This window comes from Myotis yumanensis, unplaced genomic scaffold (genome assembly GCF_028538775.1).
Source record: "Myotis yumanensis isolate MYYU_CA2020_CCGP unplaced genomic scaffold, mMyoYum1.0.hap1 SCAF_7, whole genome shotgun sequence".
NCBI lineage: Eukaryota > Metazoa > Chordata > Mammalia > Chiroptera > Vespertilionidae > Myotis > Myotis yumanensis.
In genome coordinates, this window is record NW_027223758.1 from 44,813,810 (window position 1) to 44,957,988 (window position 144,179).

Below are 144,179 nucleotides of genomic sequence, written 5' to 3' on the forward strand. Positions count from 1 at the left end.
GAGAGAGTGTTCTCTCCTTCCTGAAACTTGGCAGCAGATGGTTCGCTTCCCCCAGTTTTTTGAAATCTTTGCATCTATTTTCTTTTTTAAGCTTCTCCCTTAAAGAAGCTCCTAAGAAGCAAACTGAACCCTGGGAATGCAGGTGAGGTTATCATTCTGCAGATGCCAGCACTCGGGTTCCATTGCCGCATGAAAAGAGAATAAATGACCAGCGAGCTACTCACAAGAGAAGGCCCAGGTCTCATTCACTACTCATACTCAGCAGTTACTCTCATCTCTGCTGAGGACCTCAAAAGGTTTTGCAATGGGAACTGAAACTTCACCGTGCCCCAAGGGATGGACACATTTCAGCTAAATTTGAAGCAAAGTAGGATAAAAAAAACATCCATATGGAGACAGGGTCAGTGGAGCCAGCTGGGCCACCCAGATCGGCAGGCACCTGATCCAGCGTCTTCCCACACCAGCTTGGCCCCGGCAACCACACAGCAGGCGCTCAGTGCAAGTACATCAAGCATTCCTATCCTGAGAACATGCTAATTGTCTCTTTAAGGCGCATCCCTGGCCCTGACAAACCCACACTGGTCCCTTCATTGCTCAGCCTCAGCCCAGAGAGGCAGCCAAACAGATGCCGATGTCAACAGCGACCACACTGTCTGCAGGAGTACAGCCAAGGTGACAGTGTGGCATGAAGCCACTGGCTGCCGAGATTGGCGCCATCGGTGTTATTTAGAAGGCTCCTGCTGCTGTGATGTGCGCGTCGCCAAGCTCACCAGTGAGGAAATTGGATCTGTTCCAGGCAAATCTAAAATGCCAAAAACTAACAAACTGCCACCACCGAGGGGAGCTGTTAAAGCTACTAAAAAAAAGCCTCTGGGCTTGTTAGTCTGTTATGGATTCAAATGGCAAAGCACAGGAATGTTTCCAAAGAGTTTTTGATTCAAGGATAAATACTGGTTCCAAGAATCAGGCCCTTCAGTGTCCCGACTGAGAGAGCTTCCAATAAGGAATGTAATAAACTGACGTGGTCACACAAAACCAGAGGCTCTCTGGTGGTTTTCATTAGCCACCTCCTGCCACCTCGTGTTAACAAGGCTGTGGAAATTGGGGAGAAGGCCCCAGTGCAGCGTGCTTCGCCTCCATCAACTCTGGGGCCACTCGTGTCCCGGTGGAGATGGCTTATGATGAGCTGTGTCCTCCACGGGCTCCTGTGCCTCAGCCCTTGTCCTTCCTGCCTCTCGCCTTGGGATGCCTGCTGCTCTGGAGGACACGCTCCATCCTTCCACAGCTGCCAGGTGGGCAATATCATTTCTTCTCTGCATTCCGTCTGCAGTTTGTTGGGTATCTACCGTGAGCTCAGTCCAAAGCACAATGAAAGACTTTAATATGGTCAGTTCTGAAAAATGTCTTATGTTACCTAGGCCTATATTTTGTATAGAAGCGTGCCTCAATATTTAAATCTATTCACTTCCTGAGTTTTGGAAAGCGGTAGCAACAGATCAGAAAGCAAGGGGTGCTCTTTGTCCAAAGAGCTCCATTTCCAAATTTTTAGCTAAATGCTTTAGTTTTTGAGTAAGGAGGAATAAGGGCACATCAGGCGAAGGAGCAATTGATAAGGTGCTTCCAGTATAGCTAATTGACATCTCAACACAACATTTATTTCCAACGTTTAAAAAAGCTAATTTGACACAGAGTCCCTCCCGGGAATAAATTTTATTGTGTGTTTTAAAAATGTTTTATTGTTTGAAGTGCTAAGAAATAACAAAAAAGCCAGACCAGAAATCCTAAATCTTTAAAAATAATGCAAAATTCTCATCCCCTAGCCAACCCACCATTTCATTTGCCTTATTTCCTACTAGGCTTTTAAAAAATGTATTCATATTTAATACATAATTGCACAACATAGATGGAAATTTGTCCTATATCCCCCATTTTTACCTTAAATCATAACCATAAATCATAACCAAATTCTCCATTTCGATCTTAAATCATAAGCATCTATAAAACTGTCATACTTATTAATATTTACTGATTCAAGATATTCACCAATATCATGAACTTTTTAAAAAGTCTAGTAAATGTGCTACAATTCACCTACTTACTGTTACAAATAGCTGTAACAAAGATCTTCATGTATCTATTGTTTTATTCCTTTGACAGAGTATTTCCTTAGGAAAAGCCCTAGCCTAGGATTGGGACTATTTGCCTAAAGCCCATTTTCATTTTCTTTTTTTGTTTTCGGTAAGTTGAAATGTGTTTGGTTTAAAAAAATTTCACAACAGCTTTTGAGGTCATGCGAGCACAAACGTGTTACAAAACCAAGGCTGGTGATGCCAGCGCCTGGCACCGAGTCTGCTCAAGCTATATCACTGGCACAGGCACACACCCACTGGCGACCTTTATGCGCAAAGGAGAAAAGGGGACTTACATCTGAAACAATACAGACGTGGCATGCAAATGACTAGACTAGAAAATGATCTTTTGCCTTCATTGATTTTTTTTTTCCTGCTGTTGTATAGCATGTTATGAAAATGGACTTCCCAGTTTTCATTTATTTGTGACTCATCAGAAAATATTTTCAACTATATCCCGGGCCAGCTGTGGGCCTTGTATAATAACAGGCACTCAAAAAATATTTGTGGAATTAAATGGAAGAGAACAAAATATTTTTTAATACTTCATTCCATTTTTGCAGTGTACATATAGCATGTGCAAAATATAGACCATTGTTGTAAGCAGAGATTTGAGGCTTGTTTGTTACTGCAGCATAACTTTTACTCCCTGTGCTAATTAATTAATGTGCAGAAATATTCAGCTTGATTCTCTGAACTCAAAATCAAAAGCCAGACTCATAAAATAGCAGAAAAGCCTAGTCCCACTGGTGCAGGAAATGAGGGAACAGGGATTTTCCCTGTAGCACTTAGGCCCATTTTATTGTGTTCTCCAAAGCCAGCAAAGAAAATTGCTCTGATTAATGAGGTTTTTCCTAAAAGAGGCATAGAACACTTAGAAATTAAAAACTAAAAGGGCCCTGGCCAGTTTTTCTCAGTGGATAGAGCATCGGCCTGCAAACTGAAGGATTCCAGGTTTGATTCCGGTTAAGGGCACATGCCTGGGTTGCGAACTCCATCCCCATTTGGGGGTGTGCAGGAGGCAGCCAATCAATGATTCTTTCTCATCATTGATGTTTCTATTTCTCTCTCCCTCTCCCTTCTTTTCTGAAATCAATAATAATAATAATAATAATAAACTAAAAGGAATTAGTGGGACACTCCATCTGGTTTTGAATAACGTTTATTGTTTTACTGATTATAAAAATATGTTCTGTGCAGAAAATAATAATACAGAAAATTAAGAAGACTATAAAGCTCATCTGTAATCCTGCCACATTAAGAGAACCACTGTGATTATTATGGTCACCCTCTATGCAGTCTCCTTCTAGAGCAGTGGTGCTTGGCAAACCTTTTTGGCCCAGGGCCAGACAGTAAATGTTTTAGTCTCTGCACGCCTTTGCTATTGCAACTACCCACCTCTGGCACAGTGAGAGAGCAGCCATGCACAGCATCTAAGTGAGTGACCTCGGCTCTGCTCCTGTGAAACTGCATGTCCTGAAACAGGCAGCGGGCCCGATTTGGCCCTGCCCACAGTTTGCTGTTCCCCTGTTCTCGAGCCTTCAATCTGGAGAAGGCAAGCATGGGCTCCCACATTGATATTTCCCCTCTCATCCTTGTCATTCTCATTGTCATCATCCTACTGAAAGGATCTCATCATACTTCACCATGTACATCGGTCAACAAGTATTTATGGAAAGCCTACTGCTATGCATTTGAACTGGTGAGTGAGCCCCTGGCATCCCTGCCCTTTGGGTTGCAGGCAGTAAGAAAACCATTACAAATATGTACATAATGACAAGGATGCCCAGGAGAACTGAAGGCTGCTCTGGGAGCCTGTCACTGGAGGGTGTAACCTGATTGGAGATTCAGGGGCAGCTTCGATGAGGGTCGATGAGGCTGCAATCTGAATGATGAGCAGGGGTTGCCTGGGCCATGTGCTGGGAGGAGAGTGCCAGGGAGAGAGAGCAGCAGACATGAAGGCCCCAATGGGGGGGCAGCCCTGACAGTTGAGCTGGAGGGAGGCCCGTGCGGTCAGAGCACAGAGATACCGCAGGGGCCAGTGAGAGGAGCAGGCAGGGCTTTTGCACCACCGGAGGCATTTTGGAATTGATCGTGTGGGCAGTAGGGAGCCACTTTAAGAGTTCTAAACAGGGGGCTCTTGGAATCAGCATTATTTCAATGGATCCTGACCTTAGCGTCTACACCCCCAGCCACTGGGAGATCTCCCTGTCTGCTTTCTGTGCAGGGCTGCAGAGTAAGCTTTTGAGTATCCTCATGTTGTCATGGTTCTGCTAAAGCACCCTCGCTAGCTCCCCCAAGGACATGAAATAAAGTCCACGTCTGGATTTACAGTTGCTCGATGTCCCAAAACTCCCTTTACTTTTTCTTCTGTTCAAACTAAGTCATTTGCTTTCCCCTGTACACATCCCCTATGCTTTGGTTCAAGCTGTTTTCTCCATCTAGAATGCTTCTTTTGCTCAATATTATGCTTGTGAGATATGTCAGTGTTGCTGTGAGTGGCAATATGTCATTTTCATTGTTATCACAATTTTCCTTTGCGTGAGTATTCAATAATTCATTTATCCCTCTTACTTGAATAGACATTTCTCCAAAGAAGATACATAACTGGCCAAGAGCCATATGAAAAGATGCTCAACATCATTAATCAATACAACAATGCAAATCAAAGCCACAATGAGATGCCACTTCATACCAACCAGGATGAGTATTATAAAAAAAATCGAAACAAAACTAAAAACCAGCCCTGGCAGGTTGCTCAGTGGTTAGAGCATTGGCCCACAGACCAAAGTGTTGTGGCTTTGATTCCCGGTCAAGGGCATGTGCCTTGGTTGCAGGTTTGATCCCCGGCCCCAGCAGAGGCATGTGTGGGAGGCAACTATGTGTGGGAGGCAACTGGTTGATGTGTCTCTCTCACATTGATGTTTCTCTCTCTCTCTCTCTCTCTCTCTCTCTCTCTCTCTCTCTCCCTCTTCCCCCTCCCTCCCTCCTTTCCACCTTCTCTATAAAGATCAATGGAAAAAATATCCTCGGGTGGGGATTACAAACAAACAAGATATAAAAAAACACACAACAAAAATAAAAGTGTTGGAGAGTAGTTGGAGAAATTGACATCCTCACACATTGCTGAAATGTATAACAGTGCAGCCACTGCAGAGCCTCAAAATGGTAAACATAGAATTGCCATTTAATTCCACTCCTAGGTTGATACTCAAAAGAATTGAAAAAAATTATTCAAACGAATATTTGTATGTGAATGTTCATAGCAGTATTCACAATAGGCAGAAACAACTCGAATGCCTGCCAGTCAGTGAGTGGATAAACAAAATGTGGTATATCAATACCTGGGAGTGTATTCATCCATAAAAAGAGTCACGGTTTCAGAAGTCTGTGAAAGTACTAAAAACGTTGAAGTATACACTTAAAAAACTTAAACTGAGGACCAAATTTGAAGTTCATTCACTGACCCCCAAGTCATCAATCTACAGCTTATATTGTACTGCTATCTCTCGGAGAGTGTGAATGAAAAAGTGGTGTATAGGGAGGGTATGTTTTAACAGGGAGTAGAGCCTTAAATTAAAGTCCCGAAGCTCTGAGTACATTTCTAGCATCAAACCATGAGTCTGAAGTGAAAGTTGGGGTCTTCTAAAATAGCATCTGGTCATCCCTGAAGGGAAGGCTCATTAGCTTTGTTGAACACCATTATAATTTGCTCTCAGATCTATTTGACTTCGGTTAGGAAAGTCTTGCAGTACACAGGCCTGACTGTGAAATATTTGTCATCCCTAATATAGCGTTTGCACTTCTGCTAAGACATGTGGATAATGTTGAGACAGCTCAGGCCAACACTGAGTCATCAGGATCGTGACAGATTAATATGCATAAGGTTTTCCTCATCTCACCCTTGGTGTCCCTTCTGCCTTTTAAAGTAACCATTCCTCCATGGCATTCTTTCAGACTTTCCCTTCCTTCCATTCCACAGCGTCTATACTTAATTCTGCTCCCCTCCTCCAGCTCAAGATCATTCCAATGTGTCTTACGAGATCTCAGACTTCGAGAAAAGCGATTCTTGGAATGCCATCTGGATAACCATGAGATGTGTCCAGACAGAAACGTTGCGGATTATCTCCAGGAAGGAAGAAAAGTAGGAGAAAGTCTCAGAACTATTTATACAATTACACTGCAGGTTTGGGCCTGGAAAGTAAGAAACTAGGACTTCAGAGTATTTGCTTGCATCTCTTCTTTCCTGCATTTCATGAAGTTTAAATTATAACCACCTGCTTCAGAAGATATAAAAACCCTGAATTCCACCATTTTATTTCATGTACTAGACTCCAATTTTGTCTCTCAACAGGCTTTCTCTATTTTTCTCTCAGAAACACTTTCTTGTCTTCTTGCCATTAGTAAACCTTTATTGAGCATCCATTGTTTTCTAAGCCCCATGCTGGGTACTGCAGATACTGAGGTAAACAAAACCTGGGATTTATCCCTGAGTAATGAAAATTTAATGTAGAACAAGCCATGTAAATAAATACCCACACCACAATGAAACAAGAGCTTTATGAGAAAAGTGTTGAGTAGTGTGGAGGAGGAATGATTCATAAACTATAAACTCTTATTTTTTCCTTCTATCATGTCTGACTTTCTAGTATCTGAGGGTGAGCTTATTTTTATTTTAATATTTCATATATCTTTGAAGTCTATGTTCTCAAGACTTACATTTTTCATCTTTTATTAAAACACTCTACCTTTTGTGGGCCTCACAGATAAATATAACCTTTTACTGCATCACTTGGATTTTTATTTGGGATCTAGAAACCATAACACACACCCACATAATTCAACAATTGACCAATGGCATCACTGTTGAGGTGAAGCATTTTTAAGATCTAAAACTAAAAAATAAGTGAGATCTATTCAGTATATTGTTCCTTCCTGTCAGGACCCCAAACCCATGAAGAGGCTACAATAAGCTTCTTAGAATTAAAAGTAAACACATGCTGTTGTTGTTGTTTTTGTATGTGTGTGTATTTTTTTTTAGAGAGAGAGAGGAAAGGAGAGGGAGAGAAAGCGAGAAACATCAATGTGAGAGAGAAACATCCATTGGCTGCCTCCTGCACGCCCCCTACTGGGGACCAAGCCCACAACCCAGGCATGTGCACTGACTGGGAGGAACCCACTACCTTTCGGTGCATGGTACAATGCCCAGCCCACTGAGCCACACCTCTGCTGCCACCATGGTCATCTCCAGGAAAAGTGCTCGCACAGTTGTTTGAGTTGTGAACTAAACTAACTGCTTTTTTCATGGAACTCTTTTTACTTGAAAGAACAACTGGCAACTCTGGTTGTTCAGACCTGACAGCTTGTCAGCCATGTTTTTGAAAATGAACCAAGCGAGCTTGTCACACCAAGGAAAACCAGCGAAGGGTATTTGTTTCTTTCGGGCTTGTAAGCAAAAATTTGATTTTAAAAAATCAGTTTGGCAGCTTCCCAAGACTTAAAGGCTTTTCTGATGAGATTGGTGCTGATCTGAATGAGTGTTCTTTTGATATTGTGTAATGAAATGGGTCAACATTTGGAAGATCTCCATTCCTCAGTAAACCAATATTTTCCAAATAGTCAAGGCATGATGTTATAAGATTATGCGTGGGCACAGATGAAAGATCCGTCCAAAGTGCCAGCTAGAGCAATAGGTTAATGCAACTGAGTAGGCAAATTTCACTGATGCAGTTTCAGATTCCACATTGCAACTCAACGTAAGGAACCATTGCTTGGCTAATTTTGGTGAGGTTTCAAAGAAGAATATCTGCAATTATATAAAAAGGCTGTGAAAATTTTTCTCTTTTCCAAACTCTTATGTATCTGTACAAGGCCAGACATTTTTTTTTCACATATTTAAACTGAAATAACATATTACAACAGAGTGAATGCAGAAGTAGATGGGAGAATCCAGCTGTTTAATATTAAAGAGATATTAAGCCTAATATTAAAGAGATTTGCAAAAATGTAAAACAATGCCACATTTCTCAATAAGTATTTTTTGGTTTGGGAAAATATAGCTATTATTCATAAAAATAAGTAATTTATGTTAACAAATAATATATTTATTGTTGCTTTTAAATGATTCAATAACCTTTCAAAATATTTATAACAGAATAAATAACTATAGCACTATAACTCACATAAATCAAAACCCATTGGAGTTCCAATAATTTTTGAGAGTATAAAGAGAGCAAAGGCTGCTCTGGCTGGCAATGCTCAGTGGTTAAAGCATTGGCCCTAGCATGGAATGGTTGTGGGTTCGATTTCAGGTCAAGGGCATGTACCTGGTTTCAGGTTTCATCCCCGCCCTGGTCAGGGTTTGTGCAGGAGGCAACCAATCAATGTGTTTCTCTCACATGGATGTTTCTCTCTCTCCCTCTCTCCCTTCCCCTTCTCTTCTCCCTTCCACTGTCTCTGAAAATCAATGGAAAGATATCCTCAGGTGAGGATTAACAGAAAGGAGAGAGAGAGAGAGAGAGAGAGAGAGAGAGAGAACAAAAGACTGCCATAGGGCAGAGCTGCCTGCTGATATGGGCCCCCATAACTGCATACCTTGATGCATGGGCCTGTTCAGATGTGTTTGCAGTTTTAAAACAACAGAGACTCAATATATATTTTTGTTCTCCCTCCATTTTTGCTTTTCTCCTAAATTGCTTTCTGTTCTTTGACCTACAGTAACATCTATATCACTAAGAACAGCCATGGGACAGTGATACATCAATACGATGAAGAATTATAGTAAGTGCACAGTTGATTTAAAAGAGAACATTGCATAAATGTGGCTCTCCTGAATGGGTTGCCTCGGTTCTGCATTCAGTTAGTTCATCAGTGCTGTTCTCTGCTTTCCAGGTAATGTCATGGGATCCGTTAAAGAAAATCAAACAAGCAAAACCCTTTATTTATAACCAATATTACCAAAGCAAGGTCAGGGGGTATGTGACTTGCCCAAGTATTATACAATAATCAACTAATAAAAAGGACACTCAAGGACAAAAATAATACTTTTCATGCAAATCACTCTTCTTGGTCTAATGCTGACAGTATGCACTGCACAGATCATTGCTTTGGATTTTGTAACTTTTATGAACCTTATTTGGATACAAATAAATGTGTGGAATGTCCAGAGTGTAGCAGGACTACCGGAGATTAGCAAGGCTGTGTGGTAAAGACATTTTTTAAGCCCATGAAAGATACTCTACTGTCATGGATACTGGTTTCCTGAGTTTAGTTCCATCTCCTCTCAGTACAAAATTCCATTTGGATTGCAGTAATGGTTTCATGCTTACATACAGTATCTTTGTAAACACACAGTATTTACCTTGTTACATACACTAAGATAAGAAGTTTGATCATGAGGTGCACTATCCAGTATAGTATCCACCAACCATACGTGGCTGTTTAAATTTAAATTAATTAGAATTAAACAAAATTTAATTCAGCTCCTTGTTCTCAACCAGCCCCATTTCGAGTACCTCAGATGGCTAGTGGTTGCCATACTGGAGAATGCAGCCAGAGACTATCCCCCTTGTCACAGAAAGCTCTACTGAACAGTGCTTATCCAAAGCATAATCAGTAGTCTTCATTTTTTAATATATGGCTGTGTGAAGGCCATGCCTGACTCTTAACGGATGTTAGTGATTTGAACATTTTTATTACATTTTTGAAAAGACTGAGTTTTTGTTTTGGAATTCTGGTCACAAACCCATGTTTTAAAAGTAATTAAAATGAATACAGCAAAAGCATGTGTTTGCAAAGCAGCTTTCTTCCAAGTTGCATATTTTATTCTGCCAACATTCATTTTTTATTAAAAAAGAACTTACTGAGTGACTTCTGTGTGCCAGACACTCCTTTGGGCTCTGGAACCAACCAAATCAAATCCCTACCCTCATGGAGTGTACATTGTAGGCAGTGGGATGAGAAGCAAACATTTCTGTTTTCAGGGCCAGATATAAAGCTATTATGTGCCAAAGCAGATAGCAAAATGAGAATATTCCAATTCTTACGTTGTTGCTCTTTAAGAAGTTATAGAAGAGGCAAATATTAAGACTATAACTTTGGCCTTGGCCAGTTTGACTCAGTGGATAGAGCACTGGCCCTCAGACTGAAGGATCTTGGGTTCAATTCTGGTCAAGGGCATGTACCTCTGTTGCAGGCTTGATCCCTGGCCTCCGATATGTCTCTCACATTGATGTCTCTCTGTCTCTGTCTCTGTCTCTCCCCCCCCTTTCACTCTCTCTAAAAATCAATGGAAAAATGCCCTCGGGTGAGCATTAACAACAACAACAAAAAGACTAGAACTTTGGATTTTAAGAGACATCCTCATCATCAAAAACAAAATAGCTTTCCAAAGACTTTTAAAATATCATTTAAAAAATATGTTTTTATTGATTTCAGAGAGGAAGGGAGAGAGAGAAACATCAATGATGAGAAAGAAATATGGATCGGTTGCCTCCTGCATACCCCCTACTGGGGATTGAACCCAAAATTCGAGCATGAGCCCTGACCGGGAATCGAACCGTAACCTCCTGTTTCATAGTCTGATGCTCAACCACTGAGCCACACCAGCGGGGCTAAAATATCATTTCTCAAAAAGTATATTTGGCTGACAAAGTGTGCCAAGAACTGATACACATTCTCTAGCCACCCTCTTTCTTAATGGAATCAGAGGATCTCCTGTTGGAAGTGGCTTTGGCCTCTTCCATTCTGGCATACCTCCCACAACATCCAGCCCAGCAACCATTTCATCTCTAGCTGAGCACTTTGGGTAGGAGAAAGCATGCCGACTTAATAAACAGTAGGAACACGTTTTTCCTCAGTCCTAATTTTCATTATTGCTATTATTATTATTACTGTGACTATAGAATCACATATCCATAGTTAAAAGTTTAGATATAACACATAAAGATAAAAATGTTAAATTAGTTGTATTCTTGCTAACCACTATTAGTATTTTGATATATAGCATTCTTCAAGAATGTATCTCTCTCTCTCTGTCTCTTTCTCCATCTACATACATCTATATTTCTATTAAAGTGGTACCACTTATATCCTGCTTTTTTCTACTTAACCATGTAATACAAACATATTTTCATTCAAATAAATATAACTCTATCTCATCATTGTAATAGCTGTATAATATTGCATTTAATGACTATATCATGATTTCTTTTAGCCTTTATTGCTGAAATTCCTGGGTCAACTGCACATATTTAGGACTCTTCATACACATTACCAAATTTGTCCTATAAAGATTGTACCTTTACCCTTATTCTAGCAGTAATGAGAATGCCCTTTTACCACGCCCTTACCAATACTCTTTTGGGGAGATATTGGTTTCCAGTTTGGCCCTGGGACAACCTTTCTAGTATTTGAACAAAACTGTCATGTCCTCGCAAAGTCTCCTCCTTTTTAGACAGAATATCGGTCCACTATGGATTAATAAATTATTGTCAACCTGGAGGATCAATAGATCTGTCCTTGATCTTTCACTGCTCAACGTTCTAATAGATGACTTGGAGGAAGCTGGGGAAAACATGCTTGCAGATTCTTTTCAACATTTGTTTAGTGCCTACCAGATGCCAGGTGTGGTGCCTTGTTCTTAGGACATCAATACCAATGAGCCCAGGCCCTGGCCAGGTAGCTCAGTTGGTTAGAGCATTGTCCTGATAGGCTAAGGTTGCAGGTTCAATTCCCTGGTCCAGATACATACAAATATCAACCAATGAATGCATAAATAAATGGAACAACAAATTTACTAGTATGTTTCTCTCTCTCTCTCTCTCTCTCTCTCTCTCTCCCTCCCTCCCGTTCCCCCCTTTCAAATCAATAATTTAAAAAACAGAACAAAAACAAACAAATCAGGCCTCTTCCTTGCCCTGGAGGAGCTCGCAATTCTCTCCAGACTGAGAGGAGTGTGGTAGGCCTAGATCCAGTCATTTCCAACACAGCTCATGTAGGAAACAATAATATATGTGATAGAGGGCAGCAGCCACCCAGTCCCTTTCACAGGTGGGAGAGTCCACTCTCTTCAGCAAATATTTGTGGAGCCCCTTCTGTGTGTCAGGCCCTGTTCTCCAGAACAATCCTCTGGAAATGATTTTTTGAAGTGTTACACCTTTCCCTCCACCATGGCCATAAGCAAAAAGATGTCTCCACTACACTCGGACCCAAGTGTCCTCAAGCTTAACTATGCCTCTCCCTCCTCAATAATTTATTTTCTCTGACACTTTCCCAAGAGGAATTTGGGCTGGCTAATACAAATGCATTTTGAAGAATTAACCTTAGTGGGAGATAAGCTGCTTTTAAGTCCTTTTGGGAGGGACGGTAGGCAGTGCTGAAATACCTAAGATTTGATTCTAGAAGTCCACTGTGAAATATAAATTAGGCTGGAACAGAAAAAGAAATGCTCCCAACTCTACAACAGGCAGCAGTTGGTGGTTGACAGATGATTTTGTAACTAATATCAAACATCCAGAAATTTCTTCTGAACTGTACTCTGAGATCAGCTCATCCCTATGTTCTATCTCCTCCCCAATGGTCGGCAAAATGCGGCTCTTTGGCCCGTTGAGTGTGGCTCTTCCACAAAATACCAGCACTTCCACAAAATACCGATTTCTGCGCATGGGCCACGAAGTTTCAATCGCACTGTACGTGCGTGCCCCCACGTGGTATTTTGTGGAAGAGCCACACTCAAGGGGCCAAAGAGCCGCATGTAGCTCGCGAGCTGCGGTTTGCTGACCACGGTTTAGGCCAGTGATGGCGAACCTATGACACGCGTGTCAGAGGTGACACGAGAACTTGTTTTTTTGGTTGATTTTTCTTTGTTAAATGGCATTTAAATATATAAAATAAATATAAAAAATATAAGTCTTTGTTTTACTATGGTTGCCAATATCAAAAAATTTCTGTATGTGACACGGCACCAGAGTTAAGTTGGGTTTTCCAAAATGCTGACACGCCGAGCTCAAAAGGTTTGCCGTCACTGGTCCAGGCCATAACAGCCAAGGCTTGGGTTCACCTCATCCTCAGAGAACGGGGTTGTTACATGCATCAGGAAACCCTCGTATCTGAAGGACTTGACACAAGAAACAGCCTCTCGTCTGTGGGCCTCCTGGTCAGATGTCCTGGCAGGGCCAGAAGGACCTAGGAAAGGTTACAGTACTTGGAACTGTCGGGTGTTAAATGCCAAAACTGATGGCCCTTCTTTGCAGAGAAGTACAATCAGCTCATGATTTGAAGCATGAAATGAGACATGCCTGGTTCTATTTCAGATTTATGTGTTTTAATTGTTGGGTTGGTGCCTGACATTTTGTTGGATGTCACAATTGTTTGTGCTTGATTGGAGCAGAAACAGTTGATCTTTGCTTCCCACGTGTTTTATGAACCAGGGCCCACTCACTGGAGTTCAGGGAGTGTATTAAGGGCTGGCTCTGCCTTCCTCTCACTCTCCTTTCCAGAATTGTATGGCTAAAAGGGAGAGAAACAAATGTGTCTGTTCCCCTCCTCCACCTGGTCGCTGCCATGGGGAGTTGCCAACAGTCTAAGTCTTCATTTTCCAAATCGAGTTCTATTCATACTCTCTGCAAACAGCCACGGCTTGGCCCACCCCTGGGCCTAGAGGTACACGGAGAGGCAGTGCAGCGAGACTGACTCAGGAGGAAGGCGAAGGAAAAGGCCCAGACAGGCCCTGGAGGTGGGCTGGCGTCTGTTTCAGCAGAGCATTCCGAGGCCCTGGTTTGGATGGGGGAGCCCTGAGCCAGTTCTAGACAAGGCCCCTCAGCCTGTGGGCTCTGTGTCCTGTGAGGAGGGGGCCAGGCTGAAGGTGGCCACAGGGCGTCCTCTGAAGCAGGCAGCCAGCACAGGGCACCTCGAGTGTGGGTCTAGGGGCCGAGCTGCACACACTCAGACATGCACACAGACTCTCTCTCTTCATTCCTCTCTCTTCCTCATTTTTTTAAAATTTGATTTTTTATTAAGATAATTGTTTGTTTGTTTGTTTGTTTTTTGTTTTTTTTTTTAAATATATTTTATTGATCTTTCACAGAGAGGAAGGGAGAGAGATAGAGAGTTAGAAACATCGATGAGAGAGAAACATCGATCAGGTGCCTCTTGCACACCCCCTACTGGGGATGTGCCCGCAACCCAGGTACATGCCCTTGACCGGAATCGAACCCGGGACCTTTCAGTCCGCAGGCTGACGCTCTATCCACTGAGCCAAACCGGTTTCGGCAATTAAGATAATTGTTGATTCCAATGCAGCTGTAAGAAATGATACAGAACTTGGACAGGTTGGCTGGAGTGTCCACACACATGTGATAGGTTCTTCCTGAAGTAAAGCAAGAAGAGTAATGGGCAGGCCACAGGCAGGAGTAGGGAATTCTAAATTGGAACCTATTTTCCATGTCATTATGCAGTTATATTTGTCAAAGAAGAAGAATATAAATGCCATTTAACAATCTGTTAGCTTGATTTATAATTCGATTTATAGACATATGGCATTCAGGCCTCTCTTTGTGTACCATTGCCCACACCCCTGCAGGTTAGGGGTTGATCTAAGGCCGTGGTTGGCAAACTGCGGCTTGTGAGCCACATGCGGCTCTTTGGCCCCTTGAGTGTGGCTCTTCCTAAGCCTTAGGAGTACCCTAATTAAGTTAATAACAATGTACCTACCTATATAGTTTAAGTTTAAAAAATTTGGCTCTCAAAAGAAATTTCAATCGTCGTACTGTTGATATTTGGCTCTGTTGACTAATGAGTTTGCCGACCACTGGCCTAGGGCTCTAGGAGGTGTTATTCCTAAATTAGTTACCCCTAAAGAGAGTCTGAATATTCTGACTTCTAACTAGAATAGCCTATTAGCTTCCAGGTCTAATCCTTCCCTTGCAGAGCCTTCTAAGGGGCTGGCAGCCAAAGGAAGGAATGTGCCAGCAGTATTGGGGATGGTGTGGAACACTGGGGTCTGCGGAAAGATTCTCTTGGTAAGACTGAATGAAGAACTCTTGTTCCATCCAGATAAATGGCCCATCCATGTCCAGTAAGTATGTCTATTTCTCTGCTTTGGTGTTTCTTTTATGTTCTCATTCTTTTGGGGTTTCCCTTAGTCTCCTCGTAAAATTCCGTATGAACAACTTCTGAATGCCTGGGCTAAGCTGAGAGGCTGTGGGCTTGACTAGCTTGGACTAGGACAGAGTCAATGGAGCCCAGGCAGGTGGAGCCTGTAAACATTTTGCAATCTCTGCTGCCTCGTGCTTCACAGTATTGACCAAGGACCCAGCAGCTGCAGAAAGGCAGGGATGTTCCTGTCCAACCTCGTGCCTGGGCGGTGTGTGTGCTCAGACAATGTTTGTTGCATGAATGAGCAAATGTCCTTATCTAGCATGGGACACAAAGTAAACACTCAGTAAATTGTTGAGTTAAAAAATAATTTTAGGCATTTTAATGAATTAAGAATTACTAATAATTACAATGAACAATAAACATAAGTAATAACATAACAATAGATTATACTTAAATAATATAAGCATACGTGATAATTCATAGTAAATTAATAATTTAGTTAAAATTTAAATAGTAAATAATAAAATATATTTACATAGGCCATTTGATTGAATTCACTTGAACTAAATTTATTCCTAGAAAGCTTGACCACTTTGTTAGAGAGAGAAAAGTAAATTGTTATGTTACCACACTAAAGATAGGGGGAATGATTTAAAATAGCTTCAGGCAAATGCATCATAATTCCTTCCTGGTTTTATGTAGGGTGTGCCACATTCTGAACTGTTTGCATTTTCCTCCAGGGACCTGTCTTCTATGTTCACTTGTACTTGTAGAGCAGTTAATCCACTAAGATGAGAACCATAAATATATAAATATATATATTTATTTCAAGTTTTTGTAAAGGTCCCTAGATTATTGTCTCAGCACATGTGGTTCTAATATTTGTGCTTAATGTTAACAGCTCTACTCTTTTATCAAATATAACAAGTGCTGTGTATCTGATCTTTGGCCATAATGTATTGATATGTTATCATGACTGTGCAAGGTAGGTTGCAGCCCATTCTGATATATTCCATCCACACCAATTAAAAATAATAAGACATGTAAATCAATTCTAATTGAGAGCTCATATCTGAACCCATAGATCTATGGTTAATTGAAAGGGTGCCAAAACAGTAAAATAGGGAATAGCTTTTCAATAAATGGCATTGGGACAACTGGGTATCTACAAGCAAAAGAATGAACCTGGACCTCTCTTTTACAACATATACAAGAATTAACTCAAAATGGATCAAAGACCTAAATCTAGAAGCTCTAAAACTCTTAGAAGAAAATATAGGGGTAAATATTCTTCACTGCAGATTTGGCAATGGATTCTTAGAAATGACATAAAAGTATAAGCAACCAAAGAAAAACAAATTAGACTTCATAAAAATTAAAAACTTGCCGAAACTGGTTTGGCTCAGGGGATAGAGCATCGGCCTGCGGACTGAAGGGTCCCAGGTTCGATTCTGGTCAAGGGCATGTACCTGGGTTGTGGGCACATCCCCAGTAGGAGATGTGCAGGAGGCAGCTGGTCGATGTTTCTCTCTCATCGATGTTTCTCTCTCATCGATGTTTCTAACTCTCTATCCCTCTACCTTCCTCTCTGTAAAAAATCAATAAAATATATTAAAAAAAAATTAAAAACTTTTATGCATCTAAGGACTATCAAGAAAGTGAAAAGACTATCTACATAACAGAAGAACTATATTTACAAAACATGTATCAGTTAAGGGACTTGTATCCAGAACACATAAAGAACTCAACAACAGAAAGACAAATCACAGAATTTTAAAATGGGCAAAAGACTTAAATAAACATTTTTCCAAAGAAGATATATTAAATGACCAACAAGCACATGAAAAGATGCTCAAGATCATTAGTCAAATCAAAACCACAGTGAGATATACTTCACACCCATGAGGATGGCTACAATTAGGAAAAATGGAAATGAACAAGTGTTGCTTTTAAGATGTGGAGAAATTGGAACCCTTATACATTGCTGGTGGGAATGTAAAATGGTGCAGCCACTGTGAGGAACAGTTTGGTGGTTCCTCAAAAAGTTAAACACAGAATTAGCTATATGATCCAGCATCCTATGAAAACAAGACTCAAACAAATACATGTACATGAATGTTCGTTACAGCACCATTCACAATAGCCAAAAAGTGGAAATAAACCTACGTATCCATCAGTGGATGCAAGGATAAACAAAATGTGGTATATACATAAAATGGAATATAATTCAGCCCTAATGCCACAATGCTAAATGCTACATTCTACAATATGGATGAACCTCAAATATATTATGCTAGGGAAAAGAAGCCAGACAAATAGATCACTTATTGTATGCTTCCATTTATATGAAATATCCAGACTAGGTAAATCCATAGAGACAGAAAGCAAATTAGTGGTTGCCAGAGTTTGAGGGGAGGAGGGATTAGGGAGTGACTGCATCATGGGGACAGGGCTGCCTTTTAGTTGATGAAACCGTTTTGGAACCGGATAGAGGCGATGGTTGCACAACCTTGTGAGTGTACTAAATGTCGTTGAACTCTATCCTTTAAAATGGTTACTTTTATGTTATATGAACTTCAATTCAACAAAATAAAAGGAAAAATGACAACAGCCAGGCCTTCGCCCCTCTCCCAGACACCTCTGTGGAGCAAGCTCTGTGGACTGAGTCCCAGGCCCCACAAATTCGCAGGGGCAGGAAGCACAGTGGAGACCTGTCCTACCATGTATCGGGCTTGGGAGAAGTCACACATGCCAGGGCCATGCCTGATCTCCCTGTGTGCCCCTCCTCATTTTCCCACAGCCTGATGCTGAACAAGTCTCGGGTGTCATACCAGGATTGGCTACATAACTTGTGGAGCTTGGTGCAAAGTGAAATTTGGGGCCCTCTGTTAAAAGATTATTAAGAATTTCAAGCTAAATGCCCATCAGCAGGTGAGTGGATTAAAAAAACTGCGGTACAGCCTTTTAGCCAGAACCGCTATCTTCCAGTAATTTGCCAAAATGACTAACAAAGGGAAAAGTGAGAGGCACCCGCTATATGTTCTCTAGGTCTTTCAGAAAACATGGAATTGTTCCTTTGGCCACATACATGTGAATCTACAAGGAAGGTGATATTGTGGACATCAAGGGAATGGGCACTGTTCAAAAAGGAATGCCCCACAAATGTTACCATGGCAAAACTGGAGGGGTCTGCAATGTCACCCAGCATGCAGTGGGCATTATTGTGAACAAGCAAGTTAAGGGCAAGATTCTTGCCAAGAGAGTTCATGTACGTATTGAGTATATTAAGCACTCTAAGAGCCGAGACAGCTTCCTGAAACGTGTGAAGGAAGGGGGAGAGATCAACCATAGGACTTGTATGCATGCATATAAGCATAACCAATGGACACAAACACGGGCGGGGGGGTGGGGGGGAGGTGAGGGCATGAACAGGAGTGGGCTGGGAGGGGCAATGAGGGGATAAGGACACATATGTAATACCTTAATCAATAAAGAAAAAATAAAAATAAATTAAAAAAATAAAAGTGATCAGAAAAAGAAGGAAGCCAAAAAGAAAGGTACCTGGATTCAACTGAAGTGTCAGCCTGCTCCACCCAGAGAAGAACACTTTGTGAGAACCAATGGAAAGGAGCCTGAGCTGCTGGAACCCATTCCCTATGAATTCATGGCATGATAAGTGGGAATAAATATAAAAGACTTCTGTGCTGGTAAAAACAAAAAAACAACAGCACTGTGGCACATCTACACAATGGAATACTACGCTGCTATAAAAAAAAGAAGGAACTTTTACCATTTGCAACAGCATGGATGGAGCTGGAGAGCATTATGCTAAGCGAAATAAACCTGTCGTAGAAAGATAAATGACACATGATCGCATATGTGGGATATAATGATCAACATAAACTGATGAACAAAAATAGATTCAGAGACAAGGGGGGGCGGTTACAGATTAACCAAAGGACTTGTATGCATGCATATTAGCATAACCAATGGACACAGACACTGGAGCGGTGGGGGCCTGCCCTCGGGGGTAGGAGTGGTGGTGGGGGGGGGAGGGGAGGTGTCAATCAGGAAAAAAGGAGACATATGTAATACTTTAAAGTTTAAAGTATAAGACACTTAAAGTTTAAACAATTTAAAAAAAGAATTTCAAGATAGCAAAAAGAATTTCAAGATAGCAATTTTTAAACAAGCACAGCACTCTTCTGAGAATGGTATCCTATCTCCACAGGTCATACATCTGATGGTGCTCATCCCTGTCTCTGCTTCCTGGCTTCGTTGTCCCTTTATATCACCACAGGTTCCCTCTGTGACAATGATGAATGCTTGTGCCGCATCTGAGATGCCTTGGACCGCTCAGCTGTCCCCACATCTTCTGAAGCGAGATCAGTTTAATGTCTTCCCAGCCTTTCTCCTCTTGTCCCCTCCCTCACAGCGGGCCTTGCAGAAATTCTGGCTGCCATGAGAGCTCACTCTATGGACAGAAGAGATGTAGCCCTGAATGCGAGGAGACTGGGAAGAAGCATGACAAAAATAAGGCCCTGTACCAGTGGAGGGAGTTGGTCCGATGAGCTTCCCCTTTGAGCACTGAGATTCTGTATTTAATATAGGCTGATGTGTACAGTCACCCCTATTTTCACAGATGAGTGAACTGAAACTCAGGTTAAATGACTTCAGCGAGGTCACTTTGGCTGGTTACATTTTTTATTTTGAGTACCACTGTAACTTAGGAAAATTTAAGACATTTATTTATTTTACTTGTGGCAATCCTGGCTCATAAATAGTTACCTGCGAGGACTCAGTTAAAATCAGGACTTTTTTTTTTTTAAATAGCTTTGCTGGCTAAGTTTCAGTTTCGTTTCATTTTCTATCACTTAAGTTTCAGTTCTGTCTCTCAGGATATTCTCTTTCCCTTTTTAGTGGTATTATCTGATCCTGTTTGCAATAATTGTTTCTTTGTGCCCATATAACCTGATTAAAATACACCAGTCATCCTAAGGCAGATATTGCTAAATAGGAAGTTTAAGCAGATTTAAAGCTCAGTGCCATGCACATTTAGTCCAGCGTTAAGCAAAATGCATCTATGTACTTGATTGCTAGCCCCAGTAGCTGCCTCAGCATCTATGTATCCATGGCTTAACTTACCCTGTCTCTACATTCCTTGATGTGAAAAGGCCACCAAAAATCTCTGACAGCCTGACCAGCCTAACATGAGTGCACCATATCCAGTGTTTCTGCCTTTGCTGGAGACAGGACTGATGGAGAACGTTCTGAACTAGTTGGTATTCTGGCCATAAGGTGGAGGAAAGAAGCCTGGGAGGCTCTCCATTCGCTGCTTATTCTCAACTCTGCTGAAATCCAAACAGCCCCAGGATTCCATGGGGCATCAGGAACTGGAAAGTTTGAGGAAAGGGCTCAAAACAGTGACCAACCAAGTGGTTAGATCATTCTTTGGACTTGACAACACTTAAAGAGGGAAAGAGAAAAAAAAGACTGAACTTCTATTTAGACAACTACACATGCTTCAGACACTAAATCGCTAAGATATTTAAACTCTAAAAATATTCTGCTTGAAACTTAAATCCTTGATGGCCTCAACTTTAAAATGACCTTGCTAATTTGGACTCTATTTTAGCAATTAGGAAAACAGAAAAAAAAAATGTAGAAAGAGAAAGAAAAGAAATTCAAATTGCAATTCTGCCATTAAAAAATAACTCCTCTGGGGATGCGCTGAAGGGGGTCAATGGGGAAAAAGAGGAACATTTGGGTATATTCTCCTTTATTTTTTTTTCTAATCATATTTTTGCATATTGTTTTCATCATGCTATATGTGAAATTTTATACCCTGACTTTTTTTATTTAACATTATAACATTTCTCTATGTTGATACAAATTTTGCCAACTACATTTTTAGTGGTTATATAAATTCTCTCATATGTATATAATGTATTTGCCCATTCACTTATTTTTGGACAATGATAATACAAGTTATCCTATTATGAACATCTTTGCATATAAAGCTTTTTTTATTTTCCTGATTTAAGATTATTTCCTTAGGATATATTCTCAAAATAGGTAGATGAACAGGTACAAAAAATTTTGGATTCTTAATACACACTTATGAGTTGCTCTACAAAATGGTCATAGCAGTTTATACTCTAAAGTAGCCTATTTAATGTAAATGTTCCTGGTAAAATCAGCTGCCTAAAGTTGTCTGAAGCAAAAATTCCATTAAAAGCAGCTTGACACCCATCTAACTTAAACAAAAATGTCCTTTATTTTACCTATGCCTCTGATATTTAGCAGTTCACTAAAGTGACCGTATTTTGATGGGGAAAAAAAAATTTTAACAGAGTCAGAGAAAATCAAGATTTAATCAGCTTATTTGACACAGAGGCATGAAGAGGAGTATAAATCATGGTCTGTGCCCAATAGGATAGACAAGAATTACACACAGAAATAACTGGGACAAAACAGGGTTGCTGAACGGGGTGGTTAAGTGCCACGGCAGCTCAGGGAGATGAGACCCAGGGGACTGCACAGTTGGGAAAGGCAGGGCAGTTACACAGTAAGACTTAGGTAAATACAGATGAGGTGAGAAGGGCTTTCCAGACTGGGAAAACAGGGCTGACAAAGATGGTTCATCGTAAATACTAGAAAATGAGGAGATGGCAGGCTAACACTTGCAACTGCTGCAGACTCTATTTGTACACTAAATTCTGAGGTCCCATTTTCTGATTTGCATTCAAAGAAGTTAGTCTACTTTGGCTCATATAATTTTAGAGCTAGAGGAGACATAGCTCAGCCTAATACCTCTCATATTCTACATTTTGTGAAGGCGGAAATGGACATTTGTGAGGGATTAGAAGCTTTCTATTCTAATTCCCAGGGCGGTGCTCTTTCTACTGGGTCTTATGCTCAAGTACACCACATGGAAATCTGACAGAGACTGGGATTACTTAATGCTTTATATGTTTACTAGAGGCCCAGTGCAAGAAATTCATGCACAGGTAGGGTCCCTAGACCTGGCCAGAGATCAGGGCCAATCTGTGGAGCAACCTGCGGGGCAATCAGGGGGGCCCCCGCTGGCATCCACCTTGTTTGGTCTGGTGCCGTCCGCTCACCAGCCCTGCCCCCTGCCGCTGCCGCCAGTCGCCTCCTTCTGTGGGGTGACTGGTGGGTCGATCGGGGGAGGGATGGGGGGGGCCCGCTGGCATCTGCCTTGGCTAGCCTGGGGCCTGCGGGCTGGGGGCAGCTCCTGTGTTGAGCATCTGCCCCTGGTGGTCAGTGCACATCATAGTGACTGGTCATTCTGATGTTCAGTCAATTTGCATATTAGGCTTTTATTATATAGGATGTTTACTTACACACACACACACACACACACACACACACTGAATTTTAACAGAGTCAGAGAAAATAAGGGGAGGGAAATGCCAGGTAGGAATGATTATGTAGATATAAGGAAGTGACTGAGTTTTGAACAGCTTCAAAATTTAGTCCCATACCTGTATTAGGATATTCTGTGTGCAGTGATTAATGGTAACTATTTGTGTCTTGCATACATAAGTGTATCTAAAGAAAGTCTACAAATATAATCATCAGATTAATTGAACTCTTACTAACAGAAGTCACCTGTTAAATTTTATAAGAAATGCAAGAAATAATAAGGTGATGGATGTAGCCATAGGTAAGTTGCAATTTAGCTGAGGGAATAAAATACAGAAACATATCTGTAAGTGGAAAATTATATGATACAGACAATTGTTATATAACTTCTGTTACCTAATCAGTGTCTTACAAAAAGTGACCACTCAGTATATATTTGCTAAATAAATGAATGAAAGAGAAAAAATATCATTTCCGGGTGAGAGAGCCATGGGAGAAAGGAGATTTAAGGATGGTTAAGATTTAGAAGAATGAGGAGGAGATAAGAAACATTCCAAACAAGGAACAAAACAGAAGCCCAATGTGCCTATTCTTGGCAAGTTAGATAAACATGTTATCTGATTGCTAAAAATTAACTTTCCAAAAAAGATAAATGTGGTATAATCAGGCATGTGAACATACATATAGCCTAAACTTAACAGTGCACCTCTCCAAGAGGTAGCTTCAGGGCAAGAGGAAAAATGTATTCTAAAAGATAGCTTTGAAAAGCAAATAAACTCTTTGTCCATCAAAAATCAAACCCTAAACTTGCTTCCCCAATGATATTGCTATAAGCTAGATCTGTCAGGAATGGAAAATGTGCCATTTTCTGAAATGTCTAAGAGATATTAATGATTAGTGATCACATAGTAAAAAATAACAATTCTGGTGGATGCTAATTCTCTCCTGGTGTAAAAGGTCTGTAAGTTCAGTTCTGCAAGGGGCGAAGGTGATGCAAGTACATACTGATCACTCACTCTGCACACAGTACCTTTGCCCCAAATAATCCTCTGCACCTTTATACAGTTTAAGAATTAGAGTTATTGCCCTAGCTGGTTTGGCGCAGCGGATAGAGTGTCAGCCTTCAGACTGAAGCGTCATGGCTTCGATTCCAGTTAAGGGCACATGCCCGTGTTGTGGGCTCCACCCCAGTAGGGGGCGTGCAGGAGGCAGCCGATCAATGATTCTCTCTCATCATTGGTGTTCCTCTCTTTCTCTCTCTGTCTCTCTCTCTCTCCCCCACTCCCTCTCCCTCTCTCTCCCCCTTCCTCTCTGAAATCAATAAAAATATATATTAAAAAATTAGAGTGATTATTCTAGGCACTAGTCCCTAAAATATAATATCCTCTTTCAAGAATATTAAACCACAAGACATGTACTACTGACAGATACAGAACACATGTAAAGAGTTTTTGTTGTAATATTTTCTCTATTAAAGGCATTTGTTTCTTCAATGAAAAGAGGCTTAATAGTTATTGAATCTAAACCCTAAAAGTTGTTTGTAGATGTATGTAGTAAATATATGATAGCATGGTGTAAAGGACAGGAGGTGAAAGCATGTTTATCTACCCTATAAATGGTCAATGAACCCCTTTAATTATAAGGTAAATGAACCTGTATATGAAACTAAGCAGTGGTAAATGAATTGCTAGTAATAAGGTTTCTACATTTTGCCTGAAGTGGAAATACATCAACTACAGTAAACTGTGAAAAGTTAAGAATGTATACTGTATCCCCATAAAAATCAGGATTACTGGAATGACTGAGGTAGAAGGACCCCTCAAACTACAGTGTATATGTACTCTGCACACCTACACACACACACACACATACACACACACACACACACGTGCACACTCACACACATGCAATCTCAGGAAAATATTGGGAATGAATTGTATAGCGTTTACCTGTAGGTAGTAGAATTATGGTTTATTTAAAATTTTTTCTTTATTAATAAAAAATTTAATAGTGAACATGTGTGGTTTTCAGAGTCAGAAATGGTAAATTTTATTTTAAACTCTTGGGTCCTTGAATTGAAAGCATTTCACATGATCTAGATGGTATAATGGTTGAAAACATAGCGTGGGGCAGCCAGCTAGGGTTTGAATCACGATTTAATCACTTTATTGATCAAGACCTTGGGAAAACAGTTTAACCTCTCACTCTCAGTCTCCTCATTTATAAAATGCCATATACCTAAAGAATGTGAAGATTAGACACTGTATAATAAGTGGTTAGTACAACAGGACACAGTCTGGTACTCAGTAAATGGTCTTACAGTGTACTGTTGCTGTGGCTCTGTTCAGAGAGACTTAGGCTTTGTCATGGAGAAATTGTTCTTTTCTCCTGGCTGCTATTTCTTTGCTCAGTCTGGCTTCTCCAAGTCATCAGAGTAGGCCAGTTAGGATTTAGTAGAGATGGAAATAATCACCACATGTCTTTGCATTATTAGAGCAGAGCTACTTTTGAGCCATTCAATCCTTGTACAACCCAACTCTTAAGGTCTCTGCTCAACTTCATGGACAGAATGTGCTAGAGAGGTGAGTTATGGTGCAGCCATTGCCAGAACTGTCCCAAATGGGGATCAGAAGCTGGATAAGCCCACACTTGGGTTTCCCTCTTCACCATCGGACATTTAATGCTTGTGAGGCTTTGCATTCAGAGGGCTAGGTGTGGAAGTTGAAAGGGTGCTGGGGGAAGGATTTTGAAAACTGATAATGTGTATGTGAGTCTTAATTTAGCACCATGTCATTTCTTCTGTATGGCTGATTGCCTGGGTCACCAATTGAGATTTATGATTTTAAAAAATTGAGGTTATAAATGGAACATTTTATTTTAAAAATATTGATTTTATTGATTTAAGAGAGAGGAAGGGAAAGGGAGAAAGAGATAGGAACACCAATAATAAAGAATAATTTATTGGCTGCCTTCTGCTTGCCCCATACTGGGGACTGAGCTCAAAACCTGGGCATGTGCCCTGACAGGGAATCTAACCGTGACCTCCTGATTCATAGGTCAATGCTCAACCACTGAACTACAGTGGTCTGGTTTGATGGAACATTTTAAATACAAACATTACATGCAAGCAAAATAAACTTTGACCCGAGGTTTAATGGTAAAATAAATACCTTTGAAGATTTCAAGTATAGTCAGACTATAAAACCAGTGTTCTGATGTATAGATATGCTCTGAGATAAACATGGCAAGAGCATTGTTTAATTTAGGTTATATTTACTTAACTTATATCCACATAGTTCCATCATAATTGGTTGAAAACATGAAAAATAAAAAAAATATTTTTCTACAGTATAAACAAATTGGATGGGTTTTAGTTTTAAATGAATTAAAGAAATTCATTTATTTAACATAATTTAAAAGTCAGTTTTTAAAAATTAAATCTTATATATTGCCAGTTGTTTATGGGGCTTAAGAATTTTCAGTATGTACTTCTCTCTTTAAAGATTTGTAACCAGCCCTCTAAAGTCAATAAGTAACACTTAAAATTTTATAGTTTATTTTTTGTAATTCTTCCAAACAGGTTTTTCCCCACAAGAAAGATTAGTATTCTTTTTTTTTTAAAATATATTTTATTGATTTTTTACAGCGAGGAAGGGAGAGAGATAGAGAGCTAGAAACATCGATAAGAGAGAAACATCGACCAGCTGCCTCCTGCACATCTCCCACTGGGGATGTGCCCGCAACCCAGGTACATGCCCTTGACCGGAATCGAACCTGGGACCCTTCAGTCCGCAGGCCGACGCTCTATCCACTGAGCCAAACCGGTTTCGGCAAGATTAGTATTCTTGAAATGGTATTGTTTAGATCTAAATGATTACATGGTGTGTAAATTAAAATGACATCAAAGAACAAGACAGCAGGTTGCTCAAGTCACTATATAAGGTCAGGATCCAAGAAAGTTATATTTGTTTACTCAGAAATGATAAGATTCAGGACAAGTGACCCTTCCAACTAAACTTACAAGGGACTGGCAAACCAGAATGTCAGTGTATCCTATGTAATAAAGAGGTAACATGCAAATTGACCATCACTCCAACCCACAAGATGGCCACCCCCATGTGGTCAAAGATGGCCACCACAGATGGCCAGCAGGGGAGGGCAGTTGGAGGTGACTGGGCTAGCAGGGGAGGGCAGTTAGGGGTGACCAGGCCTGCAGGGGAGGACAGTTGGGGGAGATCAGGCCAGCAGGGGAGGGCAGTTAGGGGCAATCAGGCTGGCAGGGGAGCAGTTAGGCATCAATCAGGCTGTCAGGGGAGTGATTAGTGGGTGATCAGGCTGGCAGGTAGAAGTGGTTAGGGGCAATCAGGCAGGCAGGCAGGCGAGCAGTTGGGAGTCAGCAGTCCTGGATTTGAGAGGGATGTCCGACATCCCTAAACAGGCAGTCGGACATTCCTTAAGGGGTCCCAGATTGGAGAGGGTGCAGGCTGAGTTGAGGGACAAATACCCCACCCTGTGCATGAATTTCGTGCACCAAGCCTCTAGTTTATTTATATCGTGGGATATCCCTTTCTTGGGAGTGGATTATATATCTCCATTCTCCAAGGTATCTGGTCTCCCAGCATTAAGTCATGGGAAGCTGAATTGCTAATCAAAAGATCATTGGATTCTGAATTAGAATCACAGTGTGAAAACTGCACAGTCTCAGAGATTTTTCATGAGGGTAAAGGAAGAGCCCAAAGAACCAAATCTTCCTCAGGACAGCGTATGTCTTTCTAGGTGGAAATGCATGTCCACCAGATATGACAGCTATATATGCTGAAAAGTCTGCACCAGCCTTGAATGCATGGACTGTTCATTTTCCCTATGTTAGATTCCAAGCAGTCTCCTTAAATAATTTTTTGAAAGAAGGGAGATTTTAAAAATTAATTATGATAATTTAATTATAAGGTTCACCATCCTCCAAGTACTTTCCCGTGATTCTGTGTAGTTGGATTCCAGGGTGATTATCTTGTTCCATTCCTTAGGAAGGTTTCTTTCTGAGGACGACCTTGCTTGCATTTGGCTGTGTACCAGGGTTCCTTCAGAACACACTGACAAACTGACTCCTGGGACACCTTCTGACTCTGCAAGCCATTACATTGACTCTAACCAGCTTCACTCTCTAATTTTTTTGAAAGGCCAAAATATCGTGGTAACAAATTCAGAAAATCAGTTCTTCATGAAGTTTCAATGCTCCTTTCATCTATACTTTTAAGGGGAGCTTGATTAATGTTTTGACCCATTTACAAAAACAACTTTAAATGTGTTAAACTGCATTCATAAATTTAACATTTTGTTTTATTCACCCTGTGGATGTGTATTTGTGATCTCCATTTTCCCACTTTATTTTAAAAAAATATTTTTATTGATTTTTGGAGAGAGAGGAGAAGAGAGGGAGGGAGAGAAACATTGACTGTCTCCTGTACACTCCCCACAGGGGATGGAGCCTACAACCTGGGCATGTGCCCTGACTGGGAAATGAACCGGTGACCTCTCAGTGCATGGGACGACAATCAACTGAGCCACACTGGCCAGGGCTTCCCACTTTATTTTGAATTAAATAATTCAATTTAATTTTTAAATTAAAAAGTTATAAATATCATGACATTTTAATCTTCGGTGCTTCAGCATGTACCAGTGAAAAACAAGGGAATTTTCCCTTATAAGCACAATGTCATTATGTCATCCAAGAAAGTTGGCACTGATACAGTGACCATGTCTAGTAAGAAGTCCATATTCAAATATACCTAATTATCCCCCAAATGTCTTTTAGGAGTTTTTTTTTATGTTTAATCAGGATCCAATCGTAGATTAGGAATTACATTTGGTTGATATGTCTCTTTCGTTTTCTTTAGTCTAGAACAATCCCCTGCCTGTGTTTGCTTTCCATGACATTGATATTTTTGAAGATTGTTTCATAGGATGTCCCACAACCCCGATTTGTCTTATTTCCTCATGATTAGATTCAGTGTAAACATTTGGGCAAAAATAGTGCACATACTTCCAATGACATCCATGATATGAGGAGGAATATTAGATTGTCCTGTTACTGGCAATGCTAATTGTGACCACCCGGTTGGTGGTATCTGTCAGATTTATCCATGTAAAATACCATTTCCTCCTTTTAATTAAGATGTAATTTTAAAAACATGAATATTTCCCTTCCCAACAACTTTGCACCTAGTGGTGAAAATGCCTCACTCAATTATTACATTTGGTGGTTGCAAAATTATGCCTTCCTTCTAAATTTTTAGTTGGCATTTTTCTGTAAAGAACAGCTAACTTTCCTGCACCCTCCTCCACCCCCCCCCACTTTTTTCAAGAATCCCTATGGATTTGGATTCTTTTTTTTTAATTCACTGGTACCATCTTATTCTTTTTGATACTCAAATTCTGCCAGATTAGGCCAGTGGGAGCCCTTTCATGCGGAGTTTATTGACTTGCATGTCCTTTGGGCATATCCCAATCTTTCCGGATTTCTGAAGCAATTGGTAAGAAATATGGGCTCTCCTGATTGGGTTACTGATCAAGATCTATCCACAGAGTTGGTGAAGGTATCCCCCAAGACACAGAGGGTCTTTGAGAGAAGGCTGGACACTTGAAAAAATTAGGCTTCTTTTATGAAGGCAACAGGGTACAATATAATGGGTTTAAGCTGGGTTGACAATCAACAGCTCACCAATAATCTGATAACTATGTACTTAAAGAAGTATATGAATCCAGCAAATTCCATTTCAGAGAATGCTGCTGTGACTACTTTTCTATTTAGCAAGCCAACCTTCCAGAACTTCAATCCCACCTCTCCACGGGTCCCTAGAAGACCATGTTGACTTTTGGAGGAGACAACAGTTGGGCAAAAGGTCTATTTGCAGACATTGCATAGAACCAGGCAAGTGCCTAATGCCATCCAGTTCCTCAATTTCTAACACAAGCCAGTAGCTTGAGGATTTTCCAAACCAACCCACTTTAGAATCAACTTTTTCTTCTGGACAGGTTTCAAAGATCTGATGGATTTCAGGGTTTCTTCAAAAGTTTAATGTACAGTATGAGAACGTGGGCAGCCTGGTCATCTAAGTTCCTAAGAATCCTTGACAAAGGGAAGGTACAATGCTAGAGAGACTGAATTGAACCAAATGCTAGTGTTCCAGAAAAGGTGGTATAACCACAATTGGCATGGATTCCCAGTTTATCAATGGGAATATTGTCACAGCATCACCAATGATATCTACCTCAAATCTGTCTTGTAGGGAATTTTTGTAACCTTACAAAAACTTTTTAAAAATATGCAATTAATTTTTTCCTAAAGATGTATAGCAATGAATAATTTACCTGTGTTGTATGTAACACCTTTAGGACAGATTTTTAATTGTAACCTTTAAAAACAACTTAAGGGAGCATTTGAAATCTTGCTTCCTGGCAATTGTCAGTTTTGGCTCAAATAGACTCATAACAATTCTCTAAAAAATAAATAAAAACAATTTAATATTTAATTTCTCTTAAATGTATGATCTAAGCAAAAACATGTGACCCCACTAAACAATTTATTTTTAAAGCACCTTAAACCCATGACAATTTACGTGATCAAAAGTACAGATGCTAAGTACAATGACATTGGACATATGTTGGTTGCTTTCCCATCATCATGTTTTCCTTCCTCCTTTACAACAGCTCTTGATTCTTGGCTAGGGACCCACATGATTTTGAAGACTCGTGACTCCACTTCTCTGGTTCCAATGAAATTAGCAGGAATGGGCATGTAACCTAAGCCAATTCCGTTAGCATGAATCTCAGGACTAGTCTGGGTTGGGACACAGATAATTTTCTCTTCTATGCTAGATATAAATAAGGATTCATGTGACCCCAGGGGCTGTTGGCAGTAACTTTTGGTTCCTGGAGTATTATTCAATCATTTGTTTATTCAACAAGCATCTACTGTGTTCCAGATATCAAAATATAAAATTGAGTAAGACATGATCACTGACATGAAGATATTTATATTCTAATGGAGGAAACAGACAGGGAGGTATAATGGGAAGAGGAGCAAATACGTCAACATTCCAAGAGAAATTCTTGATATGGATCAGATTGGCTACTTCCAGAAGTAGAAGTGGCTGTATCGTTTTTCTGCAGTTGATATCATTATTAGTCTGTTCTGAACTATCCAATTAATTGTGGTTTCAGTGAAATTTCTTGCAGTAACCCAATTGCAAAAGGGAAGGTACCTAAGGTATAACTTGAAAAGAGTTATATGTAGTCTTCTGGCTACATATAAATATTTGGACAGTAATGCCAATAATAGCATCCTCACTGTTAAAGAGGCAGATAAAATAAAGTATATTGAATATGCATTAAATATCATCTAGGGGCAAGAGACAATAGTACTTTGTGTCCTTAAAGATGCCTTTTATGGGATATAACCATTTCATGCAAGAATTGGATACACACATATACCCACCATTACCATAGTAACACTATCTGGCCCATCTGGATGATTAGACAGATATTATATAAGTAGGCCCAGTGGGAGGAATATCTTCCTAGGGCATCTTATTAGAATCTTCCAGGTAGTTTTTCCCAACTAAACACAACTCTCTCCCACCCTGGGATTTCCCTGAAAAGGACTGCAATATATATCACTCTTAATTGAAGGTGCTCTCTCTCGTGCTTATGTTAGGGTGGGAAAAGCATTGAGGCCTAGTCTAGTGAACTGAAGTATGGAGAGAGGGTTCTGAAACAATCCACTGGAGGATAAAGAGAAAACTGTCCAGCTGATGGTTGATAACCAGAATCATAAAATCATGTATATATGATATGTGTAGGAACTTTGATCACTGCATTTTCTAACATTGGCCAAAGACAGAAGTACAGAAGTCATCATTTTTTATTACAAATCTGAATTCTAACATAAAATTTATTGATCAAGTGTGGAGAGTTCATTCATACCAATGGCTTCTTGTTACCAAAGAAAATAAATGTAAAGACTTTTTGCTTGAATCACATATAAAAATTACCTCAGAGGTAAAATGTTAGCTTACTACACAAAATATCCGGATCTAGACAGGCGACTCACTGTGGACCTGTGAATATCTAGCAAGAATAATATTGGTTGCCCAAAGTACTTCACCTTATGCTTTATAAATGTGGGAACAGGAGATGAGATAGGGTAGAAAATTACAGGCGGTTGATGTTGATAGCAAAAAAGAGCAAGAATTGTTAAAAAGCCTTTATAGCCCAGCTGGTGTGGCTCAGTGCTTGACCGTAGACCAATGAACCAGGAGGTCATGGTTCAATTGCACATTCCCAGGCTATGGACAGATGGGGTATGCAGGAGGCAGCGGATCAATGATTCTCTCTCATAGTTGATGTTCCTGTCTCTCTCTACCTCTCCCTCCCTCTCTGAAAACATATATATATATATATATATATATATTAAAAGTCTTTACAAAATTTTGTCCTGATTGTAAGGATTTCTACATTACACCCAAAGAATGCAAGGGAATGGCAAATTACATGAAAGAATGGCTTTCACATAGTATTTTGCCAATCTCAAATGTGTTGAAAATAATTCTTTATCTCCCCATTTACCAATGAAACTGATGTAGGCTTCAGTTCAGCCTTTTACTAAATTATAAATTAGCTTCTCAGGGCATGAAGTTGTGCGATAAGGAGGACTCAACACAGGCTCTCCCACAACAGATGTCCCACATTTTAGAAAAATAGTATCAATGTCATTCTTACTTTTTTACATACTCCTACTATGTAGCCACAGTAGGACTTCTTAACTTAAAAACATTAAGGATTTTAAAAACCCACCACTTAAAATTAATCTTCAACAGGTCCAGTTGGGTCTTAAAAATATATAGCTTTTTTAAAAAGGCGGTGCCAGTGATATATTTTGGAGTTCTTTAAACTTTAAGAGCCAGTCAAGGTTCTTACCTTCCTAGAGTCACAGGGAATTCACACCGGCAGAGAATTCAAAATGTCAGTGTCACCCACAGAATCTCTACTCGGGCCCCACCCAATGTGGCTCCGTTGATTGGGTCCTCCCTGCACCAAAATGTTGCCGGTTAGGTCAGGGCACGTGCCTGGGTTGCGGGCTCCATCCCCCGGCCCCCCCCCCCCCCCCCCGCCCCAACGTGGGAGGCTTGCAGGAGGCAGCCAATTGATGCGCAGCGATGTTTCGTCTCTCTCCCTCTCTAAAAACCAATTTTAAAAAAATCTTTTTTAAAAAGCCTCCTCTGTTTGCCCCCTCCTGTAATAACCTCATTCGCTGATCCCCTTTAATTAATATAAAATTTAAGAGAAATATTACTCGGCAAATAAAATGATTCCCAAAAGATGGAGAGGGTCTAGAGGGGGCGTTTGCTATAAACTGTCGTGGGAATAATTTCCAAAGAGCGTTATAGACCAGAGGCCACCGTTAGGCCGGGGCGGCCACACCGGTGCGTCCCTCTCCGCGCAGAAGCCGCGGCTCGCCCTCGGGTCGGTCGGGTCACCTCTGCGCCCCCCGGGCCGCGCCCCACCTCCTTCGGTGCAGCCCGCAGTAGGCGTGGGCGCTCGCTCGGGATCGGGGTGTCCGCCCCCCGTCCCCAGCACGGCCACGCCCCTGCCTCCAGTCCCAGGCCCGCGAGCCTCAACACCGAGGAGGAACCACCGATCCTGGTGAAGTTGCGGTGGGAAATGTTCCCCTGCTGACTCCCAGGAGGCCGGCCGGGCGGCGGCGGGCAGAACGACTCCAGCTGGGGCAGCGAGCGCACTTGAGAGGGACCCGGCTTCCGCGACCGCGAGGACTCACGCGGCGCTGGCGGAGGTGGGGCGGCGGCCCAAGCGAGCAGGCGGAGCAGGGGAATCAGGAGTGAAAAGTGGGGTGGGGGCCCGAGGAGAAGATGAACTTCCCCACTTCCCTCCTCTCACGTGCGCCTCGCACGACCTTCGCCCCGCTCCGGCTCCCCGAGCCGCCCCACCACCACACCCGGATTCCCCCACCGGCAGCCAACAACTAGACTTTAAGACCACGCGGAAACGGCCCGGAGGGAGGCGGCCCGCAGCAGTTGGGCGTGGCTTCGTGGGGAGAGGCGGGCCCTGGGGGCGGGGAGAGCCAACGCAACTGCCGGCTGGGATCAGTGATTGGCTGAGGTGCCTGCGCGAAGCCCGCAAGCGTCTCCGCCCGGACCGGCCGCCCCTCCTCTTCTCCCAGCTGCTTGGTCCGCACTGGCTCGTGAGGGAACCGCTCCGGCGTCACCACACCCAGCACGGTGAAGACGACCGGACCGAGGGAGGTGGAAGGAAGACACGCTCGCTCGCTCCCAACCGCACCCGGGCCCCCGGAGCCGGCGCGGAGCCCGGGAGGAGGAGCCGCCGCGGGCACGCCCCGCCTCTGGCCCGGGAAGACGACGCCAGCGACCTCGCCGGCCGGCCGCCGCCCCCTTCGCCGGCGGAGACCCGCCCCTGACCCTCCCCCGGCGGCATGGGGGAGCCCCTCTCCTGACCGCCGGGCTGCGCCTCGGCCCCCGCCCCTCCGCCCGCCCCCGCTCGCATGTCCGCGCCGCCTTAGCCGAGGATGCTGAGGATGAAGCTGCCGCTGAAGCCGACGCACCCCGCGGAGCCGCCGCCCGAGGCGGAGGAGCCCGAAGCGGATGCGCGGCCGGGAGCTAAGGCGCCGTCGCGCCGCCGCCGCGACTGCCGCCCCCCGCCTGCCGCGGGCCCGCTGCGGGGCCACCCGCCGCCGCCGCCCCGGGGGCTCGGGCCGCCTGTTGCTGGCGGAACGGCGGCGGGGGCGGGCATGCGGGGCGGCGGCGGCCCCACGGCGGCGCTGCGCGAGCAGGAGCGGGTGTACGAGTGGTTTGGGCTGGTGCTGGGCTCGGCGCAGCGCCTGGAGTTCATGTGCGGGCTGCTGGACCTGTGCAACCCGCTGGAGCTGCGCTTCCTGGGCTCGTGCCTGGAGGACCTGGCGCGCAAAGACTACCACTACCTGCGCGACTCGGAGGCCAAGGCCAACGGCCTCTCGGATCCGGGGCCCCTGGCCGACTTCCGAGAGCCCGCCGTGCGCTCGCGGCTCATCGTCTACCTGGCGCTGCTGGGCTCGGAGAACCGCGAGGCCGCCGGCCGTCTGCACCGCCTCCTGCCCCAGGTGGACTCGGTGCTCAAGAGCCTACGCGCGGCCCGGGGCGAAGGCTCGCGGGGCGACGCGGAGGACGAGCACGGCTCGGACGGGGTGGGCGAGGAGGACGCCGAGAAGGACGGCTCCGGCCCGGAAGGCAGCGGCGCCGAGTCCCGGGCCGGCGATGGGCTGGGCTTCAGGGCCCAGGAGGAACTGCTGCTGCTCTTCACCATGGCTTCGCTGCACCCGGCCTTCTCCTTCCACCAGCGGGTCACCCTGCGGGAGCACCTGGACAGGCTCCGCAGCGCGCTCCGCCGGGGCCCCGAGGACGCGGAGGCGGAGGTGGAGCCGTGCAACTTTGTTGGCCCCCGGGCCCAGGTAGGGCGCGCGAGCCTCCCAGCCCCCGCGGGGCAGTCACGCCAGGCGGGTCCCCGGCTTGGGGTTGGGGCACCACTAGGCCGAGCCTGAGCCCGGCGGGCGCAGGTGTCTCGGATTCCCGGCCCTGTGTGTAGTACCTTCCACCCTGGAGTACTCATCTTCGTCTTGCTGGGTCGCCGCAGTTCCACTCACCCCGCTCCCCCCCCCCCCCCCCCCCCGCCCTCACAGGCACCCGCCATAGCAGAATACTCTAGAAGTCTCTTCCGTAACGGAATCGCCACGGAAAACGTGGTCCACTCAGCCCGAGTTCCCTCTCGGATGAAGGGTCTCTGGACATTTTTGGCTTTGAGCATCTCTCGGGCCCTAGATGCCGGGAAAAACGAAGCGCTATAGGAGCCGGTGTGCGACCGCAGCCTGGCCGTGGGCAGTGCCTTTCCTTTCTCGTCGGGCGCTCTGCTTGCACGTTTTAAAGCCCTGCCGTCCCCCTTGGCCAAGTGTCCTGAGATGCGCTCCCGGCGTGCTGCCCTGCCTTGCCACACAGGGGCTCTTTTTCAGTGTGTGCCTGACTTACAAGGGGGTTCTAAGGGGCTTATGGCTCCTGTTCAAATAACTTGATTTCCGAGTTATTTGAACGAAATCTGAAGTGGAGATCTGCGAATTGACTCAAACTAGTTAAGGAGTAGCGCTCCTTGTCTGCGTAGGGAAAGCTCTCCTAAGGTGAGCTGGTTAGACTTTTATCTCTGGCATAACCTGCTTTCCAAAGGGCTTGAGTCGTGTCTCCAGATTTGGGTCTGGGAATATTTGTTGGGCCTTTACTGTAGGCATAAGCGTTGTTTTCTAAAAAGTTATTAAACACCAAAGTGTAGTAGACGAGAGTCTGAATGAGTCACTTGTGGCAAACATTAAGGAAGATGAAATTTTTATAGAGCTATGAAAGTAATTTAATGATAATATAGACCCCATATAATGTTCTTGAGCATGACAATTTAGTGGAGGAGAGGGGAGGCGGTTTCAGTTAGAGTAAAAACTATGTACAATAAGAGTTTGTTTTCGTGGTTCACAATTACTTAAAAAGTATTAAATTGGACGCCTTACTTTTCAACCTAGGCGGTTTCCAGGCTGGTACACTGGAAAGGGCGTTTTGCTTTTACCCTCCCCCGCCCCTTGCTTGAAAGTTAATTTAACTCGTATATCTGAATTGGGGGGCTGAAGATATTTAGTGCTAATCTAAGCTGAGCCTCTCCTTTTAAAAAGGAGGCTACTGTGAGGTAACTAACTCAATTTTAGGATACAATATCGAACTCAGATGTAATGTCTAATTTTTTTGTTTGAAATTTTATCTTCAAATGTTTATTTACTGGTAGCATGCAGCTGTGTATACTGGTGGTAAAAACTCAATTCGTAAGCTACTCACAATAATTCAGAAGAGTTCCATATGCACTGCCATTAAATTTAGAAAAGAAAGCCTGCTCTCAGGAGCAATACTTTCATTTTTAAAAAATTTCTTGGTATAGCTTATATTGTAAAGATAACCTTAGATTGTAAGTTTAATGAAAATGCTAGGATGGAAACCGTTTATATCATTCCTTTCATATCATTACAACTAATCTATTTGAGATTTAACTGCTGGGAGTCTTTTTTCCTTTAAATTTTGCTTGTCATGCAAGTGTTGGAAGGCGACTAGACTAGAAGGAGATGCGTGCACACCAGAGTAATGCGATTTTTATCTTGACTGCAGTGTGTGCCTTTCCTGGCATCCAGTGAGTGCCGGGAGGAGTGGAGAAAGTGAGGCTGGGCATGCTGCCATTCATTTCAGCACTTGGTTCCCTGTCAGGCAGTGCCCAGTGCTGTGGCCATGAGCTGAAGTGGGGGAACAAATCATAGGGGATACAGCCTACAGGTGACGCTGAAGGCTATTTCTAGACACTAGTGGTGTGTGCTACTTTTCTCTCCAGTAGTTGTTGGCAGTCGTTAAATTGTTACGACCTCCCATTTTCTGCTGCTAGCTTGGACTCCGAGGCCCCCAGCTGTGGCATGCTCTGGCCTTGAAGACATTTCCGCTTTTGTTGCTTGCAAGCTGTCACTCCAAAGCTGCTGATGGGGGTGGATTGATTTCAATCCCCTTTTCCTGTAGTCCACCCCAGCTACTCCGCGACCTTCTGCCGATGCTCCCGGGGAGGAGTGCTCACCTTGGGGTGTGCAGAGAGGCTCCCTAGTCTCGCTTGTCCTTCCTGCGTCAGCGCAGCGGCTCGGCGTAGATCCCCGCGGTCTGGCGCGGCCGCGGACCCGCCCCGGGCGATGGGGGCCTGTCCCGCGGGGCGCCCCCGCCCCCGCCCAGCAAGATGGCGGCCGCGCGCCACCCACGTGACTGTCGTGCCGGCCCCTCCCCCTGGGGGCGGGCTGAGGGTGCGGCTCGCTCCGGGGTGTTCGCTCTGCTGGGCTGGGCTGGGCTGGGCTGGGCCGGGCCGGGCCGGGCCGGGCCGGGCCGGGCCGGGCCGGGCCGGAATGCTGAGCCCAGGGAGAACCACGTGGGTGGTGGTGTCCGGGAACTAGGGAAGTTCCTGAGGCAGCCTTTTATTGTCCCGGAAGTAACCTTTTAGGCACACGTTTGTAACTTTTTAATTGCGTAGGAATCATTCTATTTCTTACTGTCTCAGTATCCTCCATACTAAGTGGATAAAGTAGAACTCATCTTTAAGGTTTTGTGTGGGGTTTTTTTGTATTAGTAAGAGTGGGCTAGCCCAGAATAGCGTTCCTGGCTCTTTCAAGATTTGTATTCAGTGCCTAGTATGCAGTAGTCTCTCTTTAAAAATGAATCTTGTTAAACATGTTTACAGGTTGAACGGGTGTTTTATTTTATTTTGAATGCTCTATTAATTATATGCTTTCAAGTTGACCAGGTTCAGCAACTGTTTATGACATACCATGGTTAGGATGTAATGGCTGAGGTGATAAGTCCACAAACTTAACCACTAGAGTATACTTACCAGGTCATTTTAGAAAAATGGAGGAAGATTACACAAGTATATTTCTAACAGTAACATTGCTAGAGTTTTCCTGTGTGATTTGGGTGATTTTAGAGTAAATGTTATATTGGATTGTAATTAAGTGTTGGCATTGCTTTTTGGAGACTTGTGTATAAAGCTCATGTTCTTCATAACTGTAGTGGACTCCCAGTAACTTGCATAAAAATAGGTCACTGGGCAGTGGTGAAAATACTCGTTAACTGTGTACTAGGAAATTTGGGTGATTGATCTAGTTACAGATTGCATACATAGCATAACTGAAAAGACTTGGTTTTAAAAATGGGTCCCAAACTATAAATGATAATGTTAGCAGTAGTAAAAAAATAATAATAATAAAACTTGCATAAATATTTTGAAAGGTTATCGTTTTGTTTGTTTTTTTCATTGAAAAGAGAAAAGACAGCCAAGTTTTCTCTCTCTGAATGCCTAAAGACACTCTTAATTGTTCACAAAAATGAATATTATAATTGTGGAGACTTAACTCCTATTTAGCAACAGAAAGTTGAAAAAAAGGTTAGTGGTTAGTATCATTGGTATGGCTATATTTCTCTGGAGATTGTATTTTCAGGGTCCTCAAAACTTAGTTGCTTGGCAAGTAATACTAATGTTTGAATTAAAGGTAGAAACTGATAGATCATCCTGTGTCTTAGTGTTATTTGAATTCGCAAAACATATTTGAACTCACAGAAATTAAATGGCCATGGGACCTTCACTTAAAGAAATCAATGGAGTTACTAAAAAAGAAAACTACAAAATTGTTACTTCCTCAGCATAGATTAAGTTAATTAGCTATTTGTACTTGACAGAGCAAGTACCTCAACTCATTTTCATAATACAGATTATGTATTGGTAATGTTGGGGCCCAAAAAAGAAAAATTTCAAAGACTTTTAACATAAATGCCCTACTCTAAGATAACTTGAGTGTATCTTGGCAACCAGAACCCTCATGAAACAGATCACTGACTTAAAAAGAGGGGAGAGGTTAGTGGTTAGGTTTTCAGTTGTTACTGTATCAGGCACTGAAAAGATGCTTCCTAAAAATGATTTTTAAAAAGAACAATTCTAAAGCTCATAGGTAATAAATGCCATTAATTTGTTGGCCACTGCTGGGATATTTTACAGTGAAGAGTCTCACTGGGGCATTGAGAAGGCTTTCCTCCTACAAAAGGGATAATAGTGCTTACATTAGGATTATTGGGATTAAATGAACAAGTACCTGTAGAATAATGCCTGGCTCAGGATCTTCAATAAATGTTAGCAATCATAGGTCAAAGTTAAGCCTTGTTTGTAAGGTGGTAGAAGAGTGGGTACAGCATCTCACAGATTGAGAGTGGGATCAGAGCTAGGTAGCCATGCCTTTTATGAGAAATTTTAGGTTGATTTGGCTGCAGCAAAGAATAAAAGCACTTAAGTTATAACTGCCTTTTGGAAAAGGCTTTTAGCATATCAGAGTTAAATAGTGATTATATTAGTAACAAATGGGAGCTATTGGGTATCCTCCCCCAGTTACTTATGTTTTCTCTGCAGTGGTTTTCTCAGGTAAAGAGAACTAGGGGGAGTCACATTTATACCTCAGTAGGAGAAGAGGGTTGTGGAGATGGACAGGAAGCTAGTTCTTTTTATGAAATTAACCAGTGTAATAGAGATATTTTTAAAACTACCTTTGTTATATTTTGTGGGGGGCGGGGACAGGCCTTGAGTGATAGCCATGTTTAGTAGATCACTAGATTCAGAGGCTTAAATTCTCCCACTAGCTCTTTGATATTAACCAGAGCACTTAGATCCCTGTGAGGTTGTCTTAACTGTAAAATGGGGATAAGAACTGCCTTTTGAGGTTGGCATGATTGAATTAATGAGATAAGGTGCAAAATAATTCACATACTGTCAGGAGTACAAGTTCTCTGTTGAGAATGATGCTCAATGCATTTTTCTTTTCCACTAAAATGTAGTCATCCAAATTGTTATATCACTTGTCTTCAGGAATGATTGTTTTTTTTCCCACTCAATAAAAGTCCATATGGTGTAGTATTTTCTATATTGTTCTCTGTTACTATACCTCTAAATTGATTGGTGTTCAGGAAGGATGGGTAATTGAAAAGGTAGTATTTGAGACATTTATTTGGGACAGTTATTTTTGTTAATACACTGCAAAGATCTGGTATGCTACAGATAAAAGAAGCTCAAAGGAAAAGGAAAAACAAAATGTCCCAGCATTTCTCTGAGTCACAATTCATTAAAATACATATTCTCCCCATACTGGATTTATGAATGGGAATGGAGAAAATACATGGTTTTAATTTGAATTATCATTTACTACTATGCAACTAATTTACTTAGATTTGTATTCAGTTTTCACATTTAGCTAGAAAATGATTCTATAAATTAAAGCTATTTTGCAGTTTTTTTAAGTTACATAATTTTTTGTTAGTTTATAGCACAGACTAGAACCCATGGATAATTAAGGAACATTTTTGTATCTTGTTTTATAAATGCTACTAGAGACCCGGTGCACAACATTCGTGCACTGCGGGGTGGGGGTGGGGGGGGTCCCTCATCCCAGCCTGCGCCTGCCCTCTTGCATTCCGGGACCCCTCGCTCCTTACTGCCTGCCTACTCGCTGCTCCTTAGCGCTGCTGCGGAGGCAGGAGAGGCTCCTGCCACCACCACTGCACTCACAAGCCATGAGCCCGGCTTCTGGCTAAGTGGTGCTCCCCCTGTGGAAGTGCACTGACCACCAGGGGGCAGCTCCTGCATTGAGCGTCTACCCCCTGGTGGTCAGTGTGCATCATAGCAACCAGTCATCTGCTGTTCGGTCTATTTGCATATTAGCCTTTTATTAGATAGGATGTAGATGGCTGATATTTAAGCTTATTTAATATTTTTGTCCTTTCTAGAGAAATACTGAGCCAGTATTTTTTTTTTTCAAAGAGAAGTAAAAGGCCTGCACTCCCTTCAAAGCAGATGAGCTTCACTTTTACATTTTTCATTATGGAGGACTGTGTCTGATAGCACTGCTTTTACTCGTAGAGAATGCCTTGTCACAAAAGCCTCTTTCACCCAGTCTATGTAAATAGTCACTCTAGAAGGGAAGTGCCTAATCGGGTGTTTATGTTACAGGTGGCAGAGCTGCTGGGTATGCAGTAGTCCATTTCCTTCTGTTCTTCCTATGCTGCAGGGAACATTTGGTCTTTAATTCCTTTCTAAATGTCTTAGAGCATTAGAAGGGTTTTATGTTCATTCAAAAAATAATTTATTTGAGGTCAGATTAGATTTTTAAAAAGTCACTTTGGCAAGTTTAGTCTTTCCAAGTTTCAGTATAAAATAGGGATATCATCACCATTTATTGTATATACTAGAGGCCCGGTGCAGAAAAATTTGTGCACTGGGGGGGGGGGGGGCGGTGTCCCTCAGCCCGGCCTGTGCCCTCTCGCAGTCTGGGACCCCTCGGGAGATAACGACCTGCTGGCTTAGGCCTGCTCCCGGGTGGCAGAGGGCAGGCCCAATCCCTAGGTGCAGCCCCTGGTCGGGCTCAGAGCAGGGCCGATTGGGGAGTTGGGGCGCCACCCCCTGTCATGCACAGAGCAGGGTGGATCGGGAGGTTGCGATGCCACCCTCAGTCACGCTTAGGGTAGGGCCGATTGTGGGGTTGGGGCACCGCCCCCTGTCACACTCAAGGCAAGGTCGATGGGGAGGTTGCGGCGCCACCCCCTGTCACGCACAGAGCAGGGCCCATCAGGGGGGTTGGGGCTCCGTACCCTGTCACTCACAGAGCCGCAGGGCGATCAGGGGGTTGAGGAGCTCCCCCCTGTCACGCACAGAGCAGGGCCCATCAGGGCGTTGAGGCGCTCCCCCCTGTCACTCACAGAGCAGGGCCGATAGGGGAGTTGTGGCACCACCCTCTATCAACCACAGAGCAGGGCGGATCAGGGGGTTGGGGCGCCGCCACTGTCACACTCAGGGCAGGGCCGATGAGGGGGGGGGAGTTGGGGTGCCGCACCCTGTCACACACAGAGCCTCAGGGCGATCAGGGGATTGGGGAGCTCCTCCCTGTCATTCACAGAGTAGGGCCGATAGGGGAGTTGGAGCACCGCCCCCTGTCACACACAGAGCAGGGCAGATCAGGGGGTTGGGGCGCCGCCCTCTATCACCCACAGAGCAGGGCCGATCAGGGGGTTGGGGCACCGCCACTGTCACACTCAGGGCAGGGCTGATGGGGAGGTTATGGCTCTACCCTGTCGCACACAGAGCAGGGCCCATGGGGAGGGTGTTGGGGCGCCGCACCCTGTCACACACAGAGCAGGGCTGATCAGGGGGTTGGGGCGCCGCACCCTGTCACACACAGAGCAGGGCGGATAGGGAGGTTGTGGCCCCGCCCCCTGTCACACACAGAGCTGCAGGGCGATCAGGGGGTTTGGTCGCTGCTCCCTGTCATGCTGATCCCAGTGCTGGGAGGCATATTACCCTTTTACTATATAGGATAGAGGCCTGGTGCACGGGTGGGGGCCGGCTGGTTTGCCCTGAAGGGTGTCCTGGATCCAGGGTGGGGGTCCCCACTGGGGTGCCTGGCCAGCCTGGATGAGAAGATGATGGCTGTTTGCATCTGGTCATACCCCCTTCAGGGTGTGGGTCCCCACTGGGGTGCCTGACCAGTCTGGGTGAGGGGCTGAGGGCCGTTTTCAGGCTGGCGGGTGACTGAAGCTCCCAACCTGTCCTTTTTTTTCTTTTTGTTTTTATTCTGGGCCAGCTTTAGCTCTGAGGCTTGGCTCCAGCTATGAGACCTCCACTGCTGAAAGCAGGTTTCTGGCCTTTGTTTACCTTCTGTATTTGAAACAATGTTGCGGTCCGGCTGGCTGAAGCCTGGCTGACTAAAGCAGTTTCTGGGGTTTGGTTTAGCTTCTATATTTGTTACAATGTTTCTTAGAGTTGCAGCTCAGAGGCCGGCAAGGCAGGCGGGGGAGCTTGGCTTCCTCCGTCACTGAAGCAAGCAAGCCTCATGTTCCGCTTCAAGCTGCCTGGCTGCCGGCCGCCATCTTGGCTGGCAGTTAATTTGTATATCTCCCTGATTAGCCAATGGGAAGGGTAGTGGCTGTACGGCTAATTACCATGTTTCTCTTTTATTAGATAGGATAGATAACTGCTGTGAAGATGAACACGTATATGAAAATGCTTGTTAAACAAGATATATACTCAAACATACATATGTATCAATCTATATGTCGATTGTCATAGAATGACTACAGCACAATTTGGTTGCTGTGGAAGAACAGAAATATAGAAGTTTGAAGAGAATAATAGGGGTTGGGTTCAAAGGGCTTTGAAGGTCAGATGAAAGGGATAAGTTTCCAGCAGGTTGCAGTGGGAGTCAGTGCAAATTTGTATGTGTGTCTGCTTGCCTGTGGTATGTCTGCCTGAAATGGCCACTGTCACTTTAAACTTAATGTGTATGAAAAGAATGCATCATTGATAAAAAAAAAAAAACACCTTCCAAAGTCATCCAGTTTTCTCAATACTACCATTATACTTCTAGACACACTCTGATTTGCTTGATAACCTAAATCCTGGCTCCCCTCATATCCTGAATCCACCATTTCCTCATCCTCGCCGACACCATTCCCTTTTGGGACTTTATGCCTAGACTTTTATAGTTATCTGACTGGTTCCCATCTGTTATCTATTGCATATTGCTGCCAGATACATCTTACTAAAGCAATATTACCACATTTTCTTGCAGTGATGTCTGGAGCTTGGCCACTGATAAGTCTTTGAACTCAAAATCTCTTTCTTCCACAATTTCTTCATACATCTTACCTTCCATTCAAGGCTGGCTCATCTGAAACCATCACCTTTCTTGCATAATGGTAGAACAGGAGGTTAGTAAAGAAACACAGGTGCTGGTGCTAAAGAGGGGGGGACCCCAGCTTTGGTCTAGGTAGGAAACCATTACTACTACCTCTCTGCATTCTAGATCTTTGTAGTTTTGTGGTCCAGTGATGTATATTTTTCACCATTCCACCTGTCAACTACAGATGGACAGATGGTGCTGTTCAGGTTGAAATAGAAACAGCAAGGCCAGTTCTTAGGTAAAAGCTGCCACCCTTCTCTTTTATTCTCTACTCCCCTCTTCCTTCTAGGCTTCCTTATCAGCATTCTTTTGCCAGATCTTCTCTAATTGTGCATCCTACAAGTTCTCTCTAGAAAAGGTAATGACATCCACAAATGTTAATATTTTTATTTGTAATAAATTCAGAGTTCCCAAAATACATAGAAAGTTATAGTGATGAGTTTCCCTCCTCCATATTGTTCCACCCATTTGGTTCCAGTCCACCCCACACACATATACACAGATAACCATTGTTCACAAATGTCATGTTAACAGCTTGCATAGCTGCTATTGCAGTGGGCTGTGATAGAGGAGAGTATACACAGATTCAGTAAATCATCTGGCCCTTCACCCCACATTCATTTAGCCAGGCTTTAAAGAGAATTCTGCCACATTGGCCTTGTTAAATCACCTTATCCCCGAATTTCTGGTTAAACGAAATAAGTTACGTAGGAAGAGCTTCCACAATCATAGAATCCATATCATGCTCTTTCTGAGCTATTGATTCATTGGTACCCCTTCCCTCAACCTTTGTGTTAGTTTAATTGTTTGAGCATAACTTTAATATATTTACCAGCCATGTTTCTCCTCACACCAGAACTTGCCTTTCATCAGATGCTATAGGTGATTTAAGGCATTACTTTGAGTTGGGTTGAGTTGTGCTATTTCATTGAGTGGAGATGAGAAAAACATCTGCCTTCTCTACCACATCCTCTCAATTAAAGAGACAGGCAGTAAGTAATTCTTAAATTCTCCCTAGAGAATTCCCTCTTCTTCCACCAAAAATGGGTAAAATTTGACATTTCAGTAATGTTTCTGATGAGTCATTTTCTAACATTCAACACAAAACATTTTAGAATCTTGCTTAAATAATAACATGCTTTGGTTGTAGCCCTTTAAATAAGAGAATTTGAAAGCTATAACTGTATAACCAGTTACCCCAAAATTTAGTGGCTTAGTCCAACAACCTTTTTATTATTTCTCGAAGCTCTATGGGCCAGGAATTTGGACAGGTAACTAAAGGTGAGGTCTGTTTGTCTCTGCTCCAGAATGTTTGGAGACACAACACATCTGGGGACTGGAGGTGCTTTCTCCCTCCCCACTCTCTGTGTGTTCCATTTAGAGTTAGACCTTTGTTAGAGTAAAATGTGGCCAATGCAACTGACTTTTGTTCTCAGGGTATGTTTTCAAAGAGTCTTTTTAGGCTGTCCAGCCATTTGACTATTTCACAGACTTTCCCACATTTAAGAAATCTCAAGTGTGTAATTGTGATGGATCTTCATGTGTAAAATATAATCTTAGTAATCTCTGGAATGAACAAGATGTCTAGCTCACTTGTGTTACTTGACATGTGGATCTGAGTTAGCCAGGAGCTCTCAGAGTTTATTAAACCAGGAGGCTTTTTCTTGGTTGCTAAATTGTGTTCTTAAAGTAACTTCAGACTTTAAAAATGTGATTGTGATTATGAAGCAAACCACTTTCTCATGGTTACTTCAATATAATATTTGTGGAGGCAACATTGTGGTAAAACATATATAACAAAATTTTCCATTTTGACCCTTTTTAATTGTATAATTTAGTGGCATTAAGTACATTCACATTCATATTGTTGTGCAACCATCACCACTGTTCATCTCCAGAACTTTTCTTTTATCCTAACAGAACCTGTATTTACTCCCCATTTCCCTTTCTCTAGCCCTATTCTACTTTCTCTATGAACTAGGTGCCTTATATAAGTGGAATCATACAATATTTATTCTCTTGTGTCTGGCTTGTTTCACTTAGCATAATGTCCTCAAGGTTGATCCCTGTTGTCGCATCTGTCAGAATTTTATTCCTTTTTAAGGCTAATATTTCATTTGTATACACACACACACACACACACACACACACACCATTTAATCGCTTCATCCCTCATTGGATGTTTGAGTTATTTCCACCTTTTGGCTATTGTGAATAATGCTGCTATGAACATTGGAGTACCAGTTATCTGTTCTAGTCTCAGTTCTTCTGAGTATACATCTAGAAGTGGAATTGCTGGATCATATGGTAATTCCATGTTTAATTTTTTTTTTTTTTTTTTTTTGAGGAACTGTTGGACTGTCTTTCATAATGGCCACACTATTTTACATTCCTTACCAGCATTGCACAAGGTTCCAATTTTTCCAAGTTCTTGCCAATACTTGTTTTCTGGTTTTTGGATAATAGCCATCCTAATGGGCATGAAGTGCATCTCATTTTGGTTTTGATTTTTTTCATTTTCCTATTGAAAACTATTGGGTTTTATATACTTTGATTTACATTGGAAGGTGTGTGTAATTTTTAATTTATGAACCACACATAAGCATGGTAGAAAAATATTCTATAGGAAATGGTTTACCTCGTCAACTAAACTTCTTCCAGCTAACACAAGTATTTGAGAGGATTACAGTGCTTTATTTGTATTGATTTTTAAAGTACAGTAGTGTTAGGCCAATGTGGTTTTATTACTTTGTAGCAAATGATTATATGGTTTGGGTTGGATATACATTGATTGTGTTATCATTAGAAGAATTCCTGTATCCAACTTTTTAACATCAGTAATGATGGAAAGTGATGAATGCCATCGTGCTAAATGTTTTAGAGGTTGGATGTTGACTTAAGAGGTCTGTGTTCTTCTCATTAAGTGCTTCTTTGTAGACAGTCTTTATTCCTTGGGCTTCTGGAAGAAGACAACTACTGTATAAGGCTGAAGCTTAGCTCCCCAGAGTATCGAATATGATACTTTATTCCCAGAGAGAGAGCTGTCAACTGGCAGACCAGGATGCATAATGAGACAGCAGAACCAAATATTTTACAATAGGATTTTTAGGAAGTTTCAGCTGTTCTGTTTGCTTCATTTCTTTATAGTTTTAAAACATGAATGTATATTATTTATTGCAAATTTGTAAAATTGTAGTTGGTTCTTGAATCTGAGGTGATTTTGGTTTGAGTAGTGTTTTAAGATTCTGAACATGAAAAAAAAAAGATTCTGAACCTGAAGAGGGGGGTGTGGTATGAATTTTGATAAAGAACCATTTTCTTATTTGGCTTAACCAGTGTGTTATAGTAACAGTCTACACATGACAATGCTGGAAAGCTGTGTGTACACCAGCATGCTCTGTATTCCTTTAAGCAGCAGTTCTCCTAGGAGTAAAACTCACCCCAGTTCACTGATGATTGGCTGAGCAATTAGATTTAGAGCACCTAGTTACCGCGAGGTCGTTTAACATTAGTAATAAACTCACTGTCCATACACATTCTTGTTTAGAAAGATTTGGTTTTTTTAATGATACCTTTTGTAAAACATTTTCCCAACAAAGCATCTTGTTAGATAGTCACTAAACCCAAGTAATGAATAAAAATTGCACAATAACCAATGTAAAAAATACCAATGTCCTTGCATAGTGGGGGATTAGCATAAAGGGTACCATCTTTTATTTATGTTGCTTCAGTTCTGGTTCACTTTGGTATAGAATTGACATCTTTGGCAATTCTGAATAGTACTATGCAAGAAAAGTGGAACAGTGAGTAATTGATAGAATATTGCTGTTAAATGAAGATAAATATTGATAATTCTTTTCCTTACTCCTGTGACTTTTTGCACCTTTCTGCCTTTACTTTGTAATCACCTATTTTGGTCTCTAAAAATTGCTATTAAAAGGGTTGCTACTAAAAGTACAAGACTTTAATCTGGTTTATTTTATAGAATTTACTCTTCTTAGTCAATTAACTTGTGGCCCTTTTCTGATCTAGAATGACTCTGCTCACGGTGATTATGTGCAAACTAAGGAGGCCAGTTTAATAGAACACGCCCCAATACCTCATGACGGACTTACTGTGGCACCTCATAGAACCCAGCGAGAAGGTATGCTGTATTTTTTGCTAACTTAAAGCATCTATAAGTGGAAAGATTACAGAGTGCTATTTACATTGGTTCACTCTAACTCTCTGTCTCCTTTTTGGAGTAGAGAAAGCCTGCTGGTCCTTGGTTTAGTTCAAAAGCCAGTCCTCCTACTTGTTTGAGTCTGCATCTGGGCTATAGCTCCACAGCACTCGGCCCACCCTTGTAGTCAGTTGTCTTCAATCGGGTTGAATGTCTTTGGAGGGCAAAAACCTTAACATATTCCTGAAGTTTTTATTATAGGGCTATATCTGTAGGATGTGCTCAGTGTCTACTAAAAAAAAGTAATTTTATAGAAGATCACTGTAAGAGAGAGAAGAAATTTCTTACAAGTCCATTCTTCCTGCAGTAATGCATTTTCAAGAGAGCTGGAGATGGGGGAATGAAAAGACTTTGCCATGTGCAAAGAAGTGAGTTTAGACATGCTCTTAACATTTGGGGAGTCCATTACATGTGTTGAGGGAAACAGTGAAATGGAAAATGTAGACAGCTACCCAGCAGCCTTGGAAGAGTGAAGGATGGGTGAGAATTCACGCTAGTTATCACAGCTTTGAATTGACATTATTTTATCTCTTTTTAGTCCAAATAATAATCCTTTTGGTGTAATACATTTTTCCTTACAGAGGAAAAATAGGTAGAAATGTTTAATGTATAAAAAGTTTACATCTCTAATCAAGAATATCAAATTGCTTGAGTCATAGACTCTTCCACCAAGCACACTGATCATGGGAATCACCTAAAGGGAGTTTGGTTTTACAGTGAAGGTCCTTTAAAAAAAAAAAAAGAAAATTGAAAAGATTACATCAAAATGCTAACAGTTAAGGTGGTACTAGAGATAATTTCTTGTATTCTTAATTTTTATTAATCCTCACCTGAGGATATTTTTTTCCATTGATTTTCAAAGAGAGGGGAGGGGGTGGAATGGAGAGGGGGGAGAGGGAGAGAGAGAGAGAGAGAGAGAGAGAGAGAGAGAGAAAGAAAGAAAGATAGATCTATGTGAGAGAGACACATCAATTGGTTCCCTCCCGCACACTCCCAAACTAGAGCTGGGGATCTGACTTGCAACCCAGGTGTGTGCCCTTGACCGGCAATCGAACCCAAGACCTTTAGGTGTGTGGACCAGTACTCTATCTGCTGAGCTACACCTGCCAGGGCTATATAGTTAATATTTAAACAAATGTTTATAATCCATGCTTTTTAGTTTTAATGTATGAAGCTTGGAGGAGGATCTCACATTATTGGCCATTTCTCACCACATACTCTTTTGTTCTCTCGTCCTGATTCTGATAGATCACGGCAGGTTTAACTTGAAATCAAGGCTGAAGACCTAGCTGTGTTCCGTAATGCCCTAGCCGTCCCCTATCCATAGCCCACCGGTTTGCAGAAGTAGAGCTGCTTTATATATCTGAACGCAGATTAGTTCAGATGGCTTTTATTTAGTAGCATCATTCTTTACATAATTTAATAGAAAAGCTTTTGAAAGCAGCAGACCCTCCGTTTCCACTTTGGCCTGTATGATGCTGCAGGAGTTCTGAGAAGTTACAGGCTTCTCACCTGGCTTTTGAGATTTTCTTTTGTCTCCATCCTCAACATTTTTCACCCACTAAGGGGAAATTGGCCCAGAAGCAGGCCACCAAACACTATATATTTGGAAACTTGTCACAAAATTCTGGCAATGAGATCTCCTTAGTTTATTATGAATGTCTGCTTACCAGCAAATTTCTGTGTCTATGTTTTCTGCTTTCTCATTGCCCACCTTCCGTGATCTATAACAACCTTAATTCTTCCTGTACACTTTTGTTACTTTGTATATTCTGCTTCATCTGATTTAACTTCTTCCTCTAAGCCTTAGTGAATCTTTCCCTTCTCTTCTCCATCTCCTGCCCCCTGGATCCAGCAGTGACCACACTAGTCTGTTGAGTCACTTTCCTAATTTCTTCGCTAAGACCTTTATCATCTTCATTACTACCAGCCTCATTATTGTTTAAGTACGTTTTCTTTTGGATGAATCTAAAGTGCTGTTTTTGTAGTAATCGGAATAACAAACAGTTTTGATAATTATCACCTTGAAAAATAATCTTCACTGCTGGCACCTTTTATTTTTTATCTTTTTTATCTTTGGTGCTTAGCAGAGTGCTTAAAGCTGCTTAGACATTCAGCATGCTGAATGGATATAGGAAAAAATTACTTCATGGATGGATGGCACATTGCTATGCTTCTGGGTGTTTTTTTTTTGTTTTGTTTTTTGCTTAATCATGATTTAAGAGCAGTAATTAAGATGAAGATAAATAGCTTAATTGTGTAGCATTTATCACATTTGGTAATTGAAATGTGTGTCTAGTCTCTGTAGAACAAGTCAGCATGTTTTCTTTCTTTCAGCTGTACACATTGAGAAGATAATCTTGAAAGGAGTCCAGAGAAAAAGGGCTGACAAATATTGGGAGTACACCTTTGAAGTAAGCTACTCTCACCCAAAAACAAAATGCCTCATTTTATGTTAAATAATCTTTTGGAAAGAATGAACATTGATCTTTGGAAAAACTTCTGGCAGGTTTGCTAACTTAGAAAAGTTAAACAAATGTATACCTTTGTCTAAATTAAGGGGATGTACTGCTTTCAGTGTGTTCTGCATGGTTTGCCAAGTTTTTAAAAATTGTACCACGACATGAAAATTACTCTGACAATAATTATCAGAGTTTAGATTAAAGGTATAAGATACATCTTTTAAAAGTAAAAATAAGCATTTTCACGAGTATTTTCAAAATCAGAATCATAAGCCTTGTCTTTTCCTGGCATTGTTTTCCTTGATATTTTTCTCCTCTTTTTCTTTCTCCAGGATGGTTTTATTCTCTGGCCTTTGTGGCCCTGTCTTCTTATCGCTCCCCTTGCTCTCCTGTCCTTCTGTCCTTCAAACAGCTCTAATTAACCTCAGAGCCCAGCTCTGTTAGGCCCAGGTCTCCTTTGCCTGGTTACTGTCACGTGGGTTCCTTGTCCACATCTCCTTATTCCTCCCTGCTTGGGCTTCCCTGTCTAGCCCTCTTTCCTAAGGCTGTACGTGCCTTGAACCAAATGGAAAGACACCACGTTTCTGTGCTTCCTACTTCAATTCCTCCCCAAAGGTATTGCTTGCCAAACGTTAGCTGTACCTTTCTCATGAAGCCACTTCTGATCCTCCAACAGAATGTTTTTTCATTCATCCAAGGTACATTGCCATCACAGGTTCTTACATTTGGGTTTGTGTTTTTTCTTTCTATTTGGTTATTATCTCATGGAGAGTAGGACTCTTCATCTGCTGCCATCCCACCATATCTAACTTGCTTAGTACATTTGTTCAAAGAATTTCGGAATCCTGGCTTCTGCTTTGTGGGAGAAATATCCTCAATTTGAAAATTTCAAGTCCTTATCTCCACTTTTCACTTGACAGTTTTGTAATACTTGGCATAAGCTGATCTTTGCTGTCTTCGTTCCATTTCACCAGCTTTCCTCTGTTGCTGGGGCTCTAAGATTGCTCCTTCTTTAAGGTCTGTGTCCCCTTGCTCTGGAATGATGTACCCTCAGACCGTGGCACAGCTGATGTCCCTTCAACACACAGACTGGCTCAGACGCCCCCTCCTCTGAGGTCTTTCTTGGTGCAATTTGATGGGCTTCTCCCTGCTCCTGCCCCACACCATACTAATTTTCTTTGGAGCAATGACCACTGATGGGAATCCTTATATAGCCATTTGTTTCATTTGTCTCCTACACTAGACTCGGACCTCAGCCAGCAGCGACTTCGGCTGTCTTGTCCATTCCTGTATCCCTTTCACTGAAACAGTGACTGACACAGTAGCTGCTCAACAGACATTTGAATAACTAAAAATCAGCTAAAAGATCTGTCAGTTAATAAGGATATTTGCTTTGGGGGTTGCTCGATAAAACTTTGTATGTGTAGTAGGTCTTTGAATAACCACATTATTTCATTAATATTAATAACATGCTCTGGGAACTTAACTATTCTTTATATCAGCCTATGGTAAAATTGGTCTTACCATGCATTGTTTTATTTAAGTCACAGAACCTATTGTTGACATTAAGTGAGGACATACTATATTTTTAAGTGTCTGATTAATTATGATACAACTAGAAGCCGGTGCACAAATTCGTGCACCAGTGGGGTCCCTTGGCCTGGCCTGTGGGATTGGGCCGACACCAGCTCTCCGACATCTCCTGAGGAGTCCTGGATTGCGAGAGGGTGCAGGCCAGGCCGAAGGACACCACCGGTACATGATCAGGGCCAGGGAGGGATGTGGGAGGTTGACCAGCCGGGGAGGGGCCACAGGAGGGCTCCAGGGCATGTCCAGCCCATCTCGCTTAGGCCTGATCTGCCCGACACCAGCAGCAAGCTGACCTACCAGTCAGAGCATCTGCCCCCTGGTGATCAATGCACATCATAGCGACTGGTCAACCCGTGGACTGTCTGCCCCCTGGTGGTCAGTGCACGTCATAGCGAGCGGTTGAGCAGCCTTAAGCATATCTTTAGCATATTACACTTTGGTTGAACAGACGGACACTTAGCATGTTAGGCTATTATATAGGATTAGTTGAGAAGCCTTAGATATTAGCATCTTTCAAGTATTAACTCAAATAATTTAAAGTAGAAATTATTAGTGGGCCACCATTAGATCCACTGAATTAAAGGTATTCAAGAGGTACGGCAGCGTAATAGATTTCACTTCTGACTCTTTGGTTACTTAGGGTCAAATCTAAGTAAGTCAGCCTTTTGGAGTTTTAGTTTCTCCATCTTTAAATTGGTCATACTTGTCCCATCCACCTTAATAGGATTTTACAGAATTGAGATAAAGTTGAAATCTCTTCATGGTATTATCAAAGAGGGCTAGTGAGCCCTGGTTTTTTTCTCATAAGAATGTATATTTCATAAGTTCCAGGAGGTAAAATTTTTCTCGTTCTTGGGGCATAGAGCTGTACTCTCAAAGCATTATGTTAGAGTTCTGCAACTTCACTAAAGGAATGTAAGATGGTCCACTTTCTGAAAAGTTACCAAAATATGGTCACATATTTTTAAAGACAGCTTTTTTAAAAAAATCATGTGATTTGAAATGAGTTACTAAAATTTTTTTGAGTAGAACATGTCAGTGTGCTGTTAATTTTAATAATTTTGAAGAAATGATGACAATGCCAGATTAACTTTATATTTCTAATTGTTAATCTTAATAAAATGTAAGTAAGGCTCTTTGCTTTACACATGGCTTTTTTTCCAGTTGTTTCTCTGCCTAAGAAATAACCATATAATATGTTTGTGTTTTGTTTTTAATCAGGTAAATTGGTCTGATCTTTCAGTCACAACAGTAACAAAAACCCACCAAGAACTACAGGATTTTCTACTGAAGGTAAAAGTATAGATTTTGTTCTTAAAATGATTTTTATATAATATACAAAATCCAAAAACCCTTACATCAAAATTAATTTCTGGAAAATTAAAATACATATATACAGGTTGGAGAACTCTCTATGAACATTAGCTGTAGAAAATGTCATGTTATTCTAAACATAAGTTTTCTTACTTTATATTACGAATATAAGGAAATGAAGGATTTTCAACATTTTTTACAAATGGAACCTTATTCCTACTTCCTTGCCGAGATGTATAATGTTGGTGGCTGGAGTACATCCTATGAAAGAGTGTGTCTACAAAATAAGATGAGGTTTGTTTGCATTTGGTAGTGGATCTCAGACCTAACAGCTCTTCAGCTCCCTCTGTGGACTCCTTAAATATATCTCCATTTGTTGCTTCTTTGAGTTCCAAGTCCCCCTCCACTCCCACAATGATAGATTCTCCAAAGCACTGAGAATAAGGTATATTGGGAACATCTTATAGACTTGCTGAGGTGAAAGGGATCTTAAATCATTTTGTTCAAACTCTCGTTTATTTCTTTTATACTAATTCTATTTTATTAAAAAGCGTGTGGGTAGAGATAAATACTAAAATAAGGGAAGACGTTTAAATGGATAACCAAATTATTGTTTCTCAATAAGCAAATGTTTTAAAATTTATAGTTAACCTATAATAATAAAAGAGTAATATGCTAATTAGACCGGACGTCCTTCTGGATGACCTTCTGGACGAAGCTGGGGCTGCGAGGGAAGCCGGTGCCGGCAGCTGGGGGAAGGAAGGCCTACTCTTGCACCAATTTTGTGCATCAGGCCTCTAGTACAGAGATAAAACAGAAAGTCCAGAAGCAGAAAACATTGCCAATTGAATTACTGACTTTTAGGTAAAGGTGTGACATAGTTGTTGAACCAGTAGCATATGAAATTTTCAGGACAGTGCTTGTCACCATAAATCTGTTCTTTCAGAACACATGGGTCTCTATTTACTCGTAAAGCTAGGAGGCTTTTTGCCTCCAGCTTGCATAGCTGTGGGCAGCACGGGAGGCACTGGTTCTAAGGAGCACATAGTTCCCTGTGTCAGCAGTGTCAGTCCTGCTGGGTGAGAACTCCTGGGAACGACTTGAATATTTCCATTTTCCTATGGCTTATTTTATTTTATTATTATTATTTTTTTACCTTTTTCTTTCTTTTTTATTAAATCTTTATTGTTCAGATTATTACAGTTGTTCCTCTTCCCCCCCCCCCCCCCCCCCCCCCGCATAGCTCCCCTCCACCCAGTTCCCACACAACCCTCTGCTCTTACCCGCCCCCCACTGTCCTCATCCATAGGTGTTCTATTTTTGTCCAGTGTTTTACCGCACCCCCCCACACCCCCCCCCCCCCCAGAATAGTCCACTACCTTTCTATACCCCTGATTCTATTATATTCACCAGTTTATTCTGTTCATCAGATTATTTTTTCACTTGATTTTTAGATTCACTTGTTGATAGATGTGTATTTGCTGTTCATAATTTGTAACTTTACCTTTTTCTTCTTCTTCCTCTTCTTAAAGGATACCTTTCAGCATTTCATATAATACTGGTTTGGTGGTGATGAACTCCTTTAGCTTTTTTTTATCTGTGAAGCTCTTTATCTGACCTTCAATTCTGAATGATAGCTTTGCTGGGTAAAGTAATCTTGGTTGTAGGTTCTTGCTGTTCATCACTTTGAATATTTCTTGCCACTCCCTTCTGGCCTGCAAAGTTTCTGTTGAGAAATCAGCTGACAGTCGTATGGGTACTCCCTTGTAGGTAACTGACTGTTTTTCTCTTGTTGCTTTTAAGATTCTTTCTTTGTCTTTTGCTCTTGGCATTTTAATTATGATGTGTCTTGGTGTGGTCCTCTTTGGATTCCTTTTGTTTGGGGTTCTCTGGGCTTCCTGGACTTATAAGTCTATTTCTTTCACCAGGTAGGGGAAGTTTATGTCACTATTCAAATAGGTTTTCAATGTCTTGCTGTCTCTCTTCTTCTGGCACCCCCATAATTTGGATGTTGGTATGCTTGAAGTTGTCCCAGAGGCTCCTTACACTATCTTCATATTTTTGGATTCTTTTTTCTTTTTGTTTTTCCGGTTGGGTGTTTTTTGCTTCTTCGTATTTCAAATCTTTGACTTGATTCTTGCGATCCTCTGGTCTGCTGTTGGAACTCTGTATAATATTCTTTATTTCAGTCAGTGTATACTTAATTTCTAGTTGGTCCTTTTTCATTTCCTCGAGGGTCTCACTAGATTTCTTGAGGGTCTCACTAAATTTATCGGTGGTTTCTAGAAAATTCTTGAAAAACCTTATAAGTGTGGTTCTGAACTCTATATCCTGTAGTTTGCTTTCCTCCATTTCTGTCATTTGTGACCTGTTTCTTTGTCTCTGCATTTTGGCTGCTTCCCTGTGTTGATAGAGTGGCTTTGTGTGCTAGGTGTCCTATAGGGCCCAGTGGCTCAGCCTCCCCAATTACCTGAGGTGGACACTCTTGGTACACCCCTTTGTGGGCTTTGTGCAGTCTTGTTGTAGTTAAGCCTTGATTGTTGTAGGTATCACTGGGAGGAATTGACCTCCAGGCCAATTGGCTGGGAGAATCAGCTGTGGTTATGGTGGGAGAACTTCTGCGCTGGAGACACCCTTCTGGGGCAAGACTTGCTTCAGTGGGGCTTTGGTGCTCACTGAGTCTACCCCTGAGTGTGTCCCTTATGGATCTGAGGAGTTGTAATCTGATGGTCCCACTCTGACCACGGGGTACACTGGCTCTTGGATCTCTAAGGAGGTGCTAATTTAGCCTCTGCCTGAGGCTACCCATCAGGAGCTACGGAGAGATCTGCAGATTCCTCTTCTTTGTTTGGGGTTTGGAGGTGCCCAGATGAGGCCCAGCTGTGAAGCAATGCAAGCTGCTGTGGGGCCTTGGGCCTTCTTTTGGAAGTTCTGGGTCTCTCTGACCCACCTGCAGTTTGTTAGGTAATTTTCAGATTGCAAAGGGCCAGGGCTTTCATATGCAAAAGCCTCTGTGCACAGCTTGGGTGGGGTGGGGTCTCAGGGAATCAACAGGGCAGAGCTAACAGCTAAGGCTGATTCTCAGTCCTACCCTAAGAGGCCCCTGGTCTCAGTGTCCTGGTAATCTAATCGCTGCAAGCACCTCTGAGAGAAAGCTGCCCTGGAGTTCCAACCAATGCCAGACAGTCCAGTTTCTCCCCGTATGAGTCTGGGTCCCCAGAGACTCGCCCGGAACTGGAGTTCAGAGCAGTCGGGAGCTTGAGACTCCCTCCCGATTGAAAAAGACAACTGTGTCCTCAGTTGCCAGCCCTTTCCACATACGCCTCCATACCTCTGCACTTTACTTCCGCACTTCCTCTGAGTCTCAGTGTGCTTTTCTCTTTCCTTCTAGTTGTAGAATTTCCACTCAGCCAGCCTTCCTGTGGTTCTGGATGATGTCCATTTTGTCTTTTAGTTGTATTTTTGAAGTGGTTGTGCGAGGCAGCAATTTCCGGTGTTTACCTATCCAGCCATCTTGGTTTCTCCCCCTATGGCTTATTTTAAACTAACTCTGGGGTAAGGGCTGAGAACTCCACTTCAAGCTGGTGACCTAACTGCATGTAAAGATGGGGGTTATTAATTTCCAGTTGCCACAGGTCGCATTCCTGTGACATGTCAGCCTCAGACAGCGTGGGGAGGAAGAGAGTGGTGGAAGGAGAGGTGTGTGAGCACTGTAGTTCAATGAGCTACTTTCTCCTCAGTACCCTGGAGGAGAAGGTAGCACCTGGCTAGCAGCCTATTGAGGAATAAGGAAGGGCAGCCCCATCCTGCCCACACATGCGCTTTTAAATTCTTTTCTACTTATTTGTGATTTCTCTCTCCATAGAATAAATTTATCCAAAACAAGCCTCATTTGGGTTAAAGAGCAATGTGCTTCATTTCCTTTTTTTCTGTTGCCCTTTCCATGACCAAATTCTAGAGCTGAGGGCAGTTTGCAGGGGATAAACAGCAAAGGCTGAAATACCCTGCAGCCCAGCACTGCCAGCTGTCAAGGCTGGTTACTTAGGGAGTTAGAGTGGGGCTGCTACTTCCCTGTCCCCCCAGGTGCTGAGAGAGTACCTGACTGACCCTGGCCTGGGGCGTGGGCAGAGTCTCTCTCCCACTGGGTTGCCCTACACTTCAGCTGCTATTTGTCTTGACACATTTCATGTTCATCACACAATTTTTCCAAAACCTTAGTTGCTTGAAAAAATACAGCTCCAAATAAGTAATTCATTCTTCAGAATCATGGTAATTAATGATCTCCCTGCTTAGGCAACATTTGAATATACTATTTTTCTAAAATAGGGCAAATGCCTTATCAAGTTATATGAAATAATTGGCAATATATTGTGAATGTGTAGAAATTAATTGTGTATTTAAAATACACTTTCAAATCTTCTATATATCATTTTTATTTTTTACATTCCTTTTAAAGTCTACAAAAGTTAAGAGCAAACACTGTTCTTTTGACAGCATGTAATTTTAACTTGTATAGTTGCTGTTTAACCAAACCTCTAGTTTGCTGTAATGTGGAAGAGTGGGTTTGAGGCCAGTGCTTTCACATTCTTTTTCCCACAAATTGTGTCCTCCCAGCCACCTTTACCTGCCTCTCCTTAGCACTTGACACCCTCCCAAGTGTCGTGCCCACACTGCTGAAACAGTACCTGGGACAGGTGGAGTTTGAATATTTGCTGACTGAATGACTGAACAAGGAGTCACAAAAAATTATGATGAGGTCTTATAGGTGGTTATCCATTAGGCCTCAGTGTTTTTAAAGAACAGCTTGTGATAACGAGGTGTAAACCTCCCAGCACTCTGAGCGTATGCTATGCTGAGGCCCAGCCAGGGTGCCATAGGTGGGAGGCTAGGTGTGCAGGAACCAAGACCAAGAGGTGAGAAAGTCCAAAACAGTGACTAGAATAGAAGAGACATGATTAAAAGCTATATTTTTAGCAAATATGCCTTCTTCGAGGACTGGAAATAGTCTCTGAAAATTAAAGATAAAAACCACTTGAAAATAGATCAGTTTATAAATACTGATGACTGCACATCCACACTGCCCAGTCGTATGAACAGTCATTGAGCAGTTGAAAATGGATGTAGTAGAAGAGCGTTCAGCCATTGGTAGTGGAAAAAGACTTACCACGAAGCTAATTTTCTTTGGTTGCGTATGCACATCCAGTAGAAATCGTATTTAAAATGGGGGTAATATATGACTAGTGTCCTAAATCTATTAAGAATAATATAAAATGTAAATATTGAAATGAATAGTAATTTCTTTGGAAAATATGTAGATTCAGAACTTATTTCTTCCTGTTAGTGGTGTGTGTGGGATGCCAGCAGAGCGTTCGACTTCAACAGGTTAATGAATGAGAAAGAACTTCATTCTCACATAACATCTTGCTTCCACAGTCTCACTGTGCCTAAAATTAACAATACTTTTTGCTACCTTTGAATTTTCCATTTCTGAATTGTTGACTCAGAATTCTGATTTGTCAGAAGAATACTTACTTTGGGTTCTGGTCTTCCAATTAAAATCAATATGTAAACTGACCATTTGTATAGATTATTCTATTCTTGGGGCTCCTTAGAGATTGTGTTAATGGTTCTATCCTTAATTTTAGGGAAAGTGCCAATAATTCAAGAGTAGCTAGCAAAGACTAGTTATCAAAAGTAAAATTTAAAACCTTGAATTCTTGAAAGACTTGGAAAGTTAGTTTTTTATAGAATTAGTTTATTAAGAACTTTTCAAAGTAAAGTAGTTACTAAATATATTGTCTTAAAATTTTGTTTTTAACTTAAAAATTTTCTTGTCCAAGTGATGATTTTGTGTGTGATTTCCTATACAGTGCTCTGAGGGTACCTCCATCACATTGAGGAAAAGGTTACTAAATCTCTAATTAGTGGGTTGTTTTTTTAAATGTAAATTAGATTAAGAGTTTTTACCCCATTTTTCACACCCAGTTCTTTATTTGGTGTCTGGCACAGGTAATCTGCCATTACCTTCGATTCAGGGTAAAAGGAGGCCCAAAAGTGATAACTAAAGGCAGAGATAACACTTTTCAGAATACTATTTGAGGATAAAAATAATACTAGCTTCACTATGCAAAATGTTCCCTTTAACTGAAGAAGTTTGGTGTGGGTGAGACTTCACTGTGGTGTGTGAGGTATTTCCAAGTGTGTTCCAGAAGCTTGTTGAATGCTGCTGGGTGACCCTGCTCCCTGGGAAGCCCCGAGGTGTGTCTGGAGGGCAGATGTGGAAGAACCTATGCCCGCCCCCCCCCCCCGCCCCCCCCCCCCCCCCCCCCCATGAAGATTTAGAAAAGGAACTGCTTTGGGGTGGTTCTTGAGCAGGTGGCATTTATTTGCCCCTGTGCCTGGGTTTACCAAGCAGGTGAGAAACTTAACCCTGACCATGCTCTTTTTATTTTCCAGCTTCCCAAGGAACTGTCTTCAGAGACTTTTGACAAGACCATCCTGAGAGCCCTGAATCAGGGGTCACTGAAGCGGGAGGAACGGCGACATCCTGATCTGGAGCCCATCTTAAGGTAATAGTTCGCCGAACACTGCACTCAGTGTCACAGATGGCATCACTGCTGTCCAGAGGACTTGAGGCAGCTCACAGAGTCTTTCTCTGGAGCACTTTTTAACATGGTCGTCTTATCCTTATGTTGTTTAGGTCTTTTTTTTTTTTTTTTTTTTAAATATATTTTATTGATTTTTTACAGAGAGGAAGGGAGAGAAATAGAGAGTTAGAAACATCGATGAGAGAGAAACATCGATCAGCCGCCTCCTGCACATCCACTGGGGATGTGCCCGCAACCAAGGTACATGCCCTTGACTGGAATCGAACCTAGGACCCTTCAGTCCGCAGGCCGATGCTCTATCCACTGAGCCAAACCGGTTTTGGCTGTTGTTTAGGTCTTGACTCACAGTAAGACACCAAACTAATTCTTTTATCATTTGTTCTCTTTACCTCTCTGAAATCAGAAATGATTGTTTCTAAAATATGCAAATATTCAGTGAAACCTCTTTTTACCCCCCAGAGGGGGAGTCATTTTTTAATTTATTTGTATGGCTAGCTTGTGATCTCAACACCATTAAAATGTTAGATACTTCATTCTCAGTTTGTGAATGTTAGATTTGTATCATTTGTCCCTTAAGAAATACAGAAGTTTTAATAGATAGGGGACAGTGCAAATGAGAAATAGGTAATGGGTTTATAAGTGAAGTAGAGACAGGTTGGTACAGCCCACCCTGCATTCAGTCTGTACCCTGATTTCAAGCCTGGGCCTGTACCTCAGGTGTGGTTCCCATAGTGGACTTGCAATTAGTGTGTGCAGGTAGGATTTGGGCTGTCTCTTGGAACTCAAGCCTTGAATCAAAGTTGTGCCTGCTTATGGTTTTGACCAACTGGTTTATAAATGTAAATGGAGAATCCACTGACTCTGGATTTTAATCCCCAATTTTAGGTAATGTGTTCAGACCTGGAAATTTAGATTAGCTCCTTACTTCATATCTCAACTTTTCTTCCATTTATTTCCTTTATTTGTCTTCCTGTTTAATATTTACCTCCACATTTTGAGTGCCAAGAAGCAAGTTTGCTTTATGTATAAGGCAACTTTGGCCCATAAGGGTCATATCTTAGTGTGGAACTTAATGACTTTATAATTAATCTGAATGATAGGTCAAAAACCTTGGGAAAGAGTTTAAGAATTAAAATTTTAAGGGAACATTTAAACTGTTCAAAAACAGCCCTGGCTGGTTTGGCTCAGTGGATAGAGCGTCGGCCTGTGGACTGAGGGGTCCTGGGTTTGATTCCGGTCAAGGGCACATGCCTGGGTTGCAGGCTCAGTCCCCAATAGGGGGCATGCGGGAGGCAGCCAATCAGTGATTCTCTCTCATCATTGATGTTTCTATCTCTCCCTCTCCCTTTCTCTCTGAAATCAATAAAAATATATTAAAAAATAAAAATAAAATAAAATGTTCAAAAACAATGGAAGGGGATTTGTACATTAAGCATCAGGGTGACAGTTTAATTTACATATATTTTTGAGTGTCATAACCATGAAGAATTGGTAGGATTGCCTATGAGGAAATTGAAGCTGAAAAGCTTGTTTAGGATGATTCAGCTTTTCAGTAGTTGAGCTGGTGTTCAGATCAGTAAGTAAACATTCCATTAGACCAGCGGTTCTCAACCTGTGGGTCGCGACCCCTTTGGGGGTCGAATGACCCTTTCACAGGGGTCGCCTAAGACCATCGGAAAACACATATATAATTACATACTGTTTTTGTGATTAATCACTATGCTTTAATTATGTTCAATTTGTAACAATGAAATTGGGGGTCACCACAAAATGAGGAACTGTATTAAAGGGTCACGGCATTAGGAAGGTTGAGAACCACTGCATTAGACTATGCTGTAACTGCCCCTTTTTGTAGGGTCCCTTTTGTAGGGAAGACTTCCCGTTGGAATATTTTAATTGTATTAATAGATATGAGGAATTCTGGTTTTCAAAGATAACAGCCTAGAGTCATGGTGTGATACACATTGGAGTGAATCATTGCTTAGTCATGCCTTGGGATGTAGTAGTAATGCTTGGAACTGACCTGACCACTACGCTCCATAGTTTCCCGGACTTTAGCGTCCCAGACTTCCCACCTCCTGTGTTCAGAGTGTAGGAACACCAAATGATACACCAAATGATGAAAAGTCACACCTATGAGAACTGTACTTTTTCTGAGCAGAAAGGCTGGCCCACTTGGGCAAAAGGCTGAAGTAGTATACACCTTTTGCCAGAATTGAAACCTTACCATTAGATTATACAAAATTAAAAATAAGACTATTTATTAGATTCTTGCAAATAAGTTTTGTTAACTTTTATTCAGTTCCTTCTGTGGGAAATATATTAGAAAATAATATTCATTTTCTTCTATTTTTTTTATACCTGAATTAAACTGACACTTAGGTTTGCTTTACAGTCTAAACTGTGACTTTTGTGTGTTTATGTTAGATGAAATTAACAAATCTCCTTTCTTTTTCTATGCAGGCAGCTATTTTCAACCTCATCACAAGCTTTTCTCCAGAGTCAGAAAGTCCACAGCTTTTTTCAATCCAGATCCTCAGACCCTCGACACAGCCTCAGTAAGCATCCTGCTTCTCTGCAGAAGTCTGGTGTTTTCTTGCTTGGGTTTCCTGCTTCACCATGCCGTCTTGTATGGGGTTGTCATTTCAGTTAGTGTCAAGGAATAGTAGCTTACAATTAAGAAACATTGGTAGATTTAAGTGAATTTTATGCTGCAGTTTTAAAGAAAATAATGTGTAAAAGCTACTGTCACAAAACAGACTGATTCCAAGGCTGGGGACAAGTCTCTTGAACTCATGGGCATTCAGGATCACCAGGTTCCTTACAGACCTTGCCACAGTGCTGGTTGCTTGATGTATAACAAACTCTTATACTCTGCCTTTCCCCCTGTGTCCCCTATTCCCATGATGAACTCCCAGCCTCCCAGGCTGCAAGTTTTTCCTCTTCCTATGCAGTCATTTAAAGGCCAAGCCACACCAGACAAAGGACGCCCTCTCCTTACCAAGCTCGTTGTCAGTGAGGCTTTTTTCTCTCTTTCTTTCATGAAGGAACTATACAAAGCCTAGCTCTTCTCTTATATTCTAATTTCTCACTGTACTTTACCCTATCTCAGGATTATCTCAGAGATCAAATTGTTAATCCCCTATTCAAAACCTTCAGAGTTGGAAGGCTGGGCAGTCACTCAATACACCTGCCATTTCCTGTCCTAGTGTTCTGGCTCATTCTGCACCCAAACTTAATATGCTGCTTTTGTCACAGCCTGTTAAACTCACACCTATTTTAAGACCCAACTGAAATATTACCTCATGAAGTTTCTAGTTTTTTTCTTATGTTCCTGTAGTTTGATTTTGCCCTTATGTTTCAGCATTCATCACAGTCTGCCTTGTGTTTAGTTTTATACACATCTATCTCAGCTACCTTTTAAAAATAATATTTTGCCAGTAACATTTTTGTGTGCTTTAGGAGAATTTCTGCTAATTTTAAGCACAGCCACTATAGCAAGTAGCTGAGTTGTGTTTTTTTAATCTTCTGTTTTCAAAAAAGTCATATTTTCCTGTATTTAAAGGGGAAAGAAAATAGATGTTTTCTCAATTTTAGGTGGGAAAGAGGTAAAAGAATAATATGATTGGATATTATAACATACTTGAGGCCCGGTGCACAAAAATTTGTGCACTCGGCGGGGAGGGAGTTCCCCAGCCCGGCCTGTGCCCTCTCGCAGTCTGGGACCCCTCGGGAGATAACGACCTGCTGGCTTAGGCCTGCTCCCGGGTGGCAGAGGGCAGGCCCAATCCCTAGGTGCAGCCCCTGGTCAGGCTCAGAGCAGTGCCGATTGGGGAGTTGGGGCGCCGCCCCGTCATGCACAGAGCAGGGCGGATAGGGAGGTTTCGATGCCACCCTCAGTCATGCTCAGGGTAGGGCCGATTGGGGGGTTGGGGCACCGCCCCCTGTCACACTCAAGGCAGGGTCGATGGGGAGGTTGCGGCGCCACCCCCTGTCACGCACAGAACAAGGCCGATCAGGGGGTTGGGGCGCTGCCCCCTGTCACTCACAGAGCAGGGCCCATCAGGGGGTTGGGGCGCTGCCCCCTGTCACTCACAGAGCAGGGCCAATAGGGGAGTTGGGGCACCGCCCCCTGTCACACACAGAGCAGGGCGGATCAGGGGGTTGGGGCGCTACACCCTATCACACTCAGGGCAGGGCCAATGGGGAGGTTATGGCTCTACCCTGTCACACACAGAGCAAGGCCTGTGGAGGGGGGTTGGGACGCCACCCTCTATCACCCACAGGGCGGATAGGGAGGTTGTGGCCCCGCCCCCTGTCACACACAGAGCTGCAGGGCGATCAGGGGGTTTGGGTGCTACCCCCTGTCACGCTGATCTCGGTGCTGGGAGCCTCGCTGCTCCGCTGATCTCGGTGCCGGGAGGCATATTACCCTTTTACTATATAGGATAGAGGCCTGGTGCACGGGTGGGGGCCGGCTGGTTTGCCCTGAAGGGTGTCCTGGATCAGGGTGGGGGTCCCCACTGGGGTGCCTGGCCAGTCTGGGTGAGGGGCTGAGGGCTGTTTTCCGGCTGGCGAGTGACTGAAGCTTCCAACTGCTCCTTGTTTTCTTTTTTTTTATTTTTTATTCTGGGCCAGCTTTAGCTCTGAGGCCTCGCCGCTGAAAACATCGATACAATGTTGCAGTCCGGCTGGCTTTCAGTCCGGCTGGTTTCTGGGGTTTTGTTTAGCTTCTTATTTGCAACATAGTACATAGTTGCTTAGAGTTGCAGCTCAGAGGCCGGCAAGTCAGGCGGGGAACGTTGGAGTCTGCAGTCACTGGCGCAAGCAAGCCTCATGTTCGCTTCCAGCTGCCTGGCTGCCGGCCGCCATCTTGGCTGACAGTTAATTTGCATAAGGATATGCTGATTAGCCAATGGGAAGGGTAGCGGTCGTACGCTAATTACCATGTTTCTCTTTTATTAGTGTAGATGGGTTAATTTTTAAAGTTTTGAATCATCTGTGTGTGTATATGTATGCCTTAAATATTTTAAACAGATAAGTAGCAATTAGAATTAATGACTCTTCTTGAATACTAGACTAAGATAAGATGAACAACTCCATGGTTAAATTTACATCTGAATAGGGACAATAGCTTTTAAATATAATATATATATATATATATATATATATATATATTTTTTTTTTTATTGATATCAGAGAGGAAGGGATAGAGAGAGAGACAGAGAAACATCAATGATGAGAGAGAATCATTGATTGGCTGCCTCCTGCACGCCCCCTACTGGGGATCGAGCCTGCAACCCAGCATGTGTCCTTGACCCTGGGACCCTTCAGTTCACAGGCTGACGCTCTTATCCACTGAGCCAAACCAGCTAGGGTGACAATAGCTTTTTAAAAAGAAAATCCTGGTCATTCTAGAGCAGTGATTCTCAACCCTTTGGCCCTTTAAATGCAGTTCCTCATGTTGTGACCCCAACCATAAAATTATTTTCGTTGCTACTTCATAACTGTAATGTTGCTACTGTTATGAATCGTAATGTAAATATCTGATATGCAGGATGATCTTAGGCGACCCCTGTGAAAGGGTCGTTCGACCGCCAAAGGGGTTGTGACCCACAGGTTGAGAACCACTGTTATAGAGTGTATAGATTTAACAATCAGTGCTTTCTCCTTACACCAAGTTTAAGTACTTCTTATTGACTACTTACTTATAAATCATGCCTAATTAGTTCTAAAAAGGCATTGGTGCACAAAATTAAACTTTTAATTCAGGCTTTAATAGGCTGCCCAGGAAAACTCACCCAAGTGAGTAGTATATACATAAATGACAGAAAACTCATCTTGAGAGCTTAGTAGTATTTAAATGACATGAGCAGTGAATGCTAAAGAAGCTGGTAGATCTTGTTTTAAGATATCAAGTTGTTGTGAAAATAATGTCTTAAAGTACATGTTTTGAGATTATGGACAATCGGTCAGGATGTTGAAACTGTTTCACCAAAGTACATGTTACTGTCAAAGTTCATTTACCCTCGCTCTTTTGAAAAATAACAGCTTTACCTTTTTATCCCCTGTGGGAGAGAGAGCAACATTCCACATCCTGACAACTGAGAAAACAAATATTAAATTCCTAAATGACTTCAAATGTTGAACTCTGGAATCCTGCTGGATTTTCTGTATTTAAAAGGAGAACTAATCCATTGCTCTAACCGTGTTTTCTGTGGGTCAGTGCTGGTCCACAAATGGTTGTCACTGGTCTGTGATAGAGGAACGAAACAGAGTAGACACCTACTCTTTTGATATTGCCACAACATTATTACTGTATTTTATAAAAGTAATGACCCACAAAAAATTAGACATTTAAAAAAGTTTCATAACACTACAAATGTTTGAGAAGCATTTGAGCATGCAGGATAGGGGTGGGGATGGGGGACTGACAGATGTCAAGCATCTGCTTCAGTCCTGTGGTTTTTATGAGGAGAACTGTCTCCACAAATCAGGGTCCCCACTCCTAGCCCAGTGTTTTGTGCTATGTCATTTTATTTCTTAAAGGTCCTATGTGGTAGAAATGTTCTCTGTTACTAACTCCACTCTAGCCTTCCCTGGGAGAAAAATAATCATTATATTTGTTTTCTTTATCATAATTTTCCTAAAAAGTTAATTGTATTAAATACTTCCTACAGATAATTTACAACCTTCTCTGAAGACTTCCAAGATATTAGAACACTTAAAAGAAGACAGCTCAGAAGCTTCAAGTCAAGAAGAAGGTAAATGTCAATTCACTGGAATAAGTCCTTATTCCTGGTTTTAGAACAGGGATAGACAAACAGACCATTAGAACAGGTTAAGGAGCTGAGAAAAAGACATATGGAAACTTGGAATGTGACAGGTAGCATTATAAATAAGTAGGGAAAGAATACACTATCCAGGCTTTCCAATAAAAAATCCTACCCTATATGATAAAAGCCTATGTGGTGGTGACGCCCTCACGCCGTAGCATCCCATCACCAGGAGGCTGCGTGCACGGCAAGGTGTGCTCAAGTGGGCGGGGACTTGACGCTGTGAGCACGGCGCGGAGGCGGGTCCCACGACTCCGTGTGCTGAGGCCTGGGGTCCTGTGGGTGCCGGCAGGGGCTTGATGCTGTGAGAGACCCCCCTCCCTCTCACCCCCGAGTGCATGAATTTTGTGCACTGGGCCCCTAGTATATATGTAATTAGATGTGAATTACAAATTACATGTAACATATAAACTTAATGTAATATGTAAGATATTAAGCTTAAACATTTAAACATTAATATCTGGGATAAGAAGGCTTTCTTGACAAGGTGAAGCATGACCTGCATGCCCAGTGTGGTTTAGTGATTGAGCATTGACCTATGAACTAGGAGGTCACAGTTTGATTTTTGGTCCAAGTATGTGCCTGAGTTGCTGGCTCAATCCCCAGTTGGGGTGGGGGGGCATGCAGGAGGCATCTAGTCAATGATTCTCATTGTTGATGTTTCTATCTCTCCCTCTCCCTTCCTCTCTTTAATCAATAAAAATATATTTAAAAATAATAATACAATATACAGATGACATATTATAGAATTGTACACCTGAAAACTATATAATTTTATTAATGTCACCCCAATAAATTCAATAAAAATGAATAAAATCGGTAGATTGCTCAACCAGTTGCTATGACATGCACTGACCACCAAGGGGCAGACACTCCAACCGGTAGGTTAGTTTGCTGCTGGGGTCTGGGTGAGAGGACCATACATGCTCCGGAACCCTCCTGCAGTCCCTTCCTGGCTGGCCGGCCCCCATGGGCCCCGATTGAGACTGGGCAAGACAGCCCCAATCGCCGACCAGACCGAGGAACCCCCACTCGTGCACGAATTTGTGCACCAGGCCTCTAGTTTTAAAAATAAAAACAATGAGGTGTCCTTTCACATTCTTTGGATTGGCAAAACATTTTTTTTCTGACATCAAGGATATGAAGTAATGGGAATTCTCATCTGCTGATGGGAATATAAATTGTCACAACTATTTTGGACAGAAATTTGACATTGTGTAGTGAACTTAGAGGTAATTACTTTTATGCTACTGCCTGGCAATTTTACTTCTGTGAAAATTGTCCATGTGTCAGGGGACAGGGAATGAGGTTCTCAAGGTACCATTATGTGTAATAGCAAATGGATATTAACACAAATGCTTTTAATGTTAATAAAGTTATAAGTAAATTGTGACATACTCATATTCATGCTAGATGACACTTAAAACAGTTATAGTATATTCAAACATGTAACACCACTGAATGTGTTTGTCAATACATATATGGGTAGTTAAAATAAAAAGCAGTCACTGAAATATTTTCACTAGTTCACCTCGGTAGAGAGAGGGAGTTGAATGGAAGAGGGCCTTCCGTTGCTTCTGTGATATTTTGTTTCTTTTTTTTTTTTATTTATTTATTTATTTTTTTTTGTTTTTTTTTTTTAAATCTTTATTGTTCAGATTATTACATTTGTTCCTCTTTTTTTCCCCCCATAACTCCCCTCCTTCCAGCTCCCACCTCACCCTCCACCCTCACTCCCCACCCACTGAGTTCATCCATAGGTGCATGATTTTTGTCCAGTCACTTCCCGCATCTCCCACACCCCTTTTCCCCCAAGAATAGTCAGTCCATTCCCTTTCTATGTCCCTGATTCATTATAGTCACCAGTTCATTCTGTACATCAGGTTATTTATTCACTTGATTCTTAGATTCATTTGTTGATAGATGCATATTTGTTGTTCATAATTTGTATCTTTACCTTTTTCTTCTTCTTCCTCTTCTTAAAGGATACCTTTCAGCATTTCATATAATACTGGTTTGGCGGTGATGAACTCCTTTAGTTTTTCCTTATCTGTGAAGCTCTTTATCTGACCTTCAATTCTGAATGATAGCTTTGCTGGATAAAGTAATCTTGGTTGTAGGTTCTTGGTATTCAGCACTTTGAATATTTCTTGCCATTCCCTTCTGGGCTGCAAAGTTTCTGTTGAGAAATCAGCTGACAGTCGTATGGGTATTCCCTTGTAGGTAATTGAGCCTCTTTCTCTTGCTGCTTTTAAGATTTTCTCTTTGTCTTTTGCTCTTGGCATTTTAATGATGATGTGTCTTGGTGTGGTCCTCTTTGGATTCCTTTTGTTTGGGGTTCTCTGCGCTTCTTGGACCTGTAAGTCCATTTCTTTCTCCAGGTGGGGGAAGTTTTCTGCCATTATTTCTTGAAATAGGTTTTCAATATCTTGCTGTCTCTCATCTTCTGGCACTCCAATGACTCTGATATTAGTCCGCTTAAAGCTGTCCCAGAGGCTCCTTACACTATCTTCACACTTTCAGATTCTTTTTTCATTTTGCTTTTCCAATTGGGTGTTTTTTGTCGAATCTTTGGTTTGATTCTTGTGCTCCTCTGGTCTGCTATTGGGTATAATATTCTTTATTTCAGTCCGTGTATGCTTACTTTCTAATTTCTTTATCGTAGCATCGAGGGTCTCATTAGTTTTCGTGAGGCTCTGCACAAATTTATGGCAAGCCCTCAAAATTGCCATTCTTAGCTCCATATCCTCCATTTCTGTCATGTTTTTTTGTCTCCGCATCTTTTATGCTTTCTTGGTGCACCCCCTTGTGGTCTCTGTGCGCAGTCTTGTTCTAGCCAAGCCTTAATTGTTGTAGTTAACACTAGAGGGATTTGACCACCAGGCTGACTGGCTGTGGAAATCAGCTGTGGGAAAACTTCAGTCCTCGGGGGAGGCGCTAGTCCAGCCCTTGCCTGAGGCGATCGGCAAATGGCTGTGCGCAGGGTTTGGGCGGGGCGGGCTCAACAGGGCAGGGGGAGGGAGCAGCTATGGCCGCTCTCAGTCCGTCCCCAGGGGCTCTGCCTCTCTGTCCCAGCAATCGCTGCAAACCTCGGAGGGGCCGTAGCCAGACAGTCCCGCTTCTCCCGTTTGAGTCTGGGTCCCTAGAGACTCGCCCGGATCTGTAGCCCAGAGTCTGAGACTCGCTCCTGATTGAAAACGACAATCGCGCCCTCAGCTGCCAGCCCGCTTTGCGCGCGCACCCTCACCACCGCGCCGCCGTACCTTTAAATTTTCCACACTGTGCCTCCGCTGAGCGTCGGAATGCTGTTGTTTTTGCTTCTAGTTGAAGAGACTCTCCTCAGCCAGCCTTCCCGTGGTTCTGGTTGGTGTCCGCTCCGACTTTTAGTTGTATTTTTGAAGTGGTTGTCCACGGCGGCAGTCTCCGGTGTTTACCTATGCCGCCATCTTCGATTCCTCCGATATTTTGTTTCTTAATAAAAAGAGGCATAGAGATATCTGAGATGTGGGTACATGGGTGTGTGTTATATTAATAGATGTATATTTTTAATATTTGAGGCACTTCACTTTTTTAATTGTTTAAAAAAGGAGCTTAAAATTGAATGTTATAGTTTTGCAGTGGCATGCTCCTAGTAAACATTCATAGTTTTGGAGGATAGTTAAGGAAATTCAGTCATTTATTGTATCTTTTGAAAAATTTATTCTTTAACGAATTTTCTCTGAAAACACTCTGTAAGGTCTGTCAACAATGTTAATATCACATAAATTAGTTGCATGATCCTGTTGGACTTTTGCAGAAGCCTTTAGTATAACAAATTTTTTTCCTCCACTCTAGATGTATTACAGCACACCATAATACATAAGAAACACACCGGGAAGAGTCCCACAGTGAAGTAAGTATCTAATTCCTAAAAGGAGAGATGTCTGTGCATTTTAACTCAGTATCTCATTTACTTTAATTACTGATAAATAGTTGGCTATAATTCTACCATTTTATTATTTTCTTGTTATTTGTTGTATATTTTCTCTGTTTTCTCCTTTCCTCCTTTTTTTAAAAATTCTTTTTACTTTTATTAGCCTTGATTATTATACATTGTTTTTCAATTATGCTAGTGGTTGGTTATCCTGGAGATTATATTGTACATCTTTAACTTATAAATATGATGTGATATTCGTTGTACTTGTACCACATACCATGTGAAGATCTCCAGTTACTTCACTTATCTTCTCCCAACTTACAAACTATAGCAGTCATGTATTTTAATTCTGTCTATATTTTAAACCTCATGAAACCTTTTTAATTAATTTAGCATTGACCTTTCCATTGTTCTTCATTCCTTCCTGTGTGTCTAGTTACCCATCACTGTTCATTTTCCATCTAATTGAAGAAACTTTGAGTTCTTTCCTATAATCATATCTGCCAGTGGTGAACTCACTTTGTTTTTATCTGTAAAAAATATTTATTTTGCCTTTATTTTTGATGTACATTTTTCCTGGGTATAAAATTCTAGGTTGGCAATTATTTTCTGTTAGTACTTTGAAACTCTACCTCATTTTATTGCACTTCACAGATATTGTGTCATGTACAAATTGAAGGTAAGACCCTCCACCAGCATAAAGACTTTAGCTTGCTGAAGGCTCAGATAGTGGTTAGCATTTTTTAACAATAAAGTATTTTTTAATTAAGGATGCACATTGTGTTTTTATACATAATGCTATTTATTGCACACTTAATAGACTACAGTATAGTGTAAACATAACTTATATGCACTGGGAAACCAAAAAATTTGACCTGCTTTATTGTGATACTTGTTTTATGGCTGTGGTCTGGAACCAATAATATCTCTGAGGTATACCTTTAGTTTTACTGTCTTCCAGTCTAATGCCTTTGGTCCCTTACATCATATCCCCTTAGCCCAGCTCTGATTTCTTCTGCAAATTACATAAAGTCGGTCATTTATACTATTTCTGACTCCTTTCACATTACTGTTGTCCCACCACAAGCCCGTACCACAAGATTTTCCACCTTCTGCCCCAGGGCTTTTGCAGATTCTTTGGGCCTTGCTTGGCCCTCAAGAAGTACAAGTTAATTTGCCTGGGGGGTGGGGTCAGTTGTCAACTGATGGGGGAGATCCAGCTTCCTGTCCTTTGGGTAGATATCTCTGAGAGGTCACAGCTGGTTTAAGCTGCTGTTGCCTATAGTGGCACCCTCAGTAATGGACCCCCTCACTTGGTTTTTCTTCCTCTCCTACTTCATTCACCCATTCCTTGATCCTGTTTCCTGGGATCACCCCCCAGATTAACTATGAAATTACAGATTCTGTTTTTTTAGGGGAAACTCAAATTTAAGACAGCTGACATCCATTGTTTAATCTTATAGTTGCTCTTTGGAAGTTTGTGTGCATTTTCCAGCTCTTTTTAGATTTTTCTCATTGTCTGGTTTTCAGTAGTTTTTCTATAATATGTTTGTAGCTTTCTTTGAATGAATTCTGTTTCATGAAGTCCGAGCCATTGTCTCTGCAGGTATTACTTCTTCCCTAATCTCTTCCTCCCTCTTCTAAGACTTGGAGTACCTATGTTAGACTTTTCACCATGTCCCACGTCTCTTAAACTTTTTTTGCATTTTCCATATTTTTCCCCTCTCAGTGCTCCAATCTATTTTCTTCTGACCATATTTCCTCTTCACTGATTTTTTTCATCTATCTATCCATTCATTTCTTAATTTTATTTCATTTTACAGTTCTAGAATTTAAATTTGGTTCTTTTTTATATTTCTCAGTATTCTTGTTATATTTCTCATTGATCCTGTTAAGCACTATTGTTTAAAAATCCACCCACAGTAACTTCATTCTGGATTCTCTTTGTGTCTGTTTCTATTGTCTGTTCCTTTTCAGTCACATTATCCTATCCCTTCTCATGCCTTAGATGTATGTAGTACTTAGTGATTCTCTCAAGATTGGGGTTACACTCCAACTATAAGTGGTATAGGATAGCCATTGCACAGAGTCTAAAGACAATACACAACTGCTATTTTTTTTTTAATCTTTATTGTTCAGATTATTACAGTTCCTCTTTTTTTCCCCCATAGCTCCCCTCCACCTGGTTCCCACCCCACTCTCCGCCCTTACCGCCCCCCCCCCCCACACTGTCCTCATCCATAGGTGTATGATTTTTGTCCAGTCTCTTCCCGCACCCCCCACACCTCTTTCCCCCTGAGAATTGTCAGTCCACTCCCTTTCTATGCCCCTGATTCTATTATATTCACCAGTTTATTCTGTTCATCAAATTATTTATTCACTTGATTTTTAGATTCACTTGTTGATAGATATGTATTTGTTGTTCATAGTTTTTATCTTTACCTTTTCTTCTTCCTCTTCTTAAAGGATACCTTTCAGCATTTCATATAATACTGGTTTGGTGGTGATGAACTCCTTTAGCTTTTTCTTATCTGTGAAGCTCTTTATCTGACCTTCAATTCTGAATGATAGCTTTGCTGGGTAAAGTAATCTTGGTTGTAGGTTCTTGCTATTCATCACTTTGAATATTTCTTGGCACTCCCTTCTGGCCTGCATAGTTTCTGTTGAGAAATCAGCTGACAGTCGTATGGGTACTCCCTTGTAGGTAACTGACTGTTTTTCTCTTGCTGCTTTTAAGATTCTCTCTTTGTCTTTTGCTCTTGGTATTTTAATTATGATGTGTCTTGGTGTGGTCCTCTTTGGATTCCTTTTGTTTGGGGTTCTCTGAGCATCCTGGACTTGTAAGTCTATTTCTTTCATCAGGTAGGGGAAGTTTTCTGTCATTATTTCTTCAAATAGGTTTTCAATGTCTTGCTGTCTCTCTCCTTCTGGCACCCCTATAATTCAGATGTTGGTACGCTTGAAGCTGTCCCAGAGGCTCCTTACACTATCTTCGTATTTTTGGATTCTTTTTTCATTTTGCTTTTCCGGTTGGGTGTTTTTTGCTTCTTCGTATTTCAAATCTTTGACTTGATTCTTGCGATCCTCTGGTCTGCTGTTGGGAGTCTGTATAATATTCTTTATTTCAGTCAGTGTATGCTTAATTTCTAGTTGGTCCTTTATCACAACATCGAGGGTCTCACTAAATTTCTTGAGGATATCACTACATTTATCGGCGGTCTCACCAGTCTTTTCAAGGGCCTTACTAAATTTATCAGTGGCTTCTAGACAGTTCTTGAGAGACCTTAAACGTGTGGTTTTGAACTCTATATCCAGCAGTTTGCTTTCCTCCATTTCTGTCATTTGTGTCCTGTTTCTTTGACTCACCATTTTTTGTGCTTCGCTGTGTCGATAGAGTGGCTTTCTGTGCTAAGTGCCCCAATTACCTGAGGTAGACACTCTTGGTGCACCCCCTTGTGGACTTTGTGCACAGTCTCGTTGTAGTTAAGCCTTGATTGTTGTAGGTATCACTGGGAGGAATTGACCTCCAGGCCAATTGGCTGGGAGAATCAGCTGTGGTTATGGTGGGAGAACTTCTGTGCTGGAGACACCCTTCTGGGGCAAGACTTGCTTCAGTGGGGCTTTGGTGCTCACTGAGTCTGCCCCCTGAGTGTGTCCCTTATGGATCTGAGGAGTTGTAATCTGGATGGTCCACTCTGACCACTGGGTATACTGGCTCTTGGATCTCTAAGGAGGTGCTAATTTAGCCTCTGCCTGAGGCTACCCATCAGGAGCTACAGAGAGATCTGCAGATTCCTCTTCTTTGTTTGGAGTTTGGAGGTGCCCAGATGAGGCCCAGCTGTGAAGCAATGCAAGTGCTGTGGGGCCTTGGGCCTTCTTTTGGAAGTTCTGGGTCTCTCTGACCCACCTGCAGTTAGGTAATTTTAGATTGCAAAGGGCCAGGGCTTTCATATGCAAAAGCCTCTGTGCACAGCTTTGGTGGGGCGGGGTCTCAGTGAATCAACAGGGTGGAGCAAACAGCTCTCAGCCCTGCCCTAAGAGGCTCCGGGTCTCACTGTTCCGCAATAATCGCTGCAAGCACCTCTGAGAGAAAGCTGCCCTCCAGTTCTGCCCGATGCCAGACAGTCCAGTTTCTCCCCGTATGAGTCTGGGTCCCCAGAGACTTGCCCGGAACTGGCGTTCAGAGCAGTCGGGAGCTTGCGTCTCCCTCCCGATTGAAAAAGACAGCTGTGTCCTCAGTTGCCAGCCCTTTCCACGTACGCCTCTGTACCTCTTCACTTTACTTCCACACCTCCTGAGTCTCAGTGTGCTTTTCTCTTTCCTTCTAGTTGTAGAATTTCCACTCAGCCAGCCTTCCTGTGGTTCTGGATGATGTCGTTTTGTCTTTTAGTTGTATTTTTGAAGTAGTTGTGCGAGGCAGCAATTTCTGGTTTTTACCTATGCCGCCATCTTGGTTTCTCCTCCACAACTGTTATTAATCTCCTTAGAGACGGATTTATTATTAAATAGGTAAGATAGCTGTGTACTGGTTTATTCTCATAATATACTTGTTTCCTGTAGTGTATTCTGTATATAGTAAAGAAAAGGTTACTATAGCTTCCTCATTGTATGAAATAGTAGGTTAGATTATTGAGAACAGATATTCATACTTGTATAAACTTTCCTTTTGATAGCACCGTTGGTACAAGTTGTTCTCCATTGGATGGGCTGTCCGTGCAGTATTCTGAAGAGAATGGCATTGTGGACTGGAGGAGCCAAAGCTGCACTATGATTCAGCACCCGGAGCACTGTACGGCCTTAGCTGACCAGGTATTTATGAGGGCTTTGTTTTGTCTTCATGCCATATGGTTAAAGCATTGCTACTCAGTAAGAATCAAGTTCTGTAAGCACTATTATGTCAGAGAGTATATCTGGTAAGAATGACTGAAGGAATGTTTGTGTTAGACTTCAAATTTAATTGGTTTATATGATCTAAGCTCTTCTGAGACCTGAAAAAGTTTATTTAGATTACTTTTATTGCTCAAAAAATTAATACATTTTAATATGATGCCTAAAACATTGATTGTAACTAGTGATACATTAAATTGTTAAACCAATTTTTTTGCTTTTGGAAGAATTAATTCACATTTCTGTCACTATATTGCTACTGGTGATGTGAATGTTGAAACTGACCTCCCCTCATGAGTAGTTGGGCCAGTTGCTGGCCCTCCTGAGTATAATGAGGACATACTCGGTCCCTTAGGGTATGGTGGGATCAGAAAGCACAGGGCTCTCAAGAGTGTTCAGGTACTATGGCACCCCAGGTGCAGGGAGAGTGCTTGCTGGTGCAGTCATGGAGAGGACCACTTTCTCTCTAAAGAACAGATTTGTTAACCAGATTTTCATTTTTGGACAATACTCAGATTCAAATGTTAACCTTTACTGGAATATTTTTTTTTTATGAACTAAAGCATATTTTGAGAAAGTGTATGTTATCTTAGTCCAGTGGTTCTCAACCTGTGGGTCACGACCCCTTTGGCAGTCGAACGACCCTTTCACAGGGGTCACCTAAGACCATCCTGCATATCAGATATTTACATTACAATTCATAACAGTAGCAACATTACAGTTATGAAGTGGCAACGAAAATAATTTTATGGTTGGGTCACAACATGAGGAACTATATTTAAAGGGCCAGAAGGTTGAGAACCACTGTCTTAATCATACTTTATGGCCTGTTTTCAGAGTATATTGTTTAAACTTGTTCTGCCTTCACTTCAGTGCCTGCACACCTTTTCTTGTTAGTTGACAAAGTCGTGTATCGCAGTTTTACCAACCTGAACTTTAAGAAAATACTAAGTAAACCTATAGCAAGTACAGTCACTTGATTGTGTTTTATGTAGTCAGAAGAAAATTCAAGTCCACTTTTAAAGCAAAATACTAAATAGATATTTTTCTTCTCATGATTAACAATATTAAGTATTTGTCGGGGATTATAAAAATTTTAGTGGTTCTGGTAGGTAACTTCAAAAATAAGTTGAAAAATAAAAATCTATTAGAATATACAACTGTGAATGTATCATTTTAATCTTGATAGCAGAATAAGAGGATACCTTCCAAAGTGAGGTGTTAACTTTAGTCTGATTTCTTTCTATTCTCTCCACTAGCATTCAAGTGAAAAACGAAGCTTATCTTCAATAAATAAGAAGAAAGGAAAGCCACAAGTAGAAAAGTAGGTTCAATTTAATGTCTCCAGTAATAGAAATTCGTAAGAAGGGGCAACATATACAGCATTTTATTATGGGCACATTTAATTTATGTAGTATAAGTAGTATCTTTCCATTAGTTTTCTTTATATTTTTACCTCTGGGCTTTATTTTTTAGTGCAGAATAATCAACATATGCAAGTGATAAAAATAAAGCTCTTGTCAAATATTATATTCAGTTTGGAGGGGTAAAACTCTCAGAACTGTACATCAAATCTTGCTTTTAGAATATACCTTACTAAAAAAAGTTTTAATTATAAAAATGAGGGGAATTTTAGTAATACTACTGTTCTTAATGTGTTCTCTGCAGAACCTTATAAAAATGTTGGTAACTTGTATACTTTTGGTTTAGAGAGAAAATTAAGAAAACTGACAACAGATTGAATAGTAGAATAAATGGTATTAGACTCTCCACGCCTCAGCATGCCCAGGGTGGTTCTGTGAAAGGTAAGAATGTACTTATTTCAAATACCCGTTGCCGAAATGTCTTTAGTATACCTTTTGTAGTAGGAATTGAGCTGTTATGTCAAATCCTGACATGCTTTTATCCTGCGTTGATGTGAATAGCAGTGTCTGAATCAAACAGTTCTGAAGTATTAATTAATGGCATTAATGTAGGAAATATGACTCGTCCATGGAGTTTACTACAGTTCTCTGACCCAGCTCTTCTCTCCTCTGCTGCCAGCAGCCTCCTCACCTGTTACCGTCTCAAGCTGGTCCCTGCTCCAGAGGAGAGGTCCAGGAGACCTGGCAGGCCTTTCCCACCCTCCTGGCAACTGGGACCCATTCTTATAGAAAGTCATTTTTAGAATCTATTCACTTTTTCATGTTTAATAACTGTCCTGTGGAGTTTATGGTACTTTAGAGGAATTCAGACCCTCATTCTTATTGTACTAGATTTGTGTGGTTTTCGTTTACCCATTGTCATTTTAAGGTCCCTTTATTTTTAGGTGAAAGGTTATGTGTTCATTTGACTGAGAGATGTCCCATCTGCTGGTTCATTGATAATTTTTCTGTGTTAGTTTACCTTTACTATTAATAGTAAAGATAAAGAATACAAGCCCACAGACTACTAGGAGAACGTTTTGTGCATTTGTGTACCTAATACTGGACTGATCGCACAAATAAGGATTTAAAATTGAGGTGTTACTCAAATGTTACTACATTAAGGTGTGATGCAACATAAATAACCAGAGTATTTTTAATGGAGTGTTTTTTAACTAGATATTTATTTAGAGAGATTGAATAAAAGGAATGTGGTTAATTTTGACTATAAAATCATCGGACCAACTCATTGAGTGAATTAACTGAGCTGTCTTTGGGGGTGGGATATAACTGAGCTGTCTTTGGGGGGGGGGGGGGGGCGGGGGCGGGATAGCATGGGAAAAAAAACCATGTTGTTTAGGAGTATATTTTAACATTTTGATGTTTCCTGTGGTGATGGCAGCTAAAAGGAGGAAGGAAAAGCTGAAATAAGACAAAAGGTCTCTGCCAGTGGATGATTGGAAATAGCTTTTGCCAGGTCTCCCTGTCTGTTCTTGCCTCCTTCAAGTTTTTTTTTCTCACTGCCACCATATTGTCTTCTAAAGCATATACAATAAATCAGGTCATTTTCCAGTTAAAACTCTTGTCAAATACAGGGGTGGGCAAAAGGAGATTTACAGTTGTTTGTATGGAAAAATAATAAGTAAATAATAAAAGAAAAACTGTTTTACTCACAACTGTAAACCTACTTTTGCCCCACCTTATATATACCACCCTCACAAGATCACCCTCTCTTGTCTCACATAATTTGGGAACTGGTGCTCAGCAAAGAAATTTGTGACACTTCTCTCCTTTTTAGCTTCATATTTTCAGAGGAGAAATGTGTGGATTTTAATCTCAGACAGATATGCGTTTGAATCTTGTACTCCACCAGTTTCTTAAATGTGTGGCCTCTCTGAAGCCTTAGTTTTCTCATTTGTAAAACAGGAATAATGCCTACTTTACCAGATGGTAAAAAATTTATTGTGAAAGCATTTAGCTAGCACCGAGTACATGGGTGTTCAATAATTTAGTTCCTTTTCACTAGTCTAAGTTAAAAGAAACACATATGCTATAAAGTTTATTAAGAACTTTTTAATAATATCTCAAGTTCAGATTTCTTTATCTGTTTTCAAATATTATGAAAGTACAACTTCAGGATGTTTAAGATAAACCTTATTCTGTTTTATCTTGTATATACATGTCACTGATTCATATATACTTACAGTTATAGAGCATGATTATAAATAAAATATACTTTGTACAACTTGTCTCATGTCAAATGTAGCTCAGATGTTTGCTGTCTCCAACTTATGAAAAACTCTTGTTTATTTCTCCTTAAAATATTAAGGTATCAAGGAATTACCTAAAGCATTCAGTGAACTCATGATATATTTTGATTTCTTTTTTTATGGAACAATCATGCATATCATAAAATGTGGATACTAGATTGAAACTGAAAATATTGGGTCCTTCTGATTTGTATGTTATTCAGATCTTTAAATAATCCAGTCTAGTTTAAGATAAGTATTATTTGTTTTTAATTTAAAATTTTAACTTCTATTTTGAGTAATAATACATTAATGTAGTTTGATATTCTAAAGGTACAAAAAGGAACAAAATAACCCCTCACAGTCCCCCTCCATGTTGCTGCCTCCCCAAAAGCTCTCTGTGCTGGTCATCATCAGTATTCTTTACAGTGTTTTTGCTTTAAAACTTCATGCATTAACTCTCTCTGCTGAAAAGATGTATGATTTACCTTGTCTACACTATTAAGAACTCTGTTACAGTGTATCACTCGTGTTTCTTCCACCCTGCTCTTCTGTTGCTGATTGCGGCACCAGAAAGCTTGGGGAGAATGAGGTGGTTGACTTCTCAATTTCTTTTAAAAGGCTTTAGTGATTTAAATGTCTCTGACTTTCTTTAATTGTGGTTCTGATGTACCTAAACAGTTAAGTGTAATTTCTGTTTGTTCATATATACTAATAGCCAAGATTTTTATTGTTAGAATAGTGGCTAATGTAAGTTTTTGCTTTTTGTCTTCTTGCATGATCTTTTACCCTGTGAGACATGATAACAAATAAAAAAGTTTGTATCTCTATTTTTAAGGGCGATTTGTGGAATATCCTTTGGCATATCCTCACCTTCACACCTTCTGACTCGGGGGTATCACATAATTTCTCATAAAAATTCCAAAGACTCTACACAATTCCTAAGTACCTTTGAGTTGCTCAAAAAGAGAAAATTATGTTTAGTGTAGATTTATGTATTTAGTTCTTTGAAAACTACAGATTAATATGTGATAATTTGGTGAGTTGAATATTTACTAGCTATATAATCTAAAGAAAATAATTTTTAAAATTGTGTCATTTTGAGAAATAGCTGCATTAAAAGCACACATGCACACACATTCTGTAGTTTCACTGTCTGAGTTTTAGTGAGCAAATCTCAGCTCACCTGATCCCACTGGTTTCCTTTTTAGCCTGTCATTTTTGGTTTGAGACTATCATGTTGAATCTTTGATTCTCTTAATCTTTAAATTGTTAATTTTGTTATATGCTGGTTGAAATATTTATATGCAGAATTTCCATATGTGCCACAGTTTTAGAGTTTTCAATATTGTTAGTCCAATTTAATGCCAGGTTTTGGCCATTACGGTACATAAATTTGTCTCCGGGTAGCCATTGGTGTTGATGTGCATCCCTTGGTCACACTGTGACTCGTAATTCAAAACCTATTGTTGCACACTAGAGGCCCAGTGCACAACATTCGTGCACTGAGGTGGGGGTGGATAGGGGCCTTTAGCCTGGCCTGCGCCCTCTCGCAGTCCAGGACCCCTCGGGGGATATCCACCTGCCGCCGCTGCACTCAACAGCTGTGAGCCTGGCTTCTGGCTGAGTGGCACTCCCCCTGTGGGAGCGCACTGACCACCAGGGGGAGGCTCCTGTGTTGAGGGTCTGCCCCCTGGTGGTCAGTGCGTGTCATAGCAACTGGTCGTTCTGCCTTTTGGTGGATTTGCATATTAGCCTTTTTTTTATAGGATAAGTATACTCCAGATTACTTTTCTGTAAAATCATTACTTGCCCAATAACTCCTCAGCCAATTACACTAATGAGATTTTGTTCAGTTTTTCCGTGGTAGTTTGGCATTTTATTACTCAAAAGGAATTAGCAATATTTAATGACTTTATTGTTATTTAGTATTTATTCACTATTGTAGTTGGGCTAGGCTAGGTCATCTTTTAACAATTGCTGCAAATTTAGTCCATTCAAAAGGCACAGCTTAGTCAACTAACTTGGTCATCACAAACCATATCTTTTCTCTAACACATATTTTGTCAAAGTGATTAATAGTTATTACCTTTCATTGGTTTTACCAAGTTGCCATGGAAATAATTCACTCATCTATAGTTCTAAAAGATCCCTCTGAAATCCCTCTTATGGGGATTTATGCACTAAACTATTCACTAAGCAAGTTGAATGCTGTTGCAAGGTAGGAACTATGGATTTACAGAAATGAATAGGACAGTACCCTAAATTAGGGGCAGTGCAGGAATGTACAATACTAGGTATACCAATAATCTTGCCTCTGTACTCAAAAGAGATGTAGCTAATTGATCATGACAGCTTTTGCACTTCACCCCCAACACTGCCTCTGTGTCACCTTGGTTTCTAGGCAGAACTCAAAAGAGCTACTCAGTCCACTAGATAGGATTTTACTCCTTTTGAATACTCAGGCATAGTAATTTTAACTGAATGGGGATTTTTGGCAGTCAGTTCTATTCTTGAAGTCTTTTAAGGAATGAATGTCCAACAAGTTCTGAGAAGTTAAAATATCTAGACTTCGAAAATGGCCTAGTATGCTGTTGTTATTGGACAAGACCCTACAAAGAACCTTAACTCTGATTTTTTTAAAGTCAATAAGATTGACATTTTCCTCTGCCTTTGTTGTTTTAAGAATGTATTTATAAATTATTTTCAATTAAAATTGTGATTTAATAGTGAATTTTTACGTAGGTTAGATACCAGCTTTTTAGGTAATTGTAGGAAAACTAAAACAAAAACAAAAAACTACAGATGTAACTTATTTCTACTGGTTCAATTCAGAATTTAATTTACTTAACATGATTTTTAAAAATAGAATTATTATTTTTAGATGCGAATTTGGACATTGGATCTGGACATGACACATGTGGAGAAACATCTTCAGAGAGTTACAGTTCTCCCTCTAGCCCACGACATGATGGAAGAGAGAGTTTTGAAAGTGAAGAAGAAAAAGACAGAGGTTTGCTCTTTGGAGTGAACATGGGGGTAGTGGAGGGTAATACGTGTTGTCTCTTAAAATCAGTCATACATAAGTAATTTTATGTTCTCATAAATATCGTTATTGATTTTTAATTTAATTGGTATAAAGAGTGTATGGACCATTGACTTAGCAGGTCCTGGCAATGTTGATTTTTTTTTTTTTAACATTTCACTACATATGAAATTAAATAGAAAGACAGTCATAACAAAATGTACAGTTAGTGTAGAAAGATTAAAAACTTATATATTATTGGATGCACATATATATTTATAATTTTAATGTCTTCCTGATGGATTGATGCTTTTATCATTATAAAATATCCTTTGTCCCTATAACAATTTTTTCTTAATTTTTATCTGATAGTAAGATAGCCACTTGAGCTCTCTTTTGGGTATTGTTTATAGGGTACTTCTTTTTCCATCCTTTTACTTTAAACCTATTTGTGTCTTTGAATCTAAAGTGTGTTTCTAATAGACAGCATATAATTGGGTTATGATTTTTTAGCCATCCTGCCTATCTTTGTCATTTGAAGTGCTTAATCTATTTAAATTTACTGTCATTATTGATAACTTATGATTTACACTCTGCCATTTTGGTATTTGTTTTTTGAAAGTTTTATATCTTCAATTCCTCCTTAAACAGAGGCTCAAATACACCCAAAAGTGAAAGCCTTCTTAGGTATTTCCTGGGCAAGCATACAGCCCTAGACAGTGAGTGTGACCTTCTAGATTTCCTAAGACTATATCAGAAGCGTTTCAAAGCTCCCTATGGACATCCCATTCTCCATTGTTTCTTCTTAAGTTTTTCCTTTTGTTAACCCTAATTGGTAATGCTGCCTCAGGTAGCCAAGTTGTTAAATAGTTGCTGCTGATTGATTGTGACCAATGCCCTGTGAGTAAAGGCTGTTAACATAGAGTGAACTGAAGCTGCCAAACAGTCAAATAGTGACATTTCTTTGGGCATGGCTTTTAGAGAGGTCCAAACCCATGCTTCTTGTGGCTGCTAGGCTGCTGGTTTTCATAATTACTGTGGTTGTAAGACTGATAGTTTACAAAGCTACTTCAGAGCTGGAGAAAGTGAGATAGAATTAGGCAAGGTAAAATGCCACAATTCTTGAGATTCAGCTCTTTTTCTTGAATAAATACTCCTCAGACTGCTGCAAGTCGTTAATCTCCAGAGTTCTGAAAAATTTGATTTTGACAGTTTTTGCCAGGATTCTTGTTGCTTTTAAGGAGTGGAGTATCAGAAGTCCCTACTCTGCTCTAGAAGTGAGATCTCAAAAATGTGTAAGTTGGATGAGGATGTCATTTTTTATAGATGGTGACGATATCTGATTGGTGACATCTTGGTTATAAGGTTTCCTGTCCTGGTGGGCAGTAGTAAACTATTTCTCTAGGTCACTTAAAGATCTCTGGAGATCCTTGGAACACAGCATTTAAACCACATGTGGCTTCTCTTGGGCAGGCTACAGCTCTCTGAGACCCTAGCGTCTGTGTTACAGCGTCAGGTCTTGTCTAAGAAACGGTGGCAATTGTGCTGTTGTCTCACATACATTTAGCCACTCTTTATTTTGCAATTATTTTCAAGTCATACCAAGTGTCGCATGCAGGGACTCTACCCCCTAATTCTAACAGTCTACAGCAACACTGCATTTCTGATCTGTGAGTACATCTGTACCCTTGGGTTACTTTACAGCATCCCTTTTTTGTCATCTTTAGAGTGAGTTGGTGGCCTGTATAGAGGAACTTGCCCTTTTTTGGATAGGTTCAGTTATCAGTGACTAAATGAGCCTTCTCTAAATGAAAACTTACTTGGGACTCTCTAAACCCGCAGGGGGTGAATATCCACTATGATTTATTTTTTTAAAAGCCTTGATTTTAAGGGCATGAAAAGGTTTCTTTGAAAAGCATGTGGCTTGGTTGTTGTTCTTATTGTTCCTAATGGGGTATTGTTTTGAGACTGTACTTTTCAAAATCAACACAGAAAAAAGGATGAGACCTATCTCTCTACAGTTAGATGAGCCTTTACAATGCCCAGAAAATCATTTAGGACCATTTAAAATCATGGGTCCATTTGCTGTGACTTAAGATTTAAATGCACTCTTCTCTTGGGAGCATGCCCAGGCCTCTCAGTCCTTCACTTCTTCCCCCAGGCCATCACCTTTCCCTCTCCTAAGATCCAAGCACCACCCTCCTTTTGCTTCTGTAACTTGTTTCCTGAGCCTACACAGCCCAGCTGGCTCACTTCTACTACCTCTATAACTTTCTAAATAAACTCTTTCTTATAATTTGAAAAAACAAAAAACAAAAGAACAGTTTATATAGAAATTTAATTGACCATCTGAAAAATGTTGCAGCCCTTTTTTTTTTTTTGGACTTAAATGTTTCTTTAATTCTGTACTTATAATGATGGTACAGATATAGATATAATTGCCCTAAATAAGTTATTAATTTTTGGATACTTTTTGTTTTGTAAAGTTTAGCAATAAACACTTTAGTTTTAAGGGGAATTTATGCTAGAACCATTTACTCCTAAATTGAATCTCTTCCCTCTGAAGTAAATTATCATAGTTGAATTAATAACACCGTGATATTCTGTCACTGAGTAGGTTCTGTTTAACCATTTTCCAGGAAGACTTGTATGATTTATTTTTAGTGTATTGTTTAAAAACATTTTTAACATCTTAGCTCAGTATAACTAGTTTTGGTCTTAATAAATATAAACATTTAAGTATTACAGTTCTGCTTATTTATTAGCAGAGAGATGTTAATTGCATGGTCTCTGTACATATTATTGCAGTATCTGGCTTTATGATATTTAAACATTGTGAATTAGATTTTATCTTTTGCCCTCTTTATAACAAAAGTCAGGAAATCCAGTAAAAGTCTGGATTGAAGTTATTTTTGTATGCAAGCATAAGTATGATATAGTAATAAAAACCAGTGCAGCTTAATTTTGTCTCTGTCTATGTCGTTTTGCTCTCAGGAAGAGGCAGTGCTCTCGTGCCTGCCCTGCTTCCTGTGTTCTAGCACATTTGCTTTATGACTCTAATAAAAGCTTTAAATTTTCTTTACCCCACTGAAATATATAAAAGTAAGAATATGTATTGAATTCTGAAAAAAACTCTTATATTCCCTACCTCTACATATTTGAGTTAAATACAGTTTTATTTGGGCTCCTTTAAATGGCATTATTTTTGTGAGACAGAAAGACTTTGGGTTTGGCAATACAGAATATAAATCAGGTGAATTGCCTAAAATTGATTAAAGTTAAAAATATATAATCCTTTTCTCAGTAATAAGGTGATATTAAATAAATCCCTGTATTTTACACTGTGCGTCATTCAGTCTCCAATTAACCTTTTATTGCTTTATCCATTGATATTTTTTTATTAAAGACATTTTTTTTAGAGCAGTTTTAGATTTACAATAAAATTGAGAGGAAAGTACAGAGATTTCCCATCTACCCTGTTCCTCCCACACATGTATAACCTCCCCCATTTTCAACATAACTCACTAGAATAGTTTGTTTGTTTATTTTTACCAAGAATGAACCTACATTGATACAGCGTTATCGACCAAAGTCCATAGTTTACCTGAGAGTTCACTTTTGTTGTTGTTGTTAATCCTCACTAGAGGATATTTTTTCCATTGTTTTTTTTTTTTTTTTTTTTTTAGAGGGGTGGGGAGAAACATTGATGTGAGAGAAACACATTGATTGGTTGCCTCCCGCACACTCCCCCAGTCAGGGGATTGAGCCCATGACTCTCCAGTGTTCGGGCCGATGCTCTATCCACTGAGCAAGACCAGCCAGTGCTGAGAGTTCACTCTTGATGACATACTTTCAATGGCTTTGGATAAATGATTAATGACATGGTCTATCATTACAGTAGCTCAGAAAAGTGTTTCACTGCCTAAAAAATCCGTGTTCCTCCTAGTCATCTCTCCCCCACCTGCCACCCCTGGCAGCCACTGATCTTTCTCTTATCTCCACATTTTCCAGAATCTCTTTTTTTTTTTGAAATCTCTATGTTTTTTAAATAAAGTTTGTAGAAAGCCAAAAATTAAAAGAGGATCAGTTTGGCTGTTAGGAAGCTTAGAGGACACGTTTTCTCCAGTTCCAAACTTCAAAGTTCATTTTAGGTGGACTGAAAATTTGTTTCCAGCAAGAGAGATGGGAGTTAACATTTGTGTTAACATGTATCTCTGTTTGTTTCCCTCAGACACAGACAGCAATTCTGATGATTCTGGGAATCCATTGGCAACCAGGTTTACAACTTACAGCTCTGTCAACCAGGCTGTCACTGTCCAGCCACCTGTGGAAATGGCTTCCTTAGGAAACGACAACGGAAGCCTTTTAGACGATCCCTTAAACTCGCCCAAGTATCAGCATATTTCTTTTATGCCAACTTTACACTGTGTCATGCACCACGTTGCCCAGAAGTCTGAAGTTGTCGTTCCTCCCCCCAAATCTGCTGATGGCAAAACAATAGGCATGCTTGTTCCGAGTCCTGTTGCTATTTCTGCAATTAGGGAGTCCACCAGTGCGACCCCTGTTGGGATATTAGGACCGGCAGCTGCTGCTGGTGAATCAGAAAAGCACCTGGAACTGCTGGCTTCCCCTCTGCCTCTTCCATCAGCGTTCCTTCCTCATAGCAGTACTCCTGCTTTGCACCTAACGATTCAGAGGCTGAAGCTGCCGCCGCCGCAGGGATCTTCCGAGAGCTGCCCGTTGAACGTCCCTCAGCAGCCAGCTGGGAGTCTGAGCATCGGATCACCAAACACAGCCTTCATTCCTGTCCATAATCCGGGCAGTTTCCCAGGATCTCTTGGTGCTGCCACGGACCCCATCACCAAATCTGCATCCCAAGTGGTAGGACTCAATCAAATGGTGCCTCAAATTGAGGGAAACACAGGGACAGTCCCTCAGCCTACCAATGTGAAGGTAGTTCTTTCAGCAGCTGGCCTCTCAGCTGCACAGCCACCAGCTCCCTACACCCTCCCGGGCTCTCCCCTCGCTGCCAGTGTGTTAGCCAGCCAGAATTCTAGTGTGCTCAGCACAGCGTCCACCTCCACCCAGTCCGCAGGAGCCGGCATGAGTCAGGCCCAGTCTGCAGTCCCTCCTGCGGTTCCTACCCATACCCCAGGCCCCGCCCCCAGCCCAAGCCCGGCTCTGACACACAGTACTGCACAGAGCGACAGCACCTCTTACATCAGTGCTGTGGGAAACACGAACGCTAATGGGACAGTGTTGCCGCCACAGCAGGTGGGCTCAGGTCCTTGTGGTTCTTGTGGGCGAAGGTGCAGCTGTGGGACCAATGGAAACCTTCAGCTAAATAGTTACTATTATCCTAACCCAATGCCAGGACCTGTGTACCGACTCCCGTTCTTCCCTCTGCCATCCCTCTGCAATGGCAGCTACCTCAACCAAGCACATCAGAGCAATGGAAACCAACTTCCTTTCTTTCTGCCTCCGACACCATATGCAAATGGACTGGTGCATGACCCCGTCATGGGGAACCAAGCCAGCTATGGCCTGCAGCAGGTGGCAGGATTTGGGAGATACTATCCCGTATATGCAGCGCCCAGTGTAGTTGCCAACACGAGTGGTTCGGGGCCCAAGAAGAATGGGAGTGTTTCATGTTACAACTGTGGTGTAAGCGGACACTTTGCACAGGAGTGTAAGCAGTCGTCCATGGAGGCCAGTCAACAAGGTAATCATGAGAGCTCCCAGAGGACTTGCTTTTAGTGTGCCGGTGTCTCCCCACCTTACTGGTCACGGGGATCCTGTTGAAAGTCGTCATTGTGTGTGTGTTTACAGGTGTGATGAGTTGTAAAGTGCAGACAGCAGAGCCTAGTGTAGACCCAGGTCATACAGCACCAGGAAGTTCAGAGCAGTTCAGTTCCCAAGCAAGAAAGAAACCAAAAAGGCACTTTTTAAAGAATATAACGGGAATTTGCCAATAGAATGTTAAATCTCTGGTTTGCAGCACTTTTTTTAAAGCTACAATCCTCTTTCATAAAGTAAGCAAATTTTTAAATATTAGAAAACTAGGATGAAATAGAGTCATCTGCCATGTAAGATTGGTAGTTGTTATTTTAGTATAGCTGCATAGCTAGCTAGTCTGTGCTCAGTGTATTGCCCATGCTCTTTTCCTGCCCAGTAGGTGTTTTAAATAAAATGCTATTGCATTTTAAGGAACAAAATATTTTAAGCACTGGTTTGAGAGTAAAGGAATTCGAACTAAATTGAATATTATTACCACTAAAAACTAAGAAAATGTTCTTAAATAAGTATGAGTAAAATGCAAATTCCATATACACCTCAGACCCTTATCTTTCACTTGCATTTGGCTTTTGTCATTTTGCCAGACATCACCCAGTAATAGAGTCTTGAATTGGGAGTATATACTTGGCATTTTTAAAGGAAGCTGAAGTTTGATAGCTTTAGGTAGAACTTAGAGCACAAACTTTATATTACTTTTAGAAAGTCATTTTATTGACCGTTTTGGAATTGTGGTAGTGCGGAAGATGCCTTCTGCCGAGCATGTCCGTTTGATAGCTTGTAGTGGTTGTGATGCATTGCGTTGTGAGCAGTGACTTAGCAGTTCTCTTTCCCGTTTTAGGCACTTACAGACTGAGATACGCACCTCCCCTCCCCCCTTCTAATGACACGTTGGACTCTGCAGACTGAACCGAGTAAAGCTTGCCTACCTACCTAACACACTGAAGTGTGGGGAGTCATGGTGGGGTGTGGAGGGGAGGAAAGGAAAGGTATTTTGTTCGTGTTTTTTTGTCTGTACATTTCTGAGATGTCTACGCAGTTGGGGTTTTTCGTTTCTCCTGTACTGATGTCCAAAACAAAAAAAAAAGAATGCATTGCTTTTGAGCCTCTGGTCTCCTGGTTCAACAACAGGCTTATTTGTATGATTCATGTTAAACATCCAAACAAACTATCAAAAGGAAAATGGATGCGTGGTTTTTTCTTTACACTGAATCCTTGCTGTGTGTAATGTTTACTGAATTTCTAAAACTGTGTATCTGACCTTTTTTGTTTTTTTACAACACTAGTGACAGTCGTATGGTTTTGAAAAAAAGATACTTTGCTTCTTCCCCAGCTTTTCTCACTTTCATCCTAAAGTACACCTTTCTCCCACCACCCCCGTGTTCCAGTGGCACGCTGCATGGGGCGGCTGGTGCGTTGGCCCACACTTCTGTAAACTGCTCTACACATGAATTGAGGGTAAACTGTTTCACCTTCATCATAAGGGAGAAATCAAATTCCCCAAGTAGGGAGTATACTTGTAATAAACAGCACCACATAAATACATACATGCAGCACTTGTTTTCCAAATAAAAGTTAAAATAAGTGGAAGAAGTGAAACCATATGAAACTGAAAAAATATGATGTATATGAAGTGGACAAAGAGCTTTTTCTTACAAACAGAAAACTTTTTACTTCATCATACTTTTGTAGCCTGTTGCTCAGAGAGACATAAAGTGAACAAACTAGTGTGAATACTGTCCTCCGTGTTTGTGTTGGCAATGGCAGTCGACAGCCTATTTTACTTGTAGTCTACCATTGTGTCCTGCTGAGACACTACCTGAGCGAAGATCTCTTGTTTTCCTACACCAACTGTTACAGTGTTCTGTTGTGTTGAAATGTGTGTGGTTTATTGCAGTCTGAACAGAAGCTCTGCACATCTGCAAGTCAGGTATTTGTTCCTAATCTGTCTCTCGTATCAAAGTCACTTTTATACCAGTTTACCACTGTGCTTGATTATAATGTGAAAGACTGAATTTGGAGTGTGTTAAGATGGTATTAATCATGTCAGTGTCATGTCACTAAGTTTAATGCTGCTGTTTAAAAAAAAAAAAGTTTTTTTTAAAAGCCAATCTCTGTACTAAACTGCTTCCAGGTAATTTTTGATTTCCTAAAGTGCACTGAGGTTATCTGGAGATTGGGTGTGTTTGTGGACTGCTGCATTCAACGGCAATGAGCACCTGCCGCTGTATGGTCATGAGTAAGGGGTTTGGGTCTGTTCCTGTCCTTCAGCGCAGAGCAGACACAAAAGGCTTCTGTTGTGCAAGGCAACATTGGTGCGCAGCAAGGAACCTGGTCTTGGTTCAGAAGCCTAACAGATTGCTAGACAAGAGGAAAAACTTGAAGAAAAAGAAGCTTCATCCAATGCTTCCTAGATATCATTTCTATTTATAGCACCAATGTACATTTTGATACTTTATTTCAGGGGTGGGGATTAAAGGGGGAGGGATGGGTGTAAAGGGATAGATGAAAGCTTTAATTTAAAAAGAAAAAGTTTGAGTAAAGGAAATTATTTTGATTAATTATATTTTATTTGATCTGGGTATTTTTGGACCACATTATTAAATTAATTGTTAAGCTACAGTTGAGTTGTTCAAGTGAGAGTTTTGATAAGCCACGTATGGACCGCGTTGTGAATCACTTGCCAGTTGTACTTTATGGAGCTTATTTTATGATTTTAAATACTGTACTGTACATAGGAGGTGTGTTGCCTTCTCCTTATTTGTATGTTTACCATATACTTTGATATTTGAAATGTTATGTACTGGAAAGGCCACTTATATTTCTAGAACAGATTGGATTTTATGCAACCTTTTTTCCTTGAATTAACAGCAATAAAAAAATGAAAAGCAGCTTAAGAATTGTGCTTTATTACCAATTTTGTAAAAGTGAAAGATAGGAGAACATCATACATTATAATTTTTTTCTTTTTAAAGATTCAACCCGCTATTTCCCTGCAATGTGGGCAGTGAATCCCAAGTTATTTACCACCCGTACTTTCTTCAGTGTCCCCCAAGCAACCTTGCTCTGTCGTTGCCTGTGTGACCACTAAAGGAAGAGACTGTGTTTCTGTGCTGACCATGCACCGTGTGCTATGTGGTGGCCAGGACAGAGTCCTTGTCTTCCTGGAGCTATGCCTCTGGCTCAGGCCTTCTCACGGAGAGTGTAGAGGACTTCATTTGCTTCTTCAGATTTACTAATTTGATTGTGTTTTCCTGGCAGCTCTCTTGGTACAGTACTGAATATCTTTATTTCATTGGTCACGTCTTCTATAATCCAGTCTCAGGTCTGTTTTTATACACTCAATAATTTATGAGATATTATGGGGAGCACTCCAAGCATCTGTAGATCATTCATGTCCCCTGGCAATGACTGATGTCGCTCGGCCCAGGCCCCTCAGGTTGTTCCTCAGGATATGCTTGTCTGGAGCCATCTAACATACGTCCCCTCTGTCCCCAGTGGGCAGGGGTTTGATGGCTTGCAGTGCACCAACTTTCCCCTATAGGCAGCAAGTGTGTACCTAGGAGTAACCTATAAAGTTAGGAACCACCTCTAAGTTATCGCACAGGTCTCCTACAGCAGCGGTCGCCCACCTTTCGGACCTCACGGCCCACCGGTGGTCCGTGGACCACCAGTTGGCAACCGCTGGTCCCAAGGTTTTCTTAAACCAGCAGTTGCCAACCTTTCGGACCTCGCAGACCACTGGTTGGTGATGGCTGTCCTACAGTGTTACCTGTGTCCCATCCCTTCCCCCTCCTTTCCCCACTGTAGAAGATGACCACTACTATAAATTTTATACTTCCCACATTTTACATCCTCCTCCCTTAAATATGTTGGGTTTTATAGGGTGCCCTGGGGTTCTGTGACTATCTCAGCTCATCTGATTTTACAGTCCTGACATTGCATTCCTGCAGTTCAGCCATTTTTACTAATTTTACAATGTTCTGTTGCATGGGGGGGGGAGGAGGGGGGAGCGAGGGTATAAATATATATATATTGTAATATGTGCCATACCGCTTTTCAAAAGGTTTGCACTCACACCAGTGGTGGACTGGTCCCTCAGTCCATCACTGGACACTCTCCCAAAATGATACAGTGATAGTGCCTGGAAGGCTGGCAAGGGAGGACACAGTGTGACCTGCATGCATTGGTATCAGGCTCCGAGGAGCAGGTGAGTGTGCAGAGCCTAACAGTACGGGCAGCAGGTTTAGGGGTCGCTCTGTGTGTGTGTGTGTGTGTGTGTCTTGCACTCTGGGGAGAATGTAAAGAGAAGGCACAGACTAGAAGTGGCAGAGTTGTGTCATTGGGAGGTGGGAGGAGGAGACGGGGCAATTGTAGTCAAGGGAAGAGTTTTTAAATGTATTTTTAATTGATTTCAGAGAAAGGAAGAAGAGAGAGACATTGATGGGAGAAACATCGCTGAGCTGCTTCCTGCACGCCCTGTACTGGGATGGAGCTGGACTCACCCTCCTGGTGATGGGACGATGCTCAGCCAACTGAGCCTCACTGGCTGGGCTCAAGGGAACATTTTGACGGAGTTAAGAGATTTATGGTTCAACAGAACAGACTTAGACTGGAAATTTTGCAGTTGACTGAGTGAAAAATTGGGAGCTACCAAGTTTTAAATAGAGGAAAAATATGCTGATAATAGTTTTTAAGGAAACTGGTGGATGGCTGAGCTTAAAGAAAGCCTGGAAGTTCAGAGGCTGGTTTGGGTGAGGCAGCCGGGAAGGAAGGGGAGATGGAAGAGACAAGTGGAAAGAAACTTGAGCCTCTGAACTTCATGTTTTCATAAATATAAAATGTGATTGTTTATTTTAAATTATGGCTATGAAGATAGAATGAAATAATAAATGGGGAAGGTCCAACTTAACGAATGAAAAAGCAACAGGCCCAGCCAGTGTAGCTCAGTGGTTAAGTGTTCACCCATGAACCAGGTTGCGGTTTGATGCCTGGTCAGGGCACATGCCCCAGGCTTGCTCTTCAGAGGGTATGTAGAAGGCAGCTGATCTGTGATTCTCATCATTGATGTTTCTCTCTCTCTCTTCCCTCTCTTTGAAATCAATAAAAATCTATTCTTTTTTTTAAAAAAAAGCACCAGGAAGGCACTCAAATGTTAGTTGAATTAAATTTTGATGATTCTGCATCCCTAAACCTGCCCGTTTTGAGGACTGATTCTGGCTCAAGAGGATTAGGCCTGAGAGTGAAGGCGGTGGTTCTCTGGGTGGTGAGGAAACTAGCAATAGGTTCTTCGTTATATTAAGGTTGATTATTTCAGCTCTTCCCACTGAAAAAAGATAGAACATATCCCTGGTCCTCAGATATTAAGTCTAGTTGGAGAGCTTCCCAATTAATGGCAGCGATGGGCTATCTATACATGGGCTCAGTCCTGCAGTCCTGATTTTTCATTACTAAAATAGAATAAGCTCATTACAAGGCAAACCCACGTTTAATGTTTTATGTAAGTGCTAAATATCAATCTTTTTGGAGACAGTTCTAAAAACATTAAAGCACCGTGTAAAATAAATTTTTATTTTTTTTTAACAGGTAGCATCTAGCACTCATGAGCATCATCCATTTGAGCTTGGAAGACACCTCTTTTCCATTCTCCATACTGATCACAAAACCATCCCAAGGTTCAGGCAGTGAAACCAGATGGAGGCAAGCTGAGATTTTGATAGTTCAGCCCCATAACCTTCCTATCCTTTTATCTCAAGAAAAAATGCTGACTTCCTCCACCCTGTCCACCTCCAAAAGGAACCATTTATTTTTAGAGACAGGAGCTGAGGTGGGGGAAGCAGCCAGAGAGGGGGTGCTCTGACTTCAAACCCCGTCGTCGTTGCATTCCAGACCTTCCTTCTCTGGGGTGGGAGTTGGGGGGCAGCTGTTAGAGAAGGAAGGGCCCTGGGTTTCGATGAGAATAGGCAGGTCTGAGCCCAGGCAGCACCCTCGACCCTCACATGACCGTCCATTCTCAGCACATTGGATTCTTAAGGTCGACCTCACATCAGGTCTTGTGAAAAACGTGAGCCCTCTCTAGACACAGTGCCTGAACTCTGTGCACATGTCTGTCCATCTTGGAAGCACAGCGACTTTAGGCTTCCTTCCTCTCTCCTGCTCTGGGAAGAGGCACATTACAGTGGGGGCATCAAAGACCCTTCCTGCAGCCACAACTCTTCTGCAGCGACTGCAGGCCTCAGTCACCAGCACTCTTAATTTGGAGATCCTGTTTTGCTACTGAAATCTAGGGGCAGGGGTGGAGCGAGGTGCCCCGCCTGGGTTGTTCTTCATCGTGTTTCTTTTTTCCTCTTAACAGCTCCAACTTCCTCTTCATCCCCTGTGAAAGGTCTCAGCCAGCCTCACGCCAAAAGAAATTGCTAATTGGGAAGCAGCGCCACCTCGTGGGGGACAAGGACAGTGCACACAAGCCGATGCTATTTCCCACTGACCTAATTTAGAGAAAATTGAGCGTAGGACAGAAAACATTTGAGATTGTAATCCTGTGCCCAGAGCTTTCAAGTGTGCAGGCAGATGGCCATAAAGGCCATCTGAGCAGTCTCCTCTTTGAGCCATTGCGATCTAAGTTTGTTATAAACATCTTAAACGCATCGGTGGTACTTTGCACTTTTTCTCTGTGGTCATTGGTTAGCACAACTGTGAAGGGTACTGGGTCTTCCTTCTCCCTATTGTACAGAGTAGGAATTCAGGGTGCAGAGGGGCTTCCTGCCCCCAAGCACTTCTCAGCAGAATGGAGGACAATGACTTTTTAAAACCATATAAAGCAATAGGGACTGGTGATCTTAACAACCATGCGGCCCCTGGATTCCTGAGACAGGACTGGGCTAGGTCCTCAGTCAGAACGTCCCTTTTCTGTGTCTCTGTTGAAGGGTTTGGCGACGTGGGGGGAAGGAACCTTCCCAGAGGTGGGAACCTCGGGGCTCTTAGAACCAGACTTTAAGCATGTGCCTGTCTCAGATAAATTCAAGGAGCAGCCGCTCTCACCTACTTGCAAGGTTATAAAGATACACGCATGCATACCCCCTGCTGGGACACCGAGTTTTGCTGTGCACAGGTTTTTATTACCCCCGGGTGTCTTGATAAATTGAGCCTTGAGTGAATATTTCATTAGTTTTAAGACTTCGGAAAGTAAGAAGTAAAGTAGTAGGGCAAGCAGAACAGACACATAACTGCAATGTTTAAAGCTCTGACATCTGCCTAAAGATTGTCCCTCTACCAGCCACCACTACACATAACACTCCAAAGGCCAAGAATGACAGCCTTTGCCTTTAGGCAGGACCAGTGGTAGTCACACCCACACTAAAATGAATGCCAAGAATGCTGCCAGGTTGCCAGGAGTTACTTGGTGTGAATTCTTGCTCGGGTATCAGGGTTGGGTCATGTTTGCAACATGGCAACTCAGTTGCACATTGGACGCCGTCATCAAATGAGTTTGCGCAGGAGGTGGCATCGATCAGGGCTCTGTTCTCAGCACCTGTCCACTGTACACATGACCTTTCTCAGACTTCCTACAGAACGGGGACACCATTCATTTTGTAGGTTAGTGATGGCTTAGATTTGGCAAAATACATACTCGATGTTGAGCGCATAGCACGTGCCCAATAAATTCTTATGGAAGCAAACACCTTAATGCCCTGTAGAGGCCAGACACTATTAGCTCCTTTTAGCCTCACAACAGCCCGAGGAGGTCTGTACGCTGCCCTATGTTACTGTGGAGGAAGTAAGTGTTCAAGGACGCAGAGCAATTAAGGGACAGGGCTGGGATTGGAACCCAAAGCTCTTAACCACGGGGGGACTCCGCTTCTGCTTTGTGTCCATGTTAGTGCTCATGTCACAGGATCTTCCAGGCATGTGAGTGTGATGGCACAGGCCCTGCACAGGGATCAGGCAAGCAGCACTCCCAGGCAGGCTCTGCCTTACCCTGTCATCGTGAGCAACTGGCCTTCCTCGACCTTTCTCCTTCTTGCCCGAAAGCTGAGTGTTTGGTCAGGAAAAGGTGGTAGAAGTTGAACTCAACGGTCTTAAAATTTGGTGGATAGAAGCTTTTCACTTTAAATGATTTTTCAAGGTTTTCTAATTCTTGACCTTTACACTTATTTTAGGTTTAATTGATTTGAAGTCCTTACCGGGTGTGGTCAGGAACACAGAAGCTGAAGAGAGGTGAGATGTTCCAGGCCCTGGGACAAGACAGGAGGGAAGGCCTCAGGTTGGTCTAAACGTCACTAGATGGCAGCAAAAGCAGCGTTCCCGCAAACTGCCTCCTTAGCCTCGATCCTAAAGTTTCTAGGTTCTTCTCTATTTGTGTTGGTCAAGTTGTCATTGGTGGACCTTTCAGTCAAAGCATGAAGCTCCTGGACAGTCTTGTGCTGAAGGACGAGGTGAGGGGTAGCCCACAGAGGGGCCACATAGGGTCAGCAAACCACGACCACAGCTAAGAATGGTTTTTACATTTTTAAATGGCTGAAAAAGAAACAAAGGACTGATTTTTCATGACATGGGACAATTAGGTGAAGTTCAAATTTCAGTGTCTACCGATGAAGCTCATTGGGCCCCAGCCACTCCTGCAAGTGTCTGTATAGTTCTGGCTGGTACTTCCTGCAGCGGCGAAGTTGAGCAGTTACAACAGAGGCCATAGCCCTCAAGCCTGAACCATGCCCTGTCTGTCTTGCTGTGGGAAAAGCTGGCCGGCCCCTGATGGATATCACCCTGATCCAACCAGAGATGCCCCTGCCAGTCTCTCAGGTCCTAATTCCTAGTGCAGGAATTTGTACTCTCCTTGGTGCTGTGTCCTTAGCTCAGTGAAATAGCACCTGGTGGGGGTAGTGCGGGGCACCTCTAGCTGTCACAGTGTGGTGACCAGTACTGGGATCACGGTGAGGATGGAAGTGAGCTCTGCCTGTGGAGACCTGGGGGAGGATCCTCAAAGAAGTGATAGTCCTTAGGGAACAGGTGAGAGAGGGCGAAGGAAACAGCATCATCAAAGAAGCATTTCAGAAAAAGCACCGCTAGGGAACGTGCAGAGTAGGGAGCAAGGCCAGGTTGGGAGGGGATGGCCGGGGTGAGGACAGGGCAGTGCAAACCCTTCCATATTAACCTGGGAGGGAGGCAGGAGAAATAGGTTTGAGCTCGAGTGACATCAGTCGTCCAGTGTTTGTCTCCAGGCCTGGCTTCGCACACCTGCAGCAGATGCACCTGAAGGACTAAATTAAGAGCACAGATGCCTCGGCTCTCCCTCCACCAACGCAGACTACAGAAGGGAAGTTCCCAAGTTTTGTTGGTGGGGAGGGCAAAGCAGAGCCCTCTAAGGAGGCTGAGCATGAGAATTCTGAGATACTGGAGAAGATATGCACTGAAGACCCCCCAAAAAAGCGTCAAGAATAGAGTGGTCACAATGCCATGTGCAGCAGAGGGAAGGAATCGTGGATGACAATCTGGTCACTGGTGATGCTAAGATGGCCCTGACTAGGGGGCATGGAGAGCAGGGGAGGGGCCTGGGATCAGGGCGGAGGAAGAGGCCCAGATAGACAGAAGGATGTGGAAATGGAGGTGGTGGTGCAGGCAGGGTATAAAGGGATGGGACGAGGAGAGTGAACCGATGCCTCTCCTTTCTGGGTGCCAGGCACTGGGCGGAGCCCCAGCATCCCCGAGGTGCGGCCCATCGGACAGCACCGGGAGAGGGTCCTTCTAACGAAGCAGGACCCTAGGTTGCAGGGTGGAGGTCTGAGGCCCCACAAAGACTTGTGCTGTTTCCCCGCCCTGGCTCATCAAGTGTCCTCTGGGGGGGCGTCCTTTCCTCCTCTCTTGTCACTGACCCAACCAGCTCTGTTATGTCACTTATACAGGCCTGCCTGTTGTGTCCACTGTCGGAAGTCAGGCCACAGCGGCTCTGGCCAGGGCCCGGGGTGCTGCAGCCTCCCCCTCCCTCCCTCCCAGCCTTCACTTTCCTGGCTCTTGGTTCTGCCCCTGGCTTCCAGGGCACAGTTCCAGGTTAAGTCCCAGGAGACCCAAACCTTGCCCACAAGTCACTAGTCACTCCCAGCAGTCAAACGAGCTGAGGACAGCAGAGGGCCAGGCCACCAGAAGAGCTGTCTTCATGCAGCGTTGGTGGGACAGCACTGAACTTGGTGCAGGAGCAGCTGCTGATGGAAACTGCCCCCAGGACAGCACGATGAGGATTTATAGGAACACATGTGACAAGGTGAGTGGCTGACTGCCCTGCAGTACGTTGTTGAGGTGAGCAGAGGGAGGGCGGTTTGCTACACACACAAGCACCGATTCCATTTCGAGGGCAGCATTTAAAACACTAGGACACGTATTTCAGAAGGACCTATTTATTACCAAAGAAGTGTTATTATCATTTGGTTCTGTGGTTTTTGTTTTGTTTTGTTAATCCTCACCCGAGGATATTTTTCCATTGATTTTTAGAGAGAGTGGAAGGGAGGGGGAGAGACACAGAGAAAGAGGAACATCAATGTGAGAGAGACACATCGATTGGTTGCCTCCTGCATGTGCCTGCGACCAAGATACGTGCCCTTTAGAATCCAACCCAGGACCCTTTAGTCCGTGGGCTGATGCTCTATCCACTGAGCCAAACTGGCTATGGCTCAACTCTATAAGAGGTCCCTGGACAACCTTTTAACCTCAGCCTAGTTACTAATTTTTTAAAAACAGGATAATATAGTGGTTATCAGCATATTTGATCTCCAAAGTGGCTGCTTGAGCTGAGACCTCTGAGTGCAGCCCCTCACCTATAAGTAAAGGTGACAGGAGTGCCCGCCTGGTCGGCTGTGTGGGGGTTAATACACTCACAGGTGGTGCCCAGCATTCAGGGAGCACTAACACATTGTTCTCTTTCCTTTAAACAAGTCTTCTTATTCATAGCCGGCCTTCCTATCTCAGAGCCTGTTAAGAGGAACGCCTCCCTTCTTTGTATTAAATGGTGCTTTGTTCTTTTGTTTGTGTTAGCTATTTTTATTTTACATAATCACCCTTTATATGAACTTTATATCTTTCTTTCCATAATTGATGAGCTCATATTGGTACTTTATTGCTAAAGCCCGTAGTTTACGTTAACATTCACTGTCGGTGTTGTGCATCCTATGGGTTTGACAGATGTATAATGACATGTGTCCATCATTACGGTATCGTACAGGGTAGTTGCATTGCCCTGAATACCCTCTGTGCTCTGCCTAGTCCTTCCTCCTCCCTCCCAACCCCTGGCGACCACTGATCACTCACTCCATAGGTTTGCCTTTTCCAGAATGTCATACAGTTGGAACCAGACAGGATGTAGCCTTTTCAGACTGGCTTCTTTCACTTAAGTAATATGCGTTTAAGGTTCCTCCATGTCTTTTCATGGCCTGATAGCTCATTTCTTTCTATTTTTTTTTCTTTTCTGAACATTCCATTGTCTGGATGCCCCACTGTTTAATTATTCATCAGCTACTAAAAGACATCTGGGCTGTTTCCAGGTTTTGGCAGTTATGAATAAAGTTGTTCTAAGTATCTGCATACAGGTTTATGCGTGGATATAACTTTTCAACCCATTTGGGTGAATACCAAAAAGCCCAATTGCTGGATCATGGGGTAAAAGTACTAGTATGTTTAGTTTCACAGAAACTGCCAAACTGTCTTCCTAAGTGGCCGTCCCCTTTTGCATTCTCCGCAGCAGTGCATGAGAGAGTTCCTGTTGCTCCACATCCTCAAGGGCATCTGGTGGTGTTGCCGTTGTGGATTTCAGTCTTTCTGGTGAGTATGTGGTGGTATCTCATTCGTGTGTGAATTTGCAATTCCCTAACGACATGATGTGGAGCCGCTTTTCGGTGAGGTGTCTGTTCATATCTTGTGCTGATTTAAAAAATATTTTTTTTATTGTCGAGTTTTAACACTTCTTTGTATATTTTGGATACCAATCCTCTGTCAGATATGTGCTTTGCAAATATTTTCTCCTTGTCTTTCCATTCTTTTAATGCTTTGTCCTTTATATTTTCATGAAATGGAAATGTGGGCACACTATGGGACCGAAGCCAGTCAGATGGTTTCAACTCTGTCTTTATCCTTTTTCTTTTCTGTCTTTATTCTCATGCAACTCCCAGCTTCTCCAGTGGTTCTTCCTTGTGTGTTCAGAATGGGCCAGAAGGGGATTCCCTAGTGGTTGCCACATCCTCAACCCAGAACTAGTGCTGTCCGCCTGGCTGTGGGGGTGGACCCTGGGGATGTCCAAGTCCCTCCCTGTGGGGACAACAGGCACTCTCAGGGGGCTGGGCCGCTGCTGACCCCTCCTATTGCTTGCCCAGAGGTCAGAAACTGTGGGCCCACAGTGCCATAACTCATAACTTCTTCCTAGGACGCAGGGACTGAGTCCCTCCCCCGAGTGTTTATAGACATGCGAGTAAAGAAGTGAGTGGTTTCTAATTCAGGCCTCAAGCAGAGTTGCAGGTGTTGCCTGTGGCTCTTGGGGCAGATGTGCCTCCTGGAACACATACAGCCCTTGGCAGGGCGTGAGGGAACAAAAGACAATAGCCAGACGATTAATCCTGTCTGCTTCCCACAGGATGGAAAAGCATCACCTGGCAGTGGAGGGGAAGTTCAGCTCCACGGAGGGGCTTTTCCTGCGGGTCCCCAGACTGGTCCTCCCACCCCACCCTCTCCTGATGAATCGATGCGACATCCTAAGGCTTCAGAATAGCTACATATCTTCTCTGGAGTTAGCGTGAAAATGTGCACATTTCTGGCTGTATTGAAACACATGGCAGGGAGGAAGCAAACTGCCCTGGAGTGCCTATGACCCCAAAGAGAAGAAACCGTTGTGCCAGGCTGGTTCTGATCCCAGTTTCCTCTTACATCAGACTACACCTAATAGAAAGGGGAGGTGTGTTCACTCTGGAAAAGGCGGTCATAATTCTCGGTGGAAACAGTTGGAAAAGGTCCTGCAAGTCCAGCGACAGCGGAGGAGCGCAGGGGGTCTCAGCACTTCGCTGCCATCGAAGGACCCTCAGGGAGCCCGTGAAATGCAAGCTCCAGGCCCCGCTGCACAGAATGCCTGGGGCCTGAGAAGGGGCATTTCACAAACACCGAGGACTTTTGGAAGCATGTCGATTTGGACAAACTGCAGCAGCCTAAAAATTTGGATTTAGATCTTGACTGTTGCCCAGCAACCGTGTAACTTTGGACAGATACTTAAATGCCTTAATTCTGATCTGTGAAATGGGACCAATAATAATGGGTTGCAGAGATGCAGCCCTGTGCCTACCCAACCACCAAACGTACTGAAGCGAGAGTTTGAAACACGCGAGAGCTGCTCTGAAGATGGGAAGAGGGGTTTCAGAAAGTATAGGAAGTCTTGCTTCTCTGCTGCTTGTTTGTTTCACTTGAAATAGTAATAACAATTAGCTTTTATGGAGTCCTAATGTACCAGGCATTATCCTAAGCACTTCCATGTATTTAATGCTCAAACAAGCCTATGAAATAGCCAAGGAAAGCTTTAGCAACTTATGGTCACAGGTAGAAACTTGCCAAGTCAGGATTTGAAGTTGGGACCTCAGAGCCTGGAGTTCTCCCATTTCCTGGGGTCCCAGCCCTTAAAAACCTGATAATAAACTGAGAGAGAAAAATTGAAGCAACCACGTGGGGGTGGGGGGGGGGGGGAGTCTTTGTGACTGGCTTAGGCAAAGGTTTCTTAGATACAACTCTGAAAACATGATTCACAAGAGAACAGATGAATAAATCAGACTTCATCAGAGTTAAAACTCTGCTCTTTGAAAAACATGGTTATAAAATAAAAGGCCAAGCAATCAACTTGGAGGAAACATTTGCACATTGTGTATTTAATAAGGGACTTGTATCTGGAATATATAAAGAACCCTCAAAACTCAACATAAGCCCGGCCAGCGTGGCTCAGTGGTTGACGTCCACCTATGAACCAGAAGGTCACGGTTTGATTCCCGATCAGGGCACATGCCCAGGTTTTGAACTTGATCCCCAGGGTGGGGTGTGCTGGAGATAGCCAATCGATGTTCTCTCATCACTGATGTTTCTACCTCTCTCTCCCTCTCCCTTCCTCTCTGAAATAAATAAAAACATACTTTAAAAAACTCAAAATAAGAAAACAACATAATAAAAAATGGCCCAAAGATCTGAACATGTCACCAAAGAAGAAATATTAATGTCAAATAAGCCCATGAAAAGTTGCTCAACCTCATATGACATCAGGGAAATGCAAATTAAAACTGCAGTGAGGTGCACGCACACCCATCAGTGTGACTACAATGAAAAAGACTGACCACACCAGGTGTGTTGACAAGAATGGGAGGAACAGGCAGGAATGTAAAACAGTGCAACAATTTTGGAAAAGTGTGCCAATTTCTTAACAAGTTAAACATATGCCTCCATAATCCAAACTTTTTACTTTTAGGAATTTACCCCAGAGAAATGAAAAGTGTGTGTTGATACAAAAATTTGTGCGGGAATGTTCATTGAAGCTTTATTTATTTGTTCATAGCCAGAAAGTGGAAACAACCAAAATTTTCATCAACAAGTGAAACTGTGGTATCTACAAACAAGGGGTCATATTTCTATATTTTTTATTAAAAAATATTTTTATTGATTTCAGAGAGGAAGGGAGAGGGAGAGAGAGATGGAAGAATCCATGATGAGAGAGAATCATTGATGGGCTGTCTCCTGCACACCCCACACTGAGGTCTGAGCCCGCAACCTGAGCATATGCGCTGACCCGGAATCAAACCATGACCTCCTGGTTCATAGGTCGACACCCAACCACTGGGCCACACCGGCCCAACTATTTTTTAATTTTTTAAAACACTACCATCCTGTCTTCCCTAGCAGCTGCACCATTTTGCATTCCCATCAGCAGTGCACAGGAGCTCTGATGTCTCCACACCCTTGGCAACAGCTGCTATCAGCTGGTTTTTGGATAAGAACATCCTAATGGATATGAAGTGGTATTTCAATGTAGCTTTGATTTGTATTTCCCTAATGACTAATGATGTTGAGAGCTTTCTTTTATGTGCTTTTTGGCCATTTGTACATCTTTGGAGAAATGTCTATTCAAGTCCTGTACCCAATTTTTAATCAGCTTGTTGGGTTTTGTTGCTCCTGCTATTGATTTCTGAGCGCATATTACTTTTAAAATCACAAAAGAATTTTATTTTATGAGGAAAGGGGTACAGAGCATACAGAAAGTCAACCAAGAGAAGAGTAATGGTTAAAAGCTTGGGCTCTGAAATTAATTAGCACATTCAATCACCATAGTTATGGAGCACCTACTGTATATGTCAGGATAGGCTACCTAACACACAGCCCTGGAAGCTCAGTGACCTAATCCAATTGGAGAATTGCCAATGTGGTCTGAGGTGGAGGTGGAGAAAAGGCAGGAGTTAGGAAGGGCAATATGGCTCTGTCATGTAGTCACTCGGGGAACCTAGGTTGCATCCCGCCTGTGACACTGACATCCTCGATGTGTGGCCTCCAAAGTCACCATGGGCGGCGATAAAAGGGAGGGTTACACAAGGGTGACTTTTTATGGACCAGTCTTTGCCTATCTTACATCAAGCTGAACTTGTAACACAGCCCCGCCCTCTACAGAGGAGACTGGGAAGCGTCCTCTTCCTGTGTGCCCAGAAGAAGGGAAATTGCACTGTGTCTGTCACAGTACACTCCATTGGCCACCAAACCATCTCATTCTTCTTCCCACACACAGACACATCCATCCCCTTCCCCCAGGAGACAACCCAGAGTGGCATCCAGATCACGCACTCGTCTCCCTCAAGAGTGGGTAGCGATGCTGTTCTGATGACTAAGTTGTCTGCCCCCTACCCAACACAGATGTACAGCAGTGAAGTGGAAATAGCAACATTCCCATTGAGATAAGGGCAGGTGCAGGAGCCTGGCTGTGGGAGTGACAGCTCCTCCCCTTGAGGCCGGCTCTGTGAGGGTTCCCTACCCTGTCCATTTCCCTCCATGGCTCCAGGCTTTGTCCTTCTTTTTCACTATTTTCCCTGACTTTACCTGGAATGTTCCTTGGCACTATCCATTTCTTGGAACTTTCTTCTCACTCATGGAACCCAAAGGGTTGGTTTAAGTCTGCCACAGTCAAAGATGTTTTGGGATGACTTCATGATTTCTGTGGCAGTAATTATCTCAGAAAGTAGGGAGGTCGAGTGAAATAGAGAAAACCTGGGCCTGGGAGGTTTGCAATGCCTGCTAGAAATCTAGTTGGATGTAGGAACCTGGCACTCAGGGAGTCATGCAGGCTGGGGGAAGTCACTGGGGAGGCATCCCCATGTAGCTGGCATTTGTCAGGAGGCTCTCACATGTAGACAGAGAGTAGAATAGGTCCAAAGACTGCGCCCTGGGTCACTCCAGAGGCCAGAGATGCACCTGCCAGGAGACAAGAAGGAAGGGCTTCGACGGCAGGTCGAAATCCAGAGGAGTGGGATGTCTAGGAAGACAGACACAGAACATGTCTGGAGATGGGGGGGGGGCGGGGGGGGTGGGTTTGCTCCATGAACTCAATGGTGCTGATAAGTCAGTAAGACAAGAACTGAGGACAGACACCTGAGCGAGGTCATTCTGACTTTGGCAAGAGCAGTTTCCATGGAGTCGTGGAGCAAAAGTCCAATTGAGAGCTTTCCATCGACAGGAGAGGAGGGAGATGAGTGAACATCACCATGAACCGAAGAGTCTCACTGGGAAGGGGAGCAGACACAGGTCCAGTGCACAGGTCAGTGCTCGCCCAGCACACCCTGAGACAGGCAGGGCTGCGGCTGAAGACACAGGGGGCCAAGAGGGCCGAGCTGAGGGAAGTGAAACTAGAGCCGGCTCTGCAGCTGAGATGAGGCTAAGGAGGCATTGTGGAGGGTTGGGGAGAGGGGAAATGAATGCAGTCGTGATCTGGGCAAATGGGCAAGTGTAGGGACCAGGGGAAGGTGTGATCGCTGGGCAGCAGGAAGGGCCGCTTGATGTGCGTGGTCGTGCATTGAAGGAGAGACCACCCGTCGTGGTTGTGTGTCTTTCTTCAGCCAAGCACAGCCGGTGCGCATTGGCAGGAGCAGGCAGAGAACTGATGGGACCAAGGTTGGAGTTTTTGCCACCTTTGTCTCCCCCAGTTCTCAGGTCTTCAGGGTTGAACTGGAACAACACTGCCTGGGCCTCCGGGTGGCAGGTCATGGGACTCCTCAGACTCCATAATTGCATGAGCCAATCTCTCATAATAAATCTCTCTATGTGTCTACATCTGTCCGTTGGTTCTGTTTCTCTGGAGAACCCTGACTAACAGGGCATGTGGGGAGGGAAGGGGTGTGACTGTGGCTGACTTAGGAAGCGGGGAGAGGGAAATTCTGGAATTGCAAGGAGGAGCCAGGAGGAAAGCTGGCTCCTGCTGGCCTAGAGGCGAGGGTACAGCAGCCCCTAAGAGGCCCCAGGAGCAAGAGTGCCCTCAGGAGCCAGCCAGGTGTGGGTTGGGCATGAAAGTGAAGAGGACAGTCACAGAAGAGGCTGCAAATGCAGACACCTGGGGATCTGGGTGGGGCAGGAAATGGGTCCAGAAGGCTTGAGGGGCGGGGGTGCTGTGCCGTGAATGCATTTGTTCCTCATCAGATAACAAGAAACTCACTCAGAGCCTCAAGATGACTCCTGACGCCAAGGCCCAGCTCCTCTCCATGATTCAAGCTGTTCCAAGGGAAACGAATTGCTATCCACCTTTGGTTCCAGAAAACTCTGGGTCTCCCATCACTTTTTCTTTTCAATCTAAAACCCTTTATTAGTGTTTTTAGCCCTTCTGGGCTCACCCATCTCTTCAAAATGGTGAACAAAATCTATGGATTTTTTTCCAGAAAAATGCACATATCCACAAGGCCTCACCTGCCATTTCCAGGGGCCAGGGACTCTGAATCCCATCCAAAGCCTTCAGGGTGACTCCTGCTTGAAGGCCTCCAGCATTCTTGGAGGTTGAGCTGAGGGGAGCTGGAAGTTGGGCCTGAAACAGGAAATGGTAAATGGCCCTGATGCAACCCTCATAACAGCATCCAGTTATTAAGAGCCAAGTGACCGAACCACCATTTCCCCACCTCACTGCCTTGTCGCCGTCTCCCTCGGCTGTGGCCTGGACACCAGGACACACCTGGACACCAGGACAAAGGAGGAGGCATTCGAATGGAAACGTGAGGAGCTGGCCTCCAAGCCGGGAGCCTCTGGTGAGGCATTACCACGTGCCGCTCAGTCCCCACTCAGGGCTCCTAAACGTACCTCCTGCTGCACCCACGAGGCACTAAGTAGGTCGCCTGGCCTGCTCAGGAGCCCTTCGCACGTGAGTCATCAATCAGCTGCTCAGCGCTGCCTGGGAAGCCTCCAGGGGCTCCCCTTTGGTGAACACAAAGCAAAAGCCAAAAAGCTAGGCCTGGCTGGGGTGCAGCTAGGACCTCCGCACTCCCCAGCCCCTGGGGAGAGTCCCTCCAACGGATGCTTTACACTCTTTTTGAATCTCCAAATTAACCACCCTCTCTCGCTTGACACAGTTTCTTATGCCTGTGAAGAAAGCAGAAAGGGCAGCCATCCAGCGGCCCCAGGCTCCAAAGTGGGTGACCCCTACAAGGCAACTGGGTGTAGCCAAAGGGAACCCATGTGTTCTAGGAGGTCTGTGACACCCAGGGGAACTCTCAGAGCCTTGAATTCACTGGCCAACAGCGCCCCTAGTCCCCCAGGAGGACCTGGCTTTCCCTGTCCTTTCTCCATTTGATGCTGGAGAGACCCAGACCTTATTTTAAGCTAGCTTCCTTCCCTGGAAAGGAAACAATCCATTTGCTTCCTCCCTCTCCCTGCTGTTCACTTTAGAAATATGGGAACTGTCCAAACCACAGTAAAGGCTGTCCTTAATACTATGAATGATACAAGAGTGAGGACCAGCCAAGTAAAGCAATGCTCTTAGTCATTATTGGTGAGGCTCAGTGGTTGAGCATTGACCTATGAACCAGGAGGTCATGGTTTGATTCCAGGTCAGGGCACATGCCTGGGTTTCGGGCTCTATCCCCAGTGAGGAGAGGGGGGAGGGAGAAGGGGGGTGTACAGGAGGCAACAGATCAATGATTCTCTCTCATCATTGATGCTTCTAGTTCTCCCTTCCTCTCTCTGAAATCAGTGAAAACATATATATATATATATATATTTTTAAAAGTTTGCTTAGGCTGGATAGCCAAGAAAGTGGGATCCTTTGTGTTCAGATGACAATTGCAAGGCCCTATTTCCAGGCACTTGCTGTAGATTGCCATCACCCACATAGAACAGGATCTCTTCCTAGATGAATCGGGACCATGTTGTCTACTCTGGTTGGGCTCTTTCCATAGTAAGAGTCTTAAGTTACTAAAAAGAAAAAAAGAGGGTTTGTTTTAAGGTCACCCTTGCCGAGTGAGAATTGATGAGGGACACTCTCGGGGTTGTGGGGCCTCTGCATGCTGTTTGGCAGGACCCTTCTCCCTGGACACCCTCCACTGGGTGCTCCTCTCTCCTCTGCCCAGCTTCCCTGCTGCTCACAAGTCCTGCTTGTTCAGTGGGAGCCCACTGCCCTCTCCAGACCTCTGCACATCAGATCTTGCAGACTGCCTCATTCTCTTCATCTCTTGGCTCCAGTCCCCAAGAGAGAGATGTGCACTGGCCCTGGTATTAGTTTGTTCAGGCTGCTGTAACAACATTGCACAGACTGGGTGGCTTAAAATTACAGAAACATGTTATCTCACAGTGGAGAGCCAACACCATGTGGGTGGTGGGAGAATTTGGGGGTCCCCATGTGCCCTCACTTCTTTGCGCTACACTGAGTTCTGGTTGCTGAATCTGACTTCTGGAACTTCTGCTGGGAGGGTCGTGCCATATTTCAGCTGGTGCCTACATCATGGGAGCGCTACCTGGCTTTCCAGCTCTGTTCTAAGGTCTCAGGATGAACAGAGGAACCCAAATTCCCAGCAACCTTTGAGTGAGACACCCCCCTTCTGTTTTGCTGGGGATTTTAAAAAATATATTTTTATTGATTTCAGAGAGGAAGAGAGAGGAAGAGAGAGAAACATCAGTGATGAGAGAGAATCATTGATTGGCTGCCTCCTGTACATGTCCCCACAGGAGATGGAGCCCACAACCCGAGCATGTGCCCTGACCGGGAGTCAAACCGTGACCTTCTGGTTCATTGGTTGACACTCAACCACTGAGCCACACCAGCCAGGCTGGCTGGGGATGTTTATGTTCCAGCTCCTCCAGAACCTCTGGGGGCTGCTCATCAAGTCCCACTCTGTGGTGTTTCCAATTATCGATGAATGATTTTGGATCTCCATGCGTTTGGATCACCACACCCTTGGGAGTGACCAGCTCTCAATAGCTACAGTCCCTAGACCAGTGGTCGGCAAACTCATTAGTCAACAGAGCCAAATATCAACAGTACAACGATTGAAATTTCTTTTGAGAGCCAAATTTTTTAAACTTAAACTATATAGGTAGGTACATTGTTATTAACTTAATTAGGGTACTCCTAAGGCTTAGGAAGAGCCACACTCAAGGGGCCAAAAAGCCTCATGTGGCTCGCAAGCCGCAGTTTGCCTACCACGGCCCTAGACCAACATCACAAGACCTTTGTTGCTTAGCAATAACTTGGGCTGGCCTCATTCTCCTGGGGGAAGGAGGGACACAAGAGTCTCCCAGCTGATTTTGACCTTGTTGCATGATTATGGGCTAGACAGCTTTGCCACAGAAGTTGTGGGTGGGGGCAGGCATGTGGATGCACACTACACACTATCATTATGTTGTATGAGATTTAAAAATAATTTCAGTCACTTCAACAAGCTGCCAATGAGTTGGCATTTCCCTACAAGGTACCAGTCACCCCTATTTAGGACCCTTGGAGGAACACACACTGCTTCCCCAAGCGTGATCTCATGGATCCCACAGACAACCCTGGAGTCTGGTTTTAGGAAAAACTAGGCAGAGACATTTAAGTGATTTGTTCAGTGTAACAGGGCAAGAATAAGAACCTTCATTTCCTAACTTCTAACCATATTCTCGCCTGCAGTTTGATGTGAGCAGGGAGATGTGTCCACGCGGGGTGTTTCTCCAGCACTGGAAGATGAATGACATCAATAAATGAATAAGAAGGTCACCCACTTATGCCTCCAGTCTCCCTGGTGGCCTGTCTTGGCTTCCTTGTTATCTTCATTAGAAATCACTTGCTTTCTTCTGTGCTCATTGCACAACATTATGCTGGGGGCGGGGGATGAATAATTAATTCCCAGGCTAGGCTGTCCCTTTGTCCCCAGCACTTTGCATCCTCCCTGCCTTTCTCCTCTGGAGATCAAACTCTTATCCCTTTTCTTAGTGTCCTTTGATGCACGCCTTTATGTCTGAGGCGATGTGCTTGTCAGTTCCGTTCTAAGGACCAGGAAGTGACCTCAATCCCTGCTTCTGTAAGAAGGATGAGGTTGGAGGGAGGCAGCCCAGCAGCCTCCCCTGCACCCCTTCGTTTGTTTACGTGTTTGCATCATCAGTTTTCAGCACTCATTGTCCTATATGTGAAAATAGGACCCTTATTTTGACAGCTGGCTGTGTCTTTGATACTGGAAGCCATCATTTGGAAGAGGGGGGACGACAGCAGATGAGCAGCAGCTGGTCTGTGCGGCAGCTGCCCCTGAGTGCAGCTGTGGGTGTCTAGAGTGGGATTTGGGGCATTTGTGTCTGTTTTGTGTTTTGCCCAATTCCCTGGGCTGGATATCATTAGGCTGCAAGCACCATGCTCTGTTTTGTTAGAACTACGAGTTCCCAGAACCAGGGAAGAGGGAAGAAGAGAGATCAAAAAGACGAGGAGAGGACAAGAAAGGAAACCAGCAGAGAGCTCTCCAAAGTGGGTCAGAGTGAAGTGAAGGCCCTGACTTGGGGGAGAGAAATCCCAGGAAGAAAAGGGGGAAAACAAAGTGGAAATGGGTGCTTGGTGCATGGATGGACTGGTGGCTGGAGTTGAACTCTTAGTCCGTTCAGGCTGTTAGAAGAAAATACCACAGACTAGGTGGCTCATAAACAACAGACAGGTATTTCTCACTGTCTGCGGGGGGGGGGGGGGGGGGGCGGAGGACAAGTTCAGAGTGCCAGCATGGTCGGGTTCTGGTGAGAGCCTTCTTCTGGGTTGCAGACAGCTGGCATTTTGCTCTGAACTCACATGGTGGAGGGATGGAGCAAGGGAGCTCTCTGGGTCTCCTCTTATGAGGGCACTAATCCCAGTCATAGGGCCCCACCCTCATGACCCAAGCCACCTAAAGATCTTGCCTCCAAGAAACATCACATTGGGGGTTAGGGTCTCAACGTCAGAGTCTATTGCCCAGAAATTTCTACTGGGGACCCTGGTTGAGAATATGGCTCACTCATTCAGCATCTCCACTGAGCTCCTCCCTGGGATGGAGAAGACAGTGTCCTGGGCACCAGGAACACAGCAGTAAGACAGGTATGGACTTGCTCTCCTGGAAGAAAACATTCTATGAAGGGGGTTATTCAGTAGTAAGAGTTAGGATTGGTTGCAAAATTTAGCATTTATAACAAGTCCCAGAACCCACCTCTGAGCTAGTGACTTCATTCTCAACCCGATTATTAATGTTTTGCCTTCACCATATTTGACTCAGGAACAAGATGGGACTGTGTCTGTGGGCAGAAGAGCATCTTTGGACACAGCTGAGAAAACTGGGAAGAAGCCTCAAGCAGGTATGTGCACACTTGTGTTCACAATGGCATTATTCACAGTATTATTCCAAGGGAGGAAACCACCCGAATGGCAGCAGTGGATGAAGGGATAAACGCACTGCGGCCTATGCATAGAGTGGACTATGATTCAGCCTTGACATGAAGGAGGTTCTGACACATGCCACACAAGGATGACTCTTGAGGACGCCATGCTAACTGATAACATTGAAATAAGCTTAGAGCGAGCTTCCCCGCTGATTCTGGTGCAATGGGTTCTCTTTCCACGGGGTATTAAATGCTGCCTCACGCCTGCTTGCTTAGCCCCGTGGTTCCAAAAATGTGGTCTGTGGACTGGCAGCAGCATCCCCTGGGTCCTAATTAGAGAACCAGAGTCTTGGGCCCCCACCCAGATCTGCTGCATCAGATACTTTCGGGGTGGGGCCCGGCAGTCGGCTTTGACAGGCCTTTAGGTGGTTCCAATTCACACTGAAGTCTGAGAACCATGAGCGATATCTTCCCCCCCCAACCCCCAAATGTTTTTTATTGATTTCAGAGCAAGGAAGGGAGAGAGAGAGATAGAAACATCAATGATGAGAGAGAATCATGGATCGGCTGCCTCCTGCACGCCCCCTACTGGGGATCGAGCCAGCAACGTGGGCATGTGCCTCCTGGTTCACAGGTCGACGCGCAACCACTGAGCCACGCCAGCCAGGCTTGAGCGAGATCTTTTGACAACTCCTATTTTTGCTGATGTGCTGATGACTAAACCCAGAGCTCTGGGACAGTCAGATATGTCGTTTCCCCATGCATGTGACAAATTACTGCAGAAACGCACCATTTATTCTCCTCTTTGATGTTGGCCTGGAAATGTGATTTGTATACAGTATTACTGGAGTTGGAAAAATTAACGAAAGGTATCAGAAATACTGTGGCCCCAGAGGCCACACCTAGCATCATTCCTAGAAACTTCAATGAGGCAAATTTTGGCTTCGTGAAAAGGAAAATCTTCCTTCCGGTTGGAGGGCTCTGGCCACGGGACGGGTTTTCCTGGGAAGCGGTGGACTCTTGCTGGAGGTGTTCCATCTGGACGCCGTGAGGAAATCTAAGAATGAACTGAACCAGCCAAGGTTCCCATCTGCCTGACTGAACAATGTTGGTATCAGAACCACCTGGGGTTATTAAAAATAAATTCCGGAGTCCCACTCACAAAGATCCTGATTTGTTGCAGCTGGGGTGGGACTCCGGCATTGCATTGACTCACAAGAGATTTTTAAATGCTAGCTCTGAGGATTACTAAGCCGGGTATATTTGATGTCCCTTTCCAATTCTATGACCATGCGAAAGAGGATAGAAAGGTTAGCTTCTAACGGCTGGGCAAAGAGAAAAGATGGCAGAATTTTCTCCTTCAGATAAGAAGTTTATATCAGCAAGTCATATGGAAGGTGGTATTTTTACCTCTGCCAAGGGCACCCATAAGAAACGAGTCTAAATGGCAGCAGAAAGGATTTGGAAAAGACAGAAAAATGTCTTAGCAATGAGGACAATGAAACATTAGGATCAGCTAAAGGAGTTGATTGTGGAAGATTCTTTTTGAGAGATTGCTCAAATGAGGAGGACTTCTCATCTGTCTGGGCCATCACTGGGGATGGTTTTAAACCCCGATGCTGACGTTCCAATTCATACAACAGCACAGTAAACGGATGCGTACTGTTTCCCCCACGCTCGCAGAAGAGCCATAATGAAAGCGTCCCTCATCATTAGGTTACTAATAAAACAACCAGCAAGTGGTAAACAGGTAAAATATTCATACACTAATAAGACCTGGTTAATAGGAGCACAGCCCAGTTTCTTATCGACCAACCCAGCACTTAATCCCCTGTGGATGATTTCAGGGGCATCGGCTTTTGACTGAGCCTTCATTCATCCATGGGCACCAAGTGTCTGGCATGGAAATTAAGAGAGAAACTTCTGCCAGCCCACATCTTTCTGTGGCTCTGATGTTGAGATACAGTTGGAGTTAGACATCAAGGCCAAGTGCTGAAAAGGGATCTGAACGCGAAAAGGATGGCAGGAAGGAAGTCTGAACAAACACAGATAGGAATAGCAGCTGGAGAGCACAGGCTCCACCCTGGATGCAACGTGAGGTGCTGACATGGAGCCAGGGCAGGGACGAGGGACCCAGAGGAGACGCAGACATCACTGCATGTAAATGTCTTCAGTATTTCTGCTTCAGGAAACAGTCCTTGGGGGACCCTGGTACTTTTCCCTCTCTTTGAATTGGAGGCAGATGTAGCGCTTATAAAAACCCGTCCAAATTGTCCCGAAAGTAGGAAGACCCATTTTGTCCAGGAGCACGTCTACAAAGTGCAGCACAGCTGGTCCTGGAGCCTGGTGACTTGGATTAAAACCGCCTTCTCCCACTTGACCACTGTCAAGTTTCTTTACATTTCCAGGCCTCCGTTTCCTTATTTGGAATATGAAGGCCCTAAATGAAGACCTCCCAACACCATGCTGACACCTGGCCCAGGTCTGTGACCAGGTTTTTAGCATTCCTTGGCAGAATGGGGGAAATAAGGACAATGACATGTGCATGTATGTTGGCATCGGTTGTCAATGGTTTTCTGCCATCTCGAGTGCGCACTGTCCTTTGCTTTTGGAAATAACGAGCTTAATAGAGGGTCCTTTTAGTTTCATGTTTTTTGCAGATTTAAGTTTAAGTTTGTCCTCCTTTTTTTTTTTTTCCTGATTCATGAAATCCAATAGTTTGAGAACCATTCTTCTAAAAGGTGTGAGGAAGTAGAAAGAGGGGTGGGCAGGGCTCTCACTCAGTGAACCTGCCTGATGCTGCAAGGGCATGAACTCATATCAACACAGGCTTCTCCTCCTGCTTCTCACGGTCTTCCTTCTTTTTTTCCTGTTCCTTGGCGAATTTCTCCCTCTCCTTGAGTATGTTTCTAACCTTATTCTCTCTATTGCTTTTGCTTTAGCCCTTGAAGTGCAGCAGAATATACCCTTGCCCCCAACACATGCCACATTGGCATAAGAATTATTTTGAGCTAACGGCAACTGAGGAGAGGCAGATACAAGAACCCCCCGCCCCCATTCACCTAAGAGCAGGACACAGTTTGTAGAGGTGTCCTCCCTTCCCTCTCTACCAGGAAGGACGGAAGTTAATTGCTGGAGATAACGCTAGAGGCTAGGCCAGGGGTGGGCAAACTTTTTGACTCGAGGGCCACAATGGGTTCTTAAACTGGACCGGAGGGCCGGAACAAAAGCATGGATGGAGTGTTTGTGTGAACTAATATAAATTCAAAGTAAACATCATTACATAAAAGGGTACGGTCTTTTTATTTTTAGTTTTATTCATTTCAAACGGGCCGGATCTGGCCCGCGGGGCCGTAGTTTGCCCACAGCTGGGCTAGGCCCTCATCGAGACCCATCACAGGATCCTACAGAACAGACTTTGGTAACTAGTCCGTATCTTCTTTAATTCCTTCGTATACTTCCACCCCGGAAACTCAAAGACCTTTTCCTTTGTCTTGTCACTCCTATAAACATTTCTTTTTCTTTTGTTAAGATGCTATATGAGTCTGGCTGGTGTGGCTCAATGGTTGAGTGTCAACTATGAACCAGGAGGTCACAGTTGGATTCCTGGTCAGGGCACATGCATGGGTTGTAGGCTCGATCCCTAGTGTGGGGCATGCAGGAGGCAGCTGATCAATGATTCTCTCTCATCATTGTTGTTTCTATCTCTCTCTTCCTCTCCCTTCCTCTCTGAAATCAATAAAAAATAAATAAAATAAATAAAAATAGACTCCTGATTGTATTTGTTTAATATTTTTTGTCAGTCTAATTTACAAGGCTCAGCCAATGAACCCACAAGGGCAGAGGGAGAAAAAGTTATGTTTTCTCTCCTACACCCTTTAAGCTATTCCCCCACCCCCTTTTTGGCTTTCTCCTGGCTTCATTCCCTCCCCCTCACACATTTCATGTCTATTCCTGTTTTTGTTCCTGATTTTTTTTTTCTAGCCACAGGTGCTGCATCCGGATGTGTGCCCCTCAGCCAGGTGACTGGGTGGAGGACACGCAGGTGCTGTGCGCTGTGGGGCAGACTCTGCCATGTCCCCTCCAGGTGGAGGTCGTGCTGGGAACAGAACAAGTGAGGCAGCCCAGATTGATCTTCCCGTCCCCAGACAGTGACATGTCATTAATTGAGAAGCTCCCTCTTAGCACCAGAGTTTGGATGGCTGCCAGATCCCTTCCGACCACAGGGGCACACTTTGGGCAATGACTTTGAGAGAGAGGCTGGGCTCTGCACAGACTTAGCATCACAGCCGAGGGACAGGTACGAATCCATGATGTTAGCAGTTCCCTTGAAATGTGTGGGGAGACATTTCTCCTCCTAGAGAGCCAGTGTGGCCAACCAATCCTGGTTTGCCTGGGACTGCCCTGGTTTCACACTGAAAGTGCCATGTTCTGGGGAGCCCCTGGCACACTGGGGCAGGTGGTTCCCTTAGAGCAGTGGTTCTCAACCTTGGCTGCACATTAGAATCACCTGGGAATCTTTTCAAAATCCTGATTTCTGGGCCTCATCTTCCGGAAATTCTGTTTCTTTGTTACTAATGTGGCCCCACCCCATAATAAAGAAACAGAATTTCCAGAGGATGAGACCCAGAAATCAGGATTTTTAAAACGATTCCCAGGAGATTCTAATGTGCAGCCAAGGTTAAGAACCACTGCTAGAGCCAGGAGTGACCAGCCCTCTACTGGACTATTTGTCCATCATTTGGCACAGGTAGGCCTCATTCAGAGAATGAAACCAATCCAAGAGATTAGGGTCACTTAACCCAGAGCAGGAAAGGGAAGCTGGTGCCGGGGGGAGGGGGGATTAATGGTATTTGGTGACAACCTCCATGTGTGTTCACTGGGTGAGCTAGAGTGTGTGTCCCGCTGCTGTCTGTCCATCTCCACCCGAGCTCAGAGCCTGAGGAAGTGGGTGTGAGTGGAGCTTGAACTTACTCACCATGCCGAATTTCCTGACGGGGAGTATTCTTAGACACTAGAATGACTTTCTAAGACAGATGAGGTATTGTGCTTGGAGGTCTTCAGCACAGCGTGTTCCTAAGGGCTTTCCGAGTGTAGGTGTGGCCAAGAGCTGAGGAGATGGATGAAACACGTTTCCCAGGCTCCTTCCAACTCTAGGATTCTGCTTCCACCCACCCGTATTTTATGGCTCTGATTATTTATCATGTCCTCTTTCGCCTGTAGTTAGATCTTATGACACCTGATTATAGCCTTCTCGGGAGGCAGTCAAGCTTCCCCAAAGCATGATGGAAAGGAAGGAAAGATGAGCATGTTTGTTTGTTTGTTTTTGAGAAGGATGCTTAAATGTAGAAAAGGTTATTGATTTGGTCAAACAACTTCGAGACAATGTTAGAAATTTAAAACAGGGGTAACAATTCCTCCTGATCCTATTATTCTACCAGGCTGAGTGACCCAGCTTCTCTCCCACTCACTGTCCTGAGGGTTCCCCAGGGTTTCACGAATGTTTAACCTGGCCTCCAACCTTACCCACTTAGGATTCTCACACATCATGGCAATGGGCCCTCATTAAGTGATTAAAGTAAGAAAGCAAAACAAACCTAAAAAAGAAAAAACCAAACCTATGTAATCTGAGTAATTTCCAATTTTAAAAACCAGCTTATTTCCCTTCATGGAATTGTCTCACGTTCTGGGAAATCAAGTTGCGCCATCTGGTGAATTGTTGTGGTTAAAAGTAGGGCTTTGGGGTTCGTGGTGGCTTCTTGTTGTTTTAGGGATGTTTTCCGCTTCCTATAAACAGTTCTGTTCATTGGAAATTGAGCACCGCCTACATGAAATCTGAGCATCTCTTGCCAGGATGCTGTTCTGAAATCATTGTTACTTATCACGGATCCCAACTCGCCAACCCTGAGGCCAGACGCTGATGGCATAAACCCTGTGGCTGATTTTTCCCCCCATCAGCCCCTTAGGGGAGTTCCTTGGTCTATTAGGGTTTTCTAGAGAAACAGAACCAATAGCGTGTGTATTTGTGGAGAGGGGGCTTTATTTTAAGCAGTTGGCTGGCAAATCCCAAATCTGCAGGGTGGGCTGTCAGGCTGAAGAGCCACTGTTGTGGTTCACATTGAAGACTCTCAGGGTGAATAATTCTTATGCTTGGGGAGGTCAGTCCTTGTTCTATATTCAGGCCTTTCACTGATAGGATGAGGACCACCCACATTATGGAGGGCAATCTGCTGCACTTAACGCCCACTGATTGAAATGTGAATCTCACCTAAAAACATCTTCATGAAACATCCGGAATCATGTCAGACCGAGTATCTGGGCACCATGGCCCAGCCACATTGACACATAAAATTAACCATCACATTGGATTTCGTCTGCCTACGTGCTCAGCACAGTCCCCTGGAAAATTGTCTCTAGGTTTTGATTAAAACTGCATTGATTCGGAGATTAATTTAGAGAAAAGTAACATCTATTCTGTGCGAGGTTGGCCTAATCATAAATATGGAAAATATATCTCTGTTTATTTAGGTGGGCGCTTATATCCTTTATTAGAGTTTTAATTTTTGCTCATAACTTCATATGATTTTTTTTGGTTCCATTAATTCATAGATACTTTAAAGCTTTTGACACTTTTTTAGCAATATGAAACAATGTTGACTTTTCCCCCCTGTATTTTACCAGACTCAGATGTTTTAGGTGTGGCCTAATGGAATTGTTGAAATGTAGTGAAGCCCTGAATCTGAGGCAAAAGCATGGTATCCAGGGTTATAACAACATTAATATTTGAGCTGACAACATTCATAATGCCTTCAAAAATGCACCAAATGATTAGTTTCCAAATGAAATCAGCTTGTTGAAGTATTCACCCAAGAGATTTTAATAGGCTTTTCTCTCCCACTAGCGCAGGAGGTCAGTTCTCAGCACAGCTCACAAAGGCATAAGGTCATGACCTGCTCTCTATGAAATCTCCTTTATTTCAACAGCTCCCAAGTACCGGGGAGAATTAATTGCTCAACTGTAAAAACTGGGTCTCAGAGAAGTTTCAAAGCCAGCCAGATGGGAGAGAATTTTATGGCACACGTGGTCTTATGCCCTAGCAACAAAAAACCAGCGGGGGAAAAAAGCTAACATTTCCACTGTCGGCACAATGTCTATAATCTTCCTTTTTCTGGGGGATAAGAACTGAGAGAGATGAAGGACAAAACCTATATGCCTGATTTTTCATAATGCTGGGTGCTAGGGATTGTCATTAGTTGCTCAGAAAAAGATTATAACTGCTTGTCATTTCTGCATAGAAAGAAGGAAAAAAAGAATATAACAAAACTTTTGAGAAACATGTTTCGACAGCTTGAGAGTACGTTGTCTTACGGATGCATAGATGTCTTTAGCACAATGATTACCTGGTCAAAGGAGAAAATGCCATATGCATTTTTTAAAGACTTTCCCCCTTATTTTTGCATTTTTTGTTTTGATTGCTTTTTATTAGATCTTTAATCCTTTTGTGTGTTCATTTTTGTAATATCTAATCCAGCATAAGTACTTCTGTCCAGAAGGAGGCCGAAATAGAAGAATAGGGGAAGCTCAGTTCCAAGTGCCAGCATTCCACCCAGAGGGAGCGTAGGCCAGGCTCACTTCTCCGGGCCTCATTTGGCCCATCTGACACAGGAGGGCGTTAGGTGTCTCCACACGTCCTTTCAGACTTCAAGATTCTGGGTTCCTTATTAGGCTCTTGGCCTTTGGAGATCACTTTTGATGTTACTGCAAATAAAAGGGGAAATCAGCCGCTTCTTTAAAACCAGTGGAAGCTTGGAGGACACAGTCATCACTGTGTCTGTAATCCCCGAGGCAGAGTCGGAAACTGCCAGGATGGTGAGGCCTTCACGAGGCAGCAAGGAGCAAAGGGCCGACTTTGTGTATCTTTCCACATTTCTTCTCCCAGCAACGTCTTGAATCCCCATGAAAATTGGGATGGATGAGAATTTTGGTTTGCAACAAGATAAAAGGCTCACAGATAAAGTGAGTTATCTGTTTTGCTCTGACCGAAAGGTGGCTTTATGAGAAATTTTGCTGAACATCTCAGGAATTAATCTGGATGAGTGAGCTCAGACTGACATTAAGATACTCCGATGCCCTTCTTAGCAATGATGCTGAAATAGCAACAGCTTTAGTTTGCTGAGGCAACACCAGCTGCCAGAAAAGAAAGGGAAAAAAAAACAGAAAGAGAGAAAATGGAAATAAACAGCATTCCAGTTTAAGGTAGCAATTAAGAGGCTATCTTTTTTGAAAGCCTTATCTAAGCAATCTATCAACCAATATCTGTTGATCCCCTACTGATCAAGACATCACATCTTCATTCTCTGCCTTCCAGGAGGTAATGGCTTCATTCACAGCTACCATCTCTTCTGCAGGCCAATGAAGCCCAGTGCCTTACTAAGCTTTCTCAGATTGCACCACACTGCTTAGAACCAGGGGCACCCCTAGCCTGGATGTCTTTGCATCATGGGATCTTTGAGTTTTCAATCCCTTTCAGTCCTCAGGCCCCCACCTTGGAGTCCACCCACTTGGCTTTAGCTGCCTGGTCTTGACATATTTCTGCCTAGCCATTTTTATTCTTGGAATCCACCTCTGTTGCTGTTGTGTTGACCTTTCCAACTTCATGCTATCTTTAGCCCCCGGTTCTGCTGAACTCTGCAGCCCAAGACCTTTTCCCTGTCCTCCCAGGGTGATGTGGAGCTCGTGTGGTCTTAGGCTTCCACTCTGCATCCTAATTGCTCCAGAAGAATCTCATGTGTCGACTAGAGTCACCATGTAGCCTGTCCTCTCCAGGAACTTGACTTTTCCTTGGACCCACGAACATGCCTACTCACAGCCGATGTGGTTTAGGTCCCTTCCTCACTCTGTCAGGTCATACACCACTGGATAAGCCCACCTCAGTGTACAGGTATGGCTTGCCAGACTTTGAGCAGAACAGACTAGGGCAATACCCCCTTGCTGTAGGAAGTCTACTTCTTCAAAGCTCCCACTGAGGACTCAAATCGGGACTTTTCTTGAGTTAGAGCTGCAGAGATAAGATCTTTAGAGACAAAAGGTTCCTTATGGGAGAGGGATTGCCTTCCCCCAGAAGTGAACAGTTTCTCTGGAAGAGGAGGCATGATGACAGGAAGAAACGTCCATTCTTTGATGCCTAGCCAGCAAGAGGATACAATTCCCAAAGCCAACATCTGTGCAGACTTGGGGGTTACAAAGCTTAGCTCTGGTAGATTATCAGGGCAGACACAGTAGTTCAAAATTAATGTCATCTTCTTTACCCCATTATCCTCTTTTTCCTCATGTGAGTGACATCATTATACAGACAGTCTCCAGATCTAAAAACCTCTTCTTCATCCTGTTAGAATTCTGCTGAGTGTATCTGTAAAAGTGTCACCTCTTTGACCCTTCTGTTCTGTCACCTAGCTCGGGCCCTCATTATCTCTCCCCTAGACCCATGCAAGAACCTCTTCATCCTGAAATTTCCAATCCACTTTTGCCATTCCCTTTCACCACTCTAACATAAGGGTGTACCTTTGCCTTAAGACAGGAAGTTCATGTTTCTTAATAAGGGGAGTCAAATTTTTCCACAAATTGGCCATCTCCCATCATTTATCACCACATACCCTATGAAATATGGTAAAGAAAGGCCAGATGTTGCCTTTCACCTGATATGATGCAGTAACCCTCATATTAATTTCTGCACTAGCATAACAAATAACTCTATATTTCCATCTCTGGCCTGAGCTCATGCCATGCTTTTCCCTGGAGTGCCCCCTGGTACCTGCATCTTCTCTCAAGCTGATCTCAAATATCCCTGCCATCCCATAGATCAGAACAATGCTCCTCTTCTTCATGCCACCATGGCGTGTGGCATCTTTGATCTTGTGCTGTACATGGTTACTTATATGTTCATCTTACCTACCAACTTGTAAGCTTTTTGGGTCTAGTGAAATTAATACTCCTCTTCATGGTTGTGACAGTCATTGGTCATTGTAAGTACTCAAGGAATGTTTGTTGAAATGAATCTGTCCAACTATGTACCACAAATGCCAGGTTCCAGAGTTTGATACATACACGCAGCACACTTGCATAGCCACACCTATGCACATTCATGTTCAGGCACACACATGCATACTCACATATGCACACATATATTCATAAGCTCACATTTAACACCTACACTTGCACAACATTTATTCATAGTAGCACATTCACACACACATGCACACTCCCAATGTACACATATACACATGTGCACACACTTGCACCATAGACAAAACCACAAACATGTTCATATACTCGCTCACACATGCAAACTCACACATGCACGCACATGAGAGAACATATAAACACACTCACACTTTATCATACCTGTGAAAGATGAGTTTTGTCAAGAGCATTTGGATGTGGAATGGTGAGGGATCAGAGAGTGAGGTCCATAGAGAAGTTGAGGCATCAGAGTTGGATTTTGGGGTATACTTATCCCCACGTCTGATGGTTCTTTCTGGAGGAGGGGGCTCTATTTCTGTAACATCTGGCCTGTTTCTCCTCTGCTCAGAGAAGATGGAGAGATTTGGCAGATAGGAAATTTAGAGAGAACAAACCAATGTGATCCACTCAGTCCCTCCATGATTTCCTGTGGGAGCTACCAGAGGGCATGAGCTGAGGAACTACCGAAGGGCAGGGCCAGGTGGGAGGCTGCCACGGTCCAGGCCACGGTGAAAGGAGTTTAGTCTTGGGAAGTTTATTTGCTCACAGATGCAAGCTGCATCGTCAATATCCGCTTTAGAAAGGTGAGGCAGCCTCCTCCTTTATCGCTTCGTTCCTCCATTGGCTCAAGTCAGGCAGAAAAGGAGAATCTTATCTTTTGGGATCCCTAACAGAATGATTCACCACCTCTCTGCTCTGACCATGAGTCTTCAAATTCCCACAAGGGAAGGAGGCTGAGAAAACCCCCTCTTGTTATCAACTAGTGTGTCTACTTCCTGTTTGTGATGCATACCAGTAAGACACCCCTGCAAGTATTTGTCATGTGTCTTCATATATGATACTTCTATGACATATGATCCATACTCAATGCTTTTCAGCTTTCCCGGGGCTTAGAATCCCATTGAACAAAAGGACTCATCCATGTTTAGCTCCATTTATTTACACCTGGTTTTGCTGGCAAGGGCCCTTCCATTCTGTTGGCCCATCTCCCTGGGGAGTTGGTCTCAAGCCGAGGAGGTTCCTTTTCCTCCCCTGAGGTGACATCACTGTTGGCTGCGCCTCATCAGGCATCTCATCCGTTGTAATAAGACACTTCTGAAGATACAGGAAAGCAGCCCTATTTTTCACCACATGTGTAATTCTGGGGTCACACAGTCTCTTGTTCAGTCCTACCCTTACATTCAGTGCTGATTTCACTTCTGTCTTCTCAGGGGAGAGATAAATTCAGAGAAGAGTCTGAGATGAGGGTTAGAACTCAGTTTTCACTCAGGGCCAGTGAAGAAAGGTTAAAGGGAGAAAGATTGTTGGAGGGAAAAGGCTGAGGAGCAGGTTAATAACTGGGGTGTCTAGCACCTTGGGTTATTTTACAGACTTGGGGACCAGCTATTGTCTACCTCCACTAAGGAAAGAAGAGGTCAGAGCCCGAGGTGCAGGAGAGGGACTGAGTCTTAGAATGGATGACACAGGGCTCTTGGAATATCTTCTCTTGATGGGTTTGACAACTTGAATGGATTTAGTTTGCTTGGGATGGTTGGTATTAAATAAGTCTCAGAATGAAATAAACCCATCACACTAAACACATTTCACTAACACCACTGTCACTCAAAGAGGGTTCTGTTGTTTATTTGGTTGGTTGGTTTTGGTCTGGGGGGGGGGGGGGGGCGGGGAGACAGCACTTACTGCCTTTTCCCCAGGATCTTCTTGAATATAAGCCATACTGTGGAATCCACTGATGGGAATGTTACAATTACTTATGTCTCTGGTCTAAGTGCGCTGCCCATCATAGAGGGAAGCCTGCAATTGTCAGCTTTGGGGAGGACTATAGAGTATCTGTTTAATTTTTAAATTATACCTAAGTAAAGCAAATGTTTCTAGAATTATGTGCCATTGTTGAGATTTTGAAGCTGAAATGAGAATCTCAAAATGTACAGGATTGTGAAGGACATATGTTATAGACCCATTAGACATAGAGGTGCTTTTGATAACATCCCTGACGAGTCACTGTGACTCTTCCATCCCCCCACTCCCACTCCCTACCCAGGGAGGTGAAGCCCCTGCCTCTCACACCAACTCAGAGTTTCCAAAAATGTGACATGTGCCACTGCTGGTGTTCCGGGCAATTTCAGTGACATAAAGATTACCTTTTTTTTTAAACTGTAATATTTATGTATGTATTTTCTTATACATTAGATAAAAATAAACAAAGGGCAGACCTTTTTTTTTTAAGTGAAGAGAGGCTGAAGATAACATAGCAAAGGAACAGAATTTATCATGCACTTGGTATTCGCAAACAAGAGGGAAAAGAGTATTGAAAAGTGTGGTGGGGACACCAAGTTAAGATGTAGGAGGAATAAGATTAGATAGAAAATGCGGAGTCTGTCAGCGGGACCTTGAAAGCAGCAATAAATGTAATCAAAGGCATGTTAGAAATAGCAAGAATATGAGAAAATGAGATGGAACTCTGAGATCAAGTTGCTTAACTCCCTGACCTTGAATGCAGTGGTGGCTTTTTTCTTATTTTGCTGGGATACTGGTGATCTGGAGGCCATGGTGGCATCACAATTAATGAAATTATCACTGGTGGTTGTCATGCTTCTGGCAATAGCTAAATAGGATTTTTATGTTGTTGTTAATCCTTACCTGAGAATATCTTTTTCCATTCATTTTCAGAGAGAGTGGGTGGGAGGGGAAGAGACAGAAGAGAGAAACATCAATGTGAGAGAGGCAACACATAGATTGGTTGCCTCCCCTTCATGCCCCGACTAGAGCCGGGGATTGAGTCTGCAACTGAGGTATGTGTCCTTGGCCAGAATTGAATCCAAGACCCTTCAGTCTGCGGGCCAACACTTTAACCACTGAGCAAACCCAGCCAGGGCTAAATAGGATTTTTTTTTGTATCAAACTTGTTTCTGAAAACTAGAAAAGCTGGACTAAATATTAAAATGTTTTTAAGTCATTGGAGAGTTACCAACTTATTGAAAATTTGCCGTACTTTAAGGTATTTTCTCTGACCACAGTGAATTGAAGCTAAACATAAATTTAAAATTAAGGAAAAAAATCCTCATATGTTTGGTAATTAAGCAATATTTTTAGAATACTCATGGGTCAGTGAAGAAATTACAATGGGAATTAGAAAATATTTTGAGCTATGATTAAATTTTCATGTTTTAAAACTTGGAAGGTGCAGCTAAAGCCAAGCTTAGAAGGACATTTATAGCTTTAATATGCATATATTAGAAAAAATTTTAAAGCTGAAAAACCAGTAATCTAAGAATCCATCTAAAAAATTTAAAAAACAATCAGAAAATCAAATCTAGCAGTAAAAAGAAATAAAGAAAAAAGCAGAAATTAGTAAGATAGAAAATAAACCTGCAAACAATAAAATCAACAATGCCAAAAGCTAGTACTGTAAATTTCTCTCTAAGCATTGTGTTAGTTTTACTTCATAAATTTTGATGTTGTGTTTTAATTTGCATTCATTTCAAAGTATTTTTTAAATATTTTTTGAGATTTCCGTATAGATATTAGACTACATTAAAATCATTAAAATTAGGAATTTCCATGTATCAAAAGATACCATTAAAAGAGTAAACCACAGAGGGGGAGAAATTGTTTATCACACATATAAGTGACAGAGGTCTTGGATCCAGAATATAAAGAGCTCCTACAAATCAGTAAGTAAAAGACAACCCAATAGAAGAGCGGGCAAAAGATTAAAAAAACAAAACAGACTACAAGAGAGGCTATCCAAATGGCCAATAAACATATGAAAAACTGTTCAACCTCAGTGGTCATCAAACATGTGCAAATTAAAACCAGGAGATGCCTCTATATACTCACAATGGTAAATGTCAATACTGAGAGTTGGAGAGAACGTGGGTCAACTGGAACTCTCATAAGCTGCTGATAGGAATGTAACTTATTACCACTTTGCAAAGCCATTTTGCAGAATCTAAAGCTGAATATATTCATACCTTATAACTCAGCGATTCCGTTCTTAGATATACCCCGTCCCCCAAAGAAAAAGAAGAATTTGTTCACCAAAAGAAATTAGATGAATGTCCATGGCAGGTTTATTCATAATACTCCGTGGTGGGCTAAATCATGCCCCCCCCAAGACTTCCACAAACACACCCCTAGAACTTGTGAATAACAACCTTCCATGGTAAAGGGACTTTGCAGATGTGATAAAGTTAAGGATGGTGAGATTTTTCTGGATTACCCAGGTGGGCCCAATGTGATCACAAGCATCCTTATAAGAAGGACACAGAAGGACGAACTCAGAGAGAAGATAAAAGGATGGAAGCAGAGGGCAGAGAGGAGAAAAGATGCTGTTACTGGAGCAAAAGAATATATGTGGCCTCTAGAAGCTATAAAATAGACAAGGAAATTGATTCTCACCTAAAGGCTCCAAAAGTGACCCAACCCTCTGAACACATTTTAGACTTCTGACCTCCAGAACTACAAGATAATAATTCTGTGTTATTTTAAGCCATTCAATCAGTGGTAATTTGTTCCTATAGCAATAGAAAAGTAATACATGCTCCAAACTGGAGAAAGCCCAAATGTCTACCATGAGCTGAATGGATAAATAAATGGCAGCATATTCCTATAATAGAAGGCTATACAGAAATTAAAATGATCAATTATAGCTTCATACAACATGACAAGCTTTTGTGAATGTGAGCTTGATCAAAGAAGCCAGACACACAAGAATACACATGGTATGATTAAAATTATACTAGAGGCCTGGTGCACGAATTTGTGCCTCGGCCTGGCCAGTGATCAAGGCTAATCGGGGCCATCGGGGCCAGCCGGCCGGGGGGAGGGACTGCAGGAGGTTGGCTGTGGGAGCACACTGACCACCAGGGGGCAGCTCCTGTGTTGAGCGTCTACCCTCTGGTGGTCAGTGCACATCATAGCTACCGGCCGGTCATCTGGTGGTCTGGTCGTCCAGTTGTAACAGCCGCTTAGGCTTTTATATAGATAGATAGATGATGTTTAAAGCTACTGTCCCATGGTCTACTTGGATGTCCTGCAGATAGAGGTTCTGAGAGTGAATTAAATTCAACATGAGGCCTCAGACGTGATGGCTCACTGTCCTTCAGGAACTGGGCTAGCCATGGGAATAAGGTCATTTGAACAAGTACTATTTGGAAGTTCTTGTTTACATTAGGTTCTTGGCTTCTTTGACATTAGCAGCTATATTCAGAGGCTGGCCTCCATAAAATGGAACAATAGAATAATAGGAGGAAAGGCATTCCCTTTGACTACCTTTCAGAGGTGAATAATGGGCAAGGAAAGTTCACTGTGCTGCTTTCTTTCTAAACTGCCAAGCAGGAAGCAGGCCCGAGGGTGGAGTTGGCACTTCCCCACATAATAGAGGCCTTCTCAAGAAAGAATTTTAGGGAGTTTTGGCTGTTTTACAAGATGTAAGTCCTAATAATCATTCCTTAGGTTGCTGTAATAGAAGGCTTTGCAAGTTAAGGGTTTTGGAACAGATCCTCCCAGGAAGAAAGCTGGGCACTGCTCCTCACCAGAGGTAGGCAGAACCACCACAGCTTACATGTCTAGGAACATTCTACCTGAGTCACCACATCTGAGAGGGAGGTGATCAAGAATCTGCATGTTCAGTCCCAACTATTCTATAGAAACGAAAGTTTGGAGAATGAAAAGTCACTGGGCAATCTATACTGAGAAGGGGCAGACTGATAAAATCCACACACTCAAGTGATGTAGGGCTTGGGTTGCCACCAAATAGTCTCACCCAATCACCAGTACCCTGGGCAGCTAGGAGAGCACGTAAGTACACTTCTCAGGGGGTTCTTTCTTCTGCCGCCTGTGTCTCTCCCAGGCCTGATTGATTCTGGATGGTTAAAGTTCCATCTTAACTATCCAGATGCTTCTCCTGGAAATTCAGTCCTCTTCTTCCGTTTTATGTAGTCATCTTATAGAATGTCGTGTTGTTTTACATTTTTACATAAAGACTTCAGATTTACCTGTTTATTTAAGATTGGTTGTTGGTGAGTCTACAGTGCTGACACTAGACCAAATGGTGCTGTGAGCCAGAGTTTTCTTTGGAGGTCCCGAACCTGTGACTGGAGCCCCTCTCCCATATTTGGAGTCTTAAGCTCTTTGCCAAACAAAGTGCCTCTGAAGACCAAATCTAAAACTGAGTCACACCAAATGCCAATTATAGCCAATAACTTTCAGCTCAACTAGTTGACGTTTATCATTTTGAAAGAGATGAGGGTCTGAAAGCAAAGAAACCAAGCAACTCCATATTTTAGGGAATAACAAACAAGTGAGAGAGGGTGTTCCTCAAAGAAGCTCCAAAAAATCACATAAAATAATCAAATGACAGTTTATAATGTTCCCTGCATTCCTATTTGAGCATCTCAGAATTAGAAAATTGGGATTTAAAACAGTAATGACCATTAATTCGTCAGCTGATTCAACTCCAAGTTCTAGACACAATCAGGTTTCCCTCAGCCCTCAGTATAGCAACAAGCAATGTGTACACCACATCATTTAAACATCAAATCCTTCCTTTTGAGAAAAAGTTATATTTAAAAATAGAAATGACAGTTGTATTCTTATTTAATCCTCTGAAGTGCCAACCATAGCAAGCTGAGCATTGCAAGGGTTCAAGGGCTGTTTATTGGATGAATATCAGAATATTACCCACCGGTGGGCTCTCAGTGATTGACTGGATGTCTGTCTCAACCATGTGTTAACATGCACCTGCTGAAATGTCATACATACTTATCTGAAACTAGAGGCCCGATGCACGAAATTTGTGCAAGAGTAAGCCTTTGCAGCCACAGTGGCTGCCTCGATCCCTCCTCGCAGCCAAGGTGGCTGCCTCGATCCCTCCTTCACAGCCACTGCAGCTGCCTTGATCCCATGGCTGCAGCCCCACCTTCTCCTGGAAGGTCACCCAGAAGGACATCCGGACAGCCGTTCGTTCGATTTGCATATTATGCTTTTATTATTATAGATGAGTAAAGAAGGTTTCCAGAAAAAGATATTCATCATTCTTTACTAAAATTTTGAATTTTCTCAGGCAGCCCAAAATGCCTGTGTACTCGGACTGATCTAAAATGCAACACTTTAATACCAACTGGATCCATATTTGACCAGCCATCCAGAATCATGTTTAACTTTATTCTTAAATTGACCTCCACATCAGCAATTTTTCCAGTATCTTATTTTTGGCAATATTGCCTCCCTTTGTTTTGCTGCTTTGGAAATGTTAATGATAATTAATACTAATAAATATTGATGCTTGAACCCTAGTGCTTTATTTCCAGTTTTCAAAAAGTCTTCACATATATCGTTGATTTCACTTTCACACATATCCATGAAGTAGCAAGAGGGATAAAGCGCTGCCGAAACCGGTTTGGCTCAGTGGATAGAGCGTCGGCTTGCGGACTGAAAGGTCCCAGGTTCGATTCCGGTCAAGGGCATGTACCTGGGTTGTGGGCACATCCCCACTAGGAGATGTGCAGGAGGCAGCTGATTGATGTTCCTCTCTCATCGATGTTTCTAACTCTCTGTCTCTCTCCCTTCCTCTCTGTGGAAAATCAATAAAATATATTTAAAAAAAAAAAAAAAAAAAAAAAAAAAAGAGGGATAAAGCGCTGAATGTTTATCACAAAGAACTCGGCACAGAGCAGAAGCTGCTTTCCCAAGAGACCTGGTTTGTGGGGTGGGGTGGGATGTGTTGGGTGAAAAATGTACAGAGAGGGAGAGGCACAATGTTTCTCTTTTCCCCCACTAGGGAGATTCAAAAACATTAGATTGTTCTGTCGGTTAAATACCCTTATGCTTTTGGAGCCAAATCTGATTTTAAAGGAAAATATTTAAGAAATGAAGCAATCACAGTGCAAAGATTAGTGCTTTGTTACATACTTGCCAATTCTTGCCAATCTTACAAAATCTAGTGGCTTTGAGTTTCTGTCACTTTCTACATCCACCCGCTCCTTACATTCATGTGCTTCCGTGTGTGTGTGTGTGTGTATGTGTGTGTGTGTGTGTGTGTGTGTGTGTGTGTTAATCCTCACCAGAGGATATTTTTCCATTGATTTTTAGGGAGAGTGGAGTAAAGAGGGAAAGACAGAGAGAAACATCGATTGGGGAGGAGCCCTTGACCAGAATCGAACCTTGGACCCTTTGGTCTGCAGGCCGACACTCTATCCACTGAGCTAAACTGGCTAGGACCCATGTGCCTCCCTTTCCAGTGTTTTGGACCCAGGTCAGTTACAATGGAGATATAGACAGATATATCCAGCTACATCAATCTTTCAGGAAAAAAATAACCATACAGTATTTTGGAAGTTGCCTAGGAACAGATAACACTTTGTCGTAGGTTTGCATAAATCATACCTGTAGTTTGGCAGATCCTAAGTGGATATGAATGTAACACTCCTCAGTTCACATACAGGGTGTGTCCCTCAGAAAGTCCTATCAGAGAACTCTGGCTTAATGGACCATTTCCTGTGTTGTTAGGGGGCATCCTGATAATGTGTTGTACAAATTTACCACTTAATCTCGTAACATCCCTTAAGACAGCTCTTCAGCGGTGGTATCAAGAACCATAAAAACATTCATTTTTTTTCCACACAATAATTCCACTCACTCCTGGAAATTGATCTCAAGAAATATTTTGTTAATTTTAAAATAGTTTTGCTTAAAGATTTTTTTTTGCAGTGGAATTCTATAAAAGAATAGGTGTGAAAAAGGGGACATATAAATTATTCAATATTTGTAGAACATCTATATAGATTATCTAGTAGAATTTTATGCTGCAAGTGAATGTTATAATTATGTAACACCACAGGAGAATGTTGATAATATAATATTCATTGAAAACAATAGAATACAAATTGTCCATGCCCTTTGGTTAAGACTGTATTTTTAAAAAACATACTAACATCTGAGAAACAGAGCTTGGAAGAGAATATAGAACATCAAAACACATATATTCAGATGCTGAAATTGAAGTAGGGTTTTTCTTTTCTTTCAAAATCCCCTTTTATGATATTTTAATAGAGGTTTTATAATAAGCAAAAATAAAAAGATAAAATGCAACATTGGAAAGACTCCAAGGAGAGTAAAAATAAGAAGACAACAGATTGTCAGTTGCAGAATTTTTTGGCTTGAGTCAATTTTGTGACATGATTGACTATAATGCTGTTTATGTGCCATTTGTCATACTGAGTTCTCCCAAGTGAGGGTAGAGGACATATGTAATTGTTTAGTGGAGGGAGGTGTTATTAGCATTCCATTTTTAATGAAGATGTGCCCACTGTACTTTTTTCTTTCGAGACTCATACTTTACACTAATGACTTTTATGCTACCCTAGAGTGGTTTACAATACCATCATCCAACATACCCTTTTTTTTTTTTAAATCCTCACCCGAGGATATGTTTTTTATTGATTTTTAGAAAGAGAGGTATGAAGAGAGAGAGAGAGAAAAAAATCTATGTGAGAAAGAAACATCGATTGGTTGCCTCCTTTATGCATCCTGGCTAGGGATTGAACCCACAACCTAGGTATGTGCCCTGCCCGGGAATTGAATTCAAAACCCTTTGGTGTATGGGATGACACTCCAACCAACTGAGTCACCTGGCCAGGGCCATGGTGCCCTTTTGAATCCTTCTACTATGAAGGAGCTCAGAACATGCCACCCCCAAATATGCTGCTTTGGCAAGTTGGTTAGGTTAAGTTAAAGGCACTTGAGAAACAGCAGGCACAGGAAGGGTGCTCTGACCCTCTTTTTCTTCCTGAAACCCAGAGATAAAACTCCCGTGTGAAAGGTGCCAACTCTGTCCCAGGAAGAAGGTAGACATTCTTATCACCAAAGACGGGGGATTGGGCTGAGAATCTATACAAACAAACCTTGTTAAACTAACCCTTATCTTCTTTGTTTCTGCTCCACAATTTACTACCCCTTGCCCAAGCCCCTTGGGCCTGTCATATACTGTAAATGTATCTTTCTTTATTGAAGATGCTATGTAAGCTGGAATGCTAGACCACCGTTTTGAGTTCCTTTTCCTAGAGGTTTCTCCTGTGTGGTGTGAGCTGCACCCCTTTATGAAGAGTCCATCTGAAAAGCTAAGACATAAAGAGATAAATTTCTGCCTCCCCTACAACACAAACGAATCTTAGAGGAACTATTTCTTGGGGAACTACCAGATGACAAATACCACGTGAAGCCATAGTATATCAGTATGCGTATCAGTATGAATTACTATGATGCATTTTATGTTAAAGGGGACAACGATATGCAGTGGGAAAGAGGAAAGGAGAGAGTTTGAAGGAGACAATTTGGGGAACCTTGACGTTGGGGAAGGACTTCAACAAAATGAGATGCAGAGAGCTTCCCAGGAGGAGAAAACTCAGGTAAGACCCAAACACCAGGGGAGTTCAGGGCATGTCATGTACCAATCAGGGTGGTTCTCAGGGATGAGATGACCGGATAACTGCTTTGAAAAGAAGGGAGAGACATCATCTCATTCCCTGTTTGTTTATTGTGTTTAACATGATTTGATGTTTCAGGAATACTCGATAGTTGACATTGAGTGAATTAATGAACAAAAACACACACACAGGATGAATTGGCAAAGAGTGAAAGTAGGAATCCCAGGGAAGAGCTGCAAGGACCTGATCCAGGGCAGTGGGGGTGGGAGTGAAAGGGAAGAAAAAAGGGAAGAATTGGTAAAATGGGAGGGGTGGGGGTGGGAAATGGCTTCAAGGTTAAAAACCTGGGAAACTGGGAAAATGGAAGGGAGGAGGCAGCTGGCATTGTGGCTAAAATCCCTTAAGAAGCAGGCATGATTATTTCCATCACCGAAGCATAGGTAGCCTCTAATTCAGTCTCTCAACTCATAAAATAAAATTAAAGAATTGTAAGCACACAAAAATTTATTACAAGGTATTATTATGGCCACATGAGACCAAGAGAAAATGAGAAGATGGGAGAAAATATCTCCAAGGTAAATAGCTAATGTTGTTCAGGAATAGGAGGGAGGGATCATTTTATGGAAATGAAGGTTCCCAGGAGTCCCCAAGCACCCATAAATTGTCCTGAGACACAATTCATGTTGCCACTTGGTAGAGCCATGCCTTTGTCCTCCTCGTCTGTCGTCATGGGCAACCAATCCCGGAGAGAAAACTAACTCTGAAACAACTGATTAAATAAATTTAATTAATTTGGAAAATATAAATGGTGCCTCATGGGACTTCTTTCTGTTTGGCCAGCTTTTAAAACACTGTCTGTCACGTGACTCTTCTGCTTTCTGCACTGAGACTCTGTCCTATGAGTTTCCTCTCATGGTGTGTAACTGTCCTAAAATGCATCCTTGTGTGCCACAAGATTTCTTAGCCTAGGTGTTGTTCTTCTTTTTTTTCCTCTTAATAATATATTTTTATTGATTTCACAGAGGAAGGGACAGGGAGAGAGATATAGAAACATCAGTGATGAGAGAGAATCATTGATTGGCTGCCTCCTGCACACCTCCTATTGGGGATTGAACCCACAACCGGGGCGTGTGCCCTTGACCGGAATCAAACCCAGGACCCTTCAGTCCTCAGGTTGATGCTCTTTCCACTGAGCCAAACCGGCCAGGGCTAGGGGTTGTTCTTTTTAAAAAACATTGATTCAGCTGAATAAAGCTAAAGGCCAGGCATGGTGCAGAAGGGAAGCCTGCTTTACGGAGTGAGAACCAGTCTACTTTTTGATTCCACACACTCCAATGTTCTTTCCTGTATCTTTAAATTTGAATCCAAATGAAGGTTGGCTGTTGGATAAGCAGGCAGAGACCTCAACTGGGAGCTAGATCAGTGGTTCTCATAGTGTGGCCCTGGACCAGCCGCCTGAGCCTCCTCTGGGAAGGTGATGTAAATGCACACTCTCAGGCCCCATGGCAGACCCACCGAATCAGGTTCTCTGCAGCCCGGGCTCAGCAATCTGTGCTGGAACAGACCCAGGGGATTCTGATATAGGCTAACGTTGGAGAAGCACTGGGTTACAGTCTGGATAACTGTATTAGTCACAGTTTTCCAGAGAAACAGAACCAATAGGCTATATATAGATATACATAAGAGGAGATTTATTATAGGAATTGGCTCAGCAGTTATGGAGGCTGAGAATCCCACGATCTGCCTTCTGCAAGCTGGAGAACCAAGAAAGCCAGCAGCTTAATTCAGAGTCAGGAGGCCTGAGAGTCAGGGGGCTGATGGTGTAAGTCCATGTCTGAGTCCAAACCCTGAAGAACCAGGAGTGCCCATGTCCAAGGGCAGGAGAAGATGGATGTCTCAGCTCCGGCAGACAGAGAACAAATTCACCCGTCCTCCACCTTTTTTGTTCTATTCTGGCCTTCAGTGGATTGGGCGGTGCCCACCCATATTGGGGAAGGCCTTCTTCTTTACTCAGTTTACTAAATCAAATGCTAATCTCATCCAGGAACACCCTTGCAGACACACCCACAAATAATGGTTTACCAGATATCCAGGTATCCCTCAGCCCATTGAAGGTCACATATAAAATTAACTATCACAATAACTAAAACTAGTTTTTAGGTTGAGCATCGTAGAAATTGAGACCTTTATTTTCTTTCATTCATTCAATCACTATATTATTTCATCAACACTTAATTGGGTGCTTGTCACATATCAGACATCACTGAATGTGCTGAGATGATGAAACAGTCAAGGTTTTAGCTCTCAGTTAGGGTTGCAGATAAAATACAGGATGCCCAGTTAAATCTAAAAATTCTTTGTTTATCTGAAATTGGAATGTAACTGGGTACTTTGTATTTTTATTTGCTAAATCTGGCAATCTTATTCTTGTGGCACTTACATTCTAGTGAAAAATACAGAGCCCCCCAAAAGTAAACCTATTTAGAGAAGCAATGCTTCTCTGGCCGGTGTGGCTCAGTTGGTTGGCATCGTCTGGTGCACTGAAAGGTTGCCAGTTTGAATGTAGAATCAATTCCCCACTAGGAGGTGTGCTGGATGTTTCTCTCTCACATCGATGTTTCTCTCCCCGCCCCCCCCCCCCCCCCCGCCTTTTCTTTCCTCTCTCTTTCTAAAAATCAATAAAAATATTTTTTTTAAAAAAGAAGCAATGCTTTTCAGTGGTTATATTTAAAAAAAATAAAATGGAGTAAAGTGTCAGAGAGCTGCATTGGATAGGCTGGTTAGAAAAACCCTCTCTGAGCAGCTGGGAGCCGGCTACATGTGGATCTGAGGGAATGATATCCAGACAAATGAAACGCTTTAGTGCAAAGTCCCTAAAGACTGCATTTCCCTGATTAGTGATGTTGAGCATCTTTTCTTGTACCTGTTGACCATTTGAATGCTATCTTCTAGGAGATGTCTATTCAAGTGCTTTGCCCATTTTTTAAAAATGGATTATTTTAAATCTTTGTCTTTTTTAAAATTACAATTTTCATTCAATATTATTTTGTATTAGTTTCAGGTGTACAGCGTAGTGGTTAGGCAACCACATACTTTACAAAGTGTTCTGTCGATATTTCAAGTACCCACCTGGCATCATACATAGTTATTACATTATTGACTATACTAGAGGCCCAGTGCATGAAATTCGTGCAAGGGCCTTGGCCCTGGCCTCCACCTGCCGCCACGGCCGAGGGGCCTCTGCTGCCTCTGCTTCATCCCCGCCCTCTGCGACTTTGTCTGGAGGGACATTGGGCCTAATTAGCATATTATGCTTTTATTATTATAGATTCCCTATGCTGTACTTTACATCCCCCTGGCTATTTTATAATTATCAATTTGTATCTCTTTTTTAAAAAATATATTTTTATTGATTTCAGAGAGGAAGGGAGAGGGAAAGAGAGATAGAAACATCAATGATTAGAGAGAATCATTGTTTGGCTGCCTCCTGTATGCCCCACACTGGGGATGGAGCCCACAACCCTGACAGACATGTGCCCTGACCTGGAATTGAACCATGACCTCCTGGTTTATAGGGTAACACTCAACCCCTGAGCCACATGGGCCAGGCTCAATTTGCACTTACTAATCCCTTCATTTTTTTTCACCCAGTATGGATGGACCTAGATAGTATTACATAAGTGAAATAAGTCAGATAAAGACAAATTCTATATGATTTCACTTATATGTGGAATCTAAAGAACAGAATAAACAAAACTGAAACAGACTCATAGATATAGAGAACAGACTAACTAACGCTTTGCCCATAAAAAATTTTTTTGTTATTGAGTTATAGGAGTTCCTTATATTTTAGATATATTAACCCCTCATCAGACTATGGTTTGCAAATATTTTCTCCCAATCTGTAGGTTGCCTTTTCATTCTAAGGGTTGTTTTCTTTGCTGCAAACTAAAAGAAGCTTTTTAGTTTGATGTAGCCCAACTTGTCTATTTTTTGCTTTTGTTGCCTCTGCTTTTGGTGTCATATCCAAGAAATCATTGCCAAGACCATTTGGCTTCTTAACAATATCGAGAGTAAGTGTATTATTTTTTCCATGGTGCCGTATTCCTTCAAAAAGTGTATTTACATTTTCCTTGCAAAATCAAATCCTTTTATTTTTATTATTTTATTGTCTAAAGTTTTATATATGTCTCCTTTTCCCCCCGATTGACCCCCCCCCCAGCCATTCCCACCCCTGAGGGCAAGCTCCCACCACCCCAGTGTCTATGTTCATTGGTTATGCTAATATGCATCCATACAAGTCCTTTGGTTGATCTCTAACCCCCCTCTTCCACCTCCTCTGACATCTGTCTCTGGATCTATTTTTGTTCATCAGTTTATGTTGATCATTATATCCCATATATGAGTGAGATCATGTGATATTTATCTTTCTCCGACTGGCTTATTTCTCTTAGCATAATGCTCTCCAGTTCCATCCATGCTGTTGCAAATGGTAAAAGTTCCTTCTTTTTTATAGCGGTGTAGTATTCCATTGTGTAGATGTACCACAGTTTTTTAATCCACTCATATGCTGATGGGCACTTAGGTTATTTCCAAATCTTAGCTATGGTGAATTGTACTGCTATGAACATAGGGGTGCATATATCCTTTCTGATTGGTGTTTCTGGGTTCTTGGGATATTGTCCTAGAAGCGGGATCACTGGGTCAAATGGGAGTTCCATTTTTAACTTTTTGAGGAAACTCCATACTGTCTTTCACAGTGGCTGCACCAGTCTGCATTTCTACTAGCAGTGCACAGGGGTTCCTTTTTCTCCACATCCTCGCCAGCACTTGTCGTTTGTTGATTTGTTGATGATAGTCATTTGTTGATGACAGGTGTGAGATGATATCTCCTTGTTGTTTTGATTTTCATCTCTCAGACGAAATCCTTTTATTTTTAATGGTGACCTTTTGAACTGAATTTATAATAGAATTAGCAATAAAGTCAGACATTTCACTTTTAATAGAGGAAGAAAGCTCCAAAACTTTACCTTAATTCCATGAATGGTCTGAAACTCCTACAACAAATAAGAGCCATTATCATTGAGTGGAACTGCTTTTCTTTTTGAAATACCTGATGACACCATATCAAACCACCCTCACTAACCATGTGCAAAGTTCTGCTGCTGCTGATGGAGCCAACACTGACAGTGCTCGCCTCATTTCTCATATCTGCAAGAAAATTTGAAATAGAAAGGAGCAAAATGAACTTAGAATAGTAATTTGATATCAACAAAAAGTCCTGCTTCCCAGAGTGATGTGTAAATGACAGCTACACATGGCAAATTGTTGCCTTTGGGAATAGCTGCCTAAAATAACTTCTTAAAATAAATATTAACTTGAAAGATATGCTGATTCTTCTTCAGTAGGTTTGTACCTTCTGGTTTTTGTGGTCAAGGACACAAGTACAGCTCCCACGGTAGATGGTCAATGTCAACAAACATTTGACCAAACCATTTAAAGGGCCTACTTCCAGTGCTGCTATTGAGACCAATGCTTCTTATTGATATCCTATGTGTTATCTGCTTGTTCTCTCTGACAGCTTTTAGCATTAAAAAGACAATCTCTGGTGTCTTAAATTTCACAATGTTATGGCTTATTGTGAGGTTTCTTTTATTCTAGGAGCTCGGTGACCCTTTACAGGTGGGAAGCCATGTCTGTTAGTTCTAGAGAAAATGTTTATTTCTGCAGTTGAGACTGCTAATTGCCTACCTAACACATCTTTCCTTCATTCTTATTGACAGAAGGTCTCTATACAGAATAGCAACATGCCTAACTAGACTGTCCCAGCCACCTTTGTGATAGCTCCAGTCATGTGACACAGTTCTGTCCAATGAGATGTAAATTGGAGTCACAGTTGGCATGAATGATTTTTCTTCCTGCTAGAAACAGCTGCAAGGCCAGAGATGGGAAGAGGGTGGGCAGAAGCTAACCAATTCCTTCAGGTCCACCTCACCGCACAGCTCCAGGGAGCACCATTCACCTTGCAGTCTGTGGAATGGTGGTTCCTTGGACCTGCAATGCAGAGACTCTGCAGAGAAAGCAGGGTGCCAGTTCACTGTCTCCAGGTGGGCAGGTGGGGGTAGCCTGTCATATTCAACTTCTGGGAGACTTACTCTTTTCAATTCTTTTTTTTTCTTCTTCTTTTTTTTTCTTTTCAATTCTTGCTCACTGCTATGTTTCATGTCCCCTGGATCAGAATATCTCAGGCTCAGCCTCTTCAGATAGTGAATCTGTCATCTGCTGGATGGTAGAGGAGCAATAGCCCTTGGCTGTGTGGGGCTAGGAAGAAGAGCTGGGGGTGTAGCTCCTTCTTATACAGATGTATGGATGACTCCTCTTGTTTTCAGCCTCATCCTGACCCCTCATTCAGAGATGTCTGGTGCTTCCAGATCCTCAGCCTTTTTGAGGATTCGTGGTGCATTCAATTTACATTTTGTTGGCTTCTCCAGGGATAGTCATATAGCAGAATGGAGAAAATTGAAACCAGATTACATTTTGTCCAAACACTTTGCATCTCCCAAAGTTTTATTGACTATTTTTGCATTTCCTCTTCCATTTGCTTCCTTCTATTTTATTACTTTATGGCTGTCTTAGTGGATTTGGAGAGGGATAGAAATAAAGGCACACATCCAGTCTGCAGAGTTGACCAGAAGTTGACAACTGCCGGTGAGAAAACAAATGCAGGTGAGTGCTTCTCAGAATCCATGCTAAGAAGCCTCAGTCTTTTAGTCCACACCCACAGCCATGTGGACTAAAAGAAAAAAAATAGGAAGTTATGAAGATAAACACTAATCTACTTCACAGTTTATCTAGAGGTGCCTAAGCCTAAATAAACAAATACCTAAAACAATTACCAACTTTCCTCTTGAATGACCAAAAGCAGCTATATATAGTTACAATTATAAGAATCATTGACTGTACTCAGCCCTATCAGATTCCCAGACCATTGTCTTTCCTTTAGAACACATTGCCTCTCCCAGACGCGGCTGCTGCTGAAGTTGAAGGCAATGAGGATGATAGCAGGCACTTACATAACACTTAATGTGTGCCAAGCACCTTTAACACTCTAATCCTCACAACCATCATTTCCTATAGTTCCTATTGTTATCCTCAATGAGAGAGTAAGGCTCAGAGCAGTTATGTAACTGGTACACATAGCTAGCACAGTTCAAATAGAACGAATGGTCAATACTTCAGATATAGCAGGTTCTTGAATAACATCGTTTGGCTCAACTTTGTCTCATTATAAAATTGATGAGATGCCGTAGAAACTTGACTCTTGTTTCCATCAATTAGCCGATGGTGAAATTAGTGTCATTATACTATGCCATTTCACTTAAAGTCGCAAAAAAGTTAATATTGACAATGTTAAGTGAGGACTTCCTGTGAAATAGAATGGTTCAAATCTGGGATGTGAACCACGGAAGTGCTACTCTAGAGTCCTTGCTTATACAAATGCACTATAGATAAAAATATTTGAATTTATATATTACCCCACAGCTTCTAAAGCAATTTCACATGATCCCCCCATTTGGTCCTTGCAGTCCCATTGTACAGATGAGAAAACTGACTACAGATACTAAGGTAATTGACTTTCACTGGTTCATTTTGATGATTATGACCATTCACTTACACAAAACTGCATTATAAAGGCAATATAAATATTCTAGTGCAAGTTGTAAATTGTTGGTTTAAACCTCAGAAAGCATTTTCCCATAGAAATAACGTGAGTCATGCTGAGTAGGTGCGTAGGCGAACCCACAAATACCAGAAATGCACTTACTGTTACCACAGTAACCGCAGCACTCCAGGGCCTGGGGAGGAGAGCAGCCCAGGCAGGAAGAGGAAGACCTGGGGGCAGTGTCAGGCCTTCCACTGGAGGAAAGAGGAATGGAGGGGGAGAGGTATCTTTCAGGGGCTAATGCAAAGGCCAGTTATAAGCTGAGTGTTTGTAAAGTGGTGCGTGTTTTATACAAACCCATGCCACTTAAATACAAGGGAATAAAACTTGCCATTTAATCAAAAAGCTTTTCTGGAACAACACACACTTCCCATTAGAAACTTGGGAATCTGAGTTTCCATGATTAAAGAATCAAGGGTGGAAAGGGTCAAATGATAGGCCCAAGGCCAGCCCGAGAGCCCTTTGTAGGAGGAACATTATGTCCAAATAAGGCCAATTTCTCGAAAGAATGCTGCTTCTTTCCCTCTAATCAATCTTGTGCTACTAGTTTTACTATTAACCTTCAGATCTTGTATAGTTAGAGGTTCATTTCATTCCAGGGTGACATGAAAAGAATCTCAAATTCTGAGCTAACACAATCAGTCATCATTAATAAAGCCTTCTGAGATTTATAGGCTTCTCAATTAGGCATCTTTTGAGGATAAAGCACTTGCCAGCTTACCCCAGGATAAGAGCTGGATATTATCATGCTTTGATTAATTAATTATATAATAATCACAACCATAATAATCATTCATTCATTCAGTTATTCATCTATCTCCTTTGCCTTTGCTCATTCTAAAAGATATGTGAGGTGACCAAATGTGATGATAATGATGGTGATGGTGATAATGATAATGGTGATGATGATGATAGTGATGATGGCGATGATGGTAGAGATGGCGATGATCATCATGAGTCCTAGGAGCTTCTGCAATTGTAGCAGAGTAAACATTTCTATGCAGCATTTCCTGTTGCAAGCACTCAGAGATTGTTTCATGTTATTTTGTATTTTTTCCTGAGAGAAATTAAACAGGTCTTACAACCCAACCTAACTCCTGGCCACAAGTATCCCTCTTTATTATCTGACAGGATCTGGTAAAGAGAGTGGCCATTTTAAATTCTAGAAGCTTGGTGATGACTTGACTAGAAGCTAGGCCAGGGCCTGAGGATCAACAGAGCCTTCAGGGCCCTGCAGCTGCACTGCTGGGAGACTGTGGTACCTTCTAAGACCTTAGAATAAGCATATACACTTGAGATTTCTTTTGTTTAGCTCTAAACAAATACAAAAAACAATTGCAATTTGAATCATCTGTTCCTTGCTCAGGAACCAGTCAAACATGCTCAGTGGTGGGTCATTGTTGTGGTCCAGGCCATCCATTCGTCCATCCATCCATCCATCCATCCATCCATCCTCACAACAATACCAAAGGGAGAAAATTATCTTTTTATTACGTTAGTGAGAAAATTAAAGCCATTACAATTTTTTTCTTTAACTTTGTACCCTAAAATCCATCCTGTCTCCTTTTTTCAGTTCAAGGTCAACTTTTCCACCTGACCCTCTATTCTTTCAGCTCCTGCAAGATTATTTTTAATTTACCTGAAATTCAAATAACACAAAGTTAACCACTTTTAAGTGAATAATTAATGGCATTTAGTACATTCACAGTGCTATGCAATCATCCCCTCTATCTACTTCTAAAATATTTTCAACACCCCAAAATAAAGCCCCATACCCATTAAGAAGTCACTCTCTGTTTCTAGCTCCCCTCGCCCCTGGCAATCACTAATCTGCTTTCTGACTTTATGGATATACACTGAGTGGCCAGATTATTATGACCACCTGACATTTGTAGGCAAATTAGCTATAATATTGCGCTGAAGTTGCTAGAGGGCCAGACCATTATAAATAGGGAAGCAGGTTGTTTACCACAACAGTAGAAATGATTTTTTTCTGAAGATATGGGTAAACAACACGATTTAACAGCCTTTGAAAGTGGGATGATTGTTGGCGTTCGGAGCCATGGAGCGAGTATCAGCAAAACAGCCGAAGGCCTGTTCGAACACCTTTGCTGTCTGCAGTTACCAAGATAAAATGTCTTCAATTCGCACAGGAACACAAGGATTGGACAGTCGAGCATTGGAAAAAAGTCATGTAGTCCGATGAATCACATTTCCAGTTGCATCATGCGGATGGCAGAGTGAGAATTTGGCAGAAACAGCATGAAAGCATGCACCCCACATGCATGAGTACAACCCTTCAGGCTAGTGGGGGCAGTGTTATGGTTTGGGGCATGTTTTCCCGGCATGATTTGGGCCCTTTAATTCGTGTGGAACAACGTCTGAATAGCACAACATACCTAAGTATCATTGCTGATCAAGTTCATCCTGTCATGTTGATGGCATATCCCAATGGAAATGGCTTCTTTCAACAAGACAATGCATCATGCCACGGTGCTCATATTGTGCAGGAGTGGTTTCAAGAACATGAGGGAGACTTTACCTTGCTTAGGTGGCCCCCACAATCACCAGAACTCAATCCAATTGAGCATTTGTGGGACGAAGTTAAAAGAGCCATCAGGCAGCTGGTTCCACAACCATCAAATCTCACAGAACTGGACAGTGCTATTCATCAGGCATGGTGTCAGATTCCTCGCATCACCTTTCAACATCTTGTGGAGTCAATGCCAAGAAGAATCACCACAGTACTGAAGGCAAAAGGTTGCCTAACGAAGTACTGATGGAGTGGTCATAATAATCCGGCCACTCAGTGTACATTTTCTGGGTATTTTATATAAATGAAACCATATTATAAATGACCTTTTGTGTCTGGCTTATTTCATTTGGCATAATGTTTTTGAGATTCATCTATATTGTAGCATGTATTAGTACTTTATTCCTTTTTATGGCTGAGTAATATCTATAATAATAAAAGCATAATATGATAATTAGACCAGACAGCCAAACGACCTTCTGGACATCATTCTGGACGTCCTTCTGGACAAAGCCGTGGTGGCGGGAGCCAAGGCAGAGGTGGTTAGGGGCGATCAGGCAGGCAGGCAAGCAGTTAGTGGCATCAGGCAGGCAGGCAGAGTGGTTAGGGGTGATCAGGCAGGCAGGCGAGTAGTTAGGGGCGATCAGGAAGGCAGGTGAACAGTTAGGGACAATCAGGCAGGAAGAATGGTTAGGGGTGATGAGGCAGGCAGGCAAAGTAGTTAGGGTTGATGAGGCAGGCAGGCAGGCAGACGAGTGGTTAGGAGCCAGCGGTCCCAGATTGCGAGAGGGTGCAAGCCGGGCTGAGGGACCACCCACCCCTGTGCACAAATTTCATGCACTGGGCTTCTAGTCCTATATAATAAAGAGGCAATATGCAAATTGACCATCACGCCCTCACACAAGATGGTTGCCCCCATGTGGGCACAAGATGGCCACCACAAGATGGTCAGGAGGGGAGGGCAGTTGTGGGTGATCAGGCCAGCAGGGGAGGGCAGTTAGGGGTGACCAGGACAGCAGGGAAGGGCAGTTAGGGGCAATCAGGTTGTCAGGGGAGGGCAGTTAGGGGTGACCAGGTGTCAGAGGAGGGAAGTTAGGGGTGACCAGTCCTGCAGGAGAGGGCAGTTGGGGGTGACCGGGCCAGCAGGGGAGGGCAGTTGGGGGCTATCAGGCCAGCAGGGGAGCAGTTAGGTGTCGATTAGGCCAGCTGGGGAGTGGTTTTGGGGTGATCAGGCAGACAGGCAGGCAAGTGGTTAGGAGCCAGCAGTCCCAGATTGTGAGAGGGATGTCCGACTGCTGGTTTAGGCCCGATCCCTCAGATCCCACAGGGGATCAGGCCTAAACCGGCAGTTGGACATCCCCCAAGGGGATGGAGAAGGTGCAGGCTGGGCTGAGGGACAGCCCCCCCCCTCCAGTGCATGAATTTCATGCACCAGGCCTCTAGTTTCATTATAAGTATTTACCACAATTTTTTATCCATTTATTCATTGATAGGCATTTGTGTTGTTTTCACCTTTGGCTACTTTGAACAGTGCTGTTAATGAACATTCTTGGACAGTGTTTGTTTGTTTGTTTGTTTGTTTGTTTGTTTTAAATTCTTTGGGATATATACATAGGAGGAGAATTCCTGTGCCATATAATAATTCTGTTTAATTTATTGAAGAACCACCAAAATGTTTTCTACAGTGGCTGAATTATTTTTACATTCCCACCAGCAGTGTACAAGGGTTTTGTTTTCTTCACATCCTCAAAACTTGTTGCTTGATAGTGATGTGCCCAGTTTCATTTCTGATATTAGTTATTTGCATCTTTTTTTCTTTTTTGTCAGTCTAGCCAAAGTGTTGTCAGTTTTGTTGATCTTTTTCGAGAACTAACTTTTGGTTTCATTGATTCTCTGTATGGGTTTTCTATTTGTTTATTTTACTTATCTCTGCTCTAATCTTATTTCCTTCCTTCTGCTGGCTTTGGTTTTGATTTGTTCCTTTTCTTAGTTTCTTAAGGTGTAAAATTAGGTTATTGCTTTAAGATCTTTTTTTTTTTAATGTAGGCATTTACAGCTGTAAGTTTCCCCTGAGAACTGCTTTCTTTGCATTCTGTTAGTATCAGTATGTTATGTTTTTGTTTTCATTCACTT

The 144,179-nt window shown here is 42.7% G+C and overlaps 1 protein-coding gene and 1 pseudogene across 2 annotated transcripts; both read left to right on the forward strand.

The window, feature by feature from the left end:
• Positions 1–18,240: 18,240 nt before the first annotated feature.
• On the forward strand, positions 18,241–18,905 carry LOC139014576 (large ribosomal subunit protein eL21-like; annotated as a pseudogene).
• A 14,978-nt stretch (positions 18,906–33,883) lies between these two features.
• ZCCHC2 (zinc finger CCHC-type containing 2) lies at positions 33,884–91,194 on the forward strand. Of its 2 annotated transcripts, none has more exons than XM_070420407.1 (14): positions 33,884–35,133; positions 48,034–48,145; positions 50,561–50,637; positions 53,497–53,568; positions 60,046–60,158; positions 62,661–62,755; positions 66,878–66,961; positions 70,868–70,925; positions 75,623–75,758; positions 77,096–77,160; positions 77,547–77,641; positions 82,373–82,537; positions 86,745–88,235; positions 89,148–91,194. In XM_070420407.1, exons 1-14 carry the CDS (start codon positions 34,216–34,218, stop codon positions 89,213–89,215), a joined length of 3,549 nt encoding a protein of 1,182 aa, XP_070276508.1. In that variant the 5' UTR covers positions 33,884–34,215; the 3' UTR covers positions 89,216–91,194. The 2 variants fall into 2 exon arrangements, with proteins under 2 accessions (XP_070276508.1, XP_070276509.1); XM_070420408.1 differs by having other exon boundaries at positions 82,373–82,501.
• The last annotated feature ends 52,985 nt before the right edge of the window (positions 91,195–144,179 follow it).

What these genes read in the sequence shown, in the direction of transcription:
- ZCCHC2 (XM_070420407.1), top strand. Translation starts at nt 34,216, where the DNA reads ATGCTGAGGATGAAGCTGCCGCTGAAGCCGACGCACCCCGCGGAGCCG. An exon ending in GTACGGCCTTAGCTGACCAG is followed by an intron (nt 75,759 to 77,095) that starts GTATTTATGAGG and finishes TCTCTCCACTAG; the next exon opens with CATTCAAGTGAAAAACGAAG. An exon ending in CATGGAGGCCAGTCAACAAG is followed by an intron (nt 88,236 to 89,147) that starts GTAATCATGAGA and finishes TTCCCGTTTTAG; the next exon opens with GCACTTACAGACTGAGATAC.